The sequence below is a fragment of the Lissotriton helveticus genome, chromosome 11, assembly GCF_964261635.1.
Source record: "Lissotriton helveticus chromosome 11, aLisHel1.1, whole genome shotgun sequence".
NCBI lineage: Eukaryota > Metazoa > Chordata > Amphibia > Caudata > Salamandridae > Lissotriton > Lissotriton helveticus.
In genome coordinates this window covers 384,628,579-384,772,757 of record NC_136072.1, presented here as the reverse complement: position 1 = coordinate 384,772,757, position 144,179 = coordinate 384,628,579, and positions in this window count along the sequence as shown.

The following is a 144,179-nucleotide window of genomic DNA, read 5'->3' as shown; positions in this document are numbered from 1 at the left end:
CCTTTTGCACCATAATCCTCCACAGCACCGGTCTACATAAGCAGAGGCCCTGCTGTAAATCAACTTGGGAAAACATCACATGCACCAGCTGCCAGGGAGAGGGAGAGAACCTTTCTCCACTACCAGCTCTCCCCTCCCTCTGCTCAGAACCATAAAGGGCAGTGCAGCGCTACTCGCGCTATGATAAATAAGCACCAGGACTTTAAAACAGCCCTCAACACGCTGATAAGGGAGCCAGGGAGCAGAAACATAAAGCGCTCTTCACACGCTTTGCTTTCAAATAAATAGGGTGAATACCAGGCCAGTCAAGTCCTTCTCCTGCTCCAAACAGGAGCAGCAACTGCAAGCCATCCCACCCCACATACATCAGGGGCAATGCTCTTTACACAGTTCTTCAGCTCTCCTTCCAGGCAGGTTCCTTTTAGATCCAGCAAGGATCTTTCTTGAAGTCTTTTATCTTCCTGAGACTTGCAACAGGAGGCAAGCACACACATGCCCTTGGAGATTCTTCACACGCAGGATACCACAGCAGGGTAAAGAGAGTTAGTCCTTATCCTCTGCAACAGACAGAAGCAGAAACTGCAGGCCAATCCACCCCTCACCAAGAAAAGTCAGAGCTAATCACGCTGCTCTTCAGCTTTTCTTTTTGGCAGGGTCCTCTTGTTTACAGAAGTAATCTAAATTCCTGGGGTTTAAGATCTCATACTTATACCCCATTTTCAAATTGTTCTCTTTGCTTTCGAGTCTCAGAGCTCAATACAGACCAGTTCTGTCCTTCCTGGCTCAGCTTTATCATAGGGGGTGGTGAGAGCATTGCGTAAAGGAGACGCAGCCTATTCAGGTACTAGCGCAATACCTCCCACTACTTTAAATGCAGTTCAGGTCTATTCAGCCTAGTGATGAGTCACCCAGGCAAGGCAGGACACACCTCAACCCCCCTTATGACTGTCTAGAGTGAATGCACACCCCCAGCTCCTGTCACTTCAAAACCAGTGAATACACAAACAGGCAGAGGCACACAGAATGGTAAAGCAAGAAAATGCCCTCTTTCTAAAAGTGGTATTTTCAAACACAAAATTTAACAAGCATTTGCAATGCAATAGGCCTCGTATTTTCAAAAGTCAGAGCAATTGGAGTTGTTAATCTATTTAAGAAATAGACGGTAAGGTAAGGTAAAGCCTCCATCGCTCCCTCTGTCTTCAGGTGTTTTGTGTCACTGCTCACAGCTTCAAAGCGATTTGCATGTTTTATCTTGTGCCCTGTGTTCTGTCGGTGTTTGCATAACCGGACACAGTATCGCCAAAGTGCTTCCTGGATAGCTTCTGCAGTTGCACAAACTTCCCACGTTTGAAACGTCCCAGTGCTCTGCTTTGTTCAGCCTCCCACTGGTTAACGGAGCTCTCCTGACAGGCGGACGTGGGCTGCTGCTCGGGCTGGGAGGGCATGAATGCCATGTGTGACACGCTCCGAGCCGGCACAGCTGAACTGCAGCACCAGCTCCAAAGGTTATTAAACCGCTATGCCTGACACCGTAAACTTAAAGGATAGGCGAGGCAGCTGGTGTCTGTTCTGCACTACCAAGCATACATCTGAAGCCACTCGGCATCGCACGGACCACAGAGGGGCAGCACTGCAATTATATAAGCATTGGTTACAACTGCACCCACGTTTTTGCAATCGAGAAGCTCATTTAGTCCAGTTTCTGGTGTTGCATGCTGGGATTTGTAGTCCATTTTAACACATTGTTAAAGCAGGACGACACTCCCTGAGTTGAAGGATAATATCTGGCAGGGATGAGGTACTCAGGAGTGGAACTGCAAAACTTTAGATTTATGTACGTAGAGACAGCAGCAATAACTAGCGCAGAACATCCAATCGCCGATGTGCACCTCTTTCATTTGTCTCCCTTGCCCAGCCCCTCATGTTTCTCACCTGAGAGTTTGTTTAATTGGATGCTAAAGGTGCCTGGGATACCATTTGAAGAGCTCTGTTGTATTTCTGAATGTCAACCTAACGTACGCTTTACCGTGCATTCTAGCTGTTCACCGTGTTGGAAAAGTTCAGCAAAAAATGTTCGTGTTTCATCCAGTTTCATAGATGGAGACCTATGATTTGCTGCCAAAAGTAAACTGCACTGTCCAGTGACGTTTATGTTCTGCAAGGCTCGTCCCACTGGGGGGTGCTTGTAGTGTTGTGCAGTCTAGTAGTTGGGATGGGAGGAGTATCGGGGCTGGCGGAAGAGGCGGAGCAAGAACAGGAAAGGGCAGATAGAGTAGGGACAAGCACTTAGAAGGAGGTATAGAATAAAGCTCCTCAAAGGAAAATCATGTGTCTGTCATTATTTCATGTCACGACATGACAACTGGCGACGAGGGTAGGATAGAAAAGTAATCATCCCCAGAACCCAAGAAGAAGCGTCCTGTCCCTGGGCACATCGAAGTAAGGAAAGGTCCTCTGCAGGACACGTGTGCCACGAGGAAGCCGCCGCCTACAACTCTAGGCCAGCGGTACGTGAGCTGCTGCCCTCTGTGAAACAGCGTGAGTGTAAGGCTGCCTTTCGAGCAACCGATGCACTAATTCGCGCCAAAAGACGTTGCGAGTGCGCCCTGTAGATGGGGCCCCGGAGAAGGTACTGAGAGCCCACCTCAGCCCTCTTGAAGTGTCCTGAGGGAGTGGGGAGTGCCAGACGAAGCCAGTGACCCTCGCAGAAGCGCTGGAAGAAAAGACCGACATCGGGTCTCACCCCCGATGCGTGAGGAACGGCAAGCGGCAGATGAACGTGAACGAAGCTCGCTCCTGGCCTACCTGGAAGGTGAAAGTGGCCTGGAAGTCAAAGCTGAGTTGCAAATACCAGCTGTGTGAGCGACAGACTCTCGGTGAGTGCCCCGTGAGACCGAGTGAGCTGCAGGATGCATGAGAAGTCAAGCCTCGTGGGTGATGTGTGGCGGCCATCTTAGAGTCGGGCAGCTGTGCAGGACATCCCCTGTGAAGTACACGAGCGGCAATTTTGAAGTCAGGCATCTCATATTTGAAGCTGGACAAGCATCTCAAAATCCAAATAAACACTGATAACTACAAAACAAGCACTGGTGGGTGCAAAGACAAGCAATAATTGCCAGATAAGCATTGGCGAGTGCAAGTGAAAAAAAAAAGGGGGGGTGAACACCCTTAAAGAACACGTGTGTGTTGTTACCACGTCAGTCCAACCATGTCAACTTCACCCGCCAGAAACGGAGGTGGTGCAGCTGCGGCCGTGGCTGCCCCTGTTGCGCCCATCATCTCACATTTACGCCCCCTGAACCGTTGACTCTGGTGGCAGGCGGAAGTATGGGCCCTCGGTGGCAGGAGTGGCTGGAAGACTTTGAAGACTACCTAGAAGGGTCGAAAGTCGCAGGAGACAGGGACAAACTAATTGCACTCCGCAATCTTGTTGGCAAAGAAATTGGAAAAGTGATCAAAGAACTACCGACAGATGATAAAGGGACCTATGATAAAGTACGTGATGCACTCAACAAAAAGTTTGTACACAAAAGAAATGTGGACTACGAGAGGTATGTGTTTCATCAGGCCCGCCAAGATAAAGAAGAAATGATGAGCACCTTCATCTCACGACTGCGTCGACTATCACAGTATTGCAATTTTGACTCCTTTTCAACTGACGACGCCATCCGATTGAAAGTCATCGATGGTTGTCATTCAGAGACCCTTCGCAGGTGACTGCTGAGAAAGAGTCATAACCTCGACGAGATTGAGGAGATGACGAGAGTGCATGACCAGGCAGAAGAGCATGCAAAGGTCATGGAGACAGGACGGGGCGAGAAAAAGGAGCAGGCGTACTGGACTCAAAGCTCTGGCCCTCAGAGAAGGTCTGGTGACCATCAGAGAAAGTCTCGTCCAGCGTCTAGACACACACGTCGGAGTCATCAACGCCACGACTCGAGAAGGAGAGGAAAGAGATCGAGCTACACCAGGAAGCCAGAACGTCCAAGGAAATGCTATCGATGTGGATACGATTTCCCACATACCGACACGTGTCCAGCGATGGGACAACAGTGCCGGAAATGTGAGCGCATTAACCATTTCGAAGTCATGTGTGGAGTGTACAACACGGAGAGGAAGAGTGAGAAAACTAGATCTCGGACGGATGAAAGGCGACACCACGCAAAGGCCGTGCAAGACAGGGCAGTGTCGTCCTCTAGCTCGTCACATTCCAAAGAGAGTTTCACAGCTCTCATTGGACCAGAAGGTCAGTGTCCAGGGAATCGAGGTCGAGTTCTCGAGAGACAAAATACGTGTACATGGTGGCTGACCCGGATCAACTAAAAAAGTATCCTCCACTGGACATTGAAGTGGGGACTCACGCCACTAAATTTGTACTTGATAGTGGGGCATCGCTAAATTACATGCCAGTGACTGAATACAACAAGATGTGACCGCAGCCTACGTTAAGCCCTGCGCACGTCAGAGTGTTCACCTGGATGTCGAAAAAACCACTTCACTGTCTGGGCAAGTTCGCCACAACACTTAAACATGAGTCTACAACAATTCAAGCCTACATTCACGTCATCCATGGACTGAAGGCTGATTGTCTCCTCAGTTTGCCCACGGCTGAGAGACTCAGACTGGTCGAAATATTATACCGAGTACATGACAATGCAGACATTGTCCGGAAGTTTCTCAAGCTCTTCCATGGACTTGGCAAAATGAACAAGTGCCTGATTCGCCTACACATAAACAACCAGGTGCGACCTATTGCTCAACATCCACGGCGAGTACCTTTTCACCTACAACAGGCAGTGGAGGATGAGATTCAGGAACTGCTTCAAGCGGACATTATTGAGAAAACAGACGGTCCCACACCATGGGTGTCCCCAGTTGTAATCGTCCCCCAAAAAGGGTACCCCTGAGAAAGTGAGATTATGTGTGGACATGAGGCTCCCCAACACCGCAATAGAACGGGAACGTCATCCAGGGCCTCACCTGAGCGACATGATAGCGGCGTTAAATGGAGCCAGGGTATTCTCCAAATTAGATCTCAATAAGGGATATCATCAATTGGAGTTACATGAAAAATCGAGATACATCATAACTTTCGCAACTCATCTGGGCTTATTTCGCTACAAAAAGACTAAGATTCGGGATCTCTTCCGCAGCCCTCAAGATGTCAGCGACGTCAGATCATTCCTGGGCATGGCCAGCTACTGCTCCAGATACATTAAGGACTATGCAACGATTAGTCATCTCCTTCGTGCCCTCACGAAACAGGGGCAACCGTTTGTGTGGAGCCCCTCGTGTGAGAGGGCCTTCCAAGAAATCAAGCAAGCAGTGGAGTCAGCGGATAATCTGGCCTATTTCAACACCAAAAGGAAGACGGAAATAACTGTGGATGCCAGTCCTGTAGGTCTGGGTGCCATTTTGGCTCAATATGACAACGACACGGAGCGACGCTACATCGTGGCATATGCCAGCCGCAGCCTCTCAGATACTGAGAAAGCCTACTCGCAGCCCAAGAAAGAGAGCCTAGCGGTTGTGTGGGCATGTGAACATTTCCACGTGTTCATCTTTGGCAAACATTTTACCATGATCACGGATCACCAAGCCCTTGTCACTATTTTTGGTAACCCCAAGGCCAAGATGCCACCCCGCATTGAAAGATGGGTTCTGAGATTGCAGGAGTACACCTTCACAATCATTCACAAACCCGGAAAGGGTGATAATCCGGCGGACTACATGTCCAGACACCCACAGGCATCCCATGAATCACGCTCATCGATGGCTGAAGGGTACATACATTTCGTGGTAGGGGTAGCCCGACCGCCCGCAGTTCCCCTAGAAGCAATCAAGGATGCTACGGCCCAAGACAACATCCTCCAGAAAGTAATGCGCTGATTGCGCACACATTGATGGAGACATGAGAGCGAGGATGAAATAAAAGACTCACAGATACGTCACGAGATGCAAGCCTTCCGTCATGTCAGGGACGAGCTGTCAACCACCTCAGAAGGGCTCTTGCTGAGGGACCATCGGATCGTCATCCCGAGACAGCTACGTCAGGGAGTGATTAACCTGGCATATGAAGGCCATAGAGGAGTGGTGGCCACCAAAAGAACATTAAGAGAGAGAGTCTGGTTCCCACAACTATATCAAATAGTTGAGTCCACTTTGAAAGACTGTCCACAGTGCAAACTGGTAAAATCAGGCGAGCCTCCACCTCCTCTTCAGATGACTCCATTGCCGGAAGGAGTATGGCAGGAACTCGCCATGGACTTTTATGGCCCACTCCAATCTGGTCTTTATGTGGTAGCAATCATGGATGAATATTCGCGATTCCCAATAGCTCAGTTTGTGTCGTCCACCAATGCGTCCAGCACAATAGCGGTACTGGATGAAGTGTTTGCTGCATGGGGCGTTCCCAAGGAACTCAAAACAGACAATGGCCCTCCTTTCAACAGCCATGAATTCAGTGACTTTGCGAAGCATCTAAACTTTCGACATAGAAAGGTTACCCCGTTGTGGCCCCAAGCCAATGGCACCATTGATAGATTCATGGCCACTTTGAAGAAGACTTTTCAACAGGCCACGCTAGAAAAGAAAGACTTACAGGTGGCTCTGAATGAAGTATTAATGGCGTATCGAACCACTCCACACGCCACCACCGGAAAATGCCCTGCTACACTCATGCTAGGTCGACCCATCAGGACAAGGATCCCTACATGGGAAGGAGCTCTGGCACCGATGTCCCCGACACGCATTTATCACGAAACAGCCAAGGCTGACTGTGTGGAGAAGAACAGAATGAAAATATATGCCGACGCCCGACGGCATGCCAAGTCTCCCTCTTTGCAAACAGGAGATTGTGTAGTGGTCAAACAAGAGCAGACCAAGAAAACGGATTGTAGGTTCAAAGGTGAACACCTCACTGTTACCCAGCACAAAGGCACCATGATTACCGCTGAGTCTGAGCAGAGAAGAATTACCCGCAATGCATCTCATTTTCAGAAATGCACACCAGATATGAAAGAAATACTTGAGAGAGACACAGTGCAACCAGAAGTTGGCGAATCAAATCAACCAAGCCCATCTTTGAGGATTGATCAGTCGCAGGAAAATGCGCTGACTGACATCGGACCCCGTCTCAGGCCACGAAAAGACATAATCAAACCAAAGAGACTGATTGAGGAAATGGACTAGAAGCTGTTCAAGTTATTTGTTAACAAAGGGGGAGATGCAGTGTCGTGCAGTCTAGTAGTTGGGATGGGAGGAGTATCGGGGCTGGGGGAAGAGGCGGAGCAAGAACAGGAACGGGCAGATAGAGTAGGGACAGGCACGTAGAAGGAGGTATAGAATAAAGCTCCTCAATGGAAAATCATTTGTCCGTCATTATTTCATGTCACGACATGACAGAGCAATGCATGAGTTTATTTTCCATGATAGTAGGGCAAATGTGTTAATAGACTTGAGACTATGTAACGATAACAACAAATGTTTTCAAATCACAGCTGTGCATGACTTCTGCTTGTGGATGACAGGGTGGAACGGAGCGTTACTCTTGCTGATAAATGCTTGTGTCTGGCTTTTATTTTCAACTGAAGTTCTTCTCACACCAGCATACCATTTTTAAAGGAAAAACCTGGTGCCACCAATGTAAAAAAAAAAAACAATGTGGTGATGAATAGAAAACAAGCAATCGCCACCGGAGTGGTGAGGGAGAATCGCCTCCTTCAGCCCATGCCCTGCAGCTGTCTCTATCCGCTTTGAATGCTGAATATGGAGCATGGAAAAGGAGTCGGGCCCAGCGTTTGCCTGGATATGGGCGCCGTGCTGAAGCATACAGCGAAGTTATGCTCATGGCGGGAGGGGGGGAGGGGGGCGGAGCCAGTCGCACTAGGAAATGGCAGCGCCATAGGCGAGCTCCCCAGATCAAGCCACTATCCTGCAGAAAACCGGGGTCTCTAAGTGCAAAACGGCGACAAATTTTGTCCGCCCTGTGAGCGTAAGAAATGCGCTAGCTGCTGATACCATCCACGTGAAATTTGTCTGACATGGAGGCAAGAGCTCCGGCACACACTGAGAGTAGCGGGGAACCTTCCCTGCTGTACGTGCTCACGTAATCGCTACGCAGGCCCGCAGCTGTGGATGCGGGTTGTAGGCCGCGGCGGGCCTGGGGAGAGCGCTGCGGCCCCGGGACTGAAATCTATTGAGGGCCGAACGGGGACCGGACCAGTTCTCCCGCACTGATCCTGCTGAGCTACTGAGATGCAAAGACGCTATCGAGGTAGGGGCGGGGAGCACTGCTGGACCTGGACGGAACATCTACCCCTGATGTGCGGGTGGCGTGCACGGCGTGTTCGCACCACGGTTACTGTTTTCCTGCGCCTCCCTCTGACACCGCGACACATAGGAAGCCAGCGACAGCACCACACACATACCCCAGTTGGAACTTACCCTGACCGTTATGCGCTGACTGCGCCATCTTGGCCTGCTGCCTGCTGCGGAGCCTTGTCGGATAGACCTCGTTGGGCAGACCACAATGCACTGCTGCTCCCCCTGCTCCCACGCTCTCCTACCAGCTACAGAGGTGCGGGACGGCTCGGTGAGGTTTGTGGGGATAACACAATCCTAGACCTAGGTGCGCTCGATCTCCGACCAGGAACCACTCGCCTGCTGGGCCTCTGCCACGTGTTGGCCACTGGAACCACCCTCGCTGTTGCCTCGAGATCTAGCTGTTGGGGTGCGCGTGGCTGAGAGCGGACACGATATACCTCTGCCATTTGCCCTGCTAGGCGTGACCATGGGTAAGCCAGAGAAAACGCAAATCCACTTCGAACACCAGCGGAAGACACCCACGCCGCCTGCTGATCGCCCAACGCCGTCCCGCGATGCCGCGACTTCCCCTACTACGCAGACACCAGTGGATGTCCAGGCTATGTTTACTGTCATCCAATCCACCTTGACCAACATTGATGGAAAGATTGATTCCCTAACATATCGGGTGGACCGCATGTTGGAGCGATTGGATAAGCAGACTGAACGCATAGATATGGCGGAGTGCCGCATATCGGATGCGGAGGATGCCGCACAACAGCTTGAACTGAAACATAAAAAGGTGAATACACTTATGCAGAGCCTGGCAGCCAAGACAGAGGATTTAGATGCAAGGTCTAGGCACTGCAACCTGCGCATTTTGGGAGTTGCAGAGATGACCCATACAGGCAACATGGAGGCATATGTAGAAACTCTCCTAACCACCATTCTTGGTAAAGATATTTTCTCCCCGGTATTCATAGTGGAGCGGCGCCAAAACCGGCGGTTGGAGCAAAACCGCGCCCTATTATCGGCAAACTGTTGAATTATAGGGACAGGGATGCTGCGCTCAGGAAGGCCCGAGAAGTCGGGACTCTCACGCATGAAGGCATGAACATCTCCATATACCCGGACTTTACTTCTCAGGTACAAGAGGCACGGAAGCAATTCTTAGACATTAAAAGGAAACTAAGAGATAATGATGTTCCCTATGCAATGCTATATCCAGCACGCTTAAAGATAACTCTGGGTGGGAAAAGCGTGATCTGCAACACACCCCGAGAAGTGAATAAGTATCTGCAAGTGAATCACCCCCACGTACTGAGACGCAGATCACCACAGGGTCAGCAGAACGAACAGGACCCTCCTTCGGATGCGGAATAAGTGTTCTGATCTATATCCTCACTTCGCGGCTGTCATTGAGTAGAGACTATGAACGGTTAACTGAACATTTTCGTTTATCCTTTTCAGACTGTATTTTTTCATTTCAGTAGCTGAACTTATCGGGGGAACTGTAGTTTGAACAACATGTCCGGATGATTGTGGAACAGCATCCTGTTCTGAACACTCTGGCGTATGCACTGTGACACCCGATTGTTACTTGCTCGTACTGATGCGAGTAGGGCTTGATCCCCCTGCATATAAGTGCTGGGGTTCATGGCGGGCTGCTATCGCCCCCCCCCTGTGTGTTCCACGCTAACTGCCCTGTTTGGGGACTCATGTATGTACGGACTGTGCTAGTGTGGGTACCCACCTGTATTTTTTGTTTGTTTCGGGCAGATGGTTTGGGGAATAGGCTTTGTCATGATTGGGATGGCAAAGTGGGTGGTGGGTGGGGGTGGGGCTTTGTTGCGGTTAGAACAGTCACCTTATGTTGTTGTCATATCACTACTTATATATCCGGAAGCTTATGTACCAGGTTGAAAGGCACAGAGTACCCATATGTCACATGGAGGTGCTTGGCAGGTAATGGGTAGACACTTGAAATTAATGACATGGAATGTAAGGGGCCTAAATAGTCCTAAGAAAATTAGGCAGGTTTTTGCGTATCTAGATCGGCACGCTATAGACCTGGAGCTTCTGCAGGAAACACACATGCTTCCTGGTAAGGCTAAGACACTTGGCTACAGGTAAGCTGAACAATCTATTTCGGCCACGTATTCTTCGTACGCCCGAGGAGTGTCGATCCTCATACGTAAAGGGGTCCAATTTCGTTTGGAGTGCACAGACACAGATCTGCAAGGCAGATTCGTTATCATTATAGGCGTATTGCGAGACACTAAAGTGGGTATTGTTAATCTATACGGACCTAATGTCGACGACCCAGGTTTTTACATGTCTCTGTTTACTAAATTACGGGATCACCCACCGGTGGAATGGATCTGGGGTGGGGACTTGAATATTGCCCTTAACTCTGCTCTGGACCGCTCACATGACACTGTTTAACACCACAGGCGTGCGGTGGACACTCTCCTCAATGGCATTGAGGAATTTCGACTGCACGATGTCTGGAGAGACCGCCACCCAACCCTACAGGAAAGCACACACTCGTCCGCAGCGCATAACAGCTGGTCGAGGCTTGACTATTGGCTGCCGACAGATCGTGCCTCCACGTGGGCCACAGACGTCACACACCTCCCCAAAACGCTATCAGACCATAAACCAGTTGTTTTAACGTTGGCTGTCCCCACTTACATCCCACCTCCCTTTACGTGGCGCTTTAATGCCACGGCGCTCATAGACCCATTATATAAAGAGACGCTACATAAGGCCATAGAGGACTACTTTGCTACTAACTGTAAATCTGTGGATAGCACTGGCACCCTATGGGAGGCCTTTAAGGCAACACTACGGGGGGTCTGTATCTGTACTACTGTCGGGATATTAAAAGACATAAGAACACAACTGCAGAACTGTGAGAATGACATTTGATTATTGGAGGCGGAATATGAATCCACAGAAGATGCAGGAAAATTAGGAGCCATACGTGAGGCGGTTACGAGATACAATGATTTAGCAGACGACGAAATGCGATACACCTCCAGGCAAAATAGAGGGCGCAGGCTGGTTAAGGTGGTCGCCCAGGTCGTGTACTAGCACAGAAGGTGCGCACACATTATAAGACACAACTTATCACGCAGATAGGGGATGATGAGGGACAAATGCTGGTGTGGCTCTCGGAAGCCCATCGCGAATACTTAGCACTGCCAATAACGGAGGAGGAAACGCTTGCAGCTATTAGAACCCTGCCGAACGGGAAAGCGCCGGGGCCTGATGGATTTACGGGAGAATTCTACAAGGCTTATGCCGAAGATATTATCGCTTATCTCCTCGAAATGTACGATGAAGCCCATAATAATGTCACTCTCCCGCAGACGTTAAGAGAGGCCCTCATAGTGGCACTACTCAAACCTGATAAGGATGCGTCTAAGGCGGAGTCCTATCGGCCTTTTTCATTAATCAACACAGACGTTAAAATATTAGCGAAAATCATTGCCACAAGATTACAGCCGCTTATGCCCATGATTGTTTTACCTGACCAGTCGGGCTTCATTCCCGACAGATCCACAACACACAAACTACGTATGATTTTTGCCTTAATGCATCAATTGGACCCAGATCTCAGTGCTGTGGCGGTATTGTTAGATGCGGCCAAGGCCTTTGACTCGTGGAATGGCCATATATGTTTGTAATCTTAAGACAGATCGGCCTACCCCTGCGAATGCTAACCTGGATCAACCTTCTGTACATGAACCCCACAGCCCGCATTAAGGTCAATGGCTACGTATCTGACTCCATGCCCATACAGCGGGGCACCCGACAGGGGTGTCCATTATCCCCTCTGCTCTTTTCAATAGCGCTAGAACCCTTAGCCTGTAAAATACGCCAAAATACGCCCACACTGCGCTTAGATTCCGCCTACGGCCCATCAGTATTTCGCTTTATGCTGATGACATGGTCCTTTACATCCGAGACCCGGAGGATAATATATCCCCTGTGCTCCGAGAATACGTGAAATTTGGCAGACAGTCCGGTCTCCATGTAAACTGGAGTAAATCCGCTGTAATCCCGTTGACTACCGGCACCAGGCCCCCGCAATTAAAGTTCCCTCCCATGTGGCAAGATGATCCAATTAAATACTTAGGTATATGGGTGAATAGAGACATAGAACTAGTCATTAGGCAAAACTATGGCACAGCAATTGACCACATAGAAACACAGATACAGAGGTGGATAACACTCCCTTTGTCCCTAGCCGACCGACTCTCCTTCCTGAAAGTGGTGGTACTTCCGAAACTATTATATTTGTTCGTCAACATACCAATTACCCCCCCTGCATCGGTCTTTGCCAGAATTCGTACAGAGTTCGTAAAGCTAATCTGGGCGGGAAAGCAAGCTAGGATTGGTCTTCGCACACTCACTCTCCCATATAGGGCAGGCGGATTCACGGTCCCAGATGCTTATCTCTACTATTTATGTGCGCAAGCACAGTTCGCATACTATTGGCACCACCCGGTGGGATACTTGCCGCACCTAGCTGTCAAAGATGGAGACGCCAGCCCGATACTGCTTGCAAGCATTCTGTCGCACACTAGGCCACACCTTGCATTGCATGAGATAAACACAATACGCACCACGACTCATGCGTGGGAGCGGCTTAGTAAACTAACCCACAAACACCCTATCTATGCGCCAAACCTCCCACTGTCCTGGCACTCTAGCCTGTCGGTTACCATGGAAAGGAATAACATGGCGCTCCTGGAACAGGCAGGCATCTCGAAACTGGGGGACCTGTATCCGAATGGCTCATTTATCACACACAATGACCTATCATATATAAGTAACCAAACACCGCTCTTCCGATTCCTATATCATCGCTTACGAGCTGCTGCTCGAGAGCTTTACCCCTCCTTGCCCGACGAACCCCCTACCTTACACTCTCTGCAATTACTGATCACCGCACCTACCCATGCTCACATTGTATCTAAATTATACCGGCAGGTACAGGAAGAGATAGGCGCTGACACAGCTCCAATGCGGGATAAATGGTCTGTAATGTTGAATGCCCCCCTTACAGAGGAAGATTGGACGGCTACCTGCACACTGACCACACGTCTCACCCCAAACGGAAACCTGCGTCTTATCCATTATAAATATATACATCAGGTATATCACACTCCCCTTGAGCTATATAAAATTAAACTACGAGATAATGACAAATGTACGCGGTGCAGTGCAGATGGGGCGGACTTTGCGCACCTCACTGTTGCTGCGGGAAGGTGCAGCTGCACTGGGTAAATGTCATTGCCCATCTGGCGAAACTGTTATCTTGTGACATTCCATGTACCCCCAGAGTGTGCCTGCTTGGCCTGGATGTACCATTTAGAGAGAAAGGGAAGAAACTCATGTCTATATTACTGCTACTAGCGAAACGCAGACTGTCTATGCACTGGGATAGTAGACGTGCCCCAATGATTGAGGACTGGTTGGTAGACGCTGCTTATTGTAGAGATAACTTTCTGATATATGCTGAGGAGCTGCCGACTGCTTCTAGACCCTCGGACATCTGGGAACCGCTGTCTGAGTATCTACGTAACAATCCGGACCTGACTAAACGAGTTCCTGACACTATGCCCTGACCTTAGATTTTAGAATCTGACACTCTTGCCTGTTAAGATTTGATGTTGTTCTGCTGTATGTGCGATGCATATGTGGTACTGTGCTAAATCTGTGCTTTATATCTTGGATCTCATATTGTAACTTTTAGAACATCATGTACGGGGCTTATGACTGATGTGTGACTTGTTCCTCTTGATTTTTTGTGGTAAAACTGATAAATCAAAATTTAAAAAAATAAATAAATAAAAAAAAGTTATGCTCATGGCGGTCCGTGAAGCGCACCATGATGATAAAAAAGACAGAAGTGGGCACCGTGCTAAAACATATAGCGCTGGGCCTGTGCTTATTTAAGGTATGCGCATGATAATCCGTGAAGGGCGTCATGATTTGGCACATCAAAACCAGGAAAAAGAGTACTTCTGAGGAACAAATGAATAATGCAGGCAGAGAGGAACTGTAGTTGATCAGTGCTGCTCTTCCTTAAACTGAAGTGAGGTAGCTCCATTTAACCATTAAGGAGGCAGGAAAGAGGAGAGACAATGCATTAAACCAATGGGAAAGAAGCAGGCGTGCCATAAGTTCTTTCCAGTTTTTTTCTGCTACAAGAAGTCTTCCAGACAGAGCCTTCGCTGTCTAGGCTCGACCTAAAAACCGCCTTTACTGAAAGGTGTGTTATTAAATTCTGAGTTCAGAGAGCCTAAACTCAATTTCTCTATCTTTTCCCACACTCAAGGTACACGTGTAAGATGTTGCAAGGCAGCTCGTATGTTAACATATGGGATACACAGCCTCTCAGCAATGAGAAATGGAACACATAGTATTTCACAATCAAGACATGTAAAACACACCAGTACATGTCCTACCTTTCATATACACTGCTCCCAGTCCATGGGGGTACCATGGGCCTAACAAGGGGTGCCTTACATGTTAGGAAAGGGAAGGTTTGGTCCTGGCACGTGGGTTCACTTGCCAGGTCAACATGGTAGTTTACAACTGGGCATGTAGATACTGCAGTGGCAGGTATGAGATACATTTACAGGGCTACTCATGTTAGTGGCACAACCAGTGCTGCAAGACCACTAGTAGGATTGGATTTACAGACCCAGGCACACTCAGCACACTTTACTAGGGACTTACCAGTAAATAAAATAGGCTCATCATGGATAACCAATCATAATCACAATTTATACAAAGAGCATATGCACTTTAGCAGTGATCAGCATTGGTAAAGTGCCCGAAGTCCTATAGCCACAAAAACTGGGTCAGAAAAATAGGAGGCAAAAGGCAAAAAGTTTGGTGGTAAACCTGCAAAAATGTACACATCACTTAAACATTGAGGGGCTCATTATGAAGTCTGTGGGACTGACACCAACGGCACTGGACTGTCTCTTTATGACAGAAACCTGGCTAACCCAGAAAAGCAACCCAGATGTGATGACCGCTCTCCCTCAGGGATACCTCATTGCCAGAGAAGACAGACCCCTCCAGAGAGGCGGAGGTATAGCAATTGTATACAGGCACTCATTGAGTTGCCTAACTTTCCCAATTCCGGGTATCAAAGGTGCGGAAAGCATAGGTTTCTCTCTAAGGGTGCATGATTCCTTCACCTTCCCAGGAGCACCAATATACCGACCACCGGGAAAACCCACTGACTTCACGAATAGTATTGGAGAAGCAGGCGGGGACTTATCCCGTAAATCTGCCAACTACACGATCTTAGGAGACACCAACATACACCTAGACTCCCTCTCAGACCACGCCACCTTAGGCTTCACTGACACAATGAAGGTCCTAGGCCTCAAAATACTCACCACCATGCCCACACACAATGGAGGACACATCCTCGATTGCATTTGTTCAAACCTGGATACACTCCTTGTAAAAAAAAAACAAGAACTAACCTGGTCCGACCATAGCTACATCCCCGTTGAACTCCAAGGGATACTGACACACAAACCTGGGAATAAACCATGCGCTCCCCAGGGAGGGCCCCACTGGAAGGACCTAACAGGACAACCGGGGGTTTTAATCAAGGCACTAGAAACCATACCGTTATCAGTAGGGGACCCAGGGAAGGATAGCCAGTCCTTTAGGGAATGGATGGATGCCCTATCTATAGAGAATGGCAAAACAACACCAAGATCAAGACGAAACAGGAAATATAGAACCTCTGCCCCCTGGTTTTCCCCAACCCTAAAGGAAGAACAAAGGAATGTCAGGTCGTTAGAGCGGACCTGGCGCAGAAACTATGACACAACTGACCACACCAGGTACAAAGTGGCTCGCCGACACTACCACGGGATGATAAAAATAGCCAAAAAAGACTTTTACACCGATGCCATAACAAACAGTAACAATAAACAAAAAGAAATCTTCAACATCGTCAACTCTTATACCAACCCCAAAACCATGCAGAGAGACATTCCTCCCTCCCAAACCCTGTGCAACAAGATTGCTGACTATTTCCATAATAAAATACAGACGCTTACCAAAGACTTCCCACATCCCCTCCCCCTGGAGGAGTCCCGAATAAACAAGACTAGCATGACAAACCAGCTATCCTCCTTTCAGCATGTCAGCTTGGAAGAATCCCAGGCAAAAATTTTAAAAATCAAATCAGGCTCTCCTTTCGACCCCTGCCCCCCCTATGTCCTCCACACTTTGGGGGAGATCGTGAATCCCATCATCAACAACATTATAAACTCTTCACTTACTTTAGGAGTAGTCCCGAGGAATGGAAATTGGCAGCAGTAAGACCCCTACAAAAAAACCCTTACCAGACCCCACCATCCTATCCAATCTGCGACCAATCTCCCTCCTCCCCACCTTTTGTAAACTTACAGAAAAGGAAGTAAATCAACAGCTAACTGCCTTTTTAGAAGCCAACAACATCTGGCACCCCAAACAAGCTGGCTTTAGAGAACAGCACTCAACGGAATCAGCTTTAATTTTTTCCTTGGAAACACTCAGAGCAGCGCTAGACCAGGGCAAAAAAGCAGTCCTTATACTCCTTGACCTGTCCGCTGCTTTCAACACGGTGTCCCATACCATCTTGATAGACCGACTAGCCGCGGCAGGGATAACCGGAAAGGCACTGAGCTGGCTGAAAAGTTTCCTAACAAACAGACGACAAGTGGTCACCCTGGGCCAGTTCAGATCAGAAGAGATACCACTAAACTCAGGCGTACCCCAGGGCTCATGTCTGAGCCCGACACTTTTTAATGTTTAGATGGCTCCCCTGATTACTCTTATATCCTCCTTTGGCATAGCCACCATCTCATATGCGGATGACACACAACTCATCCTAGTGATGGAGGACGAAACCAGCGAAGCAGAGGCCAGGCTTAAAAACTGTCTAAAAGCCACTTTCCACTGGATGAGCACAAATCACCTTAAATGCAATTCGAGGAAGACCGAGATCATACCTTTTGGAAAGGGAAACTCATTCAACCCAACACTGTGATGGCCAGAAGATGCTATTGTCCCCCCTAACACAGCCAACGCAGTACGAAACCTAGGGATACAATTTGACCCTTCCCTGAGTTTCCAACAACAAGCAGTAGCCGTGGCAGGGACCTGCTTTGACATAATAAAAGGGCTCAGGAAATTCTTTGACCTAATCCCTTTCGCAGCGAGGCAGATGGTGGCAGTAGCCCTCATTACCTCTCGCATCGATTACTGCAACAGCGTATACGCAGGAACAAATAGGACAGTCTGCCACAAATTACAAATGGTGCAGCATGCAGCGGCCAGACTAGTGTTGGGATGGAAAAGAAGGACCTCAGCCACGATAGCTATGAGCTCCCTGCACTGGCTGCCAATACATAAAAGGTTGCTGTTCAAAATTCTGCTAATCACCTTTAGGGCTTTTAACAGAACAGGACCCAAATACATCGAAAACATGTTCCAACGGTATGTCCCCTCCCAATGTCTGAGGTCCCAAGGTGACAACCTCCTTACCATCCCCAAGTTTAGACTCAAAACCAGGGGAGGCAAAGCCCTGGCAGTTTTGGGGTCCAAAGCCTGGAATACACTACCACCCCCTTTCCGACAAATCCCCACAGAAACCACTTTCAGAAAGACCCTCAAAACCTGGATCTACACCTTATCCGACACACAATTTAAAAACATGATATAACACCCCTATCACGACCTGCCACACAAACAAAGTCACCTGTTTCGTTTACACTCTGAAGCGCTACGATGCTCCCTGGAGTGTAACCCGCGCTACATAAAATACAGTTACATTACATTACATTACACGCCGGTGTCGGTTCCACTGACATCTGAAGCAGCGGTCAAACCGCCGCGTTATAATGCAGTAGGTCTAATCGCATGTGTGAGGGACCGAGCGCTGCGGTTCCGACAGGCTCAAGGAGCCCGTCTGCCCTATGGTCGGGATGTAATCCCTACATTGAGGGCAGTGCCTGCTCAGTCACCACCGTGGGGATTAAAATGGCCCTTTCTGATGGCCTTTCAATGGTGGTGATAATACATGACCAATAATGTGCAAACACATCACATCTCATGCAATATATATAAAATTCATAAAGTATACACACGTTAAAATCATAATATGGAATGACTCAAATGATTTCTGATGATTGCAATTCATCTGTTGCATAATACATCAAAGATTGAAATCACTCTTCAATCTTAGAAGTTGATGTATTATATATATTCATTATTATGTTTTCTTGTCTTTGTTCTACACCTTGTAGTGTTGATTTCTTAGTTTCATTATATGTTGTAAATTAATTTTTTATATTAGATGTCTTGTGGATTTTCATTTTTTCCTGTTATATAAGAATATTTATATGGCTTATACCTTATATGGGATAAATATTGCAATTGATTTATCTGTTAAATCAGATAATACTAAATAAAATATAGAAAAAAATGCCACAAAAATCTTGTTCATACACGGCCTATATTGTGTAATTATAAAAAATTCAATTGATTGCTAAGGGGATTTTCATTTCACTGCTGAATTGTTCCCTGCCCTTGACACCATGATCCTTAATCAGGGGGTCCCTATTTCTTTACACTGTTCAGTGATGCCACTGACCGTGCCATGAGTGACGTGATAAGTGAGGTCACAATTTCTATGGTTTTGTATGAGTGAAACCTGAGCCTAACTATACCATCCCTGTAACCTATGCTTTTTTTGGTGAATTTCCAAAGTTTTTAAATTCTGTTTCCTAACTATAACGTCCCTGTAACCTTTCTTTTTCTAAGTAAATTTCAATGGTTTTTAATTTCCTAACCATAACGTCCCTGTAACCTTTCTTTTTTCAGTGAATTTCCAGGTTTTTTAAACAAAAAGTATTATTTAGTTTCCCTTCATTAATCCAACTGCCACCATGTCTGAGAGTGGGTGTGTGAGTCTGAGTGGGTCTGTGGGTGGGTGCGTGAGTCTGTGTGGGTCTGTTAATGGGTACGCGAGTGTGTGAGTCAATCTGTGCCTGAGTGCAATTTGTGAGCGGAATAAAGAATTCCTATAGCATATCACATTCATAAGGGTTCTTCAAACACCTCTATATTCATCTCATGGGGTCAAAGCATATGTAACCTGACCCCTTATACCACTTTCCACTGTTTCGTTTGAGTCTGGGGACTGCCCCGGTGAGATAAAATGGTGGCTGCAACTCTTTGCTCAATTTTTATCCACCCAAAAACGGCATTCCACTTGGCACACATTGACAATTAATCGAGAAGTCATTGAGAATTAGATGCGATTGCAGATATCCACATTTTTTATTTCCTTAAATTTCTCAACAACTACTGAACTGATTTACACTGGACACCGAAAGCATGACCTGTGAACCAAATCTAACCTCCTGCCAAATTTGTTGTAATTCCGTCCAGTGGTTTGGGCTACAGGCATGTCTAAAGCTCCTATGGGAATAAACATGGGTTCCCCCCTTTTTCTCAGCCCCAGCTTGACGGAACACCACAGAACTTTCCATGCACAACAAAAATCCCTATGATACTTTTTGGGGAAAATATCGTGATGATTCATGAAATGGCACTAAAGATATAGAGAAGTAAAATAACACCTATTTTATGCAAATATGGAATTAACTATAACTACCTACTGGCAGTCATCAGTAGGTAGTTTGAGTTAGGACCTAGTTTCTATAGGAAAAGCATTTTTGACTTGCCTATAACTTTGGCATCGTTTGAAAAGTCTTCAAGACATTTTGCGAATAAACTGTGAAAGTAGGTTTTGTGTGTCATGGAAAGTTTTGGGGTGATGTCTGCAGCGGTGACTGAGAAATAGGGGTACAAAATAAGGGTGCATTTTGAATGTTAATTGACAAAGCAACTTCTAGCCACACCGCCAGCTTGAAGCACTGAACGGACTTACACCAAATTTGTCAGGGAGGTAGATGTTGGTTCAAGGAAGTGCCTTTTGATTATTTGGTGTAAATCTGCTCAGTAGTTTTTGTGAAATTAAATCCAAACAATGTAGTGATATCTTTAGTCGCGGATATTCCGCAAGTTTTGAGGTGATCACGGTTATTTCTCAATGGGTTCTAGGTAAATGTGAATGCGTGTGCCAGCGGGAATGTCTGATTGGCTTTTGCGGCAGCTATTTTATTGCTGTTTGAAAGTTGCATCCACCATTATATCGATAAGGAATGGTTCCCAAAGTTGAACATTTCTGTGAATGTTAACATAATGGGGCAGGGTGCTGGTACTTTGACGCCATGTTTGAGAAATGGGGGTGATGGTGACACAAGTTATGTGTCCGCAATTGAATTGTAATCGCGTGCGATATTCACAATGACTACGCGACCGCCAGAGCGGCCCCCAATGTACCATCGCAGGGACACCGCGAATATCACAATGACACCATGAATATCGGTGGAAATATAAAACAATATATAAATACTTCCGGCACACAAAATCATAGAGCCAGACTCCGACACCGCCATTCCAGTGATCAAGTAAGGTTTATTTATCCGTTATCAGGGCTGTAACGCATTTTGGCAGGATCCCCTGCCTTGTTCACACAGCGAACCGGCATACTGCGATAGCTTTTAAATTAAGGCAAAAACGGCCTGTCACATGGTGTTATAGACATAGACAAAATACTTTTCATATACACATGCTATGTTTTTCATTTAACATGTTTCAATATTTTTTCATCATAATGCTTTCATTGTTTCCACAATTTCTGAATTGTTATCATTCATGTATTTTTATACTTCATTGCCATGTTTTCATTTTTCAATTTTATATTGTTTCTACATTTTTTCATTTTTATTGAATTCTGTGTGTCCTAATACCAAAGTATACATTTGTAAATTATGTGTAAATTAAGTGCCTATTTGTGTCAAACACACCTCATGTGTAAGACCAAATCTTTTATGTACCTCATACTAGGACCCACGCCTATGTCTACATCACATTCTTTTATGAATATAGAATACATTTGCCTTGTGTCCTTCATTCAAAATGCAAGTGCTCAGATTGTCAATAGGATTGTCAAGACTATTAATGCCTCAAAGTGTGCCAATATGCAATTGAAATACAGAAAGGGCTGAGTGCCAGAGCTATTTCTTCCAATTGGAAGCCTAGATTGTCAATAATACTGAGACACAGTGTTTATTCCATATGGAGTACTTCTATTTAATGTTCCTATTACTCAAAATTGGATTTTTGGATAACGTACAAGAGCTTTTACCTTAGAATCACTAAAATATATGAACCAACCTATTGCTGCAAAAGGCTTATTTAAAATTGGTGGTCTCATGTATAAAAAAGTGCAAGTGCTTCCGTGCAATATTGCAAACTAAGGTGCATTTATAGGACAGAAAAAGTGCTTCTAGGATTTGGTGAAGTGCAAGTGCTTTAGACCAATTTTAAATGCTGTATATCAGTATAGTGTAGTTCTTGTTTACAAATAACATTAGCTTCCTCACATATATGTTCAATTTGCTCAACTTTCGTAGGGCTGACTACCCCATATACTTCTTAAGAAGATGAAGAATGAGAGGACCTAATCCTAAAACCAAATACTTACATAAAAAGATTTTCTCCACCATTGTGATAAATTACATAAAACATTCAAATGGTATACAGGCATGTTTGTCATAAATCATACAAATATTACATATCATAGAATTCGTTTCTCTAATATTGGGTTAATTATTATCATAATAATCTCACTTGAGGTGGACATGCATATCCTCATCAGAATTTAGGTCTCTTGTTGTTTGCAATCAAACATGAGTATATATCCGGATTCTAGCTGCCTAAGCTTGCCTTCACGGTTTCCACCTTGTCTACTTTTGGGGACAGAGTCTACAACAAACTACGTCAGTTCCTCTATTTTGCTTGAATGAACCTCATTGATGTTTAGGGCTACAGGGTATGACTTATCCCCGTTTTTCACTGCTCGGAGATGCTGCAGGACCCTAACATGAACTGACTGACTGACTGAAATATTTTTAAAGCGCTCTTATGCCGAGGCGTCTTGGCGCTGAAGAACGGAAAGAGTACAGGGTTGGTTAGGGCATAGAAAAGAGCCTGGTTTTTAGCGCCTTCCTGAAGCTCATTCTATTCTTGTTGGACCGTAGGGTGGGGGGCAAGGAGTTCAACAGTTTGGAGGCCTGATAGGAGAAGGATTTCCCACCCCATCAGGCTCTCCGTATTTTTGGCAGACAGATCAGATCTTGGCTTGCTGGTCTTAAAGTGCGCAATGGTACATAACGCGGGAGGAGATTAGTGAGATCTTCTGACCCCTTCCCATATAGGGATTTGTGGACCAGGCAGAGGGCCTTAAATTGAATTCTGCGCCTGGCTGGGAGCCAGTGAAGTTCTCGTATGGCTTGAGATGTAGGGTGCCGTTTCGTAAGATTCATTAGGACTCTTGCAGTCGCGCTTAGAATTGACTGTAGCTTGGCCAGCTGTTTTTCGCCTGTTCCTAGGGACTGCGCATTGCAATAATCCACCCTTGATGTTATTAGGGCTACCACCACCGTTATCCTTAGGGTGAGCGGAAAATACGGTAAGATTTTCCTCAGTACCTTGATGGTGTAGAAACAGGCCGATGTTACCTGATTTATTTGCGCTGTGCAAGAGAGATCTTTGTCAATCAGAAAACCGAGGTTTCTGACCTTTCCAGCAGGAAGAGGGCATGTACCAGCCTCTGGAGGCCACCAAAGGTGGTTCCAGATAGATGGTTTTTGGCCAAACTCTATCACTTCTTTTTTTTCAGTGTTGAGTTTTAAAAAATTGTGACTCATCCAATTTTTAACATCTAAGAGACAGTTTCTGAAGCGTTCTGCTGTGGCTTCCGCCGATTGGGAGAGTGACACTACTATTTGTGTATCATCGGCATACGACACTAAGTGCAGACCATGTGATTTTATTGGTGCAGCTAGTGGCATTACATACAAATTAAATAGTGTCGGCGAGAGTGCTTAGCCTTGGGGTACACCACCAGGGAGGGAGAACTCATCAGATTGGAGACCTCCCCAGTGGATTAGCTGGATTCGAGCATCTAAGAAGGACGTAAGAAGGGTTAGAGCAGAGCCTGTGATTCCCAGAGTCCTCAGTCGGCTCAATAGGATCTCGTGATTCACGGTGTCGAACGCCGCTGTTAAGTCCAGTAGGATCAGGGTCGCTCTACCACCTCCATCCATTGTCCTACGGATATCCTCTGTTGCCATAATTAAAGCGGATTCCGTGGAATGGCATGGCCGAAACCCATGTTGTGTAGGGTCTAGTAGATTCTTCTGGTCTATATACCTCATTAGTTCCTGATTCATGGCTTTTTCTAGAATCTTAGCAGGTAGAGGAAGGCATGATATCGGCCGGTAGTGCTTGGGTTCCTTAGGATCCAAGGTCTCTTTTTTGAGGATGGGTCTGATGCAAGCTTTCTTCCAGCTACGAGGAAATATACCTGAGCTGATGACCTCATTAAGCAGAGGGGTCAGAGCTGCAGTTATTATCTCAGGAATTAGATGTAGTATATAAGGAGGGCAGGGGTCCAGTGGTGATCCAGATTTGGTATGGATAAGCAGGTTAGTGACCTGTGTTTCCTCCAGAGGTGTGAACGGAGAGAAATTGGTTACGTCTGATGTTGAGTTTTCTATATGGGTGACAGATGTTCCTGCAGCTGAGATATGAAGGTCATCATAGACCGCCTGGACCTTTTGTTGGAAGAATATTGCTATATTCTCTACAAAGTTCTGGTCTGGCACAAAGGCGGTGTCGTGGGGGCTCTTTGCTAGATGTGCAACCATTTTTAATAATTCCCTAGAGGAATTTGAGGCCGCTTGAATTTATTTGGTGAAAAAGGCCGATTTGGCCTGTGCTATCGTTATCTTATATTCATGTAGAGTTTTGGTGTATTCTGTCCTGTTATGGTGGCTATAGTCAGAGCGCCAGATCCGCTCATAGCGTCGGCATTTGAGTTTTATTAGTTTTACGTCAGAAGTATACCATTGGGCGGTGGCTGATCTTCTTCTGGGTTTTTTGGTTTCCACTGGGGCCAGCTCATCCATTGCTTGGCTGATCCAGGTATTGAAATAGTTTGCTCCGATTTCGCTGTTGTAGGTTTCGGGTAATGGAAAGTTCCTCGATAGCGTGTTGGCTAGTTGGTTGTCTTGGATCTTCTTCCACGGACATGTTTTTACTGGTAGCAAGAGATCTCTGCGTCGGATAATGGAGAGATTTGTTTGTAAGTTAAAGAAAATGGCCGCATGGTCAGACCAGGAAACTGGCAGAATCGATGTTATTTTTAAGTGATGGTTGTTGGTAAAAATACCATCAAGTGTGTGTCCAGCTGTGTGTGTGGGTTTGGAAACTTTCTGGTTCATCCCGAAGCTGTGGAAATTGTCAATTAGAGTGGCCGCCTCGGTGTCATTATTATCCTCTAGGTGGAAATTAAAGTCACCCCTATTTGTGAAAGTGGGTGCATCTGCGGTAGAGTCCAGAAATGTGAGAAGTGCTTTAGTAAAGGGGGCTATGGGTCCTGGGGGCCTGTAAACCAATATTCCAGGGAATACTGTTTGATTTCTGTCTTTAACGTTAAAGATCATGGTTTCTGCCTCCAAACCTAGTTGTGGGAGAGTGGTTAATTTAAAGTGGGAACGGTAAATTATAGCAATTCCGCCTCCCATTGAGCCCATCCTGTTGGCCTATCCCACCAAGTAGCCGTTTGGAACTGCTGTATTCCAATCCGGCCCTGAGGTTTCAGACGCCCATGTTTCCGTAAGGAAAACAAGGTCAGCGGAGTTGTCAGTTATTAGTGCTTCAAGCTCATATTTATGTTTAGCCATGGATCTTACATTTATAAGTATGATCTTTAAGGTTTTGTAATTGCTGTCAAGTTGACCATCAGTGTGGTGGATGGGTCTATTTGTGGGCAGTGGGTGGTTAGACGCATTATTGGGCTTTCTTTCGCCCCTATTCAGACGCCACTGACCATGCAGGAGGGTTGAGGTTACGCTGAGTTACCGGGACTCACATGCCGGGTAATTGGGGGTTTTAAGAATACCGTTATTATGCAGGATGGCCGGATGCCTACAGGTTGTTGGCTCTAGTTGGAGCAAGGCATCTTTCGAATAGCTGTTTCTAGCAATTAGGGCAGGGGTTTGGGCACTGGGCGCAGGTCCGGTGCGGACGGGCGCAGACGGGCTTGCCTTTGGCGTGGCTTCCGGCAGAGCATTAGGCTAAATAGGCTCTTGCCCGGATGTTGAGTCAGCTAGAGCGCTTCCCCAGCAGTCCCCACCAGTCCTAAGATGGCGTCTGTGTGGAGTAGGAGGCCCGAGAATGCCCTTGTTTCCTCCGCAACAAACGGGACTTCCCGCGGCGGAACAGGGAATAGGGGTGTTGAGGTAGGTTCAAATAATTTTTAAGTCAATTGTGCAAACACAGCATTAAAGTTAAAATACACCAGCTGTCTAATAAAAAAAGTAGTAATCACAATTTATTTTAAAAAGGGTAAGGTTTATCCTAGCAGCAACAATGATTCTAGGCGAAGCCCGTGACAGGTCAATTTCGTGCGCTAGCCGCTCTGTAGTGCTTCCTTCTATGCACCATGTGAATTGTACTCCCAACATAGTACTTGGGGCAGGTGCATTGAAGGACATGAATAACATAATCACTTTTACAGTTAAAAAAGTGTGGGATCTTCCAAGGTTTGTTAAAAAATGGTAATTGAATTTTATTTTTGTTCATTTCATGCTTGCATGCCTTGCCCTTGACGCATCCATTAAAACATGGATTTGATTTCAGCCAGCTCTCTGTCTCAACTACTTCTGGGCTGTTTTTCACCAATTGCTGCCTCATCGAAGTGGTTTGTCTGAAGGTGATAAGGGGTTTTCGTGGAACCTGAGTGCTTAACACTGGGTTCCCGTTTACTAGGTGCCGGTGCCTACTCATGCAGTCTCTCACTCTTGCATGGTAGGCATTGTACCCGGTTATCATCCTCACTTCCTGTGTTGTGTCTCCTTTCGCTTTTCTCACTTTTTTAAACAAGATGTCTTCTCTAGGTATTCCATCCACTTTCACTAATGCTTGATTTAGCACTATTTGACTGTAGCCGCTCTCATTAAATCTTACTGTTATGTCAGTTTGAGCTTGTTCTAGAGAGCCAACCTTGCTACAGTTTCCCTTCATGCGGAGTAATTCCACGTACAGGATGGTCTGTTTTCATTTTTGGGGATGGAATCTGCTTGAGTGGAGGATGGAGTTTTCCGTAGTTTGTTTTCTAAAAGTGTGTGTGTGCAATTTCCCTTCTTTAATAAAAACTTTGAGATCTAAAAAATATACTTGTGATTCACTAATAATGCTAGTAAAAGTTAGATTTAACTCATTGTGATTCGGGGCTGGTATGAAGTCTCTTGCCTTTTCAGGTGCCCCTCCATATAATTAATAAATCATCGATAAAAGAACACCAAACCATGATGTTTTCTTTCCACTCTGCTTTGAAGTCAACCATCAGGACCTGCTCCTCCCACCAGCCCATGTATAAATTTGCATAGCTGGGGGCCAGGTAGGTGCCCATGGCCGTACCCCTTAGCTGACTGTAGGTATTGTTACCAAAAAAGGAAGAAGTTGTTCTCTAGACATAATTTGGCCATTTTAATCAACATTTCTGAATGTTGGTAAACTTTTATTGGTCTACTTCCCCAAACATTTCTAAGAGCCCTTAGACCATCTTGGTGTGCAATACTCATGTATAACATGGCTACATGTAAAGTTATCAAGAGATCTGACTCTTGCCAGTGGACCTCATTCAATTTTTTTAAAAAGCCCCGTGTCCTGTATATAGGACGGTAGTGACTTTATAAGATCCTGCAGGAAATAATCTATGTATCTAGATGAGGTTTGAAAGACTCCCATATCGCCAAAATTATATGTCCACCTGGGAGGGATACCATATCTTTGTGAACCTTCGGTATGAGTTACAATACTGGTGTAACAGGATTATTTACTCTTAAATAATTACATTCTCCTTCTGTTGCAAGTCCCACACCCCTCCGTCTTGATAATTCCTTTTGGTACTTTTTTTTCACCTCCACAAGATTGCTTTGTGATACACCTTGGTAGCATTCATTGTCTCTTAGTTGTGATTTGGCTTTGTTGTTATATTTGTTAAGGGGCCAAAGGACTACATTTCACCCTGATTGTCTTATTACCATGTCAGTCTTTTTTACAATTAGTCCATGATTCTTGTGTAGTCTCGTTACTTATCCAAAGTGTCCCTTCCATAGTTTTTATTTGATTCTATTTAAATTTCTTTTAAATCTTTGATGACTCGATCAGAAAACAAATCAATTGCATCTTTTGGAAGTAGCGGGACAAAAGTTTTTTTTTTTTAATTCTGTCGTGCTGGTTCCATAAATGTATATGCCCAATCTATCCAAAGTGTCTTTAAATAATACTTCTGTGTTTGAGTCCTCATTTGCTGATTCCAATGCATCCAAATGCCTCAGGTTTAGGTAATCTATTACCAGATTACTCTGTTCCTCCTCACACAGGTTCACTTGGTCACAGCTTTTACTTTCATCAATTGTGTTTCTAAAGTATTTTTTGTACAGTTAATTTTTTTATGTATTTATAACAATTGATCAGGTTTGGGTGTAGTTGAAATGTGTTCGCTTGGAGTAAGAAAGACCTAGGGATAATGTGTTGGTCTCCTCTTCAGTAAGTATCATGTCTGTTAGATTGATTACAGTAACAGATGCTTTTTCTACCGGCCTGTTTGTTCTCTTTTGTCTTCACTCCTGATCGTAACTCCATACCTTCTCCTTCGTCTTTTTCTTTTCCGCCTCCTCTGAATCCCCGGCCTCTTCCCCTTCCCGGTGGTCTCTGTCTTGCATTGATATTTTGGGATAATCCTAGAAAACGCATCTCTTCGATTACTGTTGATGGTTTATCTACATTGGCCAAGGTTCTGGCACCATCCTCTAGGTCTGTCTCAACTCCATCTTTTGTATTTATGTTGTTGTTTTCCTGAAGTGGCATTGCTTGATAATTTTTGATGCCGTACTGAATCAAAATGCCTGGCAAACGTGTAGATCTGGCCTCGTTGGTAATCCAAACGGTCTCTAGTGAATATAATTGCTTTCCTTTCTTTGATGGATTTTTCATGTTTACTTAGTTTAGACTCCAGATCTTTCTCAGATATCACCACAGCTTCTGGTTTTGCTATGGGATTTAGTTCCTGTTGTAACCTCTTAATTTCTTCCACAAGTTTCTCTCTATCGCGTTTGGCATATTTCACCTAAATCCGCATCATGTTGCTGAAAGATTCAGCATTATTATTAGCCCACACTTGTAGCATTTCTGGGTCTGTAAGTGTGTATATGAGTTTCTGATTGGGTCTGTGAGTGGGTATGTGAGTCTCTGAGTTGGTCTGTTAGTGGGTAAATCTGTCTCTGAGTGGGTGGCTGAGTGAGTGTGTGACTGCCTAAGTGAAACTGAAGGTGGGTGTATTCACAATTATTTTGTTTCACTAATATTTACTAATTCATCTAGACGTTATACATGGGGCTGCGCTAACAGTTGCTGTTAATTTGTGAGTGGAAAAAACAATTCTTTCAGGACATCATACTCATAAGGGGTTCCTCAAACATCCCTATATTCATCTCATGGGGTCAAAGCAGATGTAACCTGACCCACTGTTTCATTTGAGTCTGGGGACTGCTTCGATTTGATAAAATGGCAGCTGCAACTCTTTGCTCAAGTTTTATCCAGCCAATCACGGCATTCCTCTTGGCTCACGCTGACTATTAATCGAGGAATCATTGAGAATTAGACGCGATTGCAGATATCCAGATTTTTTATTTACTTAAATTTCTGCAGTGGGGACTGAGAAATAGGAGTCCAAAATAAGGGTGCATTTGGAATATCATTTGGAATGTCAATTGACATAGCAACCTTTAGCCACACCGCCAGCTCAAAGAACTGAGTGGAATTACACCAAATTTGTCAGGTAGATGTTGGTTCAAGGAAGTACCTTTTTAGTTTATTTGGTGTAAATCTGCAAAGTAGTGTTAGGAAACGGTGACTGAGGCTGGTTCAAAAACCTTGACATGTGTGTTGTCCTGGAATCCCCGTCCCGTCCTTTTCACCTAATCCCTAACCCACTATAGCAGATAGAAATTTTCAGACTCTCCCTGGCGCACGTAAAGAGGCGCGTCAGAACGTAGCCGTTGCTTGGCTTACTGTTCCAGTACCACGCCCCCTTCCTACTTCCTGATTTCGGAACGCATTGCCGCAGCGTTTTGCTGCTCCCTCTTTGGCGTTTCGTGGCTATTTTGTCCTGATTCCTGTTGCCAGTACCTTTCTCTTTGCCCTGCCTTCTCTGTGCACGTCTGGAGTGTTACGAGCTGTTTGCCGGCATTTTCCTTCCCAGCTCCCGGGCGGGCGCTGGCAGTGTACCCTACCTTTTCCCACGCATTTCGTGGGCGTTCTGCTCAGCCCGTGTTTTGGTCCCGAACCCCGCATCAAACGGAAGAGACTCTTTTCTTTCATTGTTTAAACCTTCCTTCTGAGGGTTAGCGCTCCGCCCTGGCTCTCCCTCGGGCCGGGTGTCTCTCCTCCTGAGTGTGTCACTGCTCCGCTGTCCATGCCCCTGCACAGCCGGTCGCTAAACCTCATTCCTTCCCCTTTTCTTTTGTATGTTTGGGTGTGTGAGTCCTTTGTGAGTTCTGCCCTTCCTGGCCTGGTTATAGGGCCTACTGGATATTTCAGTGAGCTAAAGAACTCATCTTTACAGCGATCACAAACTTCATTTGGGGTAAGAATTTCCTTGTGACCACCACGCATGTCAATGTTTTGAGTATTACTTGTATGTCTATAGTGTATGGTATATAGTGCCTCCTGTTATTTTTCCTAGCCTGGACCATCACCTAAAGTACTTCTTCCTGTATGCTGACCCCCTCGTATGAGGAGAGTGGTGGGCACTCCTTGGGTTTTTCCCTCATACTTTTAGGGGACAGTGGACAGGAGTGTGTTCCCTATCACATTCTTGTTTCTGTGTCCTGGAGGTAGTGGGATTCTTCTTAGTTCCCGTGGAAATTGGCGAACCTGCTAACAGAAAGCCAAGCCCACGAAATTATATTTCCCCTGAGCGAAGATGAATCCCGACCCGACTCATGGTACTCCTGAACTTAACCTCCAGGCCCATACCATGGAGGAATTGGCAGCCGCCTTAGTAACCCTTCAGGCAGAGGTAGGGAGATTAGGTGCGGAAAATCAGAGGTTGCAAACAGAGGTACTTCAGTTAAGGACAGCTGAACATATGACACATAGAGAAACAGGGACTATCCCTAAATCACGCAAGAATTACATACAACCTGCCAGATTCACTATGGGTTCCGCAGATGCTGACAAAGGGGCCAGTGGAGAGACTACTATACCTCCTGTACAAGTCACAGTTCATACTCCTATTCCGGTTCCCCTTGCAATGCCAGAAAGATTCTCAGGTGATAGTACCAAATACAATGTATTCATAAATCAATGCCAGCTACAGTTCTTATGTAAAGCCGCGGCATTTCCCGATGATTCAGCAAAAGTGGCCTTCATTATATCATACCTTGCAGGGAATGCAGCTGAATGGGCGGTACCACTGGTGCAAAACAACGACCCTTTGTTATATGACCTCTCCTTGTTTCAAGAGAAAATGAGAAGCTTGTTCGCCAAACACACCTACATGCAAGCTAGCGATAATGCCCTGCTAAACCTTAAACAAGGATCAAAAGACCTCATTACATATATAACCAGTTTTAATCGTCTGGTTTCAGAAACACATTGGCGGGAAGACAAAAGAACTTCCTTGTTTTACCGCGGTTTATGCGACGAATTAAAAGATTTGCTCACTCAAATAGTCAACGCTCCTGAAGACTGTTCCTCTTTTATTGATTTAGCAGTAAAGTTGGATCATCGACTGCATGAGAGAAAAGGGGAGAAGAGTCGAACCAGTGTACCTAGATACGTCTTGACACGTCCTGAGAAACCAATAATAAAAGACACCTCAGAACCCATGCAAATAGGGGGAATAAGAGGTCCTTTATCCACTGAAGAAAAGGATAAGAGAAGAAAGCTCAACTTATGCTTGTATTGTGGAAAAGGAGGACATTATGCTAAGGACTGTCCGGTTTGTCCAAAAAATCAGAAGGTATCAGCTAGTAGCATTTCCAGTTCAGAAAACTAGAAAGCTTGGAGAACAGAGAGATCAATTCTTCAAGCAAAAAACCCCAACAGATCTCGTCTAACAAACTACTATCGCATAAACCAGTAAAACTCTTCACTCTACCCATCACATTGACTTATATGGCTCAAGAGCAGTATAACATGTCTATTCTCTTAGATTCCGGGGCTACGGGAAACTTTTTTGACCTACAGCTGGCTAAAAAACGTGGACTATCCTTTGTCACTAAGGAACAGCCGGAATCTATTTGGGCTGTGGACGGTTCTGAGTTATCCTCTGGGTTGATAACCTATCAAACCCCTCCTATGATCATAGTCTTTAGCAATGGACATTCTGAGAGCATTTCTTTCGATTTAATAGATACCCCGAATTTTGGCGCCATTCTGGGGGTCCCGTGGTTACAGGTTCACAACCCTTCAATAGATTGGATCAAGAGAACGGTCACTTTGATATCTCCGTATTGCCGGTCTCACTGTTACCAAGAAGCCAGAGAACAAGAACTCCCTCTATGTTGTGCTGTTCAAACTGGGGTTGAAATGGGAGTACCTGACCAATACATCGAGTTTCAGGGAGTTTTTAGTGAACAAGAAGACACCAAGTTACCTCCTCACAGGAGCTACGACTGTCGCATTGACCTGATACCCGGTGCTGAACTGCCTTGCAGTCACATTTATGCATTGACACCCTCAGAGACTGATTATCTAAAGGAGTATTTGGACGACATGCTTAACAAAGGTTTTATTCGGCCCTCTGCCTCTCCTGTGTCATCCCCTTTATTTTTTATAAATAAGAAGGAAGGTGGGCTCAGGGCATGCCTGGACTACAGGGCATTGAATAAAATCACCATGAAAAACAAATATCCGCTTCCTCTCATACCTGTCCTCCTTGATCAGATAAAAGGGGCAAAGATTTTCACCAAAATAGATCTACGAGGTGCTTACCATCTAATACGTATCAAACAAGGCGACAAATGGAAGACAGCTTTTCGAACCAAGTTTGGTCTCTACGAATATTGCGTCATGCCCTTTGGGTTGTGTAATGCGCCTGCGGCGTTTCAATATTTTATCAATGACATTTTAAGAGAATATATCGATATATTCGTCATTGTCTATATCGACGACATCCTCATATTCTCTCAGAAGGAACAAGATCATGTGGAGCATGTTCGGAAAATCTTGAACAAACTACAAGAAAACCACTTGTTTGCCAAGTTGGATAAAATTATCTTCCACACCACTGAAGTTGACTTCTTAGGTGTTATAATCAAGCCGGACGGCATTCAGATGGATCCTAAGAAGGTGAACGCCTTGATTCAGTGGTCTAGACCTACCTCAGTCAAAGAAATCCAGTCTTTTCTAGGCTTCGCCAATTTTTATCGGCGATTTATCGATCATTTTTCTGAATCTGTCTCTCCAATGACGAAACTGTTGAAAAAAGGGGTGCCTCTTGTATAGTCTGAAGAAGCAGGACGGGCCTTCTGTGCACTAAAGAACAAGTTCACCACGGCTTCAATCCTTCACCATGCTGATAACACACAACCATTCTTCGTGGAAGCGGATGCTTCCCAGTATGCTGTAGGTGGTATTCTTTCACAGAGAGACAAAGAAACAGTTCACATGCATCCTATAGCATATTTCTCGAAAACCTTACTGCCAGCTGAGAAAAACTACACTATAGGAGAAAGAGAACTACTGGCAATTAAATTATCTTTTCAGGAGTGGAGACACCATTTGCTAGTGTCCCCCCATGTAGTCACCATTTATTAAGATCACAAAAATCTCCAGTTCATTAAGTCAGCAAGAGCACTCACACCAAGACAAATGAGGTGGCTATCCTTCTTTAGTGAATATGATTTTCTTATCACCTATAGACGAGGGCCGCAGCAGGGAAAGGCAGATGCCTTGTCACGTTTGGGACATGAGAAAGATACAGACACAGACAAAGAACAACCCCTTCCTATTATTCCTGATAACAAGATACTTGGGGTGGGAGATAAATACTTCACGCTCCTTAAGGACATAAAAGAACATCTCCTCTCTGTGCCAGCAGCAGACTGGATACAAAATCCCTTAAACACTGTCAGAGAAGGGTTGTATTATCATAAAGATAAACTTTATGTACCTACTTCAGCTCTTCAACAAAAAATCATAGAGTGGTGTCCTAGCAGTACCTTAGCTGGGCATCCTGGCAGTCGTAAGACGAATGAACTATGCCACAGGTGGTTCTGGTGGGAATCTATGTCCAAAGATATTCTCGCATTTGTTCAATCCTGCTCCACATGTGCGCGACAAAAGGCTTCGCATTGTGCGCCTACAGGGCTATTAGCAAATCTAGCCATTCCACCATTACCCTGGCACACCATAAGTATGGATTTCATAACTGACCTTCCCTCCTGCCAAGGGTACAACACTATTTACGTAGTAGTGGATCTTCTGTCAAAAATGGCCCATTTCATCCCTTTGAAAAAGCTACCTTCCTCTAAAGACCTAGCATTTGTCTTTTTGGTCCATATAGTAAAACTACATGGGATACCCTCAGTCGTTATATCTGACAGAGGTCCCCAGTTTGGTTCCAAATTCTGGCGAGGGTTGTGTTCCATTCTGGGTATCAATCACAGACTTTCTACCTCTTACCACCCCCAAACTGATGGTCAAACAGAAAGGACCAATCAGACCCTAGAGCAGTTTCTTCGTTGTTTATTGACTTCCATTCCCTCTACTTGGGTTCAAGCTCTTCCCTTAGCAGAATTTGTGTACAACAATTCTAGTCACTCAGCTACAGGCATTTCCCCTTTCTTCTTTTTGCATGCACAACATCCTCGAATGATTCCTATTGTGTTGGAGCAGAAAGATACAGTAGTGCCGGCACGAGAAGAACACCATGCACACATCCAAGAAGTATGGGAAACAGCTAAAACAGAGCTAGGCAAAGCCAAGATAGCCATGAAGAAACAGGCTGACAAACACAGAAAAACAGAACCCATGAATACCGTAGGAGAGAAGGTATGGCTATCCACTAGAAACCTTAGGATGGAAGGATCTAGAAAATTCCTGCCCAGATTCATAGGACCCTTTCCCATTGAGAAAGTCATAACTCCTGTCACTCTGAAGCTGCAGTTACCCCTGCACATGAAAATTCATCCTGTATTCCACAGTTCATTGGTTAAAGAATACCTACCCTCAGTAGTACCTGAAATTCCGCCCCCACCCGTACAAATCAATGGAGAAGAAGAATATGAAGTGCATAAAATCCTAGATTCCAGAAGACATCGAGGCATCCTCCAATACCTCATAGATTGGGTTGGATACCCCCCGGAAGAAAGATCTTGGGAGCCTGCAGAGAACATTCATGCAGCCAGATTAGTCAGATAATTCCACAGACTGCATCCCTCTAAGCCTGGTCCTGGGAATAGGCCTTTGGGGAGGGGTACTGTTAGGAAACGGTGACTGAGGCTGGTTCAAAAACCTTGACATGTGTGTTGTCCTGGAATCCCCGTCCAGTCCTTTTCACCTAATCCCTAAACCACAATAGCAGATAGAAATTTTCAGACTCTCCCTGGCGCACGTAAAGAGGCGCGTCGGAACGTAGCCGTTGCTTGGCTTACTGTTCCAGTACCACACCCCCTTCCTACTTCCTGAGTTCGGAACGCATTGCCGCAGCGTTTTGCTGCTCCCTCTTTGGCGTTTCGTGGCTATTTCGTCCTGATTCCTGTTGCCGGTACCTTTCTCTTTGCCCTGCCTTCTCTGTGCACGTCTGGAGTGTTACGAGCTGTTTGCCGGCATTTTCCTTCGCATCTCCCGGGCGGGCGCTGGCAGTGTCCCCTACCTTTTCCCACGCATTTCGCGGGTGTTCTGCTCAGCCCGTGTTTTAGTCCCTAACCCCGCATCAAACGGAAGAGACTCTTTTCTTTCGTTGTTTAAACCTTCCTTCTAAGAGTGAGCGCTCCGCCCTGGCTCTCCCTCGGGGCCGGGTGTCTCTCCTCCTGAGTGTGTCACTGCTCCGCTGTCCATGCCCCTGCACAGCCGGTCGGTACACCTCATTCCTTCCCCTTTTCTTTTGTATGTTTGGGTGTGTGAGTCCTTTGTGAGTTCTCCCCTTCCTGGCCTGGTTATAGGGCCTACTGGATATTTCAGTGAGCTAAAGAACACATCTTTACAGCGATCACGAACTTCGTTTGGGGTAAGAATTTCCTTGTGACCACCACGCATGTCAATGCTTTGAGTATTACTTGTATGTCTATAGTATATGGTATGTAGTGCCTCCTGTTCTTTTTCCTAGCTTGGACCATCACCTGAAGTACTTCTTCCTGTATGCTGACCCCTCGTATGAGGAGAGTGGTGGACACTCCTTGGGTTTTTCCCTCATACTTTTAGGGGACAGTGGACAGGAGTGTGTTCCCTATCACATTCTTGTTTCTGTGTCCTGGAGGTAGTGAGATTCTTCTTCATTCCCGTGGAAATTGGCGAACCTGCTAACAAGTAGTTTTTGTGAAATTAAATTCAAACAATTTAATGATATCTTTGGTCTCGGATATTTTGCAACAGTTTTGAGGTGATTGCAGTTATTTTGCAATGGGTTCCAGGTAAATGTGAATGCGTGCACCAGTGGGAAGGCTCTGATTGGCTGTTGCGGCAGCCATTTTAAAGCTGTTATTGCTGTTTGAAAGTTGCAGCCACCATTTTATCGATAAGGAATGGTTCCCAAAGTTGAAAATGTCTGCGAATGCTAACATAAGTGCAGGTACTCTGACCCCATTTTGAGAAATGGGGGTGTTAGTGACACAAGTTATGGGTCCAAAATTGATTTTTTTAATCTTGTGCGATAATCACAACGACAAAACGACATACCCACTCACAGACTTATATACACAGTCACAGACCCACTTGAAGATTTTTGCACCCACTCACATTACCCAGTGAAACATTAATCCACACTGCTATAGAGATTTGAGTGATTGATAAATGTTTTTATAGAGTTATTTAGATAGTGATATATCTAGTGTGATGTTAAGAAATAATTATATAGTTTAAAAAATTTTAGTCTGGTGGTGGCTATTGAATTCCTGCTTTTGCTTTGCATTTTTGCAACATCTTTGTGATGGTCGTGGTCATTGTGACTCCCGACATCACCGTGAAAATGGAAAATACATTTGAGAGACGTTTTTTATAGAAACTCGCTAGAAAAGCATGACTTTAGAGAATACAGGAATAAACCCTAAGTGTGTAAAAAACTGTAGTATGTGTGCTTATATGTGTTTTACACTTCATGGAAAATGCTCTATCGTCACAGTTAACGACGGTATCGCAAAGCCCTAAATAACCACCAAAACGGAAAATTGGTTTCAAAGATACTTTTTATAGAAACTTAGTACAAAAAACATGAGTTTAAACATGATTTTTAAAATGTGCATAAAGTAATATATGTAGTGCAATGTTTAGGATGGATTTTTTTACTTAATTATTTTCGGATGTGCTGGTGGACGATGAATGTCTGCTTTTGTTTTGCAATTTTGCGATGTGATCGCGATTATGTCAACGTCATTGCGAATTTAAAACATTCTAACAAAAATGTATTTAACAAGCAAATTAACAAATGTTGGGCTCTTGTGTGGCTCTGACTAAGAACCTTTGTGTTGAAAGTGTGTATAAGACAGCTACAGTAAATATGCAGTGTTTCAGGTTGCTTAGAAACACCTTGTTCCCTTTGTTTGTAAAGTGAACTCTATCACTTCTATAGATTCCATGCCTGTTAAAGCACAGGTTGTTGTTGTAGATAGAGCCCATGTTATGGTCTCTGAGGAAAGCAGAAACAGTTTTTTAACATGTTTCATGGCTTTGTCAATCTGTGCAGTGAACTAGAAGTATTCCCCTGAATGAGAATAATTAAAAGAAGCCAAAAAGGGGTCAAGGAAAAACAATACCACAATACAAATATATATAAAGAATTCTTACAATTTATTGAAACATACAAATGTTAAAAGGAGAGTGGTCCCAAAGATTGGAGTCCACTCAACAAAATGAAAACAATAAAAACGAGTCTCAATTTCGGCCAGCAAGATTGAATCACAAAGACAGAAAAAACAGTAAGACATAAAATTTGTGCAATACTTATTGTATATTCGGACTCTATTGTATACACCTAAGCTATATGTACTGTGATACAATATATCAGCGAAGATGTCGAGATCCTGAATTATACTGTGTGTAGCGTCGACGCGTTTCGGTGGTTTTCCAAATTATTGTCCACCTTTATCAAGACACCTTTTGGTTTCTGTCGTGGTGTAGGGGTCTATATAATTGCCCTTGAAGTCCGTGTGTTTACGTTGTATTTCTATATTATTTAATTTTTGAAAGCCAATTCTGTTGGGTTGTTTCTTTGGCTCATATGTCCAAGTTCATACTCCTGTAGGTAAAATGCCTAGGCATATGATAAGTTCAGAGTGGTTGTGCCAAAAAACTGTATTGCTGGTCGTCTTTACATAGTTAAAATCCAGAGGCGCCTAAGTCTTGTCCTTTGCAGGATTAGATTCTGTTTCTCTAATGTTCCGCTAAGAACTGCTCGCTTCTCTGGGTATATTCAATGTTAAAATTATGGAACCAGAGGCGTTAACATCATGTCCTCGTGTTATAAGGTTCTGTTTTACGATGGACTGCAAATGTATCCTTCATTAGCATTTTCAGTCCAATTCCAGCTATTGTGCCTAGGTCATTGACACCACGGTGCGCAATCGTGAGGTCAGGGGCTAGTGAATCCACAATGCTTTTAACCAAAGGTAGTAATTCATGAAACTTTATTCCTCTCTGTCTAATCCACATAATGTTCCCTTTAGCCAAACCTAAGTAACTGTTAATACTTCTCTTTCTTGCAGCCTCAGCAATGGACATAAATATGTCCAACAATTCACACATTTTGAAGTAAAGAAGCAATAGCAGTCAGGAGAGGGCTGATGTTGAATAAGGTAGATTACCAAATGAAAAGCAGTTAAAATACAGGTATTTTCTTTAAAAATATATATATTTCATTGAATGCCGTCAGAATGTAAACTAGTAAAATTAGGTAGTGTGTTCGATGCAATAGCTTGAAGTCCTATTATTGGCTGTTGTTTAAAAACAGAAATGTAATACCCACATGAATATGCTTTTGAATCTGTGGAGTAAACCACATCTGCTGCACCTCATTTGGAAGTAGCATGTTCCTTCTAGAATGTGCTGTGAAGTGGTGTCCTACTGGTTCTACTGGGTTGCCAGGTACACTGAGATAAGAGAGTAATGGGAAAGGGTGTTAATGAGACTGAACATTTTTTTTAAGTTGAAGAGTTATGACACAATTTAAACAATGGTAAACTTTCATTTCCAAATCAGGACTATATAATAAACTGTTGTGCACTATTTAAATGTAAAACAATTAAGCTAAATATTGGTTTCAACTCCTGTTTTTTTCACAATTTCACCAAAATCATCGTGAAAACATTGTGAACACGCGGAGACAGGAACCTTGTTTAGAAAGAGAGGGAAAGGGTTAACAAATGCTAACCATTCACAAGTGGACATACAGTAATCTAAAATGAAAAACATGATTTCATTTGTTGCCTTTCTCATGATCACAGAGTGGAAAGTTGAAGAGGTTGCCATTTTATAGTAGCTTTCTATGGGAGTGGTGTACCATTCTTGTGCTTAGTTTTTACAAATGTTAACAGTGTCAAAACGATCCAGAAAAAGCTAAGAAAACAATACAACCTACAAACTCAATTCAGTGGTGTGTATATAACTTTTTCATTATTTCATTAAGAAATGTTACATTAGAAATGAAGATGCATATGAGAGTTTGATAAACAAGAGTATCACAGTGAAGTGAAAGAAAATACATCAGGTGAACTGTATCTGGTTGAGGGTGTGTGTTTAAGATGCTAGTACTGTTGAAAGTTTCCATAAGCAATGCCTTTAAAACTGACAATGTTTCTAAGAACCATGTGCAGAACAGACAGAATTATATTAATTGCATTCTGGGAATTGTAGTACTTTTGGTCACATTATTAAACAGCAGTAGTGTAGTCATGAATAAAACATAAGAAAATGTGCTGTGCCTGTATATGAAATATAAAGTAGTAATACTTGTTAGGTATGTATTTAGAAGTGTTTGTCCATGTAGTTTTTTAACTTATATGACCGGTTTGTGTATGTTTAGATGATGAGATATGTTTTCTTTTGGTTACAGATAGTTATATGTACAATGAGACTAATAAGTTTACTTAAAGATGTAGAGAACTATGGGGCATATTATCAAGGGGTTTATCTCCGCTTTTTTGGCTTTAAAAGCCAAGAAAGCGGAGATAAAATTATCTCCCTATTACCTAGCTGTCGCTAACACCAGTTAGCGACAGCTAGTAGGATATAGCGACCATCTTGGGCCCCGCTTTGCATGTCAGTGAAATTTATCACTAATGACATGCAAAGTGGGCGTGCCAAGATGTTAGCGGCTGGAAACAGTCGCTACCATCGCTTTCTCCTATTACCAACTTATTACCAAAAGCTAACACCTGCCCCTGAGCAGTTCTTAGCCATGTTATCCAATGGTAGGTGGATAACATGGCTAAGAGCATTAGCTCGGTAATGCATGAATATCGCTGACTTTTCAGCGATATTTATGCATTTCGGCCGATTTTTATCGCTTAGGAGATAAACCTTGATAATAGCAAGGTTCCTAAGCGATAAAAATCGCCGCAGCTTGGCGATAAAAATATTGCCGCTAAGCCAACATAGCGATAATTATCGCTAGTTGTTGGTAATATGCCCCTATATCTTTTTTGAAAGATGGCCTAAAGGTGTATATCCATTATGAAATCACATATATCTTTACATGGTGTTCTATGTTTTTGAAGGCTGTTAAAAATTTCATGTGTATGGTGAGGGTGGTGCATTTCTTTAAACATGCTATGTTTAAAATTGAGGAGGTTAGAAGTACAGAATATCTCTTGAGAGTTATTGTACTAGCTTCACTTGGTGTGTAACTTTTCTTTGAGAAGTACTTAATATATGTTTTAAAGACACATGAAATATTTGAGAAATAATATATAGCAATTAAGACAAGGTTTTCTGCTTTGAAAACGTGAGAATTGTTATTTAGAAATTTGCTGATGCATGTGCACACTGATTAATAGAGGAGCAATGTATGCTCCTAGAGAGCCATGTATCCAATTATATATCAAGTGTAAATATCGAGACTTCACTCACACATAGTCAGTAGATAAGGATAGATATAGTAAAACAGGTAGTTTCATAATGATATTCAGACTAAACAATGAGTTATTGCTAAAGGCACAACTGTTATGTATGTAACAGCAATGAGGTAATTTCACAGTAAGCCAGGCACTAATCAGGCACTCCTCCAATCAGTCAGTCAATACTAAGGTATTCATGGAATCAGCCATACATTGTCTACGCAAGTATTCAAATATCCAGGCACCATATATGCACTCTTGCAATCACCAGGCACTAATTATGCAGTAATTCAACTATGCACGATCTACCCATGCATTCATACAATTATCAAGGTGCTAAACAAGCACTTATACAATCACCCAGGCTGTAGCTATGCAGTCCTCTAAACACCCACTTACAAGTTATGCACTCATTGCAATACTGAGGAACAACCTGTGCACTCATACAAATACTTAGGCAGTACAATTATAGTATAATTATCATCCATCCAGTACATATGCACAATTCAATTACTGAGGCAATACTGTTGCACTAATACCATCAACCCAGTAGTACCCTTGCTTTCATGCAATCACTCAAACTTTAAGAATTGACTCATGCAATCAACCAGACACCAGTCATGCACTCATCTAATCAGCCAGGCACTATTAATGCATTCATTTAATTATCCAGGCACTGCCCACATATTTATCTAAACACCCAGGCTCTACCTGTTCACTCAACCAAAATACATTGGCAGCAGACATGTTCTCATCTAAGCACTGAAACACTACTCATGCACTCACCCAATCTGCTAGGTACTATGTTTGAACTTTAACATCTATGTACTATCCATGCACTGTATAAATCACCTATATACTATGCATGCACTTCTACAATCCTCCAGGCACTAGAGTTAATGATATACTCAAGCAAACACACAGCCAGTAACTATACAGATATGGAATGACCCATGTAGTTCCCACATACTGAGGAAATCATCCAGGCATTACCTGTATCCTCAGGGAATCGCCTAGGCACTATATTTGCACTCATTCAATCATCTAGGGAGTATTGATGTATTCAACCACAAACACATGCATTTACAAGAATTAATGAGGAATGTGTAGCTTTTTGGAACTATCGGGTGAATTATATATGCAACTTCTCACACGCTCTTTGCATGTCATTCATTCAAAATACTTTATTCGGTTTAAAGATAAAACCATAAAAGTTTCCCAGCACAATACAACCTTTTAAAAAAAATACAGAAATTTCTTAAAAATCCAATTACAGTACAATGAAATTAAAATATAGGCACCAATACCAAGTTATAAAACCAGTACAGGCCAAACGGGCAATGTGCAATATACAAACTCATGAGGCGAATAGTGATAATACAGAAGGTGACTATCAATGCTCCATACATAATCTAGATCGCAGGGCTGATTTTAAAAAACCTGCTACAAAGGGGATACAGTCTGGTTTTAACAATTGTAAATAAAAAAGAGCATGGCGAACCTGATTAAAATTCAGTTTCTTTAATAATGATGTTAAAAAATATGTACGGGGACAATGTAAAAAGTGCAGAAAAACACAAAGTGCAGCTTGTCCTGGGGAGACACTCCGTCGCAACCACAGGGTGCTAGCACTTGTCCCCTGCAGATCCCCTTTGGGACCGCTAAAAGCAAATGATAACAATCCAAACGAAACCTGACCAATAAAAAACGCTCATGGGTAGACAATGGTCACAGAAGGTATGGTTCCATGGTAGGGATTGATTTTAGCATTATATGTTTGCGAACAATTTGTTTCCCCAGTTCAATGTGATCTCTCGCGAGCTTCTTGGCCATCGTAAAAGTCTTCTTAATGTAGCCCACATCCTCTATTGTGATGAGATCAGGTTTTGAAAATAAATCTGGCTCTTTGCATGTAACTGGAAGAATTAGTGAGCTATGTGCTCTGATAGAGGCTAAGGTACAGATTTTTATATGCACCATTTCCCAAATTTAAATGTGATACATTTAAGTAGAAAGGTACTGAGATACTAAATACACCAGTGACATAGTGGTTGAGAGGCACACAAATAGCTCATGTTGTGCTTTCAGATTTACAAAGTTGAGGCACTGTATTCACTTCTACACTTTGGTTGATCTTCATGTTAAAATTTACTACAGGGATAAACTGGTCTTTCACCATATATAAGTGAGATCTGAGATATGGTGCCGCTGTGTTGTAGGAGAGGGTGCTATAATGTTAAAAGGTTATTCAGAAATAAAGTTTTGTATTTTGCTTTGGGTTTGGTATATTGAAGTAAGTGCATGTAGTTATAGAACTAGGTTCATCTGTAGATTTAAAACTGCAATATAACATAAAAACTGTTTTTGTATTATCTGTAAGTCAGTAGTAAAGTAGTTAGTATGTTGGTTAGAGTAAAACTTAAAATATATAAAAACATTTAAGGAACATTATATACATAACTATAGACGGTTAGAATATCTAAGAAAGTTCGGAGGAAAAAGCAACAGAAACAACTACAGTAGCTTTACAGAACTGACACACTAAAGGGGAAAAATGCAGAAAAGGTGATGAAAGAAAAAAAGATTAATTTCTCAAAAATATACCTGGGTACCTGTAAAGACTTGAAAATAATGTAAATGAAAACTGAACTATGAGAAACAATAAGAGTGGATAACATCTATATTAGAAGAACAGGATATAATGTAACAAAGATGGACACAGCTTAACCACGAGACAGAAGCAGTTTAAGGAAATCAGAGGCAAGATGTTTTGAAGTAGAGTGGTTGTAAATGTATTGAGAAATATGAAGAGGATTAAGAAAAAAGAGAGGCACTGAAACAGAAAGAACAACTTGAAGGAGTAGTTGATAAAGCCTTTGCTTTGAAGCTGAAGCTTTTCATTGTGATTATAAATAGAATGAAGAATCTTGAAAAAATAGTATTGTGAATGAGGAGACAAAACCAGAATGAAAGATTAGTCAATAGATGTAATGTTTGTACAGTTTTTAGTGGAGAATGGATACATACTTCTGCTACAGAGCCTTTCTTTAATGAAAAAGCTATCGGGAGGATAACACATTAGTTCATCCTATTGATGAAAGAGGAAAATATTATGAAATGAAGAATGGCACTCATTTCACGAAAGAGGGGATAGTGTCTAGAAATGTAGTACAAGTTATTGAAGAAGAGGTACAGGGAAGGCGTAGTCAGGCCTGTATACAAATTGTATCATAGTAGTGTTTGTAGCATTTGACAGCAACCTATTGATATACTAATAGAATTTGTGTTGATCTTTCCAGGGTGAAGTATAAACACAAAAAAGGTACTTAATAAGATTGGATCCTTGCAAGGTTAGAATGCATATACATTTGGAGGGACAGTCAGTACCTTGTTTATCAAAGTTAGTGTGGCAAAGCACCTTTCATCATTTAAGGATGTAAGCTGTACACCTCTCAGCAATGCAAACTTTAGTTAGGCGGCTGTACTATGTGAAAATTCCTGCTATATGTTTAGGAGAAATTAATAGAGCACTTTACTTTTGTATGGTATTGTGAAAGAGGTAGAAAAGGTTTGTGATAATGTGCAGTCTAATTTATTTTCTCCAGAACAGGACTCTACGGAAAATGAAGAACTGATAACAGGAGTGTGAGACTTGGCCCTTTCCCCAGAAATTTTTCGCTTTTTATCCCCTGTTAATTTAGGATGCCCCTATGGAAACAACAGTGTATAGGCCTTGGGTGGTGGAGAATGCCCTGTTTAGTTTAAAACTAGTGTTAAAATGCAGGTACCTTCTACACCTAACATGGCCGCCACAGACCACTGCTGCAGCAGCGTGGTTTAGAGGGCGCATTCTAGTAGCCAGGGGCAGTCTGGAACCCTCAGGCAATGTATCCATCTTAGCCTGCCAGCCTGTCCACAGGTAGAATGGTGGAACCTCCTGGAAGCCTCTGGAACCTTCTGGGAGAGGTGAGGTGACACCAACTGACACCAACTGACACTACCAACTGTCAACTGGCTCTATAAAAGGAAAGGGAGGGAACTTTCCTGAGGAGAAGAAGGAGAGAAGCTGAGGGGAAGACCTGGGGAAGTACCTACGCAGGAGGAGAGGCAGTGGGGGTCAGGGCAGGGTCTTATGATGCTGGAATGACAGGGCCTAGTGTGCTGCTTTACAAGTGTTGAGGTATCCTGTTCCCCCCCCACTGACCTAACCCCGCGGAAGGGAACCCCCAGGGACCACTTGAAGGGATTGGCTGAGAAGAACTTGGAACTCCAGCCACCAATTTACCCCCCCTTCAAGGAATAAGAAACTAAGCAACTAAAACAAGGAACAAGAAACTAAGCAACTAAACTAAGGGCGCAAGAAACATCACGCCAAGAAGAAAACTAAATCCCCACAGGACTTTTGAGGAACCCACCAGGTATTGGCGCTGTGTCGCTCCCTGTGCCCCCTGACGCCATCTGGGATTCCCCTACCTGATTGACCACTGTTGGGTGGCCTGTCCTGTCTGATCTGATGTCCTGCTCCTAATTTAAAGGAACTGTCTGCTGGTTAAGCGCTCCCATTTTCTAAGCGCTAGCATCCTGAATTACCTGTCCTGCAAGCGCTGCCTGAACGGCCTTATTTCTGGGACTGGCCCTGGGAAGAGCGCTGAGGTAATGGAGTAGGTTGCTGCCTAGTTGAAGCGCTGGGAAGTTGAGAGACTGTTGCCTGAAAAAGCGCTATAACCTGCCCCTCATCAGCGCTGAGAACTGTGTGTGAAAAGCGCTGGTAATTGCTCCCCTGCTGGGCCCCCATTGGAGCGCGGTGAAGGGCTGACGAGCACGCCCTGTCAACTGGCCTGTGAAGCGCCATGACACCTCTCTTCAGAGCGCTGTAACCCTCCGTCCTGTTGAGGATCTGTAGGCTGGTGTGACCCTGTGGAACTGTGTGTCCAGCGCTGCTGTTGGAATTGCCGCTATATCCTGGAAGCGCCCTGAAGTCCCGGTGTGGAGCGCTTTTGCCTCATTGTGCCTGAGAGAAGTGCTGAGGTACTAGTGACCTTCATGCCCCTGAAGCACTAGGTTCTTGAAGCGCCATAACTGCCCAGCGCTGCGCAACTCCACGACCCAGCACAGAGGCGTCCCAGCGCTGTGTCCCCCAAAAGCGCAGTATGCGCACTCACCGCTGACGCCCTGTCAGGCGCTGTCTTCCCCAGTCACCGCTGCAGCCCGGACTGTCTGAGGCATCCCACAGACGCGCTAGTATTGCCCCGGCGGCCCCCGGTGCCGAGGGAGGGCCGCCATTGCCTGGAGAGGAGACCACGGAGCCATCGCGGTGTTCACCGCCGCCCCACCGGCCCGACTGACGAGATCTCCGCGGCGGCCTCTGGAAGCTGAGTTAGGCCGCCGCGTCACAAGTAGGCTGAAGCCCCTGCCTGCACCATGTGACAGGGGCGCCGCGTCTCTAGCCGCGCCCCCGTTTTTCTAATTTCCGGATTTGTCCGCCGGAGCCGAGCAGCGATCGGCTGCTTTGATGCGCCTCTGCCTAAAACTGAGGGAAGCCCTGCCGGGCCCAACACTCATTGCGGAGGGGGTGTGGAGTTCAGGAGCCCCCCTCCGGTTTGCCCCACAACAAGGATCAGCCTCCGGTTTGGGCCACTACGAGGCCGGCTTGAGGGCCAAAGCCCTCCCCGGCTGCAGAACCTCCGCAAGGACCTGATCTGGGCCGAAGAAGAGAAGGTAACCATAGGGGAGGAGGGCTGGAACCCCCCCAGGAGGTCCCGATGCCGACCCTCCTCTTGGGGAAAATTTATTGCTGAGCTCTCCTGGCCCCCCACAAGTGCTAGATTGGGGCCAGGGCTCATTAACAGTTTGAAAGCCCATTGGGGACAGTTGGGCTCTGTGTTAACCCCTGACTAGGGGAAGGATTTCTGTTAACGTGTTTGGTTTGAAAGGAATGTTTACCCTTGGCTAGGTCGATGATGATGAAATGCTCTTCCTAGTTAAAAGAACTGTTTTTAGTAGTTAAATGAAAGGCCTAAGCTTGCCTATTGAAGTATTCTACTTTTAACCTTAGGAATGGGTATTCAGGCCTGATGAAATGTTGGCTTTGCCGGATAAGACGTTCCCCAGTCTCTAACAGATTGTTTTATACTCCTGCCCCAGTGTTCCAACTTCTACCTATCCAGAGGGTTACCCATGGGTGCTAAAAGTGTTTAGGCCTGTGTAGAGTAAGGAATAAAATGTTGATACCGGGGTAAGGAAACGGTATTCCTGCAGGAGTGTGTGTCTGGCAAGTAAAAGTTGGTTACTTACCTCCAAGGGGTAAACCAGAAGATTATTCCGGATTCCTTATTGAGCAACTGTTATCACTCATGTAAGGTGGAATGGCCTAACTTCTAACGAAGAGTGTTACATGAAATGCCTATGACTGAGTGTTGAAAGGTTTTACTTCTAAAAACTGGAAGGGAGTGTTGCCAACCTAATGTTACGGTTAAATGATATGTTTTACATATTTAAGAAAAGTGTTCACTCCTTCTAGGAATAACTCATAGAAGGGTTTGACCTACACAAGAGGTCATTTATTTATAATGGAATGTTTTGCCTCTTGAGTGTTACTGGCCTATTGGTCAGGGAGGGTGGTGAGATGTTAGCTCATTGACCATGGAATGTTCCACCTTGGCTGGATGGTCTGATGTAATAAGGCCTAATGGCAAGTTAAGCCCTAAATAAGGAACTGTTTATATTAACCTAATGTGATGTGGCTTGATCTCTTAGGAAGTGTTCTACATTCCTGCCTAATGCCATGTTTAGTTAGAACTAATGGGATGTCTACATAAGGAGGTGTTTACTTAAGGGGATGCCATCCTTGTTGCATGAAATGTATATTCCTGATTGCTGAAATGTTTTCTTCCACGAAGTACTAAATATACTAGAAAGCCTACTGTTATTTATTGACATGCTTCCTGTTATAATTCCTTAATGTACTACTTTCAGGTGCTGGCTCAGAACAAGGCTGAGGTCAGGCCTGTGCTCTTCGAATATTTATTTATCTAATATTTAATATTTATTGCATATGCAAGATTCATTCATCTAGTATTTATTACAGAGAAATGCAACATAGGTATTTGTAGAGGTAAATTGAAAAGCTAATGTTATAATGAATTTCTTCTACCCTGATCCTGCTCCATCTACTTGATTATCTATCTGAATAAAGTTAACTTGAGTTTTTACACAAACTCACTGGAGTGGTGTCACTAATTGCGTGCCTAGGTTTCTGACTCAGTGGTTGAGTGTGCTGCATGGTTGCTTTACACATAAGCTTTCTGATGCCTACCCACTCGTGCCATGCTACCCTAGGGGACTGGTGACCCCAGTTCCAACAAGGAGGAATTGCAGAACAGGGCTCAGGTATTATAGTTGATATCTTTGAAGAAGAGATTACAAAATGTAACACAGTGGGATCTGAAAAAACAGAGTATGTTTGTATATGTTGTCGACCCACTAGCTTTAAGATTGAAACACGGACAGTTGCCTTGTATTCAAAAATTGAAAAAGAAAATAATGATAACTGGAAAAAGTTTGCTGCATGTTTATTTGTAGAGTAATGCTTTATCTTGTCCTCACAGTAAGTTATTTGTATGTACTGTTACAATTAATTAGAGGATAATAAATGCCAGCTAAAGCTGTGCATAACAAGTCAATACTGGTTTCTATTTCAGAACCACTTCAACCTTTTAAAGTTTTATGAGTCAAATCTTATCCAAAGTATACATCCATTTTAGGCTGTAGTCTGTATGACGCCAAAGACAGGCAAGTAAACACCAGAGGAGCTGCAGAAAGCTCTAAAAGGTAGAGTACTGTACTGAATTAGTAGTGTTTTCTCAAAATATTCAGCAGGTGCTCAATCATTTTTAATGGTAATGCTAGGACTAGTAGAGGAAGATGATGTGAATATCAATGAATTTTTTGGTTTAAGTTATAAATGGAACAACAATTGTGAACATTGTGAATTTACCTGTGGCACTGAAATTAATTCTGAACGATTCCTCTATTTGATGTTACCAGAGTGTAAAGCTATGGCCTTTAAACATTTAAACAAAAAGGCCCATCAAGATATGACCTGTCCAAACTGAAGTTTAGAATTAAGGTGTATGTTTTTATTACAAATATATAGGACATATGTCATAGTCATGCTACACTGATGCAGAGTTGATGGTAGTAAATTAGAAACTTAAAATACAAACTTTGTAGCTGGACAAATTCCATTTCAAATAGAAGTTTCACAACTATAGCAAAATATTTCATGAAGGAGATAACATAACCTCTAAACACTACACGATATATTAAAAATCACAAACAAGATGGTTAGAGTGCCAGACGTAGAGATGTAATTCAAATCAAGACTATGTAAAAAGCTAACAAACTTATGTATGATATTTCTAGAACCAAACTTCTTTTTTTTTTTTTTTTTTTATTGAGCAAAATTCAAACAAAAAATTCAATAATAGAAATTCATTAGATGTACAAAAGATAATACAGTCATAATAGGGCATCAAAAAGAAATGGCAAACATATTCCTGAGAAAAAAAGAAAAAAAAAAGTGTAGCTGAATATATCGTATGTTGATTAAATTAAACATGAATAGATCAATCAATTCGAGACAAGGACAACAGGAGGAGGCCTCACGTTAGAATACCAGCCAGAGATTGGAGCCCAAATCTGGGCTCCAAAAAGCCTAGTTTTTTTGCCTCTAGTACCATAAATTGAGATCTCCTGTTTATAGGTGGCCAGAAATCGACTAAGCCACATCTGAAATGTAGGTGGCTCAGGGTCCTTCCATCGGGCAGCAAGAATAATACGGAAAATTGCAGTACCTAAAAAGATGGTCCTTTGTTCCTCAATACTATGGCCAAGGGAATCGCCATGACCCATCAAATAAAGGGTTTCTGAATCTCGTACATTCCGTCCAAATACCTGGGCCCAAAATCCCATGATCATTACCTTTAATAAGTCCAATTTAGGGCATTCAGCGAACATATGAATTAGATTCGCTTGCGGTTGTCTACATCTTGGGCAATTGTCGTCGGCCCGTAAACCCCAGGAGAACAATTTTGCAGGTGTATAATACAAGTTGTAAATAACTCTATAGTATTGGGCTTTAAGATTAGAGGCGATGAACAATTTTGATGAAAGGGCCAGGGAAAGATCAATATCGATGTTTGGATTGCCTAACCTTGCCGCCCAAGCTTGCTCAACCCGCTCTAAGTCATCCACAGTTTTTTCAATCAGCATCTGATATATGTTGCCAATGCCAGTGGAGCGTTTCCCGATGATTGAAAAAAAAATGAATACTATCTAGTTTAATTCTGGGGATACAATTGCGAATACTGGTAAGCACCTGAAAGTATTTGAGGAGATCAGTTGCTGGAATAGTATACTTCTGTTGCAGCCAGTCAAATGAGGAAGAAGTTTCTTGGCCAAAAAAATCTGCAACTGTGTTGATGCCTAGACTTTCCCACTTCCGAGAGGTACTATCATTAAGGCAGGCCGAAAGAATCGAGCTACGCCATAACGGGGTGTATTTTGTAAATTTTGGAATAGCTAGTTGTTTAGATACAGATTTCCAAACATTCCATGCATCTGTAACGACCTTTAACTTGATTTTTTTATAGTATGATGGTTCAACCTGCCTTAAAAATAGCCCTTGGCATTTGTCCCCAAGACTCAACTCATAAATGGAAGGGATATAAAGTGCCATAGTAGTTGAGGTGACTGCTTTACAATTTAAAAGAGGGCCCATATGTTGAATAAGTGTTGCCCATAGATATAAAGTTAGGCTAGGGATAGCTAACCCCCCCTATCTTGGGGTAGAGTCAAAAGTGGTAAGGCTCTTCTAATCTTTCCAAAACTCCAGATGAATTTAGACATGGAGGAGTCAAGGATCTTAATAAAACTACCTCCAGCCAGTAGCGGAATTGCTCGAAACAAGTAAAGTATCCTTGGGAAGACAGTCATTTTTAGGTAATTAGCCCTTCCTATTATAGAAAGATGTAAATTATCAACTCTCCTAAGGTCATCTTTTATTTTATTAATCAAGGGAGTGTAATTAAGATGGTTGATTTCATTCACATCAGAGGACATGCATACACCTAAATAAGTAGCCTGTTTCACTCTATAGGGACTCTGAAATATAGTGTTTTTTGTGCATAAAACCATTGTTTTGTCCCTGTTAAGGGAATAACCTGAGAAGGAACCGAAGGTCTGGGTGGCTAACTCAATTTCATCGATTGCATCAGCAGGATTAGTAGTTAAAATAGCCACATCGTCGGCATACGCCAGAATTTTTGTTGAAAACAGACCCACCTTAACAGGTTGAATAATAGGTGAAGAAAGCAACTTTAAGATTAGGGGATTGATATAAAGGGAAAATAATATCGGGGAGCAGGGGCAACCCTGCCTCGTGCCTCTTTGTATCTCAATAAACTCCGACTCAGAACCACAAATGGAAAGTTTAGCCTTTGGATCAACATATAAGGCCTTTATAGCTTTGATGAACTTGTGCCCAAAGTTATTAAGTTCCAGGATGTTCCACAAGAATTGCCAAGAGACACGGTCAAATGCCTTCTCGGCATCGAGAAGGATCATCGACATCTCACCCCCTGTGGCACCCATGATATCAAATAGGGTAATGACTCTCCGGGTATGATCCGTGGTACCCTTCCCGGGAATAAAGCCATACTGCCACGGGGAGACAAGACGTTCGACAACCCCACTCAGCCGATTAGCTAGGACCTTGGCGTATAGTTTTGAGTCGGAGTTTATAAGAGATATAGGCCGGTATGAGGATGGAAGCTGTGGCGGCTTGCCTTTTTTAGGGAAGATCGCTATGTTGGTGTGTTTCCAGGACTCAGGCGGTGTTGCATGATACTGAACCCCCAGAAACAGATCCAGTAAATAGGGAAGTATTTGTTTACCCAGAACCTTATAAAGGTCCAAAGGGATTTTATCGGGGCCTGCAGCTTTACCGCTTTCAAGATCAGAAAGTGCAAGCTCCAGCTCCGTGATTGAGATTTCTCTTTCAAGATCTTCTTTGACTGATTCCTCAATCAGGAGATTGGGGTCTAGGTCTGGGATCCAACTGTTAAGGAAAGGTTTTATATCCCTACCGGAATGGAGATCTTCACTTAGATATAACTTCTGATAATACTTCCGGAAAGCCCCTACAATATCCTGTGAGGAGGTGTATTGCTGGCCCTCATACTCAATCAGCTTTATCTTATTATAAGATTGTTTTTGGCGCGTTCGAAGGGCTAATTGCCTGCCTACATTTTCTTCGGATTCATATATGCTACTTTTATTTGCTTGATATGTTTCAGCAGCTTTCCGGATCAAGGAGCTATTAATTTCAGTCTTCAGCACTAATATTTTTTTAAGAGGGTCAGAAGAAAAATCTCCTTGATGGATCTGGGTGGCATGATAAGCCTCGAGATTAGATAATTCCAGCTTAAGCTTCAGGTTGTTGTTATCCTCTATCTTTTTACAGCTGGACACAAACTATATAGTTTCACCCCTTAATGCTGCTTTAAAGCAGTCCCAAACAATCAATCTGGGTGCGCTAAATTGATTGCAGTCAAAGAAGCCCTGGGCCCAAGAGGTTATATGGGTTATATATTCTGAGTTAACAAGGAGCTTTCTATCAAAGGACCATTGGGGCTTAGGTCTTACAAAACTGGACAAATCAAAAATAAGGGTAAGTGCGTTGTGATCTGAAATCGTTTTTGGAGACTTAATTATATCCAACAAATCAGAATCCGCTAAAGATGTCATAATATAGTCAATTTGGAAATACTTGTTGTGCGGGTATGAGAAATATGTAAATCCAAAGTATTTTTTTTTCCTCAAATCCCAGACATCAAGTAGATTGTGGGTATCCATCAATTGGCGTAGGGCCCTATATACCTTAGGCTTACGTCCTTTATACTTCAGAGGTAGTTGGTTATCTATAAAGGTGCCTAAAGCGATGTTAAAATCTCCACAAAGGATAAGAGGACCGGGGCCAAGAGGCCAATTCTATTTCTAGATCACTAAACACTAGGGGATCATCAAGATTTGATCCATATATTGTGCAGATGGTAAGACCTGATTTTAATTGAGCTATAGCCCATCTGCCATGTTTGTCGGCCAGTCTGCGTCTAGGATCACCAATTGCAGGTTTTGCTAAAATAGCGACCCCCCCCCGTATTTTAGATGTTTGAGAGGTGGCTACAATCACATTATACCCCGGGATCTTTAGCAATTCTTTATCACATTCTATAATATGGGTCTCCTGTAAGCATAGAATATCCACAGGATCTTGTCGTAATAATTGAAATAATTGCGCCCTTTTATTCCTATCGTTAAGACCTGCGATATTCAAGCTGCAGAGTTTTATTCTCCCCATCTAGGATGGTAGATCCCAACCCTGGCCTTCAAAAGAGAGTAGAGCATGTAACAGCAGATATCAAGCCATGAATTCATAATCTGATTCCTCCTTATTACCATCATTTGATCCAACATACATAAAAATGCTTGACATTGTATTATTTGAGTGAAATTGCTCATTTTTGTGAATTTTTTCCTCCCCCTACCCACCACCCCCCTCCCCCCACACACCAACCACCGAGGCATTTAGACTCTCTAAGAGTCTGTGGTGATGGTGAAACGTTCCCTGACCAGTACCACCAGCAATAAACTTATATACTCAAAACCTATAGGATTGAGAAAGTGCAAAATAGTATATCAGAGATGGGATAGAACAAAAATACGAAGAACACTTAGGAAAGAAGAGAATATAATGCATGAAGCGAGGGGAAAAAGACCCAAAAATTAGGAGGTGCCACAAAAGAAGATAAATAACAGAGCGAGGTGACTATTTTTAGCATCCACAGACTTATTATCATGGTTGTCAATATTCTGTCTGTATATATAACTATAGCTATAATGTCTCGTATACTTCTTCAATGTCCAAGGCTCCTCTTCTGCAAAGAAGTATGCCAGGTAGATAGCTACAAGATAACCAACCAGGACGAAAAGAGTGTAAGCCTATAGGATACTACAAGCAGTCTCTCTACTGACCTATAGCCATCCCCAATTCACTGTGGCCACTTCATCCCTGCTCAGTCTCAACATATTCTAAATATTAATTACTTGACTGTTAGCATGATATCAAACTCAGGTCAGACTATCTAAAAACTCCTTAGCTTTTATTTCTGAAGTAAAGAATTTAACCTGGCCATTATAGATAACCTTCAGTTTTGCAGGGTTATTGAGATACACCTGAGCCTTTTTTTTGAGAAAGGTTTTGATCAGCTGGTGAAGGCGCCATCTCCTCTCCACGGTGGTATGGCAAAAATCAGGCCTGACAAAGTAAGAGATAGAGTCTCTGCTACGCCGAGCTTTGGGTTTCACTTTGTCAGCAATGGCCTGGCGGAGAAGAAAGTTTCCGAAGTATACCAATACTGCACGCGGGTACCTCCCCTGCGATGAAGAGGCCTTCAAGGTAAATGGAATTCTATGAACTCGTTGGACTTCCAAATCCCAATTCCAAGACGCGAGCTCAGGGAGTGTGTCTTTGAATAGCTGAACAATGAAAGTACGTATATCCTCACCCTCGCTTTTTTCAGGAATTCCGAGGACGCGGAGATTATTACGCCGAAGGTGATTTTCCATGTCCTCCAGCTTCCATCTGACATCCTTTAGCTCCGCCTCGTGGGCTTCCACCCGCTCCTGAGTAACTGTGGCTTCTGCTTCATTGGCCACTATACAATCTTCCATCTCCGTCATTCTTACACTAGAAGCCGCAACAGATTTTGAGAGTTTTCGGACTACGCCCTGTACCTTGTGTAGAGCTAATTGTGCCCTACGACCATCCCTCGAGGTCTGCTCTCGATGGGAGGTGATGGCCTGGAGAACTGTATCCATTACCGTAGTCAGTGTAGCAGTTTGCTGGCCTGTAGAGACGGATAACTCAGGATGAGATATGGAAGCATGCTCCTGAGAATTAAGGGCTAGCGCTGGAGAGTAATCCCAGGTTAATCCTGACGCACCATGATGGCTCCTTTTCTTTCTCAGCACAGTTCTCCTACTCCCTCTGGATTCGCCCCGGGCAGGATCATGGTCACTTTCCATTGCACTGATATCAGAGCCAGTGTCAATCTCTGAATCTGAGTCTGAGTCATGTGACCCCCGAGGATCTTCAAGACCCTCGGATATCGAGTAAAAGTCAGACGGGTCTATATCAGTGTCCAGCGAGTCAGATGCAGTACGAACCTTGCGAGCCTTCCCCCTAGGAACCGGGCGCTCCATGCTATGTACCACATTCTTAGGTGTATTTGATGCACTAGTCAAAGACATGCCAGTAATGCCAGTAATCCCCCCCGTCTCAAGAGAGGAAGCCCCCAGAGATTGCGCAACCGCTTCAGCATCAGCTTCAGCTGCAGGTTCATTAAGCGCTGTCAGTGTATTTATTAGGGGTAGCGATGAATTAGGATCTTCCAAATCCAGGCTCACGGGTGGCACAAACACAGACACCACAGGGGTAGGGGTAGAAAAAGGCAAAACATGAGCTGAGGACTGTAGATTAATACCTTCAGAAACCAAAGTCATCTGTTCTCCCATCTGTTCTCCCATAGCCTGCGGGTGATTAATCTTACTCACTCGTGAAGCGATCGGGTTTCCACTCGCCAATGCGCCATCAAGCCCTCCAGTCAGCTCCCCCTCTCGGTCGTGAACGAGAGCACCAGCTCCCTGCAGCATTCTCTTGACATCTCCCACAGTCTCCAGTACAGAGGAAGGGCCTGCCGAGGGCTGATCCGCCGTGGCTGTAATTGCAGAGAGGTGAGTGAGAGTGAGAGTGGGAGAGGGAAGAGCAGCGGGCGTTTTCCTTAGAAGCTCAACAACCGAGGGACCCGGTCCGGGTGTAGACGGCAGTTGCTTAGACGATTTGGTTTGCTTCACCAGGGCTGGAGCTTGGACGATGTCAGGACTGGGAGTTTCCTCAAAACTCGGGGCACCAGCTCGCTTTAGCGCTAGCTCTCGATCACGGAGAGCCTGCTTTGCCGCTTGGGTCTTAGAAGCGGCGGCAGCCACTGCAGCGGCGTTCTTGGGAGCCATTTCCTCACAGCTGACTCGAGGCACGGAGTCAGCACTGGGGGAATAGGTAGAGTCACTTTCAGCCAGAGGGCTAGCTCGCAGATTACTAGCGATGTTACTAGTGGCGGTTTTAACAAACTGGGTTTTTCTGACGAGTCTCAGCACCGCAAATCCTAAAAGTGAGGAGAAAAAGGATAAGCGAGAGCGAAGCGCCAAGACTGCAGTTACATCGACTGGGTCTTCAGTATAGCATCCGCGCCCCTCCATCCAGTTACGTTTCTTTTTCTTTTCTTTTTCTTTTTACATTTTTCCTTGTATTCAGGTTTTTGCTCGTCTATTAACCTCGCATCAGGTTTGGTACTTTTCCGTTTTTATTTTTCTCCGTAAGGATGAAAAGCACCTCTCAATTCTTCAAAAAACAGGCACTGGTCAGTGGAGCGTCTCGCAGCGGTCTAGAACGCCGCCGCCATCTTGCCCCTGTCCATAACTGCCCTGCCACTTCACGTTGCAATCCGCCATTTACGTTCTCCTTATCAGCAAGTAATCTAGATCCAAACTTCTAATGACAATTTAGGATAACAAAATTTGGTATTGTGTTGAAATATATATGAATTATGAGTTTCTGAGAAAGTATTCAGCCTATAAGATGTATTGTCCACATTATGTTTCAGACATGAAAGACTGTTTTAACTGAAGGAAATACATTTATAAAACATTACAGGACTACATTATATTACCTTAGATAAAAACTAAATTGAGGTCCTAGAATTCCAGCAGTCTTACGTTGCAATTAGTAGTCTCTTTTCTACTTCACCATTGTGTCTTGCTTTGGTTGCCTAATGTTCAAAATGAAATCCTAATAAATGTTTCTTTGTTTACATGTTTTCACAGTGCTTGAACTGCTGCAATAAAAGGAGAATAAAAATTAACAATTACGGTGTTTCGCATTCTGGATAATTATACCCACAGACTGCTTCCCAGCTGTTACGATGTGTTATAGTACATGCAAAGGGTAGCAAAATGCATTAATTCTGGTGACATTTCACAGCCTCTTCTCTGCACTGCAGCTGGAACTTTTGTTTTCAGAAGCAGGGGCTGGAGATCTGGAGACTGATTATCCCTCTCTTTTTTTCTCTGTGTAATTTTAAGTTGCTCTTCTGGTATGTTTTCAGGTGGCACAACATGCTTTTTGTATCACTGTTAGACTTGGCATCTTTTGGCGTGTCCCCCCTGTCTTTTTGCTTTCTGACCTCCCAGTTTTTACACTGTTTTTGCTAGTTTAGGGTCTCTTCACACTTTCTCACTGCTGTTCAATGTTAAAGTGGAAGTGATTCTGCTGTAAATTGTTATTATGGATAGTTTTTTTCATGATTGGCATATTTGATTTACTGGTAAGCCCCTATTAAAGTGCACAGAGTGTGCCAGGGCCAGTAAATCAAATGCTACTAGTGGCCTGCAGCACTGATTTTGCCACCCACATGAGTAGCCCTGAAAATATATCTCAGACCTGCCACTGGTAGGAAAGATTAGGAGTTTTACTTATAACAATTTATAAGCATAACTTCCCATTGGGACAAGATGGAGAAATGGAGTTTAGTATGCCTGGACTCAGAATGTAGAAATGCATCTTTTAGTAAGGATCATTTTTTTGTTCTAGTTTTAAAAATACCACTTTTAGAAAGTATGTATTTTCTTGCTTAGCCATCCTGTGTGCCTCTGCTGGGTTTGTGGATTGACAGTCTGGCTTTTGAGGGACAGGGACTGGGGATGTGCAGTGGCTTAGAGTAGGAGGAGGAGATTTCCTTTCATCTGAATGGGCCTGGTCTGCTTTCCACAATTGCTGTCTCCACCTCCTGCCAGGAAGCTGCACCAGAGAGGACAGAACTGGTTTGGACTAAGCACGGGCAATCTCTGCCTGAGAGAACAAAGGTATTTTGAGTATAAATATTGGGGCCCAGACCCCAGAACTTTATAACTCACTGGAATCAAGGAACCTGCCGAGAGAAAGAGCTGCCAGGAGGTGTACTGCCCCTTTGCTGTGTTGTTGCTTTGTTGGGTTCATCTGCAGTTCCTGCTTGGACCTTGGGCAGTGAAAGGATTGGACTGTACTTTCTTCACGTGTGCTGAGTATCTCCAAGGACCTGAAGTAGAGCTTGCCTCCTGTTCTGAAGTCTCAGGGACTGCAAAGACTTCACCAACCTCTGAGTACCGCTTCTGGAACCGCTGTTTCAGTTGCCACAGAGAAGGGAAACTCAACCAACTCCGTGCTGGCTCTGGGTCCTGACGTTACTGCAGAAGGCACCATCTGCATATTGCACCGCAACCCTGGTTTCACTGACGATGAAGAACGGCACCGTCGCCACTGCGCCGCTGCTTGCACCGTGACCTGTGGGCACTGCACTTCGCACAGCCTCACTTCATCTCACCATCCTGGTCTCAATGATGCTGTCGCTGCTGCTGACTTCGACACCCGTGTCTGCATCGTGGCTTGGGGCACCGCTCGTAAGTTTCACAATGTACCACCTCGTTCCACACAGCAGTCTGGGCTGACCGATGCAAGCTCCCTCTAATCAACTCTGTCGCTTGGACCGCAACCTGCCATCACTGCATCGTTCACTGCCTTGCCCTGCACCGTAAGCCGTGGTCTCATCGACATCATCTGGATGATTGTCACGAGCCGCTGCATGCACCGCATCGAGAGGGCATCGCACCCTGCACCACTTCCATTCTACAACGCAACCGCAATGGTTGCCACAACTGGCTCACATCAATGTGCCAGCCACAATGAGAAAGGTACTGTTACTGAGTCTGTCCATGCTTTCACTGGCCCGTACCAACGCGGTCGGCTGGAACTGTTAGACTCTGTTGTTTTCAGCATTAAGGTAGCCCTGGACGGAGATACCGACTCGTACAAACTGTGTTTTTTAGGTATTTGTGCAATTTCGAGGATATCTTGCAAAGTATATATTTTTAATTACTGTATGTTGGATTTTTTATTGTTTTGGTCTTGTTTTGGACATATAAACATATTGGATATTTTTCTAAACTAGTATGGTGTCTTTTTGTTGTGTTTTCACTGTATTACTGTTGGTTAAGTGCAAATGCTTTACACACTGCCTCTGAGATAAGCCTAACTGCTCATACCAAGCTACCAAGGGGTTTAGCAGGGGTTATTTTAGGAGCGTTACTCCCTTACCCTGACTAGTAAGAAGGGTCCCTATTTGGACAAAGGTACCTACCTCTGCCCACTGGAGACCCCCATTTCTAACAACCACATAATATTGTTTTGCTGTTCCTCAAATGCCTTCTCGCATATGCTGCACATCATAATTTAATTGTGGTCTTTGATTTATCAAATGGTCTCAAGCTATGGGTTTTTTTTTCATTTGTGGTTGTTCATGACCAGATTGATCATGTGTAGCTGAGTCCTGCCTCTGTTTAATAACTTCAACCAGTATTAGGTCTTCATTTGGTTCTTCTGATTCCATTTGATTTTTGTGGAATTAGTGAAAAAAAAGTTAAAAACTAGCACAATTTTCAAAATGAGTTTGGGTGACAATGGGTAGTTTGATGGGTAATTAAAAGGCCTTTGTTTGGTAGATATGTTGTATTCGTGAGTTCCGATGTTAATTAGCATTTAAAAAACCTGAGAAATTCACTGAAAAAAACTAAGAGTACAGAGCTGTTATAGTTAGAAAATAGAATTAAAAAAAACCTGAAATATTCACTGAAAAAGACAAAGGTTACAGGGACGTTATAGTTAGGCTGACTCATACAAAGCCAGAGAAGTTCAGCAAATATAGTTAGCTGATCTAACTTTAACTCGAGTCCCAACAATGCACTGCTTATGACCTCACATATTACATCACTCATGATAAGTCAGTAACATCACTGATGACCTCTCAAATGACATCACAGATTGCATCATCCACTAACTCTCTGATGCACCTACTCATACCCCAATATAACCTTTCATACACCCATTCCAACTTCCACACTAGCATTCTCAAAACCATTGACAACCCATACCATTAACTGATTCATAGGAATACACAAACATCTACTCACTCATCCATGTAGCCACACATACACCCACTCACTCACTAATACAGCCACTGATATATCTACTCATAGACCCCTACACTCACTCACAAACTGTCAGTTACCCATAGTTACTCACACACCTTCTCCCTCACCCAGAAAGTCAATCACACAGCCACTTACTCACCTATAGTTATACTTATACCCACTCACATATTCATACAGATAATAAAACACACTCGCCTATACAATCACTTACACAAGCACACACACCCATGCGCCACTCTCGCAATCACTCAGTCACACATACAGTTACTCATATACTCCCAACACTCACCTATACTGTCTTTGGCATATACAGTTACTCACCCATATGCCACTGGCACATCCATTCACTCACAGACACAGCCGTACACAAACTCAGTCACCCATACAGCTTCTCACAGATACCCTTGTCATGTCCTTTATGCTAGTCCTGTCATGTATGCCCCTTTTTACATGCATTGTACCATCCATTGTTTACATCCATTGTCCAGTTTACCTAGTGGCTTGCTCCTATCTCTTCAACACCAGCTTTTAAGTATTCTATCCTAGTCCCTGTACTTGACATACATAAACGTGTCCTTAGACACAGCATAATTACTCTGTATAAGGGGCACCACTTTTTTTCATCCATGGCCAACAGCCTGATGTGCATGATCACATTTGTTTGGAAAAACATTTATGATTGTTTTCAAAACATTTATGATTGTTTTCAAAACACATTGATTCTAGAAGAAATCCTGTAGTGACCACTCCAGTATATAAGTCCCTTATTTCCCCCTGCAAACTAGAGGAGAATTCCTTCCAAGCTGAGATGGGGTCCTGTATGCTGAATCTTCGGCACACAGTGGTCTGACATCCCTTGCAGGGTGTCATTCTCAACCATCAGGTGAGAGGGCTGGTTCCTCCCTTAGGAATTTTTTGCTGAAGACAAGAATGTACATGCTACACATACAGATGTAGGTTAGGTACATTTAGGCAAATTACTTACGGCATACATAGAAATATGCAAGTGCTTCTGTTTTATCTGAACTGCTTATGTTGATCTTACTAGCACTATGGCAGAAATGTATCTACTATTTACTACATTGGTACTAGCAATCTCTTTCGTATGCTTCTGTATCTTGATTGTTGCAACAAATATGTTTTATACAAGACTGACGCTGTACCAATAAATACTTATTGAAACGTCCTGATTGCCATCCTGTGTATTTTCTGAGAATAAGAAAGCACGAGTGTCTGAGCGAAAAGTACTGTACTGTGTTCCACGATCCCTAGGGAAACAGGGTTGTAATGTTCAGTGGTTGACAGAGACTACCTACATCACTGTAAGATACAGGGGGGTGGTAGTGGCAATGTAGATCTAGGTAGTCTAATGGCTGACATGTCCTGTGGGGGGTGTCTGGAAGCAGTCGGACACCAAGCTCTCAGTTTAGATCATCTACAAGGCACAGGTCCTGGGGACTCCTGGGAACTACACAACATACTCACTAACCCATACAGCCACTGAATCACCCACTGACTCATCCAAGAAGGCAGTCACACACGCCCTCACCCACCCACCCACACAGACACTAATACTGGTACACAGACAACCAATCAAACACCCATACAACCACTTAAGTACCCATTCAGCAACCCATGCAGCCATTTAGACACCAACTGACAAACTGATACAGACATTCACATAACCTAGCCATTCACCCATACATTCACTGAGACACCCAATCATTCACTTGTACTGTAAGTCCCTAACCCACTGAATCATCCATACAGGCACTCATACACCCACTGATTCACCAATACACCTTGGTATATATATTTAACACTCATAAACGTTTTAAAAACACTCACAGTCACTGGATAATGTCATCTGAGATGTCATCAGTGATGTCTTCAGCGATGTCAATGACCATGTCATGTGTGATGTGATATGTAAGGTCATAAGCAGTGCATTGCGGAGGCGCAAGTTATAGGTAGCTCAGCTAACTATAACTCCAGAATTTCATTTGCTTTGTACGAGTGAAATGTCAACCTAACTATAAAGTCCCTGTAAACTTTGTTTTTTTCAGTGAATTGCTACTTTTTTTAAATTCTATTTCCTAACTAGAACATCTCTGTAACCTTCGTTTGCTTCAGTGAATATATACAAAACCAAAAAAAATCAGCAGTTATAGTTAACTGAGCTAACTATAACGCATGCCCACACAATGCACTGCTTATGACCTAACATAGTACATCACTCATGACATCTCAAATGGCATCCCTGATGACATCATTCAGTGACTGTGAGTGTTTTTAAAACGTTTTTTAAAAGTTTATGAATGTTAACACCTTCGGCGCTCATGACGAGCTCAGCTCGTCATGAGGCACAGTAGAGCTGTCATGACTGCAGCGGTGTGCCTATGTGGGGATTATTCCTCTCCTGTGCGAGTCGTTCCATTGAGTGGGCGGAGTCATGACGAGCTCAGCTCTTCATGAGCACAGCTCCACTGTGCAGCGTGACAAGCTGAGCTCGTCACGAGCACCGTGGCGCCGCGCGCGGCCCCCTCGCACTGCGGGGAAATTACCCCCGCTGCGAAGGGGTTAAATATTTATACCAAGGTGTATTGATGAATCAGTGACTATATGAGTGCCTGTATGGATGATTTAGTGGGTGCATGACTGACTGTATGACTCAGTGATTAGGTGATCCAATGCATGTAAGGGTAAGTGACTAGGTTGTGTTAGTGTCTGTATCAGTCTGTCAGTTGGTGCCTAAGTGGTTGTATGGGTTGGTGAGTGGGTAGATGCATGGCTGTATGGGTCATTGATTGGTTGTCATACTACCTATGTGGGTGTATGAATGTTTATGTGGGTGGGTGAGGGTGTGTGTGACTGCCTGCATGGATGAGTGAGGGAGTGAGTCAGTGGCTGTATGAGTGATTCAGTGTGTGTATGGCTGTGTCAGTGAATGAATGGATGTGTTAATGGGGTATGGGTAGCAACTGCATATGTGGAAGGCAGTATAGGTGAGTGTTGGAATATATGCATGACTTCATGTGTTAGTGAGTGATTGTGAGAGTGGCGGTGTGGGTGAGTGTATACTTGTGTCACTGACAGTTTAGGTGAGTAAGTGGCTGTTTTATTGACTATGCGTGACTAAGTAGGTGTGTGAGTAGATATCAGTGGCTGTATTAGGGAGTGAGTTGGTGTATGAGTAGCTGTTTGGGTGACTGTGTGGATGTGTGTGTAGTAGGCCTGGGCAAAGCACTACACTACGTAGTTTGTGAAGTTTGCGCTACTTTGCACTATGCGAACTGCACGTAGCACAGTGCAAACACGTGTAGCGTAGCGTAGTGCAGCGGTCATTTTTTGCTTGCTCGCGGTCCTCAACCACAAGTTGGCGACCGCGAGCAAGCAAAATGACATCCCGGGAAGACTTTTTCCTTGTTCGCGATCAGCAACATCAAGTTGCTGATTGCGAGCATGGAAAATAAACCTCCCGGTGAGATTCTCAACGCGGGGAGGTCAAGTTTCTCATTGCGAGTGGTTGCGTATGCTCGCGATGAAAAATACCAGTCCGTGTTGAGAAACCTGCCACTCGAGTAAAAATCTACTTGAGCGGCAGAAAACTACAGCTAGCACTGTGCAAGATGCCCTTTTTAATGATTGTACAGTGCCGGATGCTTGTCCGCACTGTGCAATCATTGAAAATGGCATATTGCACAGTGCAAACATGCTACTATGCAGTTCGCGTAGTGCTATGCGTAGCTCGCGTAGTGCGAAGTGCACTTTGCATAGCTTCGCGAAGCGCTACTTCGCAAACTACGCCCAGCCCTAGTGTGTAGGCATATGAATCAGTGAGTGGGTGTGTAGTAATGGTATGGGTGTGTCAATAGTTTTGAGAATCATGGTGTGGAAGCTGTAGTGGTTGAATGAAAGTTTATATTGCCGTCTGAGTGGGTGCATCAGAGGTTCTGTGGATGATGTCATCAGTGATGTCATTTGAGATGTTATCAGTGATTCCATCAGTGATGTTACTCACCATGTCATGAGTAATCTAATATGTGAGGTCATGAGCAGTGCATTGTGGGCACGAGTTTGCTGAATTTATCTGGTTTTGTATGAGTGAACTGTCAGCCTAACTATAAAGTCCATGTAACATTTGGTTTTATCAGTGAACTCCTAAGGTTTTTTAAAATTCTATTTCTTAACTATAACATTTCTGTAACTTTTGATCTTTTCAGTGAATTTTTAAGTTTTTTTAAATGCTAATTCCTTACTATAACGTCCATGTAACATTTGTTTTTTAGTGAATTTCTAAGGTTTAAAAAAAATAATTTTTCTTAATTTTAAAGTCCATTTTTTTAAAGTGAGCCTCTAAGATTTTTAATTTGTTTTATAATTGGATATTGTATATTATATTTATGTTATATACCACAAATATTTTGATTTGTATGTGTTTAACAGGAAGTACATTTATAAGCGGTTTTTATTTTAAGAATTTTTTGAGTCGGCAGAACATTGTCGCATTTACTGTGATCTGCAATGCATTTCACCTACTGAGAAATACACTTAATGACACCGGAGAGGCCAAGATGTTGTTCATTTTCTTGTCAAATAATTTTTGGGGATATTTTTATAATCCGGAAATATGTTGCGATGATCGTGATCTCGTCGAGAAATTGCAAACCAAAAGCAGACATTCAACAATCACCACTATATTAAAAATCTTGAACTTAAAAAAATAATTGTAACTATTACAATATCCACATTACTAAGCACATCACTGCTTTCAAAACATATTTGTACACATATATTTGTTGTAACTTTAAAAAATCTGTGTTTGAACACTACTTCACATTTTCACGATGACTCCGGTAACCGTGAAGATTGCACCTTTTTAGGGGGTGCAAAACACATATATGCACACATTTTATAGTATTTTAGACACTAGGGGTTTACTACCTAACCGTTTAAAGGCATATTTTTTAGGTTGTTTGCATAAAAGCAACCATTTAAACCGCTTTTCCAATTTTGGGCAATGCGATATTATCGGTAGTCTCGGTCATCGCAAATACGTCGCAGAGTGACAAAACAAATGCAGACATTCAGTAGCCATCACCACATTCAAAACTTATAATTGCAAAATTAATTATAACCAACACACTAAACACATTACTATCTAAACGACTGTATAATAACATGTACAACTCCCTTAATACCTCAATAACATAGTGCATAACTTTTTCAGTGTAATCTATGACTGCATGCATCACTATATCACTAAGTCTCTCATTCACTGTATAAGTATTTGAGGGATCTGTGAAACAATGCATCAGTCTATCAATACTTCTGTAATGCAATGCATGACTGCCTCAGTGCATCTATGAGTGGGTGCATCAGTGTTACAATTGGTCTGTGATTGGTTGTGCAAGTCTCTCACTCAATCTGTGAGTAGGTCCACGAGTGTCTTTGTGCATTTGTAAGTAAATATGTGACTGTCTGACTGGATCTGTGAGTGGATACATGAGTGTCTAAGTGGGTGTCTGAATGGGTGAGTAAGTGGGTACATGAGTGTCTGATTGGATCTGTGAGTGAGTGCATGAGTCTCTCAGTGGGTCTAGGACTGGCAGCATGAGTGTCTGAGTGGTTCTGTAAGTGGGTGTGTGGGTGTTTGAGTGCAACTGTGTGTGGGTACATCAGTCTCTGAGTGTATGATTAACTAGGTGCATAACTCTCTGAGTGGTTGTGTGTGACAGTATGGGTGTGTGATTGTCTGAGTGGGTCCCTGAGTTGATGTATGAGTGTCTGAGTGGATCTGTTAGAGGGTGTATGAGTGTCTCAATGGGTCAGTCAATCAAAGCATAAGTATCTGAGTCGGTGATTTAATGGGTACATGCATGAGTGGGTCTGTGACTGGGAGTACCCATGTCTGGGTGGTTCTGTGAGTGGATATATGAACCTTGAGTGGGTGAGTGAGTGGGCGGGTATATATCTGAGTGAATTTGTGAGTGGGTGTTTGAGTTTCTGAGTGTATCAGATGACTAACTGAGGACATAAGTCTCTGAGACGGTCTGTGACTGAGTGTGGGAGTGACTGTATGGGTGTGTGAAAGGGTATATGAGTGTCTCAGTTTATCTGTGAGTGGGGGTAGGAGTGTCTCAGTTGGTCTTTGAGAACATTCATGAGTGTGTGAGTGGGTTTGTAAGTGGGTGTGTGAGTCTCTGAGTGGGTCTGTACATGGGTGCGCCACTCTCTGAGTAGGTCTATAAGTGGGTGCATAAGTACCTGAAGGGGTATGTGAGTGAGTGCATGAGGATCTGAGCGGATATGTGACTGGATGAATAAGTTGTGAGTGCATAGAGTTTATCATAAAATGGGAAAACCTAGTGTCTTATTTATAACATGCTTTTCCCAGAAACCAACTCCAATCCATTGTGGCCCATTTTCCTGACGAAGGCACAGCTCAGTGCCGAAACGCGCATCAAACGCAATACATCACTACTTGTGTGCCACACTGTTTTCTCTTCATTAATATTGAAATTGTTATTATTGCAGTTATCTGAAATGTAGTACAGTCACAATTTGTAATGTACACTAGTTGTTTTTTAAGTATGAATGAAGGTGAATGATTGAGTTTGTATGGGACCTTGTCTTTTTGAAGAAATTAATTTTCTTACATTATCATCAATACAAATTATGTCTAGTTTTTAAAATATATCAAGATCTAGTTGGTTCTCCTTTCACCCAGACTGGTTTGTCATTAATTGTTGAAATTTCAGTTATGTCTATAATTGTATTGCCTTAAGGCTGTACACTAGATTGATTAGTCCCCGCCTTAATGAACAGTACCCTTCCAGCAGGGGGCCTCTCTCTTTGCAATATATAAGTTGTGAGTGCATACATGAGTGTGTGACAGTGACTGGCGAGTGTGTACAAATATATATATTTTTATATTTTCACCAATATTCGTGATGACTTTGCGATAGTAACAATGTCCCCACAATGGTACAAAGGGGGCCACGCTGCTGGTCATGGGCTAGTTGCCAATATCATGCACGATTAAAAAAATCAATTTTTGACGCATGACTTGTGTTACTCACACCCCCATTTCTCAAACATGGTGTCAGGGTATCTCGAATCTGACCCTTTATGTTAGGTTTTTCCTACATTTTCAGCCTTGGGAACCGTTCCTGATCAATAAAATGGCAGTCGCAACTTTCTGTTCAGGTTCCGTCGAGCCAGTCAGAGCATTCCCATTGGGGCGTGCATTCGCGATTACTCGTGAAACCATTGCGAAATATCCGTGACCAGAGATATCACTATGATTTTCTGCTCAAATTTCACAAAAACTACTGAACGGATTTACACTAAATAGGCAAAAGGCACCTTCTTGAACCAACATCTACCTCCCTGCCAAATTTGGTGTTATTCCGTTCAGTGGTTCGAGCTGTAAGTGAGGCTAAAGGTTCCGATGAGAATTAACATTACAAATGCAGCCTTATTTCGTGCCCCAAATTATTGGTCCCTACTGCACGGATCACCCCCAAACTTTCCATAAAAATAGTACCCACTGTAACACTTTTTTAGAAACATTTAATGCAAAGTGGTCAAACAACGTCAAAGTTATAGCCAAGTCAAAAAATGCTTTTCCTATGGAAACTAGGGTATATTGAAAGGTCTTGTTTAATGCCAGACACAAAAAGAACTATGGGGTCAAAATGAGGTCAGAATCTGAAAGTTTGCAGACAAAGATCACTGAAGAAGAGATTACTGGGTATTGAAAAAGATAACAGGTATCTTTGATATCGCTACAGGTGTTCAAGGAGCAAGTAACCGCTGTTCAGCCCCAAAAAATATACTTTGCATTTGATACTCTACAAGGCAAAGCAAGACTGTGGTTGAACAATGCCGTGCTAACTCATTGAGCCATAATGGATACTACAAACACATCAATTAGTAATACACAGAAAATACCACGGGACAGCATCTCACAGGTCAATGTTAACAACAATGAATCTTCTAGAAAACAGATCTGGAATATAATCCAAGGAAACTGCACGGATTATCAATTCAGTTACTAATAGGATGCAGCATTACGTTCTGATTCAAAGATTGATAAGGAATTTGTTTGAGGTCTTAATCCTATTGATATAGTATTGTGTGTGTTTTCAGGTTTGTGATTTACCAACTGTATTATCAAAAACTGAAGAACTAAAATGATTGTTATTTAGTTGTCACCAAGCTGATGCAGTGAAATGACTGACGGGAAGGGCATGGTGTACAGACTAAACAGAGCATGCCGTCTAAATACAATAATTGCTACCAAAATATATAATTCTGGTGATTGACATCAAACAGCAGGGTGAAATATTCTAAGAAGCGGTCTAAAGAAAATGTGATATAATTAAAAAATATACAATGCTCAGGGGGGGGATTAAAAATATATCAGTAAGCCAGTCTAGGAGTACACTTTCTGACCGCCATTAAAGAACTCGGCAGAATTTTAAAAACTGGTGGAAAATGGTATACTCTATAGAGAAGAGTATTTGTCTTTATCTAGTTATTTACGAGGCGTTTATTTAGAAACATATTTGTTTACCTAGGCATTTAACTGTTTATGGCGAATTTATCAACACACTTTTGAATCAGTATGCAGTAGCAAAATATTTATTCTAATTTAAACATTTCCTATGAAGCACTAACCAATCCGGAGTACATCAGATCACTACAGTAGCTCAAGATTTACAAAAGACACATATGTTGTGCAGATGCTATAAAACAAAAAGGAAAACTGCAGAAAAACAAATAGCCTATCGACTCATTGATAAAGATCACAGAATGGGCAAGGAAAATCATACATCCTAGTTTCAGAAGTTTATGAACCTTTTCGATGAAGTCAGAGACGATCGAGAGAAATATTCCTAAATATCCTATTTCACACAATTAAATCAACAACTGCTTGCAGTAAAGAGCGAAGTCTTTCAAAAATAGACTGGATTTTTGCAGTCTGTCAAGAGAGTCCTGCCTTCACTTAATAAAGGCAAATCAACAAGTCTGCCGAATTAAAAAGATACCTAGTTGGCACTGGACACTAAGGAGCTTATTTATGAGAGCCCTGCATCACTTTTGAACCACGTAAAGTGATACATGCTTGATGCAGGGCTCTCATAAAGTTTTATGAAGCCACACAAATCCATCCTGCATTGCTTTGAGTGGCCTCAGAAATCATGAGTAAGATGGCGCAGCGCAAATCGCAGCGTCACCTTTCTCTGCGCCAGGAAGGCGTTCCGTGGGTGTTGCTGTGGGTTTTCCCATGGGACACCAATGGAATTTGACCCTGCCCCTGATTTACAAAAACATGTAAACATGGGGAAGCGCCAAATCCGCATGCCTCTTGAGGTGAGTAACCCTGGGCAAAGCACTACGCTACGCTCGGGTAGTTTGCGAAGTTTGCGCTACTTCGCACTACGCAAGTAACACAGTGCAAACACGTGTAGCGTAGTGCAGGGGTAATTTTTTGCTAGCTTGTGGTCCTCCACATCAAGTTGGCAACCGTGAGCAAGCAAAATGACATCCTGGCGAGACTTTTCCTCGTTCGCGATCAGCAACATCAAGTTGCCGATTGCGAGCGTGGAAAATAAATCTCCCAGCAAGATTTTCAACTCAGGGAGGTCAGAATTTTCATTGTGAGTGGTCGCGTATGCTCACTATGAGAAACTACCAGTCCCCGTTGAGAAAGCTGCAGCTCTAGTAGAAATCTACTTGAGCGGCAGAAAACGACCGCTTGCACTGTGCAAGGTGCAGTTTGCACTGATTGCACAGTGCGAACAAGCATCCGGCACTGTGCAATCAGTGTGAACAGCATTTTGCACAGTGCACTAGGCAGTTCGCATAGCTAAGCGTGGCTCGCGTAGTGCAAAGTGCACTTCACGTACCTATGCGTAGCGCTTCTTCGCAAACTACGCCCAGGCTTAAAGGTGATGTGTAATGAGAACAAATATGTTAATTCTGCAGCAAACATAGAAAAAGGAAAATGACTGATAGTATTGTTTGCATGCAGGAAGGTGCAGATTCCTGCACAAAAACAATCCTGCCTGCAATAGAGCACCCTTGCACCATTTTACAGGGGGCCTACATTGACGCTAGGGTGCCAAAATGGCACCAACACAAGAAGAAAGGAGAGAATGCACTGTATGTCTTAAATAGGGTGCATTCCTGCCCTTTCACTATGTAGGGCTGTGCAGCAAGGTGCCTGCCGCACTGCTCTATGCCAAAATGCCATAAATAAGGCCCTTAGTTTACACACAATACCAGGAGTGCAGCTTTCATTGGGAGAGCAGGTGCAGTGGCACAGAGGCCCAGAGGTCTGAGGAGCCCACTTAACTCTGATTTGGGCTATGTCTTTTAATTTAAACAGCATCCCGGAGGCCCATTTTATTCCTTACTGTAGGGCGCCCCATACATGGGCTACACTACTGCAATGTGTAATTCTCAGAAGTATTAAAGGTATTATGCAAATATCATTTGGGCGGTCATCAGTGTGAAAACAGTACCAGAGATAAGCCCTGGCAAACCAAAGTCATGCAAGATACCAGTTTAATGTACTGACAATACATTTTTTATAGTCAGAGCTGCTAGTACAGCTCATGTGGCCCAAGGCACACTTCCAGTTTTACATTTTTCCACATGTCATTCTCTGAGCAACCAAGTCCTACCAAGCAAAAATCACATGAACAGAGTATGCACAAGAAAAATGGAAATTATGTGAAATCAGAAGAACCCAATAATTGGGATTTATCCAGATATGCTTAAGTAACATATTTTTCACTAAGTCATACATGCGGCATCCCCCCAAGCCCAGGTACATGCATATGATGACGCCAGGCACGGAGGTATTATATGTCTTTATTCCTTAGTGCGTAAGCATAAACTGAACATTCTACATCATTGCATCACCCAAGGACTTATGTCACTGTTCTACGTGGTCCTTCAGGAACAAAAAGGCTCCTGTCATCTCTTACTCACAAGATACTACATCTCCCACTTTGTTAAATAAAGTACCAATAATACATATACACATTACAACTCCTCGGTAAGTTGCTTGGTCCTCAAATCAATCACCCAGATGTGGTCATGTGAGGCTGAGGGAGATACCGGAGAAGTGTCTATGATTGGCACTGGTGACAGAGACACAGTCATTGGGCTCTCTTGATTCTCTGGTGGACAAGTCTCACTCCTGACATCTGCAGTTGGCGAAGGGCCAACTGCAGAATAGAAGAATAAGAAATAAGAAAGCACGAGTGTCTGAGCGAAAAGTACTGTACTGTGTTCCACGATCCCTAGGGAAACAGGGTTGTAATGTTCAGTGGTTGACAGAGACTACCTACATCACTGTAAGATACAGGGGGGTGGTAGTGGCACTGTAGATCTAGGTAGTCTAATGGCTGACATGTCCTGTGGGGGGTGTCCGGAAGCAGTCGGACACCAAGCTCTCAGTTTACATCATCTACAAGGCACAGGTCCTGGGGACTCCTGGGAACTACACAACATACTCACTAACCCATACAGCCACTGAATCACCCACTGACTCATCCATGAAGGCAGTCACACAGGCCCTCACACACCCACCCACACAGACACTAATACTGGTACACAGACAACCAATCAAACACCCATACAACCACTTAAGTACCCATTCAGCAACCCATGCAGCCATTTAGACACCAACTGACAGACTGATACAGACATTCAAATAACCTAGCCATTCACCCATACATTCACTGAGACACCCAATCATTCACTTGTACTGTAAGTCCCTAACCCACTGAATCATCCATACAGGCACTCATACACCCACTGATTCACCAATACACCTTGGTATATATATTTAACACTCATAAACTTTTTAAAAACACTCACAGTCACTGGATAATGTCATCTGAGATGTCATCAGTGATGTCTTCAGCGATGTCAATGACCATGTCATGTGTGATGTGATATGTAAGGTCATAAGCAGTGCATTGCGGAGGCGCAAGTTATAGGTAGCTCAGCTAACTATAACTCCAGAATTTTATTTGCTTTGTACGAGTGAAATGTCAACCTAACTATAACGTCCCTGTAAACTTTGTTTTTTTCAGTGAATTTCTACGTTTTTTTAAATTCTATTTCCTAACTAGAACATATCTGTATCCTTCGTTTTTTTCAGTGAATATATACAAAACCAAAAAAAATCAGCAGTTATGGTTAACTGAGCTAACTATAACGCATGCCCACACAATGCACTGCTTATGACCTAACATAGTACATCACTCATGACATCTCAAATGGCATCACTGATGACATCATTCAGTGACTGTGAGTGTTTTTAAAACGTTTTTTAAAAGTTTATGAATGTTAACACCTTCGGCGCTCATGACGAGCTCAGCTCGTCATGAGGCACAGTAGAGCTGTCATAACTGCAGCGTTGTGCCTACGTGGGGATTATTCCTCTCCTGTGCGAGTCGTTCCATTGAGTGGGCGGAGTCATGACGAGCTAAGCTCTTCATGAGCACAGCTCCACTGTGCAGCGTGACAAGCTGAGCTTGTCACAAGCACCGTGGCGCCGCGCGCGCCCCCCCTCGCACTGCGGGGAAATTACCCCCGCTGCGAAGGGGTTAAATATTTATACCAAGGTGTATTGATGAATCAGTGAGTATATGAGTGCCTGTATGGATGATTCAGTGGGTGCATGACTGACTGTATGACTCAGTGATTAGGTGATCCAATGCATGTAAGGGTAAGTGACTAGGTTGTGTTAGTGTCTATATCAGTCTGTCAGTTGGTGCCTAAGTGGTTGTATGGGTTGGTGAGTGGGTACATGCATGGCTGTATGGGTCATTGATTGGTTGTCATACTACCTATATGGGTGTATGAATGTTTATGTGGGTGGGTGAGGGTGTGTGTGACTGCCTGCATGGATGAGTGAGGGAGTGAGTCAGTGGCTGTATGAGTGATTCAGTGTGTGTATGGCTGTGTCAGTGAATGAATGGATGTGTTAATGGGGTATGGGTAGCAACTGCATATGTGGAAGGCAGTATAGGTGAGTGTTGGAATATATGCGTGACTTCATGTGTTAGTGAGTGATTGTGAGAGTGGTGGTGTGGGTGAGTGTATACTTGTGTCACTGACAGTTTAGGTGAGTAAGTGGCTGTGTTATTGACTATGCGTGCCTAAGTAGGTGTGTGAGTAGATATCAGTGGCTGTATTAGGGAGTGAGTTGGTGTATGAGTAGCTGTTTGGGTGACTGTGTGGATGTGTGTGTAGTAGGCCTGGGCAAAGCACTACACTACGTAGTTTGTGAAGTTTGCGCTACTTTGCACTATGCGAACTGCACGTAGCACAGTGCAAACACGTGTAGCGTAGCGTAGTGCAGCGGTCATTTTTTGCTTGCTCGCGGTCCTCAACCACAAGTTGGCGACCGCGAGCAAGCAAAATGACATCCCGGGAAGACTTTTTCCTTGTTCGCGATCAGCAACATCAAGTTGCTGATTGCGAGCATGGAAAATAAACCTCCCGGTGAGATTCTCAACGCGGGGAGGTCAAGTTTCTCATTGCGAGTGGTTGCGTATGCTCGCGATGAAAAATACCAGTCCGCGTTGAGAAACCTGCCACTCGAGTAAAAATCTACTTGAGCGGCAGAAAACTACAGCTAGCACTGTGCAAGATGCCCTTTTTAATGATTGTACAGTGCCGGATGCTTGTCCGCACTGTGCAATCATTGAAAATGGCATATTGCACAGTGCGAACAGGCTACTATGCAGTTCGCGTAGTGCTATGCGTAGCTCGCGTAGTGCGAAGTGCACTTTGCATAGCTTCGCGAAGCGCTACTTCGCAAACTACGCCCAGCCCTAGTGTGTAGGCATATGAATCAGTGAGTGGGTGTGTAGTAATGGTATGGGTGTGTCAATAGTTTTGAGAATCATGGTGTGGAAGCTGTAGTGGTTGAATGAAAGTTTATATTGCCGTCTGAGTGGGTGCATCAGAGGTTCTGTCGATGATGTCATCAGTGATGTCATTTGAGATGTTATCAGTGATTCCATCAGTGATGTTACTCACCATGTCATGAGTAATCTAATATGTGAGGTCATGAGCAGTGCATTGTGGGCATGATTTTGCTGAATTTATCTGGTTTTGTATGAGTGAACTGTCAGCCTAACTATAAGGTCCCTGTAACATTTGGTTTTATCAGTGAACTCCTAAGGTTTTTTAAAATTCTATTTCTTAACTATAACATTTCTGTAACTTTTGATCTTTTCAGTGAATTTTTAAGTTTTTTTTAAATGCTAATTCCTAACTATAACGTCCATGTAACATTTGTTTTTTAGTGAATTTCTAAGGTTTAAAAAAATAATTTTTCTTAATTTTAAAGTCCATTTTTTTAAAGTGAGCCTCTAAGATTTTTCATTTGTTTTATAATTGGATATTGTATATTATATTTATGTTATATACCACAAATATTTTGATTTGTATGTGTTTAACAGAAAGTACATTTATTAGCGGTTTTTATTTTAAGAATTTTTTGAGTCGGCAGAACATTGTCGGATTTACTGTGATCTGCAATGCATTTCACCTACTGAGAAATACACTTAATGACACCGGAGAGGCCAAGATGTTGTTCATTTTCTTGTCAAATAATTTTTGGGGATATTTTTATAATCCGGAAATATGTTGCGATGATCGTGATCTCGTCGAGAAATTGCAAACCAAAAGCAGACATTCAACAATCACCACTATATTAAAAATCTTGAACTTAAAAAAATAATTTTAACTATTACAATATCCAAATTACTAAGCACATCACTGCTTTCAAAACATATTTGTACACATATATTTGTAGTAACTTTAAAAAAGTCTGTGTTTGAAAACGAAATTTGTTTTCTCCAAAACAATGGTGGCCAGACGATGCTGAATCACCCCCCGAAACTATAACATCTGCTCGGAATTTGGGCATCAAATTTGACGACCAGTTGTGCTTTAAACAGCAAGCGGTGGCCGTAGCCGGCCTGTGTTTTCACACCATTAAATCTTTGAGGAAGTTTTTTGATCTCCTTCCTCTGTCAGCCAGGAAAGCAGTCGCAGTAGCCTTAATAAGCTCAAGGCTAGATTATTGTAACAGCCTGTATGCCGGAGTTAATAAGTCCGTACTCCATAGGCTGCAGATGATCCAACATGCTGCTGCCAGACTGGTGCTACGCTGGCCCCGAAAGTCATCTGCGTCAGCTGCACTAAAAGCGCTACACTGGTTGTCAGTTGGTAAAAGGATCCTTTTCAAAATCTTGCTGATCACATTCAGGGCCTTCCATCAGCAGGGGCCTAAATATCTGTGCACTGGCTTTAAGCGATACTATCCCACTCGCTGCCTGAGGTCTGCCAACCAGAATCTATTAACCATCCCCAGATTTAGATTGGCTACCAAGGGAGGAAAGTCTCTCTTTGTCCTGGGTTCCAGAGCTTGGAACAAGCTTCCCTCTCACCTTAGGTTACTATGTCATGAAACACAGTTCAGGAAGGCGCTAAAGACCTGGGTGTTTTCCCTTACAGACGCAGCCTGCACAGCATTGGTTTAAGCGCTCCCATCGATCTATCTTTTCCTAAACCGTTTTCCATCTGGTTGAGCGCCAAGATACTCCATGGAGTGATAGATGCGCTATATAAGTGTCCCCTACATTACATTACTTCACATTTTCACGATGACTCCGGTAACCGTGAAGATTGCACCTTTTTAGGGGGTGCAAAACACATATATGCACACATTTTATAGTATTTTAGACACTAGGGATTTATTACCTAACTGTTTAAAGGCATATTTTTTAGGGTGTTTGCATAAAAGCAACCATTTAAACCGTTTTTCCAATTTTGGGCAATACGATATTATCGGTAGTCTCGGTCATCGCAAATACGTCGCAGAGTCACAAAACAAATGCAGACATTCAGTAGCCATCACCACATTCAAAACTTATAATTGCAAAATGAATTATAACCAACACACTAAACACATTACTATCTAAACGACTGTATAATAACATGTACAACTCCCTTAATACCTCAATAACATAGTGCATAACTTTTTCAGTGTAATCTATGACTGCATGCATCACTATATCACTAAGTCTCTCATTCACTGTATAAGTATTTGAGGGATCTGTGAAACAATGCATCAGTCTATCAATACTTCTGTAATGCAATGCATGACTGCCTCAGTGCATCTATGAGTGGGTGCATCAGTGTTACAATTGGTCTGTGATTGGTTGTGCAAGTCTCTCACTCAATCTGTGAGTAGGTCCACGAGTGTCTTTGTGCATTTGTAAGTAAATGTGTGACTGTCTGACTGGATCTGTGAGTGGATACATGAGTGTCTAAGTGGGTGTCTGAATGGGTGAGTAAGTGGGTACATGAGTGTCTGATTGGATCTGTGAGTGAGTGCATGAGTCTCTCGGTGGGTCTGGGACTGGCAGCATGAGTGTCTGAGTGGTTCTGTAAGTGGGTGTGTGGGTGTTTGAGTGCAACTGTGTGTGGGTACATCAGTCTCTGAGTGTATGATTAACTGGGTGCATAACTCTCTGAGTGGTTGTGTGTGACAGTATGGGTGTGTGATTGTCTGAGTGGGTCCCTGAGTTGATGTATGAGTGTCTGAGTAGATCTGTTGGAGGGTGTATGAGTGTCTCAATGGGTCAGTGAATCAAAGCATAAGTATCTGAGTGGGTGATTTAATGGGTACATGCATGAGTGGGTCTGTGACTGGGAGTACCCATGTCTGGGTGGTTCTGTGAGTGGATATATGAACCTTGAGTGGGTGAGTGAGTGGGCGGGTATATATCTGAGTGAATTTGTGAGTGGGTGTTTGAGTTTCTGTGTGTATCAGATGACTAACTGAGGACATAAGTCTCTGAGACGGTCTGTGACCGAGTGTGGGAATGACTGTATGGGTGTGTGAAAGGGTATATGAGTGTCTCAGTTTATCTGTGAGTGGGGGTAGGAGTGTCTCAGTTGGTCTTTGAGAACATTCATGAGTGTGTGAGTGGGTTTGTAAGTGGGTGTGTGAGTCTCTGAGTGGGTCTGTACATGGGTGCGCCACTCTCTGAGTAGGTCTATAAGTGGGTGCATAAGTACCTGAAGGGGTATGTGAGTGAGTGCATGAGGATCTGAGCGGATATGTGACTGGATGAATAAGTTGTGAGTGCATAGAGTTTATCATAAAATGGGAAAACCTAGTGTCTTATTTATAACATGCTTTTCCCAGAAACCAACTCCAATCCATTGTGGCCCATTTTCCTGACGAAGGCACAGCTCAGTGCCGAAACGCGCATCAAACGCAATACATCACTACTTGGGTGCCACACTGTTTTCTCTTCATTAATATTGAAATTGTTATTATTGCAGTTATCTTTTCACCAATATTCGTGATGACTTTGCGATAGTAACAATGTCCCCACAATGGTACAAAGGGGACCACGCTGCTGGTCATGGGCTAGTTGCCAATATCATGCACGATTAAAAAAATCAATTTTTGACGCATGACTTGTGTTACCCACACCCCCATTTCTCAAACATGGTGTCAGGGTAACTCGAATCTGACCCTTTATGTTAGGTTTTTCCTACATTTTCAGCCTTGGGAACCGTTCCTGATCAATAAAATGGCAGTCGCAACTTTCTGTTCAGGTTCCGTCGAGCCAGTCAGAGCATTCCCATTGGGGCGTGCATTCGCGATTACTCGTGAAACCATTACGAAATATCCGTGACCAGAGATATCACTATGATTTTCTGCTCAAATTTCACAAAAACTACTGAACGGATTTACACTAAATAGGCAAAAGGCACCTTCTTGAACCAACATCTACCTCCCTGCCAAATTTGGTGTTATTCCGTTCAGTGGTTCGAGCTGTAGGTGAGGCTAAAGGTTCCGATGAGAATTAACATTACAAATGCAGCCTTATTTCGTGCCCCAAATTATTGGTCCCTACTGCACGGATCACCCCCAAACTTTCCATAAAAATAGTACCCACTGTAACACTTTTTTAGAAACATTTAATGCAAAGTGGTCAAACGACGTCAAAGTTATAGCCAAGTCAAAAAATGCTTTTCCTATGGAAACTAGGGTATATTGAAAGGTCTTGTTTAATGCCAGACACAAAAAGAACTATGGGGTCAAAATGAGGTCAGAATCTGAAAGTTTGCAGACAAAGATCACTGAAGAAGAGATTACTGGGTATTGAAAAAGATAACAGGTATCTTTGATATCACTACAGGTGTTCAAGGAGCAAGTAGCCGTTGTTCAGCCCCAAAAAATATACTTTGCATTTGATACTCTACAAGGCAAAGCAAGACTGTGGTTGAACAATGCCGTGCTAACTCATTGAGCCATAATGGATACTACAAACACATCAATTAGTAATACACAGAAAATACCACGGGACAGCATCTCACAGGTCAATGTTAACAACAATGAATCTTCTAGAAAACAGATCTGGAATATAATCCAAGGAAACTGCACGGATTGTCAATTCAGTTACTAATTACGTTCTGATTCAAAGATTGATAAGGAATTTGTTTGAGGTCTTAATCCTATTGATATAGTTTTGTGTGTGTTTTCAGGTTTGTGATTTACCAACTGTATTATCAAAAACTGAAGAACTAAAATGATTGTTATTTAGTTGTCACCAAGCTGATGCAGTGAAATGACTGACGGGAAGGGCATGGTGTACAGTCTAAACACAGCATGCCGTCTAAATACAATAATTGCTACCAAAATATATAATTCTGGTGATTGACATCAAATAGCAGGGTGAAATATTCTAAGAAGCGGTCTAAAGAAAATGTGATATAATTAAAAAATATACAATGCTTAGGGGGGGGGGGGGAGGGGATTAAAAATATATCAGTAAGCCAGTCTAGGAGTACACTTTCTGACCGCCATTAAAGAACTCGGCAGAATTTTAAAAACTGGTGGAAAATGGTATACTCTATAGAGAAGAGTATTTGTCTTTATCTAGTTATTTACGAGGCGTTTATTTAGAAACATAGTTGTTTACCTAGGCATTTAACTGTTTATGGCGAATTTATCAACACACTTTTGAATCAGTATGCAGTAGCAAATTATTTATTCTAATTTAAACATTTCCTATGAAGCACTAACCAATCCGGAGGACCTCAGATCACTACAGTAGCTCAAGATTTTCAAAAGACACATATTTTGTGCAGATGCAATAAAAAAAAAGGAAAAGTGCAGAAAAACAAATAGTCTATCGACTCATTGATAAAGATCACAGAATGGGCTCGGAAAATCATACATCCTAGTTTCAGAAGATTATGAACCTTTTCAATGAAGTCAGAGACGATCCAGAGAAATATTCCCAAATATCCTATTTCACACAATTAAATCAAGAACTGCTTGCAGTAAAGAGCGAAGTCTTTCAAAAATAGACTGGATTTTTGCAGTCTGTCAAGAGAGTCCTGCCTTCACTTAATAAAGGCAAATCAACAAGTCTGCCGAATTAAAAAGATAACTAGTTGGCACTGGACACTTAGGGGCTTATTTATGAGAGCCCTGCATCACTTTTGAGCCACGTAAAGTGATACATGCTTGATGCAGGGCTCTCATAAAGTTTTATGAAGCCACACAAATCCACCCTGCATTGCTGTGAGTGGCCTCAGAAATCATGAGTAAGATGGCGCAGCGCAAATCGCTGCGTCACCTTTCTCTGCGCCAGGAAGGCGTTTCATGGGTGTTGCTGTGGGTTTTCCCATGGAACACCAATGGAATTTGACCCTGCCCCAGATTTACAAAAACATGTAAACCTGGGGAAGCGCCAAATCCGCATGCCTCTTGAGGTGAGTAACCCTGGGCAAAGCACTACGCTATGCTCGTGTAGTTTGCGAAGTTTGCGGTACTTCGCACTACGCAAGTAACACAGTGCAAACACGCGTAGCGTAGTGCAGGGGTAATTTTTTGGTAGCTTGCGGTCCTCCACATCAAATTGGCAACCGCGAGCAAGCAAAATGACATCTTGGCGTGACTTTTTCCTTGTTCGCGATCAGCAACATCAAGTTGCTGATTGCGAGCGTGGAAAATAAACCTCCCAGCAAGATTCTCAATGCAGGGAGGCCAGGTTTTTCATTGTGAGTGGGCGCGTATGCTCGCGATGAGAAACTACCAGTCCCCGTTGAAAAAGCTGCAGCTCGAGTAGAAATCTACTCGAGCGGCAGAAAACGACCGCTTGCACTGTGCAAGATGCAGTTTGCACTGATTGCATAGTGCGAACAAGCATCCGGCACTGTGCAATCAGTGCGAACAGCATTTTGCACAGTGCACTACGTAGTTCGCATAGCTAAGCGTGGCTCGCGTAGTGCAAAGTGCACTTTGCGTACCTACGCGTAGCGCTTTTTCGTAAACTACGCCCAGGCTTAGAGGTGATGTGTAATGAAAACAAATATGTTAATTCTGCAGCAAACATAGAAAGAGGAAAATGGCTAATAGTATTGTTTTCGTGCAGGAAGGTGCAGATTCCTGCACAAAAACAATCCTGCCTGCAATAGAGCACCCTTGCACCATTTTGCAGGGGGCCTACATTGGCGCTAGGGTGCCAAAATGGCACTAACAGAAGCAGAAAGGAGAGAACGCACTGTATGTCTTAAATAGGGTGCATTCCTGCCCTTTCACTATGGTGTAGGGCTGTGCAGCAAGGCGCCTTGCCGCACTGCTCTATGCCAAAATGCCATAAATAAGGCCCTTAGTTTACACACAATACCAGGAGTGCAGCTTTCATTGGGAGAGCAGGTGCAGTGGCACAGAGGCACAGAGGTCTGAGGAGCCCACTTAACTCTGATTTGGGCTATGTCTTTTAATTTAAACAGCATCCCGGAGGCCCATTTTATTCCTTACTCTAGGGCGCCCCATACATGGGCTACACTGCTGCAATGTGTAATTCTCAGAAGTATTAAAGGTATTATGCAAATATCATTTGGGCGGTCATCAGTGTGAAAACAGTACCACAGATAAGCCCTGGCAAACCAAAGGCATGCAAGATACCTAGTAAAGCTCATGTGGCCCAAGGCACACTTCCAGTTTTACATTTTTCCACATGTCATTCTCTGAGCAACCAAGTCCTACCAAGCAAAAATCACATCAACAGAGTATGCACAAGAAAAATGGAAATTATGTGAAATCAGAAGAACCCAATAATTGGGATTTATCCAGATATGCTTAAGTAACATATTTTTCACTAAGTCATACATGCAGCATTTCCCCAAGCCCAGGTACATGCATTTAATGACGCCAGACACGGAGGTATTACATGTCTTTATTCCTTAGTGCGTAAGCATAAACTAAACATCCTACATCATTGCATCACCCAAGCACTTATGTCACTGTTCGACGTGGTCCTTCAGGAACAAAAAGGGTCCTGTCATCTCTTACTCACAAGGTACTACATCTCCCACTTTGTTAAATAAAGTACCAATAATACATATATACATTACAACTCCTCAGTAAGTCGCTTGGTCCTCAAATCAATCACCCAGATCTGGTCATGTGAGGCTGGGGAGATACCGGAGAAGTGTCTATGATTGGCACTGGTGACAGACACATAGTCATTGGGCTCTCTTGATTCTCTGGTGGACAAGTCTCACTCCTGACATCTGCAGTTGGCGAAGGGCAAGGCAGAAGCTTGAAATCAGAAGAATCTTGTCCACTTTGCATGCTATGTATTGACCTGGAAACAACCCCATTCCTTCACCCGATTGCCGTTGTGTGACATACAGCTTAATCTGTCCAAATCATGTGCTCTACTGAATCTAAAACCCCTCAGTCACAGATACGACTGGCCATTGCGCCACACGGACTCAGGCTAAGATTCCCCAGTCTGAAACCCAAGTGAGTACTTGAATTATATCACACACCTTCCTGGTGCTACCTAAATGTGCACCTTAGCATCTCTGATACACAGTCTCCATTACTATTTCAGACTGTCATCAATATTCACCTGTATTCCTGTCTTGAGAAAGACCCGCCGCAACCACCTACTGGGGCGCAAGAGGGTCGAAACGTCAACGCATGTCATAGGTCCAGAACCACCAGGATCCCAATAGGAACCCTAGGACTCCTTGGTTGAAAATCAGCATCTGGCCAATGAAACACTTGTATATATTTGTATATAGGAAATCCCCTTGCACTGTATATTCCTTCACCCATTGAGCACTCTTCACTCAAAGTCACCTTTTTGCACTTTTTCTGACAGTCCTATCTTGCATTGTATGTTACCTTTGAATTAAGTAATTCAGATATAACTTGAATAAATTCTGTTATAAATTACACAATACAAGCATTGGATTTCACGATTTTGTAATTTGAGTATTCATTCCTCAAGTTAGGTGTGTATCAGAGAGTACTTGTTCTTGATTGCATTTATCAGCAATAACAAAGTAATGTGTCTTACCCAACAGAACCAATCTTTTCTTAACCTTTTCTGATGCTTGACATTTAAATGAGTAAGAAAATATTTCAATGCTAGCCTATCAAAAGCCATTGCCAGATTTTAAAATCGAAGAACCACCCCATGTTACAAAAATACTTTTTAGCCTCTCAATGACTGCCATGAGTACCTGACGACAGATCTTTTAGATGGGGAAAATGGGAATATTCATGAACAAAGGCTAGTAGATGATGTCTATTGTCAAGGGGTCCCAAAAAAATCTATTGCAATCTTCTCTTGTGCATGCTTTGGGAGATCAGACATGTGTAATGAATGTGAGGTTGTTTTACATGACAAACAGTTGCACAAATGACATGTCTTTAACCCTTTTTCAACTTTTCCTCAAGATGAGGGAACCACACTCACTTCGTAGCCACTCCACTGTGTCCCTCATGGGTCAGTTCAATAACTTATATGAGCAAATCCCTGTCAGTGCTTGTGGCAGCAATGATCTCTTCTACCGATATGGCAGCATGGGTACTGAACTTCCTGATGAAATTTAGATAGACATCAGCTGCTTGAGAAGTAGTGCCATGACACTGTAGTGCTACACTTGGAGAATTGCCAGCAGGGTTTTCATCTTTTTCTGGACAATGCACAATCACATAATTATACTCTTGCAATTGCAATCCCACCTCTCAATGCAAGGGGCGTTTTTGCTTGGGATTGCGGAAAATGTTGCACTATGCTTGGTGGTCAGTGACATCTTCGAAATGCCTTCTATATAGGAGCACATGAAAATGTTCACAAGCCCCCACTAAAGCTAGGCTTTCTTTTTCTGGTAATGAATAGACCTTTTCTGTTGTTGAAAAACTTCAGCTAGCATAAGTCACAATATTTCTTGGGCCATTGGCATGTCCAGGGTGCTCGGCAAGGATGGCACCCAACCCCACTGGGCTTGCATCAACAACAATCTCTATCAGCAATTCCGAATCAAAGTATGCAGTTTCAGTTGTTTTCACAATTGCATGTTTGATATTCTTGAAGCTTTGATCACATTCACTTTACCATTAAAATGGTTCATTTAATTTCGTTAAGTCTCTCAATGGGGCACTCAGGGGCGCTGTCACACATATCTTGAACAGTAACTGCCCATACCAAGGAAGGATCACTGCATAGTTGCATCTTGTGGGGGAGAAGTGGATGACAAGGTCTGTACTTTATTTGGATCCAGAGTCATTCCCACTTCAGAAAAGATTTGACCAAACAACTTGATTTTGGTTTTTTGAAACTCATATTTTTCTGCATTTAATGTGAAACCTGCATCAGTAAGTATACGTTACACATGTTCCATTTGTGTGGCCCAACAACTTGTATGTCACCAGTGTAACTGAAATCATTGTTGACTGGATGTATTATGCGACAAATTATATCCTGAAACAGTTCTGCAGCTGATCACACTCTGAAACGTAGTCTTTTATATCAAAACAAACCAATATGAGTCAAAAAGGTTGGAATGTACCTGCAGTTCTCTTCCAGTTTGAGCAGGTAATACCTTTTGGTAAAATCAAGGAAGGAAAATACTTTAGCTCCATTTAACTGCATAATCATGTCAGCGATGTGCAGACCCGGATGTTGGTCTCTTTCAATCGCCTTATTCGCTTGGTGCATATCAACGCATATGCGCACATCTCCTAAACTATCCTCTTTTGGCATTGTCACTATGGGTGATACACATGGTGTCTGACCAGTGAATTGCTCAATGGTGTCGTCCTTTAATAGTGTCTTACGACGTTTCTCAACTGCCTCTTGTTAATGAAACGCAGTTCAACGATGTCTTTGAGCAACAGGACAAATGTCCTCATTTATGTGAAGTTGCACTTTCATGGTCTTAAGTCTTCCCAGTCCATGAAACAAGGATAGAAACTAATTCATTGTCTCATGATGGGCAATGCTATGGTAGTTTACAGAAATCAGCCCCATGTCAGCAGCAGTACTGAAACTGAGTAAACATGCGCTCGATGAAGTACCCGACAAGACACTAATTGGCACTTGTACTTTTGTCTTTTTTTGCTTCATAGTGGCTATGAATGAACCTTGACTTTGGAGTGGCTTCGAAGCAGCCCACATGTACGCTTTGGTTTTCGACAGAGTTAAACAGGGCACTAGATACCGTACATTGTATTTTTCCTCTAGCATAATATTTATCGATACGCCAATGTCTATGATAAAAGGTATGGAGCACCCATTCACTTTCAGTGTGATCTTAGGGCATGTATGTCTGCAACATGGCACTGTTTAAAAAGCAAATAAAATGCTTTTTAAAGGGTTTTCATAATTTACCACCAACTTGTAGTTGGTGGTAAATTAAGAATTCTTAAATCCCTGTAGCACTGATTACAGTGCTACCTACATGTCAAAATACTGATTCTGTAATTTTACAGTTTCGGTATTTTACCGATTCGGTAAAATTACCGAATCTGTATTTTAACATGCTCCTACATCTCAAACTCCAAATAGCGGTCGGTAACAGCCGAAATGGGCCGTTACCGACTGGTATTTGGCGACCTACATCTGGCCCTTAGTGTTGACTCATTTTTGGCTCTTAGCTGCCAGTCTTTCAGCTCTTTCTTCTGCCCTTGCAGCCATGAGTGCTCATTTGAAGCTGAGTGTCTCTTTCAGCATTTGTCGTCTGAAGGAATCGGAGAGTCAACTATCTATTGCTCTGAGTCAAATGTCCTCCTCAACATAGTTTCTACTGCTTTTAGCATTTTTTTACATCAGACATTTTTCCACTTGTAGCTCTTTGTTGCACTCTGCTTTCACTGCTTTTAGCGATGTGCTGTACCTGGTTGTATCTGGTTGTCGCTTGCTTTAAGCGTTGTCTTACAGTATGAATGATGGCTCTTTGTCACATTTTGGCACAGTGCCTCTTGCCTCAATGTTATTAGCAAATATCTAGCTGATGACAAACAAACTTTCTGTAAGGCCTTCACTTTCTTCACAGGACTTGTACTGCCTGAAGTGGTGCTTGGCATGCACAAGCAGTTTGTTGGACCACAGCAAACTTTACAGGGGAGCACGCTCGATGCTTCGAGTCATAGGGCTTATGAAATCCCCTATCTCGTCGTCAGGTGTTGCATCCTTCCCTGCCCGGGTACATGCAAATGATCACACCACACAAGGAGCTTGGTATTGCATCTCTTTATTCTTCAGCGATTAACTATTTACTGAACATTCTACATTAAGAATCCTATCTCCCACACCCACGCACTTACGTCACTGTTCTACAGAGTACATCAGGAACCAAAAAGGTCTTGTCATCTCTAATTCACAAGGCACAACACTACAGTCAAACCAAAAATCAATCTGATTTTACTGAAATAGCAATAGAGGGAGTGATGTTCTCAGAATCAAAATTGTAAACCAGGATTGAATTACTGCAGATCATTATCACCAGACTTTGGACAAAATATTGGAAATACAAATATCATGGGAGAGAATATTGTGTCAGAAATATCGAGGACAAGAATATCATGTAGGTCATGTTCTATGGGTAAGAAAAGTTTTACTAAACATAACTTCACATATATGTACCTTGACGATATATATCTTCAAGGTAGGTAGATTTGGAGTTAAGAATAATTAAAGTTTACTTATCTTTTTGCACTTGCCTTCACAATATTCTTGTCCTCAATATTTTTGATACGATATTCTGTCCAAACGATATTTGTGTTTCCGATATTCTGTCACTGATCTTATTATACAAGAACAAATGACAATCTGTTTTAATGGGTTTACCTAAAGTAAATAAGCATTTACAAGGGCAAAATCAGGACAGTAACAAAAAACGTGTCTTTCCTAGGTTTTGGGAAGAAATTTAACTAGAATTGTACTGAGCACACACATTACATATGTTCACTTGCTCTAGTTACTATTTCCATTGAGCCTGCTTGATCTTTATTGAATTCAAAATGATGAATGTGTCTTTGCACCATCATGCCCAAAATATAAAAGATATCACTATCATTTGGGCCAAGTCAGCATTATGCTAGGTAAGGCACTGTCATGCTACACATGCTCACAGTGTGTCATAAGTTATAACGAAAGCACAGGTGCCATTATATCAAGTGTTCCCCTGTGCAACTCACCAGGAACGGATGCATTTTTCTTGTTTTCTTGCTGCCAGTGGATTCGGTGGGGTGGTGCCAGAATCTATCACCTACCGGCTGCCCTCCCTCCCCCGCCGCCGAGGAACACCAGGTGGCCGCTGTGCGGAGGGAGGAGAACTACAACTCCCGGCATCCCCCGCGGGCGCTGACGCCCGAGACGCGCCTGGAGGCGTTCAAAAGCACACGGGAGGTCCGGCAGAGCGGGCTCCCCTGTGCAACTCACCAGGAACGGACGCATTTTTCTTGTTTTCTTGCTGCCAGTGGATTCGGTGGGGTGGCGCCAGAATCTATCACCTACCGGCTGCCCTCCCTCCCCCCGCCGCCGAGGAACACCAGGTGGTCGCTGTGCGGAGGGAGGAGAACTACAACTCCCGGCATCCCCCGCGGGCGCTGACGCCCGACACGCGCCTGGAGGCGTTCAAAAGCACACGGGAGGTCCCGCGACGCGGGACGCACGTGGGACTGAGCCCGGGGCTAAGCCTGGGCCAAGGGTGGGCCCGTCCTATCCCGTCACAGACCGGAATAGACTGGACTGGGCCCCCCCTCTAACATCTTCTATCATTCACATATACGGGACGCTCAACCAGATGGTCTGTATATAGACATATAGACATACAAGGTGTAAAAGTATCCCTAACGTGTATCCAATATCTTACGTGTGCCTGTAGTCACTAACATGTCTCCTAGAGGTAGTCGTAGCAAAACAAAGCAGCGTATGGCAGAGTTCACAGGTCCATTTGACCAGTTCATTACTAAAGCCAACGAAGCCATAGATCAAGGGATAATATTGCTGGACAGAAGAGTCTCACAGGATTTAGCACAGGCAAGACGATCCTCACTCGGGCCTCTGGCAATGGCCCAGACTCCAGCTAATCAACGTGAGAAAGCCCTAATGTTAGAAGTAGACGCAGATGTACATGGTATTCCCAGTTTAGTTGATTTCTCTGCTACATTGTCTATGTCGGACTCACAAACTACCGAGGCTCTTGATAAAACCCCTGACATCTTTGCGACACAATTGCTAACTGACCAGGCACAAGCCGCAGAAAGGGGAATTAAGGAGGGCGCTATTCCAAAACAGAAAAAGTCAACCAATAAGAGAAAGAAAACAAAAGACTTAAACTCAGGTAACACCCGACATAAATTACAATCTAGCATCCAGGGGAAGGGTAATGTTACATCTGGCCCAACGACGCACAATTCTAACTCACCTAACACAGATAATGAAAGTATAAATCTCCTTTCCACGGCCGTGGATTTTAGCGCAACAAATAGAACCACAGACGATCGTGTTAATAATGACATATTGGGTAACCAAACGGGGGTGGCAACCTTACATGTGGTGCTGACCAATTCTTGCTAGCTCAAATTAGAGAACTAATCAAAACGCAATTACAGCCGTTCCAATTGAATCTAGCAATTATTGAAAACAACTAGCAGTTCTAACGTTAACTTTGAAGACATCTTCTTATCAGAAGAACTTGGGGGCGATAAATGCAGGAGAACTGAAAACCAATCTTAAAAAACCAGAAGGCTTAAAGAAAATTGCCTCAGGACCAACTACCCCAAAAATTAATGCCCGAAAAGAAACTGCTAATAAGGTCCCTTTACAACAGAAAAAGATACCCCCAGTAGCTGTCACTCCTGTAACTTCAAATACTGCCCCAATCCTTCCTAAATTAGCCCAGACAAATAAGGACCAACAAGACCCTCCGCCAAGACATAGTCAGCTGGGACAAAGGACTAAGGGAGGGGGGTGCAAACCGATAAATCTCCCCTCTGAAGCTACTCCCTACGTTGTTGTGATGACAGGGGTCCCTGAATTGACCCACGACAGTGAGGAACCAAACTGGTCCCTAAAAAATAAGGTCCAGTATTGGTTGAATAATAATAGACCTCTCCCACAAAACTATACCAGTAGGATCATTACAGTGCGTAGAGTCCCCTGGATAGGCCATCAACCCAAAAAAATCTCAGGTGACTATATTATAGTTAACTTCGATGACCCACACACAGCGGATCACATCTGCTCGTGGGGCGCGATGAGCAAATTTGATAGGATATCAACTAAACGATTGTCTTACTTTTACCCATCAGCATCCCGTCATAACGAAGGGCTATATTGGCCTTGGCATGAACCGGATAACTATCAATGGGGTGGGGACACAGAATACATCAGGCAGGGGAGGAATGAGTGGGCAGTATGGGCAGGTAAGGATATGAGAAACCTACCATATAGGGACACCTGGGGGAGATACCAACATCTAATAGATACAGCGGCCTGGAGATGGTCGATTGACCACTATTAGACAATAACTCTGATAGTTCAGGTCCTATGCACTTAAGTAAACTAACATCACATACAGTGAAGGAATCCACAGGCCACATTGAAAACTATCACAGTACAGCTGTCCCAGAAAGCTGTTCCACTACTGCAGTATCTGCAAAAGATACCCCCAACCTCATAGATAGTACTCTGAAAGTAATTACTGAGACACGGAGGGTAAACTCTCCTATGATATTGACCAATGAGCCGCTGCAGACGCTACCTAGATTATCTACTTTGGTAGCTTCTGACAAACAAGTCACCTTTCTTTTTTGGAATATAGCTGGTTTAGCCTCTAAGCGCACGGAAACCAGGTACTTGCAGACTGCCAACTTAAGCAATATTATCTGCTTACAAGAAACGTGGCTTAATGAACCAATACATCTTCTAGGCTATAAGACCTACTTCTCTCCAGCTAAAAAGTCCACTGCTGGTAGGAGTAAGGGAGGGCTAATTACTTATATCTCAAACCTTTTGCCCTGCTATGATATTACCCCTGTGAAAGTAGAACTTAATTACCAACTACTTACCCTCCAAAGATCAACCCAGGAAGTGTATTTCGTAATTAATTTCTACAATAATTTGAACTCATTCGATTTCATATTATTGGTAGCTGAGATTTTTGATCTCCTTCAAGCTTTGCGTTTAAAATACGCAAGTAAGACATACACCCTAGTCTGGGGAGGGGATTTCAATTTGCATTTGTGCACAAAAAGTAATACCCCTAACTGTGGGATCATTGATGAACAAGATAATGGGCTCACACATTTTACACATACGCCTGAGGGAATAAAAATGTAAGAGTTAATGGTGGAATTAGAGATGGGCTTTGCCAATGAATTAAAAACCCCAGCAGCCGTATTCTCTCCAACATTTAATGGAAGAGGTGCACAAACTGTGATTGTTTATATTCTAGTTTCCTCTAACAAAGCCCCTCACATTAAGATCTTTCAAACTATTAATAATGCACTCAGCGATCACTCTCCTTTAAGTGTGACCCTTCAGACTGGGAATAGTCAAACCAACGAAGATTCATTGCAGTCCAATATTCTGGACCAGCAAGAATTAGTATTGGATCGCTTGAATGGTTACACTTTAAAATGGGGCAAATTAGACCAGGAGGCTGTAGTGGCAAAAATAGTGGAGGCAAGCAACTCCTATATAATGAAATGTCTTGACCCTTTGGCTACTTCGGGCCAAATTTTAGCTAGCTATGCTGCGATTGTTGAAGTTATAAAGAAGGAACTGACCAAAGTTTGCAAACATAAGAAGAAGCCTGGGAAGGGATGGTTTAGTCCCGCATGCACTAAAGCATACACATTATTAAGAAAGGCCCTAGCTAAGGAAATGAGAGATAAAGATGAGGTTATTAGCTTAAGGAAGGCTTACTCCTTAGCTATAAAATATAGAAAAAAGGAAATTAAAGCCGATCTGTGGGACCAATTACAGAAGAGCAGCACCCTAAAGGATAGTTCTGCCTTCTGGCAGGTAGTGAGATCCCCTTTCCTCCTTGCTCAGGCAGACGTTCCAACTTTGGACATTGCTATTGATGCCAGAGAATGGGTTGAGTACTTTTCGGAGGTCTTTCGTATGGAGAATCCCCATGTGATGGCTTCAATCGAACCACTTCCCCATGTTAAATATCCATTAACTCTCTGTTTTAATCATAAAGAGGTACAAAACGCATCAAAATTATCTAAAGGGGGGAAGGCACCAGGCCCGGACACAGTCCCAGTAGATCTTTTCAAACATAATCCACACCTCTGGACCCCAATCCTTACAAACGTATTAAATGCAGCCAAAGAGGTTGGCCTGGTAAAGTCGTGGTCAACCTTGATACTGGTCCCCATCTACAAAAAGGGTGATAGGAACAGCCCATCCTGTTATAGACCCATTTCACTCCTGGACTCGCTCTGGAAGATGGCTGGACGCATTCTTCTCGAGCGACTCCAGGAGTGGACAAATCAACAAAATGTGATCTCGGATTTGCAATACGGGTTTAGGGAGGGACTGGGTACGGTTGACCAGGCACTGAATCTGACGCTCTTGGCTGAGAAATATATACATGCTAAAGGTGCCTCTCTCCATATGGTATACGTTGATTTGTCCGCAGCCTTTGATTGCGTTGTGCACTCAAGGCTGTGGACAATCATACTACAGATGGGCATTGATCCATCGATTGTAGATTTCCTGCGAGAGCTGTATATGGGGGCTACAGGGAGAGTTAGATACGGAACCAAGGGCCAGTTAACGGATAGCTTTCGGGTAGAGAAGGGGGTCAGACAAGGGTGTGTTCTGGCCCCCTTCCTTTTTACCCTGTACACTAATGGGCTTGAGGCTGCTCTACTTGAGGGCACGGATGACCTTCCAGCCATTGGTCGTCGGCATATTCCAGCCCTATTATATGCCGACGATGCGGTCCTCCTTGCCCGAACCCCAGTACAGCTCCAACGGGTCCTGGACAAGTATTGTTCATTCATGGCTGGCCTGAATCTAAAAATAAACATTAAAAAAACCTATGTGATGCATGCTGGCTCAAAACACAGAAATCCGAAGACAATTTGTGTTAACAAAGTGCCCCTTGAACAAACATTAACATATCCCTATTTAGGAATTTTAATTGATAACAAGTTTAAATGGAGGGAAGCTATTAAATCTCGAAAGTTAGTATTTCTTAGAACTGTAACCACGCTCAAATCCTTTGCGCAAAAGCTAGGGAAAAAACCACCGTCAGAAATGATTAAAATACATAAGGGAAAGTGTATAAGTGCAGCAACTTATGGGGCAGGGGTCTGGGGAGAAGCTAATACGGACCAGCTCCAACTAATTGAGAACTCTTTTCTAAGGTATTTGCTATCGCTCCCGAGAAGTGCGACTACTTACGGATGCCATAACGAACTGGGATTAGACTACCTTTCGGATATAATAAAAATCCAACCACTTATGTTGTGGCGGCGAATTTGGGTCACGGACCAGTGCCACCTGACAAGGGCAATTGTGCAGGATTGTTTGAAGCTTGAAAATATGAGGAGGATCAATTGGTTGGCCTATGTTAAGACATTTTTTAAGGACATGGGCCTTGAGAAATACTTTGACGATCCCCCCACAATAGCGGACATAACAAAAACTGAATTAAGAGCAGCTTGCCTGTCACACTTGAGCGAATTGCGCCTATCGAAGGAGGCAGGGAAAACATCAGTCCAACACTGTCTGCTAATCCAAACTGTGCCCACAATTCAGCCGTACCTGAATTACAGTATAAATCAATATGGGAAATTTCTGTTGACCCGTTTTAGATTTAATTTGTTACATCGTCTGCTTTCCTTTCCACTTCAAAATGATTGGTCCCCAAACCTATGCCCCTGTCCCTGTGATTCCACCTCCCCACAATCTACCATTCATGTGGTATTTTTTTGTAAGTTCTATACGGCTCCACGCAAGAGGTGGGTTGTTCCTATTCTGAGGGTAATGGGGCTGCGGCAGTGCCGCCCAGCATATCTGGTACTCCAGCACTTGGAACATGAATTGATTGCTAAATCCCTAGTTTATTTCTTTAAATTTTGCGTTACCCATCGTCGCAACCTATGATGTTTGTTCGCCAATAGTACCCTGTGATGACACTAGTATGAGTTAAGTGCTTCGTGATCATTTTTAAGTGTAGGCTAAAGTAGCTTTTTATAAATGTATAATATTTTAAATTTTGCACCCGTACATTTATGTATAATTAGTTTTTAAAAGCTGTGTAAAACTCAAATCGCTTTAAAAAAAAAAAAAAGTTGCAATGTATTTTATGTACTTTTAAGGAATTTCAATAATTACGGAAATCCGAATAAAGACCATTTGATTTGATTGATATCAAGTGTTAGTGTCACGGCTGCCTATAATTTGTCCAGAACTACCATTATTCTGTAATGGATGCCCACAATTCATCAAGAATACCAAGATCATCATTGAGCCATGGGTTTCAGCTGTGGTCCATGCAGGTAAGAGTGGTCGGGCCGGGTTGGGGGAGGAGGCGACAGATGACCACAAGGGAAAATTAAATAAATAATAAAAAATCCCCCTACACCCAACCCTACCGTCCCACTGCTCTACCTGCAGCGGCCACGGCTGGTTCCTATAATATGTTAAAAATGCACTCTATAACTCCAGCAGTAGAGAGAGAGTGGTACCATCATAGCATGGATTCCCATAATATGGAAAGAATTACTGTTAAGCAGGACCAGCATTTTACAGGGGTGGATAGCATGCTATGGATGCCCACAAGCTGGTAGGAAATACCACTGTTACGAGAAGGCCAGCATTTCACTAGAGGGAGGCATTATTTCTTGGATGCCCAAAAAATGTCTAAAATTACATTCATTACGAAGGGGGCAACTTTTTACTGATGGTGGGCATCTTGCCAAGGATGCCCACACATTGCTTTTAAATACCATTGGTTTGTGAATGTTTTACAATGGGTAGGCAGAGGGTGCAGCACATACACTCCACGCGTCTGTACACACACTCAACGTCACACGCACCCAGACACACTCGCATATACTCACTCGCACAGGTAGATGTGCACACCTAGATAGTCACTCACACCCAAACACTGGAAGGTTGGAGGGTTAGATGAGAAAGATTTAGATTGGCTGGAAGAGGAAGCTGGATAGGAGTTCCTGGCTGAGAGGAAGTATGCATGCGTGCTCGTAAGGAAGCAGGAGGGACAAACAGGAGTGCCTATGGTGAAGGCAGGAGGGTAAAACAAAACCTTTATATTGGGGGAGATCCTTGTAAATGTCCCAAAGTACAGTATGAATACATGTATACATTATTCCTATTGTTTTGTTGGTACTCCCGCTTGTGTGATCTATCATTTGATATAGTTCACTATAAAGAAGATTTGTGTGCTCTGTAACAAGGCCTGATTTCTTTGTTAAGTGCTTGTCTTTGAATTGGTCCATTCTGCAAGCAAATAAAACCCAAAAGCAAATGTACTCTCTGATACGTTTCACTGAATGGAGTGACAAGGTCTTATGCATCATTCACATAGCCCATCCTGCAAACATTATTGCCTCTTTACAATTATATTACTAGGTATTAATATTATCAATTCTATCAATGATACTCATGTATCCACTTCTGGAGGATGTAAGGCTGAGTCACCGTTTCCCACATTTGAACCTATAACCTCCAGGATCCTCACGGGCCCCCACAGTCAATGCACAGTGCAGTAGGCACATGTACCCTCTGAGATACCTTACAAAATGACAGTAAAACGAACTTCAGAGCTAAGGCATATTCTTCATGTGTATAATGCAGGCCACAAACATAAAGGACTCTCTTTTAATAATAGTTAGAATCATTACTCAGCTCAGTTGGAGTCGAGAGGATGAATGTATTACCTATCCCAATTCACATTTTAACTGTTGCCTGAAAATCACACTCAGATCTCTTTCTACTACTCACTCCTAACTTTCTGGCATCTAATTAATCTTTTGAATATTAACGAGGCTGGCACTGGTTGGTAAAAATGCATTCAAACATTTCTCACTTTTTATCCACAACTCACAACTTTTTGAATGATGTTCCTAACATACATTTAACAACTTTTTTCTCAAGTTGTCAAAAGCTACTAAATAACTGATGGAAAATCGTAAAATGTTTAGTTTCTTTGTTATAAATGTTATAAATAACTTAGGAAACATTTGACAGGTTATATTACTCTTCTGTGGCAGCTTTTAAAGGAAAAATTACAACTACAGCAAGGGAAAAGTGTCTTGGAATAGTGTGATCTTACCATCTACTGGCAATGTATACCTATACATAAACTATACACTGATTAACAAAAGATGGCACTGAGGAGTAATTCACTGAGTGACAGGGAGAATATGAGTGATATGATTGACTATAACTATTTAAGTACATGAAAAGAGAGAATGAATAACGCTATTTGCAGTATTAATTTAGCAATTGCCAGGAAATGGAACATTAGGATCATATTTCTATGAGCGACGAGGGCCACATTTGGGGTATTAATCCAATGATTGAAGGACAAACTATTGCAAATGAATTCAGTGAGGGGCAGACGGTATGACTACTAATTACTTCATTAGAAGCATACACGTTTAGAATGTGTATCTCTGTGACGACAGCCAGAAAAATGTTCTTTAAAATGATGCAGACGTACACCTTAAGCCGTTTTTTTTTCAGGATACAGTAAACCTGCATAGCAATATTAAACTGAGATCTTCAGAAAATTCCTCCGCCTGAAACATCATTTCACATTCTGCTAAAAATTAACATAGGTTTTGAAAATGACGGAATTTGAAATTCCGACATTTTGACAATACTGTCAAAAATTAAACAACATTTCTAAAATTTCGGAACGTTTTATTACATACTTTTATCATGATGGCTGAAATTGCAGGAGTATGCCTTCTAATTCAAACGATGTTCTGCAGATTTTGTTAAAATGCTGATTTCCTTTGACCTAATTGGTCAGTGGAAATTCCAACGCAAAATTAGTTTGAGGATTATCAATCCAGTAATGGACAAGATATGACAGAGAGTAATTTTCCAAAATTGTCAGGAATCTATATAGGAATTATTACACATAGATAAAAAAAGAAACACAAGAACACACACATATTAGCCAATGAATCTAAACATCCATAGGAACAATGTATGGCCGTTATAAGATTATTGACAGATAACAGTACATAGTTTCAATCTAAATGGCTGAAAGCGGTATGAGATAAGCATCTGCATAGTCTCACTCACTCTGGATTCACGGTGTTCTCACTCGACACTCTATGATTTGAAATAAGCTAACCATTGTCTTTTAAAAGTGTGGTCCAATCGCGGCAATTCTATCTCAATGCCACTCCCAGCATTCCTCGGTGATTTATTTACATTCATTTCTTGACAAATCAAAATCTTTCTGCTGACATGTAATATCTTCTGCTACCGGACACTGGCAGCTGGATTTATGAATGCAGCAGGACCTCTCCTCCACCAACTGCCACTCCCACACTCCCCAGTTTGATTGAGGAAAGCTAACAGCAGATTATTGTGGCTTGGAGCAGATAGGCCTCTGACGTCCACCAGAAACCATGAGGCCAAAGTAAAGTGTTTCAGCCACACAAGGTGGTTTCACAACGGCTAGTGATACATGCTCCTCATAAGTGCAGTGCACATGGCATCCTTCGTGCAAATAGTGAAATCTTTGCTTGAAGGCCAATATATTATTACATTCGAAAAATGCCTCTATTACCGTTGTGAACACTTTACAAAAATAGCAAACATCCCAGCACAAATATTTATCTTTACTAATTAACATTGTCAATAGTCTTTTCATAGTTAGAGAAACAAATCCCCGAGGCTGATATGTGAAGCCTAGGTCCTTCAGGGAAGTAAACTAATCCGTTCATATATTTGATTTTGGGCCCAGTCGTCACTAAGACCTTATATGGGCCTGAGATATAGATTATTTACCTCGGTATGGTTTGGTTAAAATGGACCCTATGAGGGTGATAAACCGGAGGAAAGTTATCGACCGTTTCAACGGTCCAAATATTGGTGGGACCTAATCTATTGGCCCCCTAGGGCCCCCACAGCACGATGACACTATGGGACAATCAATATCTCTCACAGACATAGTCACAGGGTAAAGGGCGCATCTCGATTCATCCTCTGGGATAATGGCACCTTCTAGTGTCAATTCTGGAGGCCACAATGAGGGAGATTCCATAATAGTAGCTACGGGATTAAATCCAGTGGGAAGGTGTGGCCCGGAACTACACTCCGGAGTGGAACCCCATAGCATTGCACCTGATTCAGGGAATAACAAAAAGATTAAGGGTAGTATCAGGGAGCCTTACAGGGCTGGTCTCTAAATTGGACAATCTAGATTGGGGAACGTATGTCAACACTTTAAACATTTGTCTTTTTCAAGAAACGTGGCAAAGTTATAAAATTAGTCACGCTGACTTTGCCTCATATAGTGTTGAGGCGAGGTGTCATGGTAGAGGAAGACTTTCTGGAGGATTGATGATATGGATTGAGACACATGTGGGCTGTGTAGTGATCAGGGCAGTATCGATAACCGATGAAATCTTACGTGTAACTATTAAACTCCCCAATGGATGTATAGTCAGTATCTATAACATTTACTTAAGACCATCTGCAAATCGCTATATCCACAACTAATGATTTGCTAGCCTCACACAGGGTGGGGCTTCATCCTGATCCTTTGAAAAAAGTGGGAGGTGACTTCAATTGCCAGTTTGAGCCACTTGATCTAGCTAGCCACACTCTATTGTTTACTATTTATGTATTTATTTTAAGGTTTTATAGAGCGCGAACATGACCCGTGAGGGTATCAGAGCGCTTTACAGATACAGTAGAGTAATACAGGGTCATAGCACACAAAAAACCAGGTAAAACGATAAAACTTAGTACATAGGAGAGCTTACAGAGAATCATGGGGATGAAGGTGGGACAGGGTTGCAGACGGGTACTGTACCTGGGGGATATGATAGGCTATACAGCAGGATAAATATAATACAATGGATATAATACAAAATAATACAAAAATATAATACAGTGATCTACAAGGACGCAGGATAGGGCAACAGTCTCTCAGGTGGCTGAGGGAACGAGATTAGCCAAGGAATTTACCCATGAGAAAGGCCTTGGCCTCTTTTTTGAAGCGAGCAAAGGAAGGGATTTTTCTAATGTCGGGAGGGAGGGAGTTCCATATTCTTGGTGCAGCTCCTGTGAAAGCCCGATTGTAGGTTGTTATTTTCCTGAAGCGTGCAGGCCGAAGTAGGAGGGCCTTGGTCGATCTTGAGTGTCTGTTTCCTCCAGATAACACAAGCTTCTGAGCAAGATACGCAGGGGAGTTAGAGTGAAGGGCCTTGTGTGTGATGCATGCCAGCTTGAGGTGAATCCTCGCCTCGAAGGGGAGCCAGTTTAACGCTTTCAAGTGAGGAGTGATGTGATCGAATTTTTTTGAGCCTGTAATTAATCTGGCGGCTGCGTTGAGGCAGGCTTTTAAGGGTGCCAGCGAGATCTTAGGTAAGCCAGAGAGGGTGGAGCAACCGTATTTCAGTCGAGAGATGACTAATGATTAGACAGCGAGTTTGAGGTCCGGAGCGTCTAAAAAGGGTTTCAATTTCCATAGGTGGAATCTGGCCGATTTCGCCATTGTGTTGATGTGGTCTCGCATATTTAGGTTATAATCCAAGGTGATTCCCAGAGATTTGGCAGAGTTCACAATGGTCGGGGAACAGTTTAAGGCTGTGATGGCATTAATCCATGTCTGGATGGTGGGGTTGTTCTTGGGTGGGGAGATTAGAAGGAACAGCTCTGTAGGTAGCGCGGAACGTCCGTGCCACAAAGGAGTTGCACAGCCGTATGCACAAGTGTAAATGATATTCACACGTATTCCATATTTTCACCAGATTCATCCAATTTTTATTCCAAGTTTTATTCCAAAGTTTACTCGTTTTTTCACCATCACGTCAAAGACATAAAGTTTTCATGTTTTATGCGTCTTAATACTCTGTGAGTGCCCATCCGGGCTTCATCGCAGGCTTTCACTCAAAACTTCATAGTTCCAGAACATTCCATTCTACCCAATGCATTTCGGTCTGCACGACCTTCTTCGGGGGTATCTATAATGTTAAAAGCATATTTTATCAAACGCTCCATTTGCACGACACTGCTACAACTGACAATTCGCCCAAGTGTCCCTCCCAATTCATCAGTGATATCCCTGAATAATATGTATTGACTCGTGCGTGCATGGTTAACTACCCCGCCCCAGTTCCCATTAAACATAATCTCAATGTGCCCTCCCGGTCAGCCTCGCGCTAAAAATCTATTTTAAGAAAACAAAAGTGAACAATCTACAAAAGTGCACCCCACGTCTACATTTCTAAACTCGCAGTCAATCCCTGGACATACCTGCTCAAACGTTCTAAGTATTGAACCGCCTATCTTTCCTCATCTCCCTTCTACTGCATGCTAAGTTATTCCACTCTCTGCGTAGCCGTTTATAACCCTTTCCACCCACCTGTGTTCATTTCATGATCACGTGATATGTGTGCCTCTCCGTGTTTCTTAAAGTGCACCTTCCCCCTCACTCACTCTAATACTAAAGATATCCAATAACAACAGTCACCCGATTCCCTATGTACATTTATAAACGTGAAAATAAACAAACAGTATGAGTCCCCACATAAACTCATCAAATCAGTTACAAATTAAGACATATATATAACGTTGTACGAGTCAGTGCTGTGAATGTCCACTTGAAATCAAAGTCCATTGCAACAATCTCCACAAAAAGGTTGCTCCTTCATGTTCCAAGAAAAAGTCTTTGACGTGAATTAATAGTTCACTTACACTTGTGCATACGGCTGTGCAACTCCTTTGTGGCACGGACGTTCCGCGCTACCTACAGAGCTGTTTACCTCAGATGCTTGTTTGGGACGGAGTATCACGGAGTGCTGCACGCCAAAATGGAAAAAAAACATTAGAAGAAAAATGTAGTTTGAAAAGGCAAAAGAAGGTGTGCTTCAGGTCTAATTACAGTGCAGTTTATTGAATCTTGTCCCTAATCCTGCTAGAGCACCCCGTTGAATATCGGACATCGGTTAAAATTGGTACAACTATTAATTCACGTCAAAGACTTTTTCTTGTAACATGAAGCAGCAACCTTTTTGTGGAGATTGTTGCAATGGACTTTGATTTCAAGTGGACATTCACAGCACTGACTCGTACAACGTTATATATATGTCTTAATTTGTAACTGATTTGATGAGTTTATGTGGCGACTCATACTGTTTGTTTATTTTCACGTTTATAAATGTACATAGGGAATCGGGTGACTATTGTTATTGGATATCTTTAGTATTAGAGTGAGTGAGGGGGAAGGTGCACTTTAAGAAACACGGAGAGGCACACATATCACGTGATGATGAAATGAACACAGGTGGGTGGAAAGGGTTATAAACGGCTAGGCAGAGAGTGGAATAACTTAGCATGCAGTCGAAGGGAGATGAGGAAAGATAGGCGGTTCAATACTTAAAACGTTTGAGCAGGTATGTCCAGGGATTGACTGCGAGTTTAGAAATGTAGACGTGGGGTGCACTTTTGCAGATTGTTCACTTTTGTTTTCTTAAAATAGATTTTTAGCGCGAGGCTGACCGGGAGGGCGCATTGAGATTATGTTTAATGGGAACTGGGGTAGGGTAGTTAGCCACGCACGCACGAGTCAATACGTATTATTCAGGGATATCACTGATGAATTGGGAGGGACACTTGGGCGAATTGTCAGTTGTAGCAGTGTCGTGCAAATGGAGCGTTTATTAAAATATGCTTTTAACATTATAGATACCCCCGAAGAAGGTCGTGCAGACCGAAATGCATTGGGTAGAATGGAATGTTCTGGAACTATGAAGTTTTGAGTTAAAGCCTGCGATGAAGCCCGGATGGGCACTCACAGAGTATTAAGACGCATAAAACATGAAAACTTTATGTCTTTGACGTGATGGTGAAAAAACGAGTAAACTTTGGAATAAAACTTGGAATAAAAATTGGTTGAATCTGGTGAAAATATGGAATACGTGTGAATATCATTTACACTTGTGCATACGGCTGTGCAACTCCTTTGTGGCACGGACGTTCCGCGCTACCTACAGAGCTGTTTACCTCAGATGCTTGTTTGGGACGGAGCATCACGGAGTGCTGCACGCAAAAATGGAAAAAAACCATTAGAAGAAAAATGTAGTTTGAAAAGGCAAAAGAAGGTGTGCTTCAGGTCTAAATACAGTGGAGATTAGAAGGAACTCAGTTTTCTTGGCATTAAGTTTTAGTTGATTGGAGGAGAGCCATCTGACGGTCAGCTTCAGGGCTTCATTCAGGGTGAGGATCTCTGCCAGAGATGAGATTTTTATGTAGCTCTGAGTGTCATCAGCGTACATATGAAAGGAGATATTTGCATTGCGCAGGACTTCGGCAAGGGGTTCCAGATAGAGATTGAAGAGGGTAGGGGACAATGTTGATCCCTGAGGGACTCCCACCGTGACAGAGGAGGCAGCGGACAGTTCGCCATTGACTAGAAATCTCTGAGATCGTTTCTGGAGGTAGGATCTGAACCAGTCGAGGACTGCGCCTTCTAATCCCATCCTGAGTTTAAGGCGTTCGAGTAGCATCGCATGGTTGATCGTGTCGAAGGCCGATGATAGATCAAGGAGGATCAGGAGACAGGTTTTGTCTTGGTCAAGGGCTTGAAGAGCGTCATCAACGATGTGGAGCATGGTGGTTTCGGTGCTGTGCCTGGGTCGGAAACCTGATTGACAGTCGTCGAGTAGATGGTAGTTGTTGATGTGGTGACTTAGCTGTAATTGTACACACTTTTCCAGCACTTTCGCCAGGAGCGGAATGTTGGAAATTGGTCTAAAGTTGTCTGGGGAGGCTGGGTCCAGCAACGGTTTTTTCAGAATGGGTAGGACTTGGCCTGTTTTCAGCGAGGTCGGTATTGATCCCTGCCGTAGGGAGGCATTAATGATTGCAGTCCAGCTAGGAATGATGGATTTGGTAAGGGTCGCGAGACAGTTTGAAGGGAGCGGGTCATTGAAGTGGTTGTCGGAAGAGGACAGGATTTGGCCAATTCCTGCCCTCAATATTTCTCTGATTGAGAATTGACCCCCACTGGCAGTCCAACTAAACACCTTATCACTGAACCACAATATCCACATGTGTAATGGGAGGACGAAATTGGAGACAGATGGGAAGTACACTTTTAGCAGGATATGTAGCCCTAATTTAATTGACTATATTTTAGTGGGTGTTAAACTATGGCCATTTTTAATGGATATGGCTGTAATGTCTAGGCACTATAGTGATCATAAAGCACTCAAGATCACCTTGGAGTTTACTATGGCCTCCAACCAGAAAAAACTCCCCCAAATGCTGGATAACAGGTATCAGCGAACTCACAATAAACGTAAAACTCACTGGTGTGTAGTGGCTTGGTCACAGAAGCCTCTGAGCTCTATATATACTAAGCTGGAACACTCTCTGGTGGAGCTTTGCAGTATTAACCTGGTATCTAACCAAGAGACTGATTTTTTAAAGGTTGGAGAAATACATAATTCCTTTTGTGATAGCTTAAATAAGGAATTTCTTAGAGAAGTGAGCATCCAAGGACCAAGTAGTAGAGTACCATCCTTGTTTAGCTGACTTTGTAGACTGGCCAAACAAGCTTAGATTAATTCCATCAAGAGCAATAGCAGGGGAGAGATCCAAGTCAAAATAGCTGCATACCAAACTGCACGTGCAAAGGCAAAAAGGCACAGGCTCATAGTAGAAGCCGCGAGGGAAAAGAACCAAACCATTTTCTGGCATTTAATAGCTACAGGTAATAGGGATAGAAACTCCAAGATAGATGATAATGTTGCGGATGAGGCCTGGACAGCATACTTTTGTAATTGATATCAAGTAATGCCTGGTGATGAAACGCCACCTGAATCAGTAGTAATCCTTCGTATTTTAAATTAGTAGTAATCCCTTTGTATTCTAAAATGGAGGGGAATTCACTGGACTTTATCCCAGTAACCTATGTGGATGTGCAAGAGGCAATTAGGAAGATTGTACCACATACAGCTTCTGGTATTGAGAAGATTCCTGGGGACCTGTTCTTATCTGAAATTGATGTTTGGACCCCCTATTTTACAGCAGTGTTTAATGCCATCTTAATTGGGATATGTATACCTAAATCATGGACAGGGACTGAAATCATTCCATTACACAAGAAGGGCTGTCCCTTGGACCCTGCCAATTACAGGCCCATCAGTTTGATAGACACCACCCAAACACTTTTCAGCAGGATCATATTTACCAGTCTTCAGCAATGGCTTGCTGGAACAATATAATTTGCCCCTTACAAGTAGGTTTTCGATCTAACACCTCTACTGTACTGTACTGTACTCTACTGTAATTGATATCAAGTAATGCCTGGTGATGAAACGCCACCTGAATCAGTAGTAATCCTTCGTATTTTAAATTAGTAGTAATTCCTTTGTATTCTAAAATGGAGGGGAATTCACTGGACGTTATCCCAGTAACCTATGTGGATGTGCAAGAGGTAATTAGGAAGATTGTACCACATACAGCTTCTGGTATTGAGAAGATTCCTGGGGACCTGTTCTTATCTGAAATTGATGTTTGGACCCCCTATTTTACAGCAGTGTTTAATGCCATCTTAATTGGGATATGTATACCTAAATCATGGGCAGGGACTGAAATCATTCCATTACACAAGAAGGGCTGTCCCTTGGACCCTGCCAATTACAGGCCCATCAGTTTGATAGACACCACCCAAACACTTTTCAGCAGGATCATATTTACCAGTCTTCAGCAATGGCTTGCTAGAACAATATAATTTGCCCCCTACAAGTAGGTTTTCGATCTAACACCTCTACTGTAGACCAGGTACTCAGGTTGCAGATTATTTCTTAGAAGACGATTAGCATAGAGAAGGGAATGCTATATGCTGTCATGGTAGACCTCAGGGCAGTGTTTGATCTAGTCCCAAGCACCTTACTGTGGAAAACGCTAGCAGAGATGAGAGTCCCAGCTTTTTGTGCAGTATAATTGTGAGATTACACCAAAATAAGTATGCACAAATTTGGTGTGGAAAGTTGGATGAAGTAACAGAACCCTTTCCTGAAAAGCCGGGCTTAAGACAGGGTTGTGGACTGGCCCCCACCATATTTACTGTATTCTTAAATGATTTAGTTACCTTCCTTAATAGCTGCTATTATGATGCCTGGCATGAGGGTTCTGGCCCTCATATTCACAGATGATACTCTTCTTTTAGCAAAATCACTGATGGATTACAGAAAACACTTGACCATTTTAGCAGGTTTTCCACATTGAGTGGCCTGGAAATAAATATAAACAAAACCAAATATATGGTTTTAACCCTTGCCATACAGCACACCCAAATCCCACCTTAGAGGGTATTCCCCTTGAATAGGTCTGCCTATTTGATTAATTGGGCATTACATTAGAGGAAAAGATGGATTGGGTGTATCATACAGCTAAAAGGAGACTTAAATTGGAATGGCATATTGGGGGGCTGCACAAGGGGTCCATCTGCAGACTTGTTTCTCCAGTCCTCCAGATATATACATACCAGGTACTGGTGGTTTCCCTTTACAGTGCGGAGATCTTGAGACACAAAATTCTAAATTCACTAGTAATGGACGAAAATAGGTTAATTAGGCAGCTTTTGTGTTTACCGGTTAGCACTCCCTTCATACCGTTGAGATTAGATTTAGGCCAATTTCTGAAAAGATTGGACCTTGCCCCTTGACTTTCTGGAGACATTTGTGTGTTATCCCTGAATTATAGCTCTATCGTAGCAAGCTGGAGGAAATACTCAGACATCCCCTTGCTGCCAAATCCACTTGGATCAAATTTGTCAAAGGTTCTTTCATGAACATGGGTTTAGCTAATCTTTGGCTTGAATCTGCTGGTTACTGCCCAACTATTAGTGTGAAGGAATTAAAAAAAACAATTGAAGTTATATATTAAAAAACACTTAATTATTTTTATTCAGCATTTTCAAGTATCCAGATATACAAGCACCCGCGCAGTTCACAATAATAAAGGACGGCTGAACCTCAGAACTTGATAGATTAGTCATGCAAAATTATCATATATCATATGATCTTAAATAATCGCGTCTCAGATCCCCAAGGTCAAATATTACTATCAGAGATTACAGAGCAAAATTGCAAGATGCATTGCAACAGAAAAAGAAAAACAAACATATGGCGTGCCATAGCTAACCAAGGAGAGGAAAAAAGAGGAGGAACAGGGACAGAGAAAGGGGAGGGGTTACCAGTCACGATCTCTTGGTCCATAAGGGGAAATGGGTCACGTGAGTTTGTTCAGTTAATGATCCCCGTGCCTCTCCTTATTGCTTGAGGTTTGGGAGTGGGTAGGGGCCTCCTTCTCTGTGCTAGACTGCATATAGAGCTGCAGCATGCCCCATATGTCTCTGGGTAGGGTCTGAGGGGGTAGAAGGTCCCAATAGGCAGCCAGCTGCTCCTGACAGAACGCCATATCCCCAAGCCACTCCTCCCTATGTGGAGCCCGGCTTCTCCCCAATTCATTGCAATGTGCTGCTTTGCAAGCAATAGGAGTATAGCTACAAGTTGTTTGCCTTCCTTTGGCAGGTCTTTCATATAACTGAGCAGCGCAGTCAAGGGGAATCTCTCTAAGTACATGTCAAGCATCTTCTCTATTGCATCGAAAACAGTCGTCCAGTATTGCTGAATCTTGGGGCATTTCCAGGTCAGGTGGAGTAAGGTCACTGTGGGAAAGCTGCATGGCTGGCAGCATGCCTCATCTGTCAATCCCATTTGGTGAAGCCAAACTGGTGTTCTATATAATCTATGGAGAAATTCGAAGTGAATGAGACAGGCCCAATAGTTTGGGGAAAGTGCCCACTCCCTGCGTGCAACGGAAAGTCCACTGCTGCTGTGTGATTGAGATGCCAAGCGAGGCCTCCCACACCTGTAGGGCTTGTGGGGTCCGTAAGGGCACCATGCGTTGCATATCTGTATATAAGCACGTAATCAGCTTGCGTGGTGAGGGGTTCCTGGAAAATCCCTCGAGCACAAGGAACATGGGTGCAGCAGCTAAGGAGGGAAGATAAGCGCACATTGTAGCTCTCAGATGATAATATGTCATCTGTTCCAGTATAGTCAAGTCCTCCTCCTCCCACAGCTTGTGTGGCTCAATAAAGTTGCCCTCTGGGAACACATCTCCCATTTTGGGGAGCTGCAGTTTTCTTACTCGAGCACAGGAGCCTGCTTCTGTTAGAAACGGCAGCGCAGGGTGTCTGACCAGTGGAACCAAAGAGGCATGCATCACCTCCAGTCGCGCTCTACGGTGCAACTCTAGCCATGCCCACACCGTACATCCCACCGTGTCTGCACCAGCGCGGGGACAGGCCTTATTTCTTTAAATAGATAGGGGGAAAGGGAGCAGAGCTGCTTGGTCATGTTTGGGCGTGGCATGTGCCATTAATTTTGTGGGGTATACCTAGTGGAAGCTAGCTAAACTGCACCTGGGCAAAATAGTAATATAAATCAAAGCCAGCTGCGCCAAGTCCGCCCTGCTCGATTGGTAAGGTAAGAATTTCCCAGGAGATTCTGGGCAGTTTACCAGCCCATGTCAGAGTGATCATGTTGGAGCTCAGTCTTCTCCTGAAGTAGTTACTGAGTGGGAGGGGGAGATTTGTGAAGAGGTAGAGGAGTCTAGGCAGAACCATAATTTTTGCAATGGCAAGGTCTCCAGTCATCGACAGTGGAAGAGCAATCCAACTCTTTATACGCTGCTTAAGCCAGTCCATCAATCAGACAAAGTTAGAGCACCATAACTCCTTGGTGTTGTGGCTAATCCAGAAGCCCAGGTACTTTACTGGACCTTGAGACCACTGCAGTGGAAATTCTGAGCGGACTTTAGTTGTGACTTCCGTCAGCGGAAAAATCACGATTTAGTCAAATATATCAGTATACCCGAGAGCTCACCAAACCTAAGGAACTCCCTGATCAAAGGGTTGAGGTTGTCCTCAGGGGGTTTCACATATAGCGTGACATTGTATGCATACAATCAGTGCTTTAAATGGAAAAAAATAAGTGCAGGTACTCACCTGAGATGTGGATAAGGGGGTGGGGTTAGGGGGTGGGGCTACATGGGCGGGGCTACGGGCAGTGCTTAGGGACGGGGCGAGAGCCACACATTTAATTTGTTTGAGGTGTAATTGGTCTGCAGATATGCACACTGCAGATAACACGCATACAAGAAGAACATACACAGGGACATAGAAGCACTTGCACGCAGACAAGGTATTTAGTTCATGTGTTTTCGGATCGCATATTCTGATGTCCACATTACAACAGCTTGATTCCCCGACCCTTCCCCCTCCCGCCATCTCCCACCTCCATAGCTGTGCTACAGCGTCATCATCACCACCTATCTCCTCTATCTGGCTCTAATCAAGTGCTGCCTTACTCTGCTATGCCAGCAGGAAGCCTACTCTTAGTTTTGAGTCAGGAGATGTGCCTCTTAGCAGGCATTCTCGCACACCTACAGTGCAATTGTCTCCACGCCCTGCCTGCTTTGATTGAATACATATGGACGTTGCTCAATTAGCAGATTGTAAAAGATTAGCACTCGAGTGCTTCACTAAAACGGACTGACTCCTGAGCTGTGTCACGCTTCTTTCTTTTCAAGCCAGATTGCACGGAGTTGGCTTGCTGCCCCATGAGTACCGGTACTCTCTTTGAGACAAGAAAAAGTTCCAGTACTCAGAGGCAGAAAATTTAGAAGTGCCGGTACTCAGTACCGGTGAGTACCGGCCCATTTAAAGCACTGCATACAATGAAACAAGTATCACCCAGGGTAAACGCTAAGCCTCTATGAGCTTGATGTTGTCGTAATCGAGCCGCAAGAGGCTCCATGGCCACGGCAAAAAGTAAGGAATGGAGGGGATACCACACCATTACCCCTGATCTGCAAGGGGGTGTGGTTTGCCGTGCTGTGAAATGGCCGCTGGTTGAGCAAGCTCTGCCGGCCGAGAAGTAATCCTTTATTAATCCTTGCAACCAGAGAGCTGCTGCAACACTGAAAATAAGTGTCCCCTGATTATAAGGAGCCTGGCAGGCTGTGTCGCGGTCTGGTGGCTTGCCCTGAGAGTAAGTGGCGCATGTCGACGGAGGAGCGCCTGGCAGGAGCCTGGGGCAACCGAGGCAGAAGAGGGCGGAGACTTTGTAAATTTAGCCTGTGGCGCTGCTCGCACTGAAGGCCTCAGGCAGTGCCTGAGTGGATTGATGACGCTCATGAGTACTGCTTTGTGTGGGGAGCCGATACATGAAAGTGAGGGACCGGTCTGCGGGACACCGCAGATCTAAACTGGCTCTCTGCTGTGATGCATTACACTGGCTTTTGGGCGTTAGTGGTGCGAATTGAACTCCCAATTGGAACTCCCGCAGTAGAGACCTACTTGAGCCCGGAGGTGGGGATGGAAGTTTGCTGAACTCCAGTGGCTCACTCATCTATTGCTGTGGTCCCGGCAGTGGATGCCGGCTTTCTGGCAGGCATCAGCAGGCGTGCAAATACATGAAAAACAGTGTTTGACCCCAGGGTGAGAATAAGCTGAATGCGCGCTTGGCTAGCCATGTCGCTGAACAGCTAGCAGGTGGCAGAGCACCGTGATATCCAGACATACACAAGAAACGGTCATCTACGCTGAGGGGTGTGTTTAACACCCAAGTGACCACCGGAGCATGAGTAAGGTTGGCTGATATTAAGTGTGCACGCCGATGGTGGTGTAGTGGCAGCTCACACAACTATGTCTCTGCATGGGAGGTGACAAACTACATTACATTGTGTGTGGTGAGAGTGCTCTGCATCACTGCGCTGTGTTTCTCTGGAGTTTCAGCCCACTGACTCAGTTCTAAGAAGTTGTGATTTCCTGGGGCTCAAGAAGACTGGTGCGTATTGAAAGAGAAGTTACAGATGAGAGGCAGCCGGTATCAGCAATAAACCTGTGGGGTACTTCTTGAAGTTCATTCATCTGTTTGCTGAGGTGCTAGTGAAGACGTGACACCGGTGGAATGTACCGGTGACAGAACGTGTCCGGGCGGAGCACACATGAAGGGACAGAGTTGGCATATTTGTGCAGACAGCGTAAGACACCTGGGTCAAGTCATGGGCAAACGGGACCCAAAGCGGCTGAAGCTCACTTTTGACCGCGGAGAACCACGAGGCTCACTGAGTCAGACCCGGAGACCAACCTGGGGAAAATGCCAGAGTCGCAGATGGAAGACCAAGGGGAGGATCTGCGGACCTTAATGGTGGAGATGAGATCCAGTCTTCGGAATATCGACACCAAGCTGGACAAGCTCAGTACCCAACTAGACGCTGGAAAAAAGTAGGTAGGGACTCATAAAACTCATCTGGATGTGCTAGAAAATAGTGCCTCAGACTTCCATGAGTTCCAGGTTGAAACTAAAGACCAGTTGTTACATATGGATCGGGTCTTAGGCATGATTCATGCCAAGAATTAGGATTTAGAAGCCAGGTCCTGTCGCAATAACGTGCGAATTACCGGGATACCAGAAGCAATATCCATCTCCAAGATGGAGATGTAAATGTAAAGGTAAATGTAAATGTACAGGAATTTATATAGCGCAAATCACCAAGCGGTTTCTAAGCGCTTGCTTAGGGAACCCGTCCTGGTATTCCCCTGTGAGATAACCCCGGCAGGGTATCCGCAAGGTGAAAGCCAGGCATCCCGCCGCGAGGGGCCATTGTGGAGATTAAGCAAGCTATTGCCCAGAGTCGCAGAGTGTGAACCCGTGAATCGAGTAGGCACCGGAGCGAGAATTGTCGAGTCCATGGACATTTTAGGGCTCAAGACCCCGCCAAGCCGGGAATTTAACCCTGGTCCCGGGCTGACCTCTGCTTCCAGGTCTGCCTCCTCTAACTAGTGAGCCACACTTCTCCACATCACCAACCTGCTCTGAGAACTGTTTGATCCTCATCTATCTTCAGTGTTTGCAGTGGAGCGAGCTCACCGAGCCTTGGGGCCCAGACCACCGGTGGGGGCCACACCCAGACCCATACTGGCCAAGATCCTGAATTATCAAGACGGAGACCTAATTTTGCGCCTGGCCCGAGAGAAGGGGTTGATTACGCACAAGGGAAATAACATTTCCTTCTATCCTGACTGTACACCAGTGGTACAGGCGGCAAGACGTGAGTTTCTTCCTGCAAAGCAGATTGTAGTTCAGGGCCAGGTTCCCTACTCGCTGATATATCCCGCCAAACTCAAGGTGTCACACAATGGGACAGCACATTTTTTCACAGACACTAAGTCTGCATTAAAGTTTGCAAAACACTTTGGCTGAAAGAAGCCTAAAGCTGGACCTAACTCTGCGGACTTGCCTGAGGTCCGGCTGAGCGACGATGACTGATGAGATTCTAGATTTGTTACGTAAATGTTATGCTGGGTTGGGGAAGAAAGAAACAATACGGTCCAGGAATCCCAACACTGGATATGAATCCCAAATCACTTACTTGGAGGAAAATTGGCTCAATGCTCTGGGCCTCTCCAGCCTCTAAAGAACAAAAGTAAACAGTTATGCTGGGTTGTGACCTGGGGAAATGTTGTTGACCTGGGAAGGCCTGACAAGGATTTTATTTTCGTTTCCTTTTTCAAGAGATGTTTGTCACGGTCAATAGGCGACACTCACATTTTCTGTATAATGGCACAGCTCTCGGCAGCTTTCTCTTGGCCTCCCTGTATTTGCAGGGGTGTATGCTGGCATCACTAAGCCCCCCCTGGGAGAGCTCCCAAAAGGTGCCTTCTCTTATATTTTAGTTTTTTGGGGAAGGGTCTTCTGCAACCTGATTGGGGGGTTGGAGTGGGAGGTGGGTTGGGGGTGGGGTATGTTTTTAAGTGCTTACCCAGAATTATGCTCTACAGTTTGGAATACTATCAATATGCAAATGCTTCGACTGATGGCTATTTGGTTTCTACTGTACTTGTTCACAATAATATGTTGACCAACATGTGACAGGCCTAAATTTGTTGACATGGAACATCCAGGGGTTGAATGATGGTAGGAAGTCAAGACTTGTCCCCTCATATTTAGTACTGCATCACATAGATCTGGATGTATGACACTACAACGCATGCTTTTACAACGCATGCCATTACGACGCAGGTTTTACAACGCAAGCCGTTACAACGACTTGCGCTGGGGGGCTCTGGATAGTGAATAGTTTAATTTACTATTCCAACTCCAGTCCCCGTGGATAGTAGGGAAGGTGTTGGATAGTAAACTATTCCCTATCCTAGAGCGCCCCCCAGCGCAATTCGTTGTAATAACTTGCATTGTAAAAGTTGCGTCGTAATGGTAGTGCGTTGTAAAAGTTGCGTTGTAAAGGATGTTCACCCATAGATCTATGCATGTTGCAGGAGACGCATCTAAATGTCACACCATCTCCCAGACTGAAACACATCAGGTGGGGCTATTTGTATTCTTCTATCTATTCCAACTACGCTAGAGGGGTGGCCATACAGGTCCGTAGGGGCCTGGATTGGAAGGAAGGTGAATTACTAGCTGACACAGAGGGAAGATACATTGTCCTTGAGGGTACTCTGGGTGGGATACAGGTGGTGTTGGTAGCAGTATATGGACCCAATGTTGATTCACCCAGTTATTTTCCAAACACATGGGCCAAAGTGTGGGCGATAAATTGTGAAACTTTTCTCTGGGGGGGGGGGGTGATTTTAATGTGGTAATCAATGATGAGCTAGTTAGGAAAAGAATCTCTAGACAGCTCCACCCTTCAGCTGGCGCCGCACTGAACGCCATTATGTCAGACGGTGACCTGGTTAATGTTTGGAGATGAGCCAACCCACAATCTAAGGAGGGAACATGTATTTCAGAACACCATAAAGTGTGGTCCATGCTGGACTTCCGGCTGGTATCCCGAGACGTGGCTACATGGCACAGCGAGGTCTCTCACCTTCCCAGCTCCCTGTCGGATCACACACCAAGCTTGCTGCGTCTGACCCTTCCCAATTCTGTTCCCCGCATGTTTACGTGGCATTTGCCACCTAATGCCCTCTTAGATGAGGCGTTTAAGCAAGAAATTAGAAAGGATATTGTGGATTATTTTACCCTTAATAAGGTTTGGTCTCCACGGAAGTCTCTTTATGGGAGGCGTTTTAAATAATAATAAGGGAACATTGAATCGGCCGACAAGCTGGGGTATTGAAGGCGATACAGGGCACTCTTGCGTCCCTAGAAACACAAATCAAAGGATTGGAGACCAGGTGTTATTCCACTGGGGATCACACAACCATGGCACTCACAAGGGAGAAATAGTTCGAATTTGAGAAAGAGGCATAGCGCGAAGTGTCATTTTTAGGGAAACACGCACAGGCTAGAAGGTACAGGGAGGGTAACAGGCCCGGGAAGACTCTAGCTGCGATGCTTCGTCCTCTGAGATTGGCAGCATATATTACTGAATTAAAGGGTGCACAGCAGGACGTAACCAGAGGCCCGAACAAAATTTTAGATAAGTTCTCCCAGTTCCACTCCAAACTCTATACTACTACCCAGAACTCTATCCCGGAAGGCCTTCAGCAATTCCTGGATTCCTTAGAGTTGATTTGGTTGGGTAGAGGACATAGGGAATATCTAGATGTCCCCTTTAAAGTTGACGATGTGATCCAGTTCATCAAGAGCCTCCCACTAGATAAGGCCCCCGGGTTGGATGGGCTAACCACTGCTTTCTATAAGACATATGCAGAAGAACTGGCACCCCGATTAGTAGTGGTTTATGAAGAAGCACAGGTCTCCGGTGCTCTGCCATCTACGATGAGAGAGGCAATTAGGTTTGAAACCGGGGAAACAGGAGGACGAGATGGACTCATATAGGCCATTGTCACTAATAAATGTGGATGTTAAGATCTTGGCAAAACTAATCACCATCCGGCTGCAGCCCCTCCTTCTGCTAATTTCTCGCCCAGACCAATCGAGTTTTATACCTGAGAGATCTACGTCTCACAACCTTAGGAGCTTCTTTACAGTACTGCATTACTTACTTACCGATGTGCAAGCTGCCGCAATTTTTCTTGATGCCACAAAATCATTTGATACGCTCTAATGTCTGTATCTGTTTGCTATTTTGACCCAAATGGGATTTAGTCCCTTGTTTACAAGTCTTATCCGTCTGTTGTATACAGAACCATGTGCCAGGATTAGGGTGAAAGGTCTACTGTCAGAACCATTTGGCATCTCACGTGGCACAAGGCAGGGGTGCCCATTATCTTCTCGGCTCTCCGCAATTGGGCATGGTATGAGTTAAGGAAGAGAGCTGCCATTCCTATCCTGTATGCCCCGTCAATACTATTGGCACAAAACCCTATGCTGACCACCATGGGAGAGGGTAATAGTAGAACATTAGCACAGAAAATTTGCCTTTGTACTTTTGTTGACCTTAACCAAGAAGTAACTTTAGGTCCCCACCAGCCGCACCCAAAGGACAAACCATACCCTTTGCTGAACTCTTTGTATATCATAAACTCCGGGCTACCTGTAGATCGCTACACAGCACATTCCCAAGCTCTCCACCAACCCTCACGGCATTGGAAAACGTGCTTAAAACAGACTCGCCACGAAGACTCATTACATGTATTTACAGTCACATGCAAGATTATTTTCCTGTGACAATGCCACGGGCACTCCTGACATGGAACGAGGAAGTGCAGGTTCCACTCACGGAAGCACAGTGGGCTTATTGCTGTAGTCAGCTTACGGCCTTATCTCCCAACTACAAGCTCCGCTGATACACTTTAAGTATCTTTATCGGTTTTATACAACACCCTCTAGCTCGCATCGTATGGGGCTGAGGGATGATGACGGCTGTTGGAGATGTAGGTTTACTTCAGCTACATTCTTACATAAAGCCTGGAGCTGCCCACGGCTGCTGGCGTATTGGTCCAATATTTTTACCACGATTCATCATATAACAGGTGCAATGGACAACCCTGACCCCATACAGGGCATATTGGGATATTTAAAGGAGACGCCGATAACGGTTCACAAACTCCACACTCTGTTACTCCTGATTGCTAAACACCAAGTGGCCATACATTGGGGGAGGAAGAAGGCACCTTCTGTAAGGGAGTGGATCAGGGATGTAAAATTTGGTCATTTACAATCGACTACCTTTTGGGAATTGGTGCCATCGGCATACAGGCCTAGAGATATATGGAAACTATTTGTAACATGGCCAGAGCAAGGCAGGAGGCGGATGGACATGTGTCACAGGCCTAAGTGGATTCTAGATTGATATAGGAGGATCTAGAAGTGGTGGATGTACAGCGTTGATAGCATGATGCACACTGGCCATTGAGAATACACCAACAGGATCAATGGTTTGTGGGTGGCATCATGATGTGTAGCAATGTAACCTAAACTGCAAACTAGTTGATGCCATCCAAACTGCTGTATTATATAGGCTCTCAGGTGTTATGTATTATGCACAGGAACTTACACGCATATCATTAGGATTGTAAATGTAGCAAAATGTGGACATACGGACAACTTATGTACAGTACTGCAAATGGCTCGCTGTTTGCATTGTTTGTTGTAATATTGTTTAAAATGCTAATAAAAATAATAAAAAAAATAAAAAACCCTGACCCGCGTAGAACGGAGGAAATACAAGAGAACAGTAAGCTCTATTAACTTAGTGCTAAATCCTATATGGGAAAGGATGACAAATAAGTAAGCCCACTCCAGCAAATCAAATGCCTTGTTGGCATTCATGACAATTGCTGTTGCCCACAGCTGTGGGTCCAGCTCCTGCATTGATGCAGAAAGCGTTTGCAAGTTGTGGGCAGTGTTTCTACCCAGCACAAAGCCACATTGGTCCAGATGCAGCACTAGGGGTATCAGAGGGAGGAGTTAGACCGCAATGAGCTTACCAAGTATATTATCGCGAACATTGATCATGGACAGCAGCCAATATGAATCGCATCTCAGGGAGTCATTATCAGGTTTCAGAATCGTAATACTAAGTGCCTCCCTAAGCGGTGGGGGAAGCACCCCATGTGCCATGGATTCTTTGTACATATCAATGAAATGTGGGGCTTGTAGCACAGCATATTCCTTGTAAAAGGCTGTAGTTAGGCCATCAAGGCTAGGTGTCTTACCCCCGGGTAGGAAACATATGGTTCTGATCACCTTCTCCTCTGTGAATGGTTTGGCTAGATAGGCTCTGTGTCCCTCCCCCAACCACAGCAGTTGTATAGTGTCAAAGAACTATGTCAACTCGGGGGGTACCTCCTTTTGTTGAGCTGAGTAGAGGGACGAATAGAAGGAGACCATTTTGGACTGTACAGCGGACTAGCCCACCGCTAGTCCGTCCTCATCTGTGTGTAACTCCGGGAAGTAGTCATTGGCCCACGGTTTCCTGAGGAGTCCCGCCAGTGTCTTTCCTGCACAGTCTCCCACTCCATATCATCAGGCTCTTGTCTCCTTACTGAGGGATTGGGATTTGCACATGGCGGCTTCCGGAAAGTCATCCATTTTGTCCCCTGATTTGGCACAGCAAAGTTCTATTTTTGCAGACATAAAGATCTTGTTCTAAGACCTGTATTTCCTTTTGTAAATGGTCCTCTCGTAGCGACCGAAGCACCCCCGCTTGTTTAGCAATACATTATCCACGTATGATAGTTTTTAACCCCTCCCATAAAGTCGGGGGAGAGTCAACTGTACCTTCATTGAGTGCAAAGTACTCAGATATGTCTAATACTTTTTTTAAACACTTGAACTCGCAGCGCCCCAGGCAGGAGCCTCCAACTAAACATTTGAGTCGGGTACTCAGGGATATCCACATGAGCATCATCAGGGAGTTATCATAAAGGGTCTGGGTCAGGTGGACTGCCTCAACGGCCCTGGCCGCTACGTCGCGGGAAACTAGTCAATAGTCAATCTGCGACCAGGAGGGTCCAGCGGACATCACACATGTGCCTTGCATCCCGTTCGGATGCCTGCGCTGCCATACGTCTACCAGATCTCCATCAGTGATTATGGTCTGCAATTGTTCTGCCACCCTTGGGTGGGGGTGGGGAGAGGCACCTGATCTGTCTTTTCTAGCATCATAGTCCACCCCCCATATTATAGCACCCGGCCCGAGAGAGTCAATGTGCCTCCAGATCTCTGTGAAAAATTCTGGGTCATCAGTATTGGGACCATATCTCGAGATCAGGCTGATTGGGTGCCCCCAGGGATCCTGCCAGCTTTGTGTATCTTCCCAGTTTGTCATGGTTGTGCTCGTGGACCAGTGCAGACCCTACCGGATGTTTATGCTCACCCCACAAGCATAGTTGGAGTAGCATGCAACATGTCTTTCACCCATCCAAACTGCTTGCAGTCGCCTGTGTGTGTGCTATGTGAGGTGCAGCTCCTGAAAGAAGCAGATGTCCACTCAATGGTGATCAAGCAGTGTGGCAACCATCCTCGTCTTTCGCATGTCATTCAGGCCATGGACGTTTCAGGTGATACACTTCACTCTAGTTATGTTGCCCACCCCAGCTATGTGCCTGAATGGAACCCCGCTGTGTGGCAGGTGGAACGGAGATCAGTTGTAGGAGAAAAGAGGAGAAAAGGGGGAAGGGATGACATGTTTAACAATTGACATCAGAAAACACCCTCCAAAACGCCCACCCCCCACTCACTTCAGCCCCTCAAACTGGCTGAGTGTTAGTTCCAATCCACCCACAACCCCAAATTGGATCATGAATTTCACATAACTTGGGAATCATCCCTGGGTTAGAATTATCTAGAAGCCCAGTGAACCAGCCGGGACAAGCTGGGAGGCAGGACAAAGATTGCAAAGTTTGGCAGCCCTGACCTAACTCAGGATGCTAAGGGGTAAAGTCTCTGTCTTTTCGGGCAGCTCCAACCACCACAGATCAGTACTCATGCACAGTTACTTATGGAGACTCAGCTCTAGGCAAAGTTAATCATTGTCACTGGTACGGCTTCCATCCTCCACATCTTGTCCTGACTGCAATGCCTTCTTGGTGGTCTGAAGATCCTTCACGAACCTGGCTGCACTCTTCTGGTCAGTGAAATATGAATTCTTCCACTGTGGAGCGATAGCAGTTTTGCCGGGTACAACAGAAAATATTTGACATCAAGTTTTTGCAGAGTGCGCTTAACCATTAGAAATTCTCTTCTTGCCGCTTGTACTGATAAGGTGAAGTCTGGGGAAAGGACACTGGAGTCCCCTGACACACTACATTCTGCTGGTTACTTGCCAACTAGAGCACCGTGTCTCTGTTCCGGTGGTTCAAAAGGCGCACAATGATTGGCCTGGTTGGCGCACCCATCAGGGGAAAGGGGCCCAGAGATCTTTGAGCTCAATCCGCAATTCATACAGGTGAAAGCGAGTTACCAAAGACAGCCCGCAGTATTTCCACCACATAATCCTCCGGCACCCCTACAGTTTGCAAGTTGTTGCTGTGTGATCTGGCCTCCGAATCTTCATTCCTATTCCTTTCACCTCCATTACCTTTTCCATGCTGAAGGGTTTTTCCCGGGTGGCCCCACTCCAGTGCAGAGGTTCGTTGCTTAACTTGATCAAGGCGTTCTTCATGATTTGTGAATTTTCTTTGAAGAAGGTTGAATCTGTTGGCAAAGGAGTCAATTTTATTGTCAATGCCGGTGAGGGATTGTTTGGGGTCTCAAAAATCTCTCAGATATTCGGCTCAAGGAGGGTTGCACAATTTTGTTGGTTGCCCTCTGTGGCGGGGGATCTCAGGCCGGCTTGCGTTGCTTAAAGACCAGTTTCTTCTGCTTGACGTCAGCTTCCCCCATGCTGCTGACGTGCCCCTGGTCACGAGAGGACTTCTGGTTTTGGGGTGACGTCGTGAGATGGCCTCCCACGTGCCTCAAGCAGGGTATCCGCTGGTCTGGGCTGAGTCCTCTGTGGCTCTAAATCAAAATCAAACCCATGGGCTACAGGTGCTCAATCGCTCCAAGCGGGGATAACGATGTCACCACCCCCTCTAAGGAGGACCAATCTCTCTATTTTCAAATGGGGTCTCATTTCTTGCTCTCACTTCACCTCCAGGCAACTGGCGGGTTGACTATGCCCCAGTTGTCCTGGGCTCAGGGCCTGGCGATGGCAACTTAGGATCCCTTCTCACCAGGTTGTTGTTCGCCCAAACGGTTACAGGCTCAGCCCCCTTCAGTCCACTCTCCACGGGAGCCACACTCCTGACAGGGATAAGTTTGTTATGGGTGCCATTTGAAGATGTCAAGTGCAGCTCAGAAGTCTTAACAACAGGTTTGGCGCATTGTGTGCATGCACCTATTTGCTGATGCGCTGACCTTTATGCAGCAGTGGCTACTCCCCAGCACTCTCAACAGTCAACACTGTGGCCAACATGTAAATCCTCTCCACTCTCCAGGCGTCACCCTGCGCATCCGTGACAGAGGGAAACGCAGTGCCACTACAGGGTAGGCAGGGTGGGGGAACCTCCCCAGTCCAGACTTCAGCATCGCGGACCTCCAGGGCCCTCTTCAGCATGCAATCAGCACCTTTCTTCAGGCAGGGCTGTGGCTCCTCTCCACACATGCAGGGCGGGCCACCTCACCAGGAGCTCCCTCTGCACCGCCTCTCAGTCAGCTCAAGTTAGCCACGGTGATCGGGCATCGGCTGCCCATAGTTTTCTGCTTTCCCGCTGCGTTCTTGCTTGGTGCGGGCCTACTTTCTCTGTGGAGCCCTCCGTCCAAACTGCGTATTGGCTACGGGAGCTCCCCTGCACGGCACAACTTTGGAGGAATGTCTTCCAGCCACGCGGTCGCACGGCAGTCCCCACAAAGCAGGCCACCTCTTCAGGGGTGGCACTGCCAAGGCCGCACTCAAGGTAAACACAGAGCGACTGCCTCCTTCCCTGCTAGGAACGCTGCCAGGCCTTATTTCTTGGCTAGGCCTCACCGCTGTCCAGCTGGGCTGCAGATTGTTGTTAGGGCTCTGCCAGCCACCCAATCACTACCAATAAGACTGTCGGTCTCTCCGGGACAACCCCCCATGCAGTTCCAAACATTGATGCTGGCACCAGATGGCGGATAATGTGCGGATTTATTTTCCCGCCAGCAGAGCCTCACCAAATGGCCATCTTTCTGCCGGGCTGTCTAGCACCCCAAAAGTAAGTTATATAACTTTAATAACATTTTGATGCATGCACAAGGCACTTCATCAACTTATTTTATAGTGGTTAGGGATACTTATCTTTTAGAAACTTTTTTTGATGAAATTGAACCCAACCTAGCAAAAAAACTGAACGCCCAGTTCAGACATGAACCTTGCCACTTCATGCATTTATGTCGAAATGGACAGGACAATCAAACACTAATGACCAGGGTTGCCCCATGTTTGGATATAAGAAAGAAAATGTACACCACCTGTTATTTTTTTTTTGTCCAGCATACAGCAGCACAAGATCTAAATGGTTGATCCCTAGCGGTAGAAACCTGGGTACTACAAGAAAAGAGGTAGCCTATAGGAATCTTCAAACCGATTCGGTACCCATTAGGCCTTTGTTGTTTTCAGATTTTAATTGCACGCTTGGCTGTTAAGGAAAAGATAGGCTAATACAAGTTGTTTAAATGGACTTAGATTGCTGAGTTTTGGAAAATACACTGCAATTTTTAAATGTATTAATCAGCAGTATATCACATTTATGGATTAATAAGGGGTAAGCTCTGACTTGTAATGATGTATCCTTCCTTATCTAGATGTATGTTTTTAGTTTTTAACATATTATTAATTTTAATATAACTATTGTATTTTGTATTATGTATCTCTGTTATGACATTTTACTGAAACAAAGAGTATGATGATGGTTATCATATGTTACATCTGCTACCTAGCATTTGCATTGCTCAACTGCCACTAGTGTGCCATACTAGAAATCAAAACTGCTCAAACTGCCCAGAGCAATTACAAGCTGACCGATCGGATCGGCTGGGAGAGTCTGCAGTTGCAATATGTAATATGTAGTGAGATGTTTGTGCGATGCATGAGGGGCTGACACGCGGTCTTCTCATTTTCGTCATTTTGGGGCAAACTTCACGCTGCTTATATACCTGCCAATATTATAAAGTCATGTTAGAGGTGAAAGAGTGTTTTTTATGAAATTTTCACAATACATATTTTGTTTTTAAATTCTTCAGCACAATACCCTCTAGGCATGGTTCTCTAATTAAAAAACTAGATAGATAAATAAAGTATCTATAATTATCTGATAAATGTATTTTACTGCACATATATTTTGCTATTGTATGGTTGAGGCGGCACCATGCAATATTGACCCTCAGCGACTCTGTGGGATACGTGGCAAGTGGATGAATTCAGCAACAGACTAAATTTATCAACACTTTACACCAGTGTACATTCAATAAAAATTACATAAACGGGTGCAAGGTGTTGACTTGGTTTTTGAAAAGCAGCCCTAAATTAACTCAAAGTAGCACTTTGAGCTATTCTGAGTCAAAGGGGTGTCCAATGCAGGATACATGGACGCTCCCATACAACCATCCATGTTTGATGACTCAAAGCCCTATCTAAAAACAACTATGACAGGCCTTTGTGCCATAACCCCCGCACAGGGCCCACTCCCGGATGGCCTGCCAACATCCTTACAGACATATCACCAAAAATACAGTCAACACGAGTTGTAGTTTGTTGTGGTCGTTGTTAGCCGCAGTTTTATTACCATTATATACCAATTCATTTTTCTATCCCCTGGGCGTAACGTTTTATGGCCATGGTCATAAATAATTATCATGGCATATCATAAATCATGTGTCATACATCATCCGTATGTCATAAATCATTGGTGTCATGATAAATCGGACGTCAAAAATGATTACCGTCGCTTGCCATAAATTATTTGTCATAACTCATTTTGTTGGTCATAAATTATTTTGTGGGTCATAAATCATTTGTCTGTCATGACTTATTTGCATATCAGAGGATCATACATTATGTGTCATAAATCATTTGTGTACCATAAATCATTTGTGTCATGGACCGCTTAACTTGGACGTCATAAATCATTTGTGTTACATTGTCGTAACTCATGTGTCATCCATCATTCTTGGTCATAAATCATTTGCTTGTCATGCCTCCTCTCCATATCATAGAATCGTGAATCACCATGACAGTTCGTTATTCCACTCTCTTATAGGCATATCTCCTTTCTTGGCACTTTTGGGGTCCAACTTGTTTTGTTGGTTCACACTCCCCTTTGCTTGTGGGGGGTAGCCTCTCCCCAAAGTTAGATCCCAACTCGCTACCTTGCTAGTCTCTTTTTGTGCCCTGCCGTCCGGCTGGGTCTGGGCTGCGAGCACCGTCTCCGTTGGCTACCCTCTTTTTGTCAGGCCTACTCACCCTGCTGTTCGGCATCCCAGAGTGAGTGAGGGCCACTCCTTCTACATACAACCCTGTCGGTGTGCCTCCATAACCATCCACTGTACCTCTGTTATGCGCCACACCGCCAGGGAGGCACACGTCTTCCTGTGGCTCCCCCCTCACTGTGACGCTCGTAAATCCACTCCTGCTGCTCTCTTTATGCAGCCTGCTGTCAGTGGCGTGCTCTGCTCCCTTCTTGCCATTTTATATTGGTACGCTTGATCACAAATCGGCTTCATCAGCATCGTCTCAGCTCGCCATGGGCCACACATGGAAAACACAATTGGGAGACAGTCAGCTGCAGCTTATGGAGGCCTGATACAGCACCCAACGCCAGATAAACTCAGCACTTCACCACTGCCCCTTACCGGCTCCTCGTACTGACTCACTGGATATCAACTGGCAGCAGGAAGGTGGCCTGCTCCCTTGTGATGTGCAGTTGATTACCAACAAGAAAAACTTGGACCTCAGCCTTGGACCTCAGCTAGTGGCTTGTGATCTCTGGTATCTCCCCAGCTGCTTGTCTCTCTGTGCTTCCCCATCACCACAGCTGGCTACGCATACTCGAGGTGATATGGACCACCATACACTGTTGCTCCACCACGATTGGTGTCCCTAAAATGATAAACAACAACAGTGAAGAGAGGGTCCAAGGGAATGTATAAAGACCTATCGCAGCTACAGCCCCCTGAAAAGACAATGTATACAAACAAAAAGTAACTGTGGGTCTATACGCTTCTTCTGGTGTTATTTGTGTCTGACAAAAGAACTCCTGAAACGATAGTGTCTATGTGTAAACTATGTACAACAAGATACTTTCAGAATGTGAAAATACCCATCAGTTATCGTTCGGTACCGCCCTTGTCATCATCTGGGCCTCTTCACAAAGAGAAGAGTATAGCATGCAGCCACTTCTAGAATATTCAAAAGAAGATGGATGCCCCAGTGTGGTGCAGGTATGTAACAGTAAATTAACGTGTACTGATAACTGAGAAGCAGTGCGTGAGAAAAAGTGAATGTGCAAGACGTGAAAAATATTTAAAATTGGAGAGTTAAGAGAAAAACAATTTTAATAGGTAGCTCTTAAACTTCCAACAGTAAAATCAGTGCGTAAATATAACATTAAATTTGTTCTTAATTTTTTATAAGCAGTAGCGTTTTGGTCCTGATGAAAGAAGTGGACACCTGGCTGGGTCCTTAAAACTGCAGAAACATGTTGACCTAAACGATATAACTAGTAGCTCCCCCATTACCTTCTGGGCATGACCCCGGCCAGCGCTCACCTCAACCTCGCCTCTTAGTCGCCAACCACCTTTTCATGGTGTTCTCCGTGGGCTGCTGGGGACTGCCTCCTTCTCCGATCGCGGAAGTTCGGCGACATCAAAATCACTGGCTCCTCGTGGCAGGCCATGCAGAGTTGCGTCACTGTCACCGCTGCTGTCCTCCGCCCTCCGCATTCCCTCTGTCCCTGGGTGGCGAGTGGGGTTAAACTCTTTGCATCAGGCCTTAAACTGGCGTCGCTCGGATGCCTTAGCCGTTCCCCAGGCCTGGGAGAGTGATTCTTCCTTGGTCGGGAACCATTTTTTTTTTTTTTTGCAGGTTTCAACAGTGATCTTGGATCTCTTGCCTCGCCCGTTGGGCGCCCCATCCTACCACAGCATGCTTGTCTGGGTCGGGAGCAGGCAGCAGAATCGAGGTGGCGCTCTTCCTCTCACCGACCTGTAAGGTACGTCAGTGCCGAGGGCTTGCCCGGGCGCTCCTCTGACTTCGTGTGCTTCGCCGACTCCGCAACTCCGCCCCCGGCTGGGCCTCGCTGCGGCACTTCCCCCCCTGCGACTTTTAATCCCTCGTTGAGCTTGAGGAGAGATCCTAAAACCACCATACGGCGCAATGAGTCCTCCGGCTGAAAGCATAAAGACTTCAGCACGACAAGCTGCTCGGCATAGCTTCCTCCTAAGGGTATGTTTTCTTCCGCAAAATCCTTCTGTGCCGCTCCCCAGCTCCACAATGTAGTGACGAGCTGCAGTATGGGGACCAGCATCTTATACTCCCCCCACAATCTTCCTGCCATGAACAGGCGGTTGCTGCCATCTGGGGGAGGGTCAAACCTCACCTGGCACGCCATTGCCCAGGTGACTAGGCGCCATCCTGGCACGAGTGTTACCGCGATGAAAGTGCACCTTCTGCATTGGGGCGCTTCCTGGCGGCTGAAGCCTGATCCTTCACGGGCACTGGCGTCCGTTATGGCGCCGGCCCTCGAGGCCTCCTTCGGGGGCGGTCGTTGCAAAAAATTTATGTCTTCTTTAGGCAGGTGCAAAATAGGAGCAAAACTTTAGTTTCTCCAAACGTTTTCAACTTTACATGTGTCCTGCAGCGTTCAACATACATGCAAAGTAGAAAACGTTTTGAAGTTACTTTAAGCATAGTATGTTGTACCAGAAAGGCACACTTCCAGTAGAAAACCTTTGCTGGATTCATGCACACACCTTTGCTGCTAGAAAGTGAACAGAACTAGGGAAGAAAGCAGCAGCAGGCGCGGTGCCACTCACTCCAATTTTCTCAATGCTGCGTATTAAATTTGGTGTTGCACTGTAAGAAAAAATAGTACATTTTCCCCTCAATGTCCAGTAGTGTATGTAGCAAGAATGCCATGGGCCGTGGAAAAGCAAGGACAACGGGGTCTTTGCTGTTGGAATAGTAAAATACAACCATTATCAGGGTTCAATGTGCCTCTCGGAGGTCTCGCCCAGTCACTTCACCACTTGCACCTATAACTATGCTCCTGACAATCTCTATTTTCTTGTTTTCAATTCTCTCCTGATGTCACACCCCTACTACCATTCTTCGCCCATCTGAACCGGATTTCCCTCAAGGCGATATTGCAACAAGGAAAATACTGTTTTACCAATTTTAACGCATGAAGGCAACTTTCAGAGTGCAATGTGCTGTAAAAAATAAATGAATAAATGCAGATGTACTGCAGTCGATGCTATAAAGCCTAAACATGTATATTTTTCTCGTCGTTATCTCTCTCGGTGTGCGTAATCGTGCGGATATAGTATTTCAGAATTCACTGCTCTTTTTAGGTTTCGGCTACCGTCGCACTGCGTAAGCAGTGGGCGGAGCCGAAATCTTATGTCTGTAGTATGGGGCCCTGAACACGCCCCTCTCCTCTATTGGATGGCCTCGTAAATGCTGGCCACCCATTGGAGGAGAGGAGCGTCACTCAGTTCAGGGCCCGCCTTGACGCGATTCGGGGGCGTTTCTGGGTCTTTTTTTAAGCCCCGCCCTCTCCTCTTCCCATTGGCTTGAATTTTACCTTCCAGCCAATGGGAAGGGGAGAGCACGAAAAACACGCCCCCGAATCCCTACAGGGCGCGCTGTGCTTTCCGAGCAGAGCAGCCCCCCCTGTTTGTGGTGGAGTGCCTGTATGAATCAATGTATTTGTTTATGGGGGAGTGCCTGTATGAATGAATGTATTTGTTTGTGGGGGAGTGCCTGTATGAATTAATGTATTTGTTTATATGGGGGCATGTCTGAGGGGGGAGTGTGCATGGCCCCCTGTTTCTCAGCACGCTAGTAGGCTTCTAAGCGCTTTGGGCAGAAGACTCTGCCTGATCAGACAGTGTCACTTGTCAGAGGCTTCAGCAGTAAAATACCACAGGCCGAGAGGTATGTTTGTGAAAGGCACATTTTGTGTCTATAACAGAAATGCCGCAAAATGTAGGGTTTGGGGCCACAAATGCTGCAAACTCCGGGGTGGGGTTGTCTGTCTGCAGCTTGTGTCATATCTTAGACATTCACACTCATCCTAGACACACATGCGGCCTGTGTCTACCTCGCGCTGCGCCGTGCCTGCCCCCTCACCCCGCCCCCCCCCCCGCCCGCTCGTTTGCTTCCTCCTGCTCTAAATCTCGCCTTGTGTCATCCACGCTTGTGAAACCGGGAAGATAAGTAAACACATGACCTCATCCCGAGCCTGGATCTGCACCAGATGTGCTGACATCATCACTTCCTGCAGGGCTGGGTCTGTCTATCATGCTAGCTTCCGCCGAGGCAGCACGTGTAGCAAGCTGTGTGGTGCTGTGCGTGGGCGGAGAGGGGGGTGCCACATGGGTGGCTTTTGTTGTTGTAAACATTGACGCACAGCGATGTGTTATTTGTATAGCGTCTACATGGCCAAATGCAGGACGCAGCAGTAAACGAGCAGTTAAAGGCCTGGGTGGGTCCCGGAAGTGGACTGTTACTACTCCGTGATGAAATGTTGTTGATTTTAAGAATGGCTGTTCTTCAGACTAGTTCATCAGGAGCCATAGAAAGTTTAATTTCCTGAGTGACTGAACATGTTGATGAGTCGATGTGGCATGCTATAGGGGTGTAAAAAAAAAAAGAAAGTGTAATTTTTAGTGAAGTATCGAAGAAAAGCTTTCAAACTACTCTTTCGTAACAACCTGTGGTTTACAGGTATCTTGAGTCACGTTTTAACTCATGCACGCACTTCACTTACAAAGATTTATGAGATGCCAGCAGCAGACTGGTTCTGTAAGAAAATGTGAATCCAATTCATATTTAAAAGCCGGAAAGGTAGCCTGTGTGGTGAGTGCGCCGGTTGCAGGATTCTGATGCAACCAGCAGCTCATTGGTTCCAATCCCGCAAGGGTCGAATTTGCCTTTCCTGCCACTTCCCCGGGAAACAGCGTAAGCTGTTACACAAACCTCTCCGTAGCAGCACGACTGCAGCACAGTGCTGTATGAACACATCACATTCTAATCTAGACTGACACGTGAGATATTTCAATAGTTCTAGCAGCATGTAAGAGTCCATGAATGGGAACAGAATTAGAAACTTGGTCTATTTATACAATTTTATGTATAGCAGACATACAACACCTGTGCATTGTGAGAATTTAATCCCAAAAATAATACAATATTATTTTAATGACTGGCGTTGTTTATTCTGTTAATATTCTTCTCATCACACCCCACGAAAAGGAGCAATACCGTGGAACACCCGGAGAGTGTGTATGGTTTTAGGTCTTGCTTATCAAACGTAAGCTGTGTGTCTGCAAAAGACCTATTGTCAGCTTACCAGTAGAGTAGTAAGGCTGCCACGTGCCCTAGTGCAAGCAAGGAAAATGGCCCTTTGACTGTTCTTGGGGTAACGCATCAAGCAAGTATCAGGGTTTAGTGGGCCCAATCCCACTGCACTTGGTGCGCTAATGGTAGTTACGCTCATGCAGCATATAGTATAACTAGAGCCCGCCCATTGCTTACCTTTGGTTGGCTTTATTATCACTCATTTTCGGCTTTCTTATTCGTTACCTTGTGTGGCATTTCCTTCCTCTTCTTGTGTTTGTCCCTCCCCTGGAGCACAGACGCATGACTTGTGTCCTTCCACTGCTCACTTTTAAATTGCTACTTTTCTCATTTTTGGTTAAGCACGCCATTAGAGTGCATGTGTTTTCTAGCTGTCTCCCTTTTGTACTTCTCTCCACCCGCTGCGCTCTGTGTTGAACTCTCTTGCCTGCGTGCTTCTTCCAGCCACTCTGATGTGATCACCCTAGTCTGCTTTCCACCCCTGTGTAACTTTCGCGCCTGTTTTCGTCCCTACCCAGCTCCACATCTCTTTCTTTCTCCCCCATTTGCTTTTCTGCGCAAGTCACTACCCGTTGCTCTCACTCGGTGTTGTTCGCTTTCCCTTGCACCCTCTGCGTTGCATCTCACAGCTGTGTTTGCCAATGATCGGCACCGTTGCTTGTTTCCTAACATCGACAATTATTTAGAACAGTAAACCACAAGGCAACGCTGTCTCTCTATTTTTTAGAAAACCAATGCTATGTACTGTAAAAACATAAATAGAAATAGCACTTTGGGGCCTTTCCTAAAGCTCGGGCGACCTGGAATTGTGCAAAATGTCAGCTTCTGTAAGTAATGCTGCCACAGTAATACAGGACACAAATGGGGTTTTACCTATGCCTCTATGAAAAGTATTTCACCATGAATGATAGTATTGGGTAAACCAAAGTTTATTAGTTTATCCTGACAATTATGTCTTTTGTTTTCATTCGATTTAGATCTTTAGTTATTTTAGTGCAGGCAGATTAAAAAAGCATTATCAACTTCATGTGCTGCCATAAAGTACCGCATCACACAATTAGTACAAACCAATCATATATACAATAAACACATTACTATACAAACAGTACATAAATAAACAATTGAAAATGTCAAAGTGCTCATAATTTTGTTGAAACATGGAACTATTACTCAATAGTACAGTATCAGTCCAAGATGGCAAATCATCTCTTGAACAAAAAGCAATATGGTAAATTATTTCAGACCAATGCTAAGTTGACCCACTTATGGGCTAATCAAAAGTTCAAGCATAAATCGCAGGCATTAAATGTAAACCAATAACAGTGTCAAAAAATATCTTGAATGTAACCCAATAACAATGTCAAAAAAATGCCGACGCGTTTCGAGTCTCATGGATAAATCAGAGGACTCTCATCAGGGCTGTATTACTCAGGTCCATGGAAGCTATTTACAAAAAGAAGAAAAACACAAATTATACCTATCTGGTCCTCAACCCATTGCATCTTTACAAACAACTATTTACAAAGGTTAAAGTGCAGCATACCTGATATTTTCAGATTCCAATGCTGCACTTGTATTGAACTGTGGTCTAGGTCGTGGCCGCCCACTGCAACAGATCGATGTATTTAGAACATTGTCTATGTATTGTTAGGGCAAAAATAGGGCAGAAGCGGGGATTTATTTTTACCTGTCACGTGTTAAACGGACGGAGCTTCTGACTTGCTGCCACCAAAAATTGTCTTCATGCGGATCACGTTCTCTAAAAAGTTTGGACAATTATTGTAAAACCTGCGCTTTACATGTTTTCGTTGTGCATTAACAAAAAAAGCTATGGTGCACTGACTTACTTGCCACGCTGCCCGCGGCGGGCCTCACTGCCGCTGCATCATGTCTGGTGTTTGTAAACTCTGCGGAAAAATGAATGCAGTCAAGAGCATGTGAGCCTGACCCAGCTACTCGTGTCGGCGAGATTGTCACCACTTTGTTTACACATTAACACGAAGCCTACCTTCGTTTTAATTTTTGGAAGCGTGTCCTGAATTCGAACCGATTCCGGGTAGACCGCCACCAAGAGCGGGCTTCACTACCGCTGTGTTTTGTATGATGGAATTAATTGCTGTGAAAACATGAAAAGCGGGAGAGGGCGTGTGAGCCTGACACCGAGGTTTGTGCCGGTAGCAGTATTGTCTCATTCTTTGCGCATTTGACGGAGCCTACCTTCATGAAAGTTTTCAAAGCGTATCTTCTGTATGCATCACCGCGGGCTCAGTCTCCTCACAGGATAGACCTTCGAGTTTGAAAACCTAGTCATATGATGCTCATGTGACCTGTGGGAGTGGAAACCTGGGATGCTAGCTGATGTTTCCTGGGAGTTGTAGTTCCCCCTCGGTTCTGTGCACAAATCACGCTCTGTTTATTTCGCTGAGACAATTTAACCCATTATTCACACTATCAAATTTCATTATGAGGTAGGCTTCTTTTTGAAGTAAAGCCGTCTCTACATTAGAGAAGTGTTTTGGATCAATCCAGAACAGTATTGTCCACCTGAAATCATTTTCAGTGTGGTTACTGTTAACGAAATGTTCCACCATGGGCGCAGTCAGCACTTTTTTCTTAATCCGTGAACGGTGTTGGGTGATCCTTACATTTGCCGCCTGAGTGGTCTTCCCTATATACATTCTGTTGCAGGTGCATACCACAGCGTAGACCACGTTCTTAGTTTTACAATTTGTAAAAACATCGTGTTTCCATGTCACACCATTGTGTGAAAAAACATTACCTTCTAGTGTCCCCGCACATGAAACACAATTACCACACTTGCGGTGCCCACAGATTGGTTTTAAATTCCACTGCGATATTAAATCACTTTTTTGCTTCGGAATTGAACTGTCAGCCTTAATCAGATGTTGCCCTACGCTTTTGTTTTTACACATGGCGAAAATAGGTTTTTGGAGGGGGGGTTGCAATGTTTCCAATAAGTGCCAGTTATTGAGAATGATGCGCTTGAATTGGTTCGTGTGCTGACCGAAAGATACGCTTTGAAAACTTTCATGAAGGTAGGCTCCGTCAAATGCGCAAAGAATGAGACAATACTGCTACCGGCACAAACCTCGGTGTCAGGCTCACACGCCCTCTCCCGCTTTTCATGTTTTCACAGCAATTAATTCCATCATACAAAACACAGCGGTAGTGAAGCCCGCTCTTGGTGGCGGTCTACCCGGAATCGGTTCGAATTCAGGACACGCTTCCAAAAATTAAAACGAAGGTAGGCTTCGTGTTAATGTGTAAACAAAGTGGTGACAATCTCGCCGACACGAGTAGCTGGGTCAGACTCACATGCTCTTGACTGCATTCATTTTTCCGCAGAGTTTACAAACACCAGACATGATGCAGCGGCAGTGAGGCCCGCCGCGGGCAGCGTGGCAAGTAAGTCAGTGCACCATAGCTTTTTTTGTTAATGCACAACGAAAACATGTAAAGCGCAGGTTTTACAATAATTGTCCAAACTTTTTAGAGAACGTGATCCGCATGAAGACAATTTTTGGTGGCAGCAAGTCAGAAGCTCCGTCCGTTTAACACGTGACAGGTAAAAATAAATCCCCGCTTCTGCCCTATTTTTGCCCTAACAATACATAGACAATGTTCTAAATACATCGATCTGTTGCAGTGGGCGGCCACGACCTAGACCACAGTTCAATACAAGTGCAGCATTGGAATCTGAAAATATCAGGTATGCTGCACTTTAACCTTTGTAAATAGTTGTTTGTAAAGATGCAATGGGTTGAGGACCAGATAGGTATAATTTGTGTTTTTCTTCTTTTTGTAAATAGCTTCCATGGACCTGAGTAATACAGCCCTGATGAGAGTCCTCTGATTTATCCATGAGACTCGAAACGCGTCGGCATTTTTTTGACATTGTTATTGGGTTACATTCAAGATATTTTTTGACACTGTTATTGGTTTACATTTAATGCCTGCGATTTATGCTTGAACTTTTGATTAGCCCATAAGTGGGTCAACTTAGCATTGGTCTGAAATAATTTACCATATTGCTTTTTGTTCAAGAGATGATTTGCCATCTTGGACTGATACTGTACTATTGAGTAATAGTTCCATGTTTCAACAAAATTATGAGCACTTTGACATTTTCAATTGTTTATTTATGTACTGTTTGTATAGTAATGTGTTTATTGTATATATGATTGGTTTGTACTAATTGTGTGATGCGGTACTTTATGGCAGCACATGAAGTTGATAATGCTTTTTTAATCTGCCTGCACTAAAATAACTAAAGATCTAAATCGAATGAAAACAAAAGACATAATTGTCAGGATAAACTAATAAACTTTGGTTTACCCAATACTATCATTCATGGTGAAATACTTTTCATAGAGGCATAGGTAAAACCCCATTTGTGTCCAGTTGACAGTGGCCCGACCTACCCTCTTCCCCAGCGGGCCCAACTCCCAATTTTTTCTTAGCCACAGTAATACAGACACTGGCATTTGGAGGAGCTGTGGTTAATGCCAGCTGCAGTGGCAGACCTCTGGCCCTAGGACTTTTATTTGTACAAATGAAACTGGGGTCTCTGCAATATTGATGCAAATTAAAGGCTTCAAAGTATGATGTTCACAATAACCTACACCATCACATAAGAACATGCTTAAAACGATCCCTACAAATGAAAAGTGATTGTAAGATAACTGATCGATAATATGCTTTTCGGGCATAATTCCAGCCAGAGGAACACAGTGTGTGGGTGAAAGAGTGGTAATTGCACTGCTTTTAGCAAAATTGAAACATCACCGTTTTTCCATTTTATGCAAACTGCAAGGACTTCCCGTCCATGCTGGCCCTGAAGGGTGCGTCCCAAAGGGGGGGGGGGGGGGGTGTGTCTGTGGCTCTGTATATGTGTGTGGCTCTGTGTGTGTGGCTCTGCGTGTGTGGCTCTGCGTGTGGCTCTGCAGGTATGGATGTGTGTGGGACTCTGTGGGTCAGTGTGTTTGTGTGTGGCATTTGCGAGAGATTAAGCTATTGGTATTGTAAATGACAGTGCCATTTATTTATCTGTTTTGAAAACCAACACATAAATAAAAATGTTGTCATTTACAATGCCAATAGCTCTAACTTTTTCAAAGGCGAAACCGTTGCATTGTAAATGCTTGTTGGATTTATGTAGCAGGTGCGAGCAGCAATCCCTCCCGTCAGCCATTATAAGTAAAGAGCCAAGCGATAGAAGGCCATTTAGAAACGACACAACAACACATCACTGACGGTCTACACGGAGAGCCTGCTTTGAAATGGAAAGGTTCTCTGTTCCGTGATAAGTGCCTGTAACATACATTTACTCTTCGAAAATAACCTCCGGCGAACTGTCGCTATGTTATAATTGGGTCTGATGAGCGCCGCTGTTTGTGATGTGAAATGTTGCTTGGCAAATTGTAGTTGCTCTGTAATTAGAGAACTGTCTACACCGCTGCATCCTGGGCGCGCGGGGAGTGCTACAGGGAAGTGAAGTGGCTGACGAGACAGGGTGGCTCGTGCAGGGCTGGACCAGGAGATGAAAACAGGCCAGAGATGTATTTAAATACCAGCCGAATGCAGCATTGAGCGGACCAGGCCTTCCCAGATCAGTTGACAGGAGCTCCCTTTGACGTTTAAAACAAGCCTTGGCAAAGTCCACAGATCTGGCTTGGCAAGTTGCTGTGACGATTATTTTTTTGTACTCCAAACATATGTCCAAAACATTAAAAAAAAGTCAAGAAACATTCAACCACCTAAGCATGACCACTACACTCTTGCTATAAAACGTTTTTTCTTAAAATAAAAAAAACATGTACTGTTGTGGTTATTATATTAGTGTGTTATTAAAATAACAATCTTCCCTGTTGTGAACTGTGGGAATAATAAATGTTTTAAACAAAGGAAGGAGAGAGAGAATATATGGATTCGTTCTCCCTGAGTTATGTTTATAAACAAGAGGAATCCATAAGGTAATGGGTTAACAGTGTCCCTACTATGGTTGGGAGCACGTTTGGTGTTTTTAGGTACCGCTCACACACCAACAGGCCCCTTGGTGTCATGCTTCATCATCGGGGTCATCGTATCCCTCTACGGGATACGGCGTGCTGCGACCTGCGTTTGCGCGGGAGCACTTCTTGACTATGTGTGGTGTATTGTGAGGGGGTTTTTATATATAAATGTGTGTGAGTGCTGTGGTGGGGTTTAGGATAGTGAGTGGAGATTAAAAAGGACCCGACTCGTGGGTTTGCAAAAAAACTTTAATTGGTCCCCGAGTTGGTACTGTTAAAAAGGATACAAGAGGAGGTGTGGCGTAGTATTATGTGCGCCGCCTCTTTGTGTGTGTCAACATGTTTCGATGTAAGAACATCTTCTTCAGGACTGGGGTACACAAATCCCCACCTTACTCACGTTTTTCTAATCTCTTTCTGTGTATTTACAAGAAAAGTGATATTTACAAGTGAAGGTATATCAATGTACCTAAACAACAACCGCTATTTAGCTGACCTGTGGAGGGAAAGGACAAAAACATTTTTTCAGGTGATCCTTCCCTTCAAAAAAACCATGGGTTTATTCACCCGTGGTGCCGGTCATGCAAAAATGTGCAATTTATAATTCATTAGGACACGAAAGTGTCAATCCACACATAATGAACGTGCCTATTGTGAAAAAAAAAATTTTTTGAAAAAATTTCGAAAAATGTTCGAAAAAGGACACATAAAGGACAGACACACACATAACATAAAACACACGCTCTAAAAAACAGGCCATATAAAGTGCCCTGTGGTTTATATCAAAGTTTTGTGATTGGTGGAGAGGTAACTGTGATGTTCACAGTGGAAAAGAAACATACTGTTAAATAAGGAGTTTATTGCTCCATGAGACCGTTTCTCACGTAGGGGTTACCCGGGCTTCCTTGCTGCCTGTAAAGAAAAGGAGCGAACAATATATGCACCTTCTTCTGTTTTGGTTTCTTAGTACTTACATGTTGTTCAGGGTTTTTTAGATTCATCCGTTTTTGGTATTACTCACGGGTCTATGAGGAGAATCCCTCTTCGCTGCCCCTTACGCCGGCTCCGCTGGTTATGGGAGTGTGTTTTCAAAAGGCCTTTATATGCTTGTTACCACGCCCTTAGTCTCGATAATTGGCGACCGGGGCGGCCCATATTTGGTCTGCCGGTAATTGGTTTCGTTCTCTGTTTATTTGTCAAAGACAGCGCATGCGTTGTGGTCGTCCGTCTTTTCTAGCACAGGCGATGTTAAAACTGGGAAAACTCCCTTTTCTTCGCGCAGCGCACGCTTTGTGATCGTGCGTCTTTGCTAGTGCATGCGCGTTAAACTAGGAAATCTTTCTTTTATTCGCGCATGCCCCCTGTGCTGCTCTTACATGCCCCAGACTTTCCTGGTTTGTGTATGAAGGTTTTTGCTACATAGACTGAATGTGTGGGGGGGGGATTACTCATTACTGTGACGGCCAGAGGGGATTTCTATTTGTAATATTGGTTCTTTCATATAAGAGGATTCAAATAAATGATAATACTAGTGCCTTGCTTTTTTGGCGGGTCGGTGATGTTTCAGTGTAAGATTAACGTTTACATTTTTAATTGCCCCCAGGGAATATCGTCATTTAGGCCTGATATGTGAGTCCCCAAACGGAAAACCCAACGTTGTTCCTTCTCAAAAAAACCATGTTCTGTGGGTAATTGTTCAATCACGGTCCAGTAGATATCATTGACACAGTGTCCCATTTCTAGGAAATGAGTCGCCATTTTTGTAGTACTTTTTTTGCACCGTATATTGCTCTTGTGTTCATTGAGCCTTGTTTTCACTGCTCTGGTTGTCATGCCAATGTACTCCAAATGGCAGGGGCACACAATCATGTAGACAACGTTTTTGCTATTGCAGTTTGTCATCCTTCGTTGGTCCCATTTGGTGCCATTGGCGAAAGTCAGTTGTTTACTTTTCTTCGTTAGATGGCAGCTGGCACAGTTGCCACACGGGAAATGTCCCTGTGTTCCTTGTACAGATGGTTGTAGTTGAGAAGATATTCTTGGGCGTGTATGCACAAGTATGTCCTTGAGGTTCCTGCCGCGTCTATGGGAAAACATTGGTTTTTCAATCTCCAAGTTCCCGCAATTCAGGATGCGCCAATGTTTGTTCACTATCTTCGATACCTCATTCGAATGAGTGCTATATGTAGTGACACATATTGGTCTTGTTTGTTTGACACTGGATCCCACTTTCTCTTCCAGGAGAGCCTCTCTGTTGTTGTTCTTGGCTCTCTTCATAGCTGTATTAATTATTCTATCTGGGTATTTCCTGGCTTGTAGCTTATTCTTTAAATCCTGGGCTTGAGATTTATAGTCGTCCATTCGTGTGCAATTTCTCCTTAATCTGAGGAATTGGCCGTACGGAAGGTTCATCCTTAGATGCCGCGGATGAAAACTGTCGTATCTGAGTAGACAGTTCCTTGCCGTCGGTTTAAAATGTGTCGTGGTTTCCAGGCCTCCATTTCGATGATAGATGTTGAGGTCTAGAAAGACTAGTTGTTCATTGGAAACTGAATGTGTGAATTTCAGGAAACGGTCTTGGGTGTTGAGCCATTCCATGAACTTGATCACTGTCTCCTGGTCGCCCTGCCAGATGATAAAGATGTTGTCGATGTATCGTTTCCAGGTGAGTATATTGTCTCTGTAGGGGTTCCGAGGGGTAAGGATTTTGTTTGTTTCCATATGGTGTACATATAGCCCTGCCAGGCTCGGCGCGAAAGTGCTTCCCATGCCCGTGCCATGGCTTTGAAGGTAGATTGTTCCATTGAATTCTAAAAAGTTTTTGGTCAGTGCTAAAGCGATACACTCCATTACTACTTCTCTTGGAGTTTGGTACCGCCATCTAGTGCTGTACAAAACCTCCTCGATTATGGTCAGGGTCTCGTCATGGGGGAGGCTCGTGTACAAACTCTCCACATCCAGGCTGAGCAGTAGTTGTTTCCCTGGGTCAAATGGTAGATCCTGGAGCATTTGTAGGACTGCTTTTGTATCTTTCAGATACGTGTTAGTGGCCTGGATGAGAGGTCGTAAAAAAGCGTCAGAAAATTTCGAGAGGGGCTCAAGAATTGAGCCGATTCCAGAGACAATGGGTCTCCCCGGTGGGTTATCTACGTTTTTGTGGATTTTGGGAATGCAGTAAAAGTGAGGTATTCGTGGGTGCTTTTGTATCAGGAATTCTGACTCCTTCTTGGATAGCCAGTCATGTGCCACAGCCTCCTCTACCATTCCATCTATAGTTCTCCACAGAGATTCGGTCGGGTCATCCGCCAGTACCGTGTAATTCCGTCTGTCCGACAGAAGTCTCAGGCATTCCTGGTTGTATGCTGTCGTCGTTTGTATGACCGTTGCTCCGCCCCTATCGGCGGGTTTTATAGTTATGGCCTGGTTGCCGGTCAGTTCTTGTATCGCCAATTGTTCCTCCTTGCTGGTATTGTGGAAAACTGGGCGTTCCATAGTTTTAATTTTTTGAGGTCGTTCATTATTGCTTTCTCGAAAGTCAGAACCTCTATGGGTAGTAGGGCATCAGGCGGTGTGAAAGTAGATGTGGGTCTCAAACCTGTGTCTGTCTCTGGGATACTTTCTTTATCCCTAAAGAAAATCTGTAATTTGATTTTTCTCAGAAATTCTTGTATCTCAGTGTGAAGTTTGAATGAGTCCAAATTATTGGTAGGCACGAAACTCAGGCCTTTGTTCAATACATCCTTTTGTGTTGCTGTAAGTTCCCACGGTGTGATGTTTACCACTAGGTCCCTCTGAAACTGGTTGAGGGGTTGCTCTGCAGGGCCCCCGTCATGCTCCTCGTGTTCACCCTCGGGTCCTCTTGATTGGGGTCTTGCCACATCACTGTATTGCCTTTTCTGTTCCGCCCTCTGTTGGTTCCTCGGCGGGTGCCTAAAAAAGGCTGATTACTGTAAAGGTTTGGGTCAAAATCAGGGACCCATGGTTGGTACATTGGTCCGAAGGGTCCTTGTCCATAGTTAAATGGTGGGAATGGTGTCGGTACTGTGAAAGGTGGTTGGAAAGGTTGTGTTTGATAACCTCTCCACCCTCTTTGTCTCAGGTAAGATTGGCCCTGTCGTCTTTGGTACACTCTCTGCCGCTGATTGTTGCGGGTGCTTGAGCTGGATGAACTGCTATCCGTGCCGTCACTGTCGTTGTCACTACTCCCGTTACCCTTGTTGTAGTCATCTTTGGTGTAGGGGTATGCAGTCTCTGGAGTGAAGCGATCTTTATCTTTGCCCAGTTTCTTAAATTTGCTTTGCTTTAGCGTGGCCTCAAAGTCAGCCATCTGTTGGTTTAGTTCCTCCAGCCTCTTTTTGAGTTCAGCTGGTTTTATGTACGCTTTGAGTTGTACTTCAATCTTTTGTATATCCAATTTGAGTTCTTGTGTTATTCTAGTGGCGGTTTTCACTATGAGGACTAACCAGTCCCGTGTGCAATGCCACGAGATCAGCGACCATTCCTTCTTAAAGACTTTGTCATTTTGAAAAATGAATGGTTCATTCTTGACCAGTAGGCCCTGGGGTGCTATCTTATTTCTGAGGTACTGAGTCATTAATAGGCCATGCAGTGCTGCCCTAATCTGTGACTTCCTTAAGTTAACTAGTTCATCCCAGTCGACGGTACTGGGCCCAGGATCTGTGTTGCTTAGTCCTTCGAAAGGGTTGAGGGCTGCCAGGATCGCATCCACATCATCCTCGCAAAATGTAAGCCTGTGTTCTGAATCCATGGTTCTGTGATCGAGCGTGTGCTACGTATGTAAGATGTGTTGTCTGTATGTGCTTTTTAGGGATAGGGGAACTCCCGCAGCTGTGCGCTGCCTATATATCAGTGTTAAACAAAGGAAGGAGAGAGAGAATATATGGATTCGTTCTCCCTGAGTTACGTTTATAAACAAGAGGAATCCATAAGGTAATGGGTTAACAGTGTCCCTACTATGGTTGGGAGCACGTTTGGTGTTTTTAGGTACCCCTCACACACCAACAGGCCCCTTGGTGTCATGCTTCATCATCGGGGTCATCGTATCCCTGTGTGTGAGGGGTACCTAAAAACACCAAACGTGCTCCCAACCATAGTAGGGACACTGTTAACCCATTACCTTATGGATTCCTCTTGTTTATAAACGTAACTCAGGGAGAACAAATCCATATATTCTCTCTCTCCTTCCTTTGTTTAAAACTGATATATAGGCAGCGCACAGCTGCGGGAGTTCCCCTATCCCTAAAAAGCACATACAGACAACACATCTTACATACGTAGCACACGCTCGATCACAGAACCATGGATTCAGAAAACGGCTTACATTTGGCGAGGATGATGTGGATGCAATCCTGGCAGCCCTCAACCCTTTCGAAGGACTAAGCAACACAGATCCTGGGCCCAGTACCGTCGACTGGGATGAACTAGTTAACTTAAGGAAGTCACAGATTAGGGCAGCACTGCATGGCCTATTAATGACTCAGTACCTCAGAAATAAGATAGCACCCCAGGGCCTACTGGTCAAGAATGAACCATTCATTTTTCAAAATGACAAAGTCTTTAAGAAGGAATGGTCGCTGATCTCGTGGCATTGCACACGAGACTGGTTAGTCCTCATAGTGAAAACCGCCACTAGAATAACACAAGAACTCAAATTGGATATACAAAAGATTGAAGTACAACTCAAAGCGTACATAAAACCAGCTGAACTCAAAAAGAGGCTGGAGGAACTAAACCAACAGATGGCTGACTTTGAGGCCACGCTAAAGCAAAGCAAATTTAAGAAACTGGGCAAAGATAAAGATCGCTTCACTCCAGAGACTGCATACCCCTACACCAAAGATGACTACAACAAGGGTAACGGGAGTAGTGACAACGACAGTGACGGCACGGATAGCAGTTCATCCAGCTCAAGCACCCGCAACAATCAGCGGCAGAGAGGGTACCAAAGACGACAGGGCCAATCTTACCCGAGACAAAGAGGGTGGCGAGGTTATCAAACACAACCTTTCCAACCACCTTTCACAGTACCGACACCATTCCCACCATTTAACTATGGACAAGGACCCTTCGGACCAATGTACCAACCATGGGTCCCTGATTTTGACCCAAACCTTTACAGTAATCAGCCGTTTTTAGGCACCCGCCGAGGAACCAACAGAGGGCGGAACAGAAAAGGCAATACAGTGATGTGGCAAGACCCCAATCAAGAGGACCCGGAGGTGAACACGAGGAGCATGACGGGGGCCCTGCAGAGCAACCCCTCAACCAGTTTCAGAGGGACCTAGTGGTAAACATCACACCGTGGGAACTTACAGCAACACAAAAGGATGTATTGAACAAAGGCCTGAGTTTCGTGCCTACCAATAATTTGGACTCATTCAAACTTCACACTGAGATACAAGAATTTCTGAGAAAAATCAAATTACAGATTTTCTTTAGGGATAAAGAAAGTATCCCAGAGACAGACACAGGTTTGTGACCCACATCTACTTTCACACCGCCTGATGCCCTACTACCCAGAGAGGTTCTGACTTTCGAGAAAGCAATAATGAACGACCTCAAAAAATTAAACACTATGGAACGCCCAGTTTTCCACAGTACCAGCAAGGAGGAACAATTGTCGATACGAGAACTGACCGGCAACCAGGCCATAACTATAAAACCCGCCGATAAGGGCGGAGCAACGGTCATACAAACGACGACAGCATACAACCAGGAATGCCTGAGACTTCTGTCGGACAGACGGAATTACACGGTACTGGCGGATGACCCGACCGAATCTCTGCGGAGAACTATAGGTGGAATGGTAGAGGAGGCTGTGGCACATGACTGGCTATCCAAGAAGGAGTCAGAATTCCTGATACAAAAGCACCCACGAATACCTCACTTTTACTGCATTCCCAAAATCCACAAAAACGTAGATAACCCACCGGGGAGACCCATTGTCTCTGGAATCGGCTCAATTCTTGAGCCCCTCTCGAAATTTTCTGACGCTTTTTTACGACCTCTCATCCAGGCCACTAACACGTATCTGAAAGATACAAAAGCAGTCCTACAAATGCTCCAGGATCTACCATTTGACCCAGGGAAACAACTACTGCTCAGCCTGGATGTGGAGAGTTTGTACACGAGCCTCCCCCATGACGAGACCCTGACCATAATCGAGGAGGTTTTGTACAGCACTAGATGGCGGTACCAAACTCCAAGAGGAGTAGTAATGGAGTGTATCGCTTTAGCACTGACCAAAAACTTTTTCGAATTCAATGGAACAATCTACCTTCAAAGCCATGGCACGAGCATGGGAAGCACTTTCGCGCCGAGCCTGGCAGGGCTATATGTACACCATATGGAAACAAACAAAATCCTTACCCCTCGGAACCCCTACAGAGACAATATACTCACCTGGAAACGATACATCGACGACATCTTTATCATCTGGCAGGGCGACCAGGAGACAGTGATCAAGTTCATGGAATGGCTCAACACCCAAGACCGTTTCCTGAAATTCACACATTCAGTTTCCAATGAACAACTAGTCTTTCTAGACCTCAACATCTATCATCGAAATGGAGGCCTGGAAACCACGACACATTTTAAACCGATGGCAAGGAACTGTCTACTCAGATAAGACAGTTTTCATCCGCGGCATCTAAGGATGAACCTTCCGTACGGCCAATTCCTCAGATTAAGGAGAAATTGCACACGAATGGACGACTACAAATCTCAAGCCCAGGATTTAAAGAATAAGCTACAAGCCAGGAAATACCCAGACAGAATTATTAATACAGCTATGAAGAGAGCCAAGAACAACAACAGAGAGGCTCTCCTGGAAGAGAAAGTGGGATCCAGTGTCAAACAAACAAGACCAATATGTGTCACTACATATAGCACTCATTCGAATGAGGTATCGAAGATAGTGAACAAACATTGGCGCATCCTGAATTGCGGGAACTTGGAGATTGAAAAACCAATGTTTTCCCATAGACGCGGCAGGAACCTCAAGGACATACTTGTGCATACACGCCCAAGAATATCTCCTCAACTACAACCATCTGTACAAGGAACACAGGGACATTTCCCGTGTGGCAACTGTGCCAGCTGCCATCTAACGAAGAAAAGTAAACAACTGACTTTCGCCAATGGCACCAAATGGGACCAACGAAGGATGACAAACTGCAATAGCAAAAACGTTGTCTACATGATTGTGTGCCCCTGCCATTTGGAGTACATTGGCATGACAACCAGAGCAGTGAAAACAAGGCTCAATGAACACAAGAGCAATATACGGTGCAAAAAAAGTACTACAAAAATGGCGACTTGTTTCCTAGAAATGGGACACTGTGTCAATGATATCTACTGGACCGTGATTGAACAATTACCCACAGAACATGGTCTTTTTGAGAAGGAACAACGTTGGGTTTTCCGTTTGGGGACTCACATATCAGGCCTAAATGACGATATTCCCTGGGGGCAATTAAAAATGTAAACGTTAATCTTACACTGAAACATCACCGACCCGCCAAAAAAGCAAGGCACTAGTATTATCATTTATTTGAAACCTCTTATATGAAAGAACCAATATTACAAATAGAAATACCCTCTGGCCGTCACAGTAATGAGTAATCCCCCCCACACATTCAGTCTATGTAGCAAAAACCTTCATACACAAACCAGGAAAGTCTGGGGCATGTAAGAGCAGCACAGGGGGCATGCGCGAATAAAAGAAAGATTTCCTAGTTTAACGCGCATGCGCTAGCAAAGACGCACGATCACAAAGCGTGCGCTGCACGAAGAAAAGGGAGTTTTCCCCGTTTAAACGCGCATGCGCTAGAAAAGACGGACGACCACAACGCATGCGCTGTCTTTGACAAATAAACAGAGAACGAAACCAATTACCGGCAGACCAAATATGGGCGCCCCGGTCGCCAATTATCGAGACTAAGGGCGTGGTAACAAGCATATAAAGGCCTTTTGAAAACACACTCTCATAAACAGCGGAGCCGGCGTAAGGGGCAGCGAAGAGGGATTCTCCTCATAGACCCGTGAGTAATACCAAAAACGGATGAATCTAAAAAACCCTGAACAACATGTAAGTACTAAGAAACCAAAACAGCAGAAGGTGCATATATTGTTCGCTCCTTTTCTTTACAGGCAGCAAGGAAGTAACCCCTACGTGAGAAACGGTCTCATGGAGCAATAAACTCCTTATTTAACAGTATGTTTCTTTTCCACTGTGAACATCACAGTTACCTCTCCACCAATCACAAAACGTTGATATAAACCACAGGGCACTTTATATGGCCTGTTTTTTAGAGCGTGTGTTTTATGTTATGTGTGTGTCTGTCCTGTATGTGTCCTTTTTCGAACATTTTTCGAAATTTTTTCAAAAAATTATTTTTTTCACAATAGGCACGTTCATTATGTGTGGATTGACACTTTCGTGTCCTAATGAATTATAAATTGCACATTTTTGCATGACCGGCACCACGGGTGAATAAACCCATGGTTTTTTTGAAGGGAAGGATCACCTGAAAAAAAAATTTTGTCCTTTCCCTCCACAGGTCAGCTAAATAGCGGTTGTTGTTTAGGTACATTGATATACCTTCACTTGTAAATATCACTTTTCTTGTAAATACACAGAAAGAGATTAGAAAAACGTGAGTAAGGTGGGGATTTGTGTACCCCAGTCCTGAAGAAGATGTTCTTACATCGAAACATGTTGACACACACAAAGAGGCGGCGCACATAATACTACGCCATACCTCCTCTTGTATCCTTTTTAACAGTACCAACTCGGGGACCACTTAAAGTTTTTTTGCAAACCCACGAGTCAGGTCCTTTTTAATCTCCACTCACTATCCTAAACCCCACCACAGCACTCACACACATTTATATATAAAAACCCCCTCACAATACACCACACATAGTCAAGAAGTGCTCCCGCGCAAACGCAGGTCGCAGCACGCCTTATCCCGTAGAGGGATACGATGACCCCGATGATGAAGCATGACACCAAGGGGCCTGTTGGTGTGTGAGGGGTACCTAAAAACACCAAACGTGCTCCCAACCATAGTAGGGACACTGTGAACCCATTACCTTATGGATTCCTCTTGTTTATAAAAGGAATAATAAATGTAACATCTCCGAGTCCAACAATGTCACTACTGGTGCACAGATTTCACTGGGTATAGTAAATTTAACCCCTCGGAAGTCTAACATTTTCCTTACTATTGAACCAATTGGAGTGGGAATGGGAAATGTAATCCCTCCGAAATCCAACATTTTCTCTACTGTTGCACATACTGGAGTGGACTGTTGCACACACTGGAGTGGGACTAGAATATCTATTATTCCCAGACTTTAATATATTTTAAGATATTGTTTAAATATATATTGTATTATTATTTGTTTAGTTCTTTTATTTTATTTGTATATATATATATATACATGCATGCTTTTTATAGTAGTAAATAAAAAACAAAAAACATTTAATGCAATGTAAAGTATATATTTTTTTAATAGTGTTTTATATAGATATATATATATATATATATATAAACATACGCAATCACATATTTATGTATGTATGTTAATACCAGTATATGTTTATGTATAGTACTAAATATTATTTACATTTATTTAATTTACATTGTATGAATGCTATATATTAAAATATTTAAAATGTACTATTTTAAACTATTATAAGTATGTTAAAAATATATTTGTGTGTGTTTTTTAACAATATTAGTGTGAAATGATATTTTTGCACTTACCTTTATGAGTATAGGGAAACAATATTTTTGTAATCAATATTTTTGATACAATATTTCTATATCTCAATTTTGTTGTGATTGATATTATGTCAGTGATCCACATAGAGCAGAACTATCAGACTATTTTAAATTCAGGGAATATTGAAACCCTTGCTTGTTTGTAGAGAGGGAATACCAGGCAAGGTATGTTAGTGTTACAGCAAACAAATAATGGACGGAATGCTGATAATGTAAACATTCTCCCCCAGTCAAAATATCTGGGTTAAATCCATTGTTCTTTTGCCCACTACGCCACCCCAGTTTGGACCAAGCGATCTGCAAATCAGTCTTGACCCTATGCCCCATGGGAACAGTCCAGACCGAACTGCCAGGCCAGGTCTTCTCTGGACCGGAAACAGGCATCCTGGGACTGGTTTCAGGGTATGTCACCCTTCTTCAGCCAGGCTAGCATGAACCCTTCCTTTTCATACGTTGCCCCTATGCTATGGAATAAATTACCTGTACACATTTCCTCCATAGCTGATCACAAATGTTTCCGCAAAAAACTTAAAACCTGGCTTTTTCCCCAGTAAGCTAATTAGTCCTGGATTGCTGTCTGTTCTATCGTCCTTTCGTTGCTAGTGACTTGAGACCTCATGGTGAGATGAGCGCTCTACAAGGATGTTTGACATTTGACATTGACATTGACAACCCAGTGGCAGAGTGAGCAAGGGATTCACGTCTGGGCACACCAACCAATTTAAATCTTAGACATGAACCTCATCAAGTGGTGAGCTAATGCCAACAGCAAGCAGTTTATAGTAAGCATCTCTTACCATCTCTAGCCTCTTTCAGAAACTATGTGACAGAAGTACTGCAAAATAAATACACTCTTCTGCTGCACGTAGCTAAACACCTTGGAGTGTATTTCAAACTTCTGCCACATGCGGTGCCCATGCCACCAAATTTCCCAGTGAGTTCTGTCCAACTCAATGAAGAGGCACTGTATCCCTAGGCAAATACAGGCAACACAAACATCAGTCTTTCCAACCAGTCAGTATCCTTGAATGGCAAAGAGGTTGCCGAGATAGCAGATGGGGCGGTTGGATCGCGGGTGGGGGCTGGTCATGGTGGGGTGAGGAGGGTCTTGCTCACCAGAACATAGAAATAGTCCCTCTGGGGTTTTCCCGATAGGCATCATTTTTACTTACGAGGAGGTGCTCAAGGCAATTAAAGAAAGCTCTTCGG